Source organism: Staurois parvus, unplaced genomic scaffold, assembly GCF_062004578.1.
Source record: "Staurois parvus isolate SC_StPar_1 unplaced genomic scaffold, SC_StPar_1.0 ptg000147l, whole genome shotgun sequence".
NCBI lineage: Eukaryota > Metazoa > Chordata > Amphibia > Anura > Ranidae > Staurois > Staurois parvus.
In genome coordinates, this window is record NW_028317943.1 from 20,268,375 (window position 1) to 20,401,539 (window position 133,165).

A 133,165-nucleotide genomic window follows, 5' to 3' on the forward strand; every position below is an offset into this window, starting at 1 on the left:
AAAAAAATGACATTAAGCCTGGGTTCACACTGATACAGCGAATTTCACACCGCATCAGAATTGCATCCCGTTTATGCGAACCGCTGCGGGTGTGTATGTTGAGTTAACATCACCCTGAAAGCGGTCCGCAAAACGCGGTGCGATGTGCAGAATCGGGTCGCATAGGTGTGAATACCCATGTGATATTATTCTACTGCGGAACAAAAAAAGGGTCCTGTACGTTTTTGGTGCAAGTGCGGTGCGATTACAGTCATACCAAATGTATGGCTCCAATCGTACCGCGCACAAATCGCATGTGATTTTCACAGGAATGCGGTGCAGTTCTTGTACGAATCACATGCGATATACCGCACCGCATATATGTGAATCCAGGTTAAGTCTGGGTTCACACTTCAGTCCAGAATATTGCATGTGATTCGCACAGGAACCGCACCGCATTCCTGTGCAAATCACGTGAATTCTGTGCGGTGCGATTGGAGCCATACATCTTGTATGGCTCAAATCACACTAGATTTGCACCAAAAAAGTACAGGACCCTTTTTTTCTTGGTCCTAGAATCAGATCACATGGGTATTCACACCCATGCGATCTGATTCTGCACATCGCATCGTATTTTGTGAACCGATTTCGGGGGTTCACATGAACGGGTGCAATTATGATGCTCAGAAATCGGTGCTAATTTCGTGTGAACCCAGGCTAAAGTGGTAGTAATCATTTTTTCACTTTTATCTATAGGTACTGTACACAGGGCCGGGGAGAGGGGGGGGTGTAAGGGGCTGAAGCCCTGGACGCAGCAACTTTCTGGTGTTGGGGGAGGGGCATGCAGGTGAAGCTGATTCATGGTGCTGCTAAAGTATTTGTTCAATGTGGACCTGTGTGATCACTGCCGCTATAGTACATTCTTGCAATCAGAGCTAAAGCTTTGTTCCCGACTGCGCCCCTGCAGCGGCACATCAATTTCCCTGTCAGGCGGAGTGATCTCCGCCCAACAGATGATCTCTGATGATGATGTGACATCATTCAGATGCAGTACATTAACCCTTTCATGTCAAATACTAATAGCATTGTTAATTATTTTTTTAACAACTCCTGCTTATCTGGTGTTGTGTTAGATACCCACCCACCCAGCTGATCCAGCCTCTTTGTCCCACGCTGCCATGTTTTACTGTGATGTCAATGGTGGGCTTCCGACTGTTCCAGATTCAGCTGGCACACATCCTGATGACTCGCTGAATGGCCAGCCCCCTACTCATACTGAAACAACACTTCCGACTCTTTCGGAAGGGGGGGATTTGCCATTTTTGCCCTGGGCACGGGATGACCTTGACTGTAAATATCTCCTAAATGTGCACCGTTTAGTATATGTTTACTTTTAAAGGAGCATCAGTGCATGTGCTTCGAAGGAACAGGCCTGTGCCATTCCTTCAGAGCTGTGTCCCGTAAAAAGTGACTCCTACATGCATGCACGGGAGTGACTTCTGCTTGATGCAGTTGCTACCAGGAAAGCAGTTTTCAGCGAGAGGTACCACAGGGGACCACTTTGATTGAAGGCATCTGATGCAAACAAGTCCAACACCAATGGGAGATCCCACTTCACAAACAACAATCCCTTAGGTAGGTTGCAACCGATTTGCAGCTTTAAGAATAGTATAATTAAGTGTTGGATTCCCACGGTATGCCGGTGAAGGCAGAGATAACTGAAATGCAGTCCCATAGTGTACTTATGCATAAACCTAAATCAAGCCCCGCCTACAGAAACTTCAGACTGTGACAGACTTGTGAAGAGCCCAGTGTTAAACCTTGGTCAGCAAGCAATCCTGTGAATTTATGCCATTTTACTATAGGCATTGTTAGTGCGGTTCTTCTTTGCTTTCATAAGAGTATCCTCAACTTTGACAGAGCACCCAAGAACTCTTATGCAGGCCATAGACAGGGAGAAAACCGGCTGTTTTTTTTTAGAAAAATGAAAAATTGGTCGTTCAGTCGGCCGACGTTACCACCATTGGTAAAAAAAAGTCGGCTGATTTTCATCCCGTCTACAGTCGGCAAATATAATAGTGGTGTCCCTGCAGAGAGCTCCCCTATTATATTTGACAGAAGAAATAGAATATGAGTAAGAAAAAGAATAAATAGAATATGAATAAGAAGAAGGAAAAAGAAGAAATAGAATAAGAAGAGGAAATAGAATATGAATAATAAGAAGAAAAAGAAGGAATAGAATATGAATAAGAGGAAGAAATAGAATATGAATAAGAACTAAAGAAGAAATAGAAGAAAAAGTTGCAGCATTGTATCTATTTGTGTCCATTTCAGATACAGATGTTTCTATTCTGATACAAATAGATACAATGTTGCTATACTTTTAAATGTCAAATATAATATCGGACTGAAATTCTTTTTTTTTTGTCTTCTTATTCATATTCATTTTCTTCTTATTATTCATATTCTATTTATTCTTTTTCTTCTTCTTATTCATATTCTATTTCTTCTTTTTCTTCTTTTCCTTCTTCTTGCCGGTCACTGTGCATGCACATTTTTTAAAATCGGTAAAAAGATCGGCCAATTTGTCCATTATTGCTGCGAAAATCGGCTGAAGGACAAAATTGTCCGGTTTTTTTCCAACATTCTGACACTGGGGGAGAACTGACTTGGGGTCACTGACATCCCCAATAACACCAATACAGTGGCAAGTGCTAAAAAAAAGCACTGACACTGTACTAATGACACTGGGGAGGAAAGGGTTAATGATGAGAAGCAATCAAAGGGTTAACTGTGTGAGGGGAGTGTTTTACTAGGGGGCGGGGGTGTGTGCTTCCCTGTAAGCACACTGATCGGGACGGCTGTGCTCAGCCATCCCGAGCAGTGTGCCCAAACTGACAGGGAGGAGAGCAACATTGTAAACAACGCAGGGCAGGAGTTGGGCACCACATACGTCACAGGAGGGGCAGAGGGTATCAAGGCCCCTTCAACCAATCTGGGATCACCACCAGAACTATCACCTTCCCCTGCCACAGCTTCAGCAGGAAGCTGAAAATCAAAGGGAGAGGCTGTCAGGGAGCAAGGAGACAGACACACAATTAAAGGTAGGTTTATTTACACAAAAACAAGGCAAGAGTGTATGCAAGTCTGACAGCAACAGCTGATGACTTGGTAGGACAGAAGTTCTCCTGCCGAGGTCGTCTTTCAGGATAATCAAGTCGAGAACCAGCGGGAATCGTAGCCAAAGCCGGAGTCAGAAGCCAGAAAGAATGGTCGCTAGAGCCATGGCACTGATATATGGCACTGATAGGTGGCACTGATAGGCAGCACTGATTGGCACTGTTAGGCGGCACTGACTGGCACTGATAGGCGGCACTGACAGGCACTGATAGGCAGCACTGATGCACACTGATGCACACTGATAGGTGGCAATGACTGGCACTGATGCACACTGATAGGCGGCACTGAGTGGCACTGATTGGCAGCACTGATAGGTGCCACTGATTGGCATTGATAGGTGGCACTGACTGGCACTGGTGGGGACACTGAAAGGCAGCTCAGATGGGCACTGATATGTGGCATTGATGTGGCACTGATGGGCACTGGCACGAGGCACTGATTAGTACTGACACAAGGCACTGATGGACACTGACAGGTGGCGCTGCTGGGGCTACACTGATCATCAGTGCCCTGATGATCAGTGTACATGTCCCCTCCACGGAAAGCCGATTAACGGCTCTCCTCTCCTCTTGAGCTGTCAGTGTGACAGCTCAAGAGGAGAGAAATGCCGATAACTGGCATTTCCCTGTTTACATGTGATCAGCTATGATTGGAGACAGCTGATCAGATGACCGAGCTAACATCTTCGGCTCTTTCCGTGATCGGTGATCCGCTGTGTCCGAGGGACACAGCGCACCGCCGATCGCCATGCTGCGCGCTCCCTGAGTCGCGTATGCGCGGTCAGAATGGGAGGACGTCATATGACGTCCTTCCAGAACGAGAGAACCACCTTGCGTCCGTCATATTACTATATGGCGGGCGGGAGGTGGTTAATGAATGTGGCAACATGTTGGGTGTCATCATCCTTATTTCTGGTTGCTTGAACAAAGCAAGATTCAAATTGTCACATTCATCTGTCTCTACCCTTTTGTAAAATCTGACATTGACAGACTAGACATTTTCATGGGGTTTTACACTGAAGTCACCAGGTGGTTAATGAACCAAACCTTGCCCTGCCAGACAACAGGACATGATGAAAAGGTTTGTTAAGAAGAGCAACAAAAAAAGTAGCAATCTGCAACAAAATTGCAAATATACTGCAATGTACACATACCATACCATTTGTTTGAGAAACTGGAGAGCACAAACAAATATAAAAGTGTTTCCCTATACTCCAACAGGCAATGCTGGCTACAATAGTCATCTACAGTCGACTTGTCTACTGTCTCAGGAAATGCTGGTTGTTTGAGGGGGTTGGTATAATGGCACAATAGTAAAGCAAACATGAGAAGCCATCAACAGGTTAATGCCATGTGTGAATAGAGAAAGTATTACTTTGTACACCTGTTATGCAGAGTACTTTATGTGGAGGAGCTCAGGGTATGCACAGCGGCTGCAGGGAGCAAGGCACACCAATAGCCAGCAAAGCAGCATTCATTTAGATACAAAACATTTTTAAATCTATCTCACCCAACCTCCACCATCTGACTGTAAATACTGGCACTGCGCAGGTGTACGTGCCTAGGGGAGACTCTGCTGACACCGCTGCCCACTTCACATGGACCCAACAGACCCCAGACAAGGCTGTTAGCCATGATAAAAGCCACACCATTGACCAGCAGCAGGGCTCCCTGGATTATGGGTCATTTAGCCGGTACACCAGGGACCGCGTCCAGCTGAAACTCACACGCATGGATGAACATCGAGCCCTTTAGACTAGCCAGGTAGAAGCAGACCTAGGTCCTACACACGGGAGGAAAGAAGAGGAACACTGAGGCTGCAGGTGGGCTCACATTTCTGAGTTAGGTCCTGGAAACATGGGGCTGTCAGGACATGACACTTTGGGGTTGATGTACTAAAACTGGAGAGAGCAAAATGTGGTGCAGCTGTGCACAGTAGCCAATCAGCTTCTTACTTCAGCTAGTTCAATTAAAGTGGAGCTCCAGTCTCCTGTGAAAAAAAAATAAGGTCAGCAGCTACAAAAACTGTAGCTACTTACTTTTAAAAACTGCCACTCATCTGTTCCATGATTCAGCGCTGTGCTCACTCCAGCTGGGTTTTCTGGCCATCCTCTGTCCCCTCTGCTGGCATCTTAACTGTGGGCACCACGCTGTGACAGCTTGAGGCTTCACAGCTGGGTGCCCACTGCACAGGCCATTGTGAATGGTCCCGCAGTCTTCTGGGACCTGTCACATGTCCAAATGACTGTGTGGTGGGGGAGAAAGGGGGAAGAACATCTGCTCCGATCGCCAAGGCGGTCAGAGCGTGAGTGAAAACCTGTCAAAATCGGGTACCTGCTCCGCCCCCCTCCCCACTCCCCAAAGGTGCCAATTCTTAACGGGGAGCAGAGGACAAGTCCTTAAAGTGGAACTTCCCCTTTTAGGTGGAACTCCGCTGTGACAAAAAAACTGGAAGCTGATTGGTTACTGTGCAGATCTGCACCAGATTTTGCACTCTCCAGTGTTAGTAAATCAACCTCTTAGTGCTTTAGATTGAGAGATGTACATATTATAGAAGGATATGCTTTGTTCATATTTTATGTCTGATGTTTACCACCACTTTAAGATAAAATCAAAACTAATGATTGTAAGGTACTGATCACCTCTCTGTTTCCACCATGAAATCTCATGGTTGATCAAAATACGATTGTATGCATGAAATAAATATCAGTACTGCTGATCAATGCAGAACAACTGATAATTTACCGAACTGGTCGATTGACAATCTAAATTGAATCTGAAACGATTGGAAGGGAAGTTATGCCTTTTCAGTTTTTTCAGATTTGATCATTTTGATTGAATCCCTCATTAATCAGATAATGAAATTTAAGTGTGTGTGGCCACCATAAAACTGGAGCAGACAGAATCTGAAGCTGCTCTGCATGGTAACCAATTCATAAGGCTCCATGCACACTAGCATTTTTTTAAGCTCAAAAAACGCTGGATAAAACAGTTGGCAATAGCGTTTTTAGTAGCGTTTTTATAGCATTTTAGTATTGTTAGCTTTTTATTAATATTTTTACAGTACATGTAGGAAAAAAAGAACTAGAAAAAAGCTGTTAAGAGCATTTTAGTAGTGTTTAGTATAATTTTTTTCTGCCGGAAACGCTCCCAAAAACTCTACAAAATCTTTTTATTTGCTTCTAAACGCTGAAGCTTGAAAAATGCTGCTAGCCTAAAATAGTGTGCATGGACACATAGGATAACAATATTTATATTCTAGGAGCTTGAAAAAATGCTAGTGTGCATGGAGCCTTACCAGCGTTTTTTCAAGCATTTTATGAGCTTTAAAAAAAACGCTAGTGTACATGGAGCCTAATAGCTTCAGCTTGTTCAGTTTGGGAACCTTCCCGCCTGGCCTATATCAGAATGATGGCCAGGCGGGACACTCCTAATTGTGACTGGACATCATATGACATCCTGTGAAAACGAGCCACTTATGCAAAGGAGCGATCTATCACTGGCTATGTCCATGGGACACAACTGATGTCATATCACTACACCGGCCCGTTGCCAGTGTCATGTGACCACTGTGACCAATCACAACAGATCACATGTCAATTGTATACAGTGGATGGCTTCCTGTCATGCCATCCATTGTATACAGGGGTGGACTGACAACTCATGGGGCCCCTGTGTCCTTGCCCAAACTCAAAAAAGCCTATGAAAAAGGTACCAGGGGCATCTCATGGGGCCCCCTACTGACCCAGGACCCTCGGGCAGTGCCCGAGTTTCCAAATGGTCAGTCCGCTCCTGATTGTATACAATTATGTTGTTAGCTGTGACAGGTCAAAGCAGTCACATGATACAGACAGGGCCAATCACAGCCCATCTGTATCATGTGATGAGCTATGCCCAATCACAGCTAATCACAACAAAAGACTGAATGAATCAGTTTCATTCAATAACAATTATTGCAAATATCAATGAAATACATTGGTATTAGAAATCATAATGTGTTAAAAAAAAAAAATCCTGATCACTTGCCCATAGTAGTTCAGTGTTACGATGGTAACATTGTATTGCTTTGGCCACAGTGTGCTGAGAAAAAAAAAAAAAAATTTAATAAAAAATAAATAAATAATTGAAAAATTAGAAAAAAATACAAATTAAATTATTATTGTTATTTTTTTTTTTTTTTACATACTGTCACCAGTCAGTATCTCTGATCACCGCCACACCAGTTATATAATAACGCTGTACTGGACTGTTGACAATATGTAAAAAAACAAAAATAATTGTGATTTTTTTTTTTATTCCTACATTTTCCAAAAAGTTGTAACAAAAAATGACAACCTCCAAAAAGTTACCATGCCTCTTACTAAATACCTGTCTATTTTCCAAAAATGGGTGATTTGGGGAGTATTTGTACTATCCTGACGTTTTTGGGCCTCAAGAAAGGAGATGAGCCGTCAGTACATCAGGACTGATCAATTGTCAGATATATATATACCTTGGTTTGTGGACTCTATAACTTTTCTACGGATTAAATAATATACAATAAATTGGGGTATTTTCAACAAGGAAATGTAACAGAAAACATTTTGACCTAAATGTATGAAGAAATGTTACTTATTTGCAAAATTTTATAACAGAAACAAAGAAAAAATTTTTTTTCTTCAAACGTTTCAGGGATTTTTTGTTTTATTAAGCAAAAAATAAAAAACGCAGTGGTGATTAAATACCACTAAAAGAAAGCTATATTTGTGTGTAAAAAATTATAAAAATTTCATATGGGTACAATGTTGCATGACCGTGCGATTGTCATTTAAAGTGCAACTTTAAATGAAAATTGGCCTGGGCAGGAAGGGGGTAAAAGTGCCCAGTATGGAAGTGGTTAAAGTGGTTGAAAACCTCAGGCATGAAACCTGAACAAAGTATATATTTTTATAGTGTTTACTCTCCAAAACACTAAGCCTTGGTTCACACTATGAATCGCAGAGGAACTGCACCACATTCCTATACAATTCACATGTGATTCAGTGCAGTGCAATTTGAGCTCATTCATTTTGAATCACATCCACACCAAAGTTGTGCATGCAGCAATTTTGGGAACACAATGCAACTGGATTGCATGGTTAGTTTGTACCATGCGATCTGGTGCAGGAAAATGTACTGTGTTTGCAGCCTGTGTTTGGGGTGTCGTTAAAGGGTTAGGAACTGCCTATGCAGGTAAGGGGCATCTGTGGAGAAAAACAAACTGTGTGTCTCTGGCCCTTTAAAAGAGCAAAAGATCAGGTCCAGGTGAGTGCCGAATCTGCATAACCCCTCCACAAACACGCAGGTGCTAGCCTGATCCGTGATCACAGATGCAATGGAAAAACAGAATGGTTGGCCACACAAACAGCAGTGTGGTGGATGAAATCCTTTGCTTTCAATATCATAAGAACATGAGAGCTCCAAGGCAGGACAGAGGAGCAGTAAACGAGTTTCACACAAACACATGCTTAGTCATTACACCAACAGCGCCGGGTGCGTGCTGCTGGGGGAGCGTTCTGGGAGGACGTCCATGGACACTCTCCTAGAACTGGACAACCGCGCTGTAGATGTCTTTCGGCTATAGCACGGTTGGGAAGCGGTTAAAAACAGAGGACTACCCAATGCTACTACCATCTTGTATGGAAGAGTAACGTCATTATAATCCTGAAAGGGTGGATTATCACTGCATTAGCCCTCAGTATAACTGGGTAGCTCCACACTGGCGACAGCATTGTATGGAACTAGTTATCTACACCGAGTTCACTATGTGAACCACTGATGTATTTATACATGTTGATCATATCCCCCCTTAATCTCCTCTTCTCAAGAAAGAATAAATTCAGTTCCTCTAATCTTTCCTCATAGCTGAGCTCCTCCATGCCTCGTATCAGTTTGGTTGCCCTTCTCTGTACTTTCTCCAGTTCCCCAATGTTTTTTTTGCGAATTGGTGCCAAAAACTGAACTGCATATTCCAGATGTGGTCTTGCTAATGATTTGTACAGGGGTAAAATGATATCTCTCTCTGGAGTCTATACCTCTTTTAATACAAGAGAGGATTTTGCTCGCTTTGGAAACCGCGGCTTGGCATTGCATGCCATTATTAAGCTTATGATCTACCAGAACTCCCAGATCCTTCTCCACCATTTATTCCCCCAGTTGTACCCCCCTAGTATGTATGATGTATGCATATTCTTAGCCCCCAAGTGCATAACTTTACATTTATCAACATTAAACCTCTTTTGCCACATAGTTGCCCAATTAAACAGTGCATTGAGGTCGGCTTTTAAATTGGTGACATCCTGTAAGAACGTTATTCCACTGCACAGCTTGGTGTCATCTGCAAAGACTGAAATGGGATTTTTAATCCCAGACCCTATATCATTTATAAATATATTAAAATAAATAAATAAATATATTAAAAAGTAAGGGTCCCAACACTGAACTTTGGGTTGCACCACTGACAACACTAGACCATTCAAGGAATGAATCATTAACCACTACTCTCTAAATACGATCTTTTAGCCAGTTTTCTATCCATTTACATACTGATTTTTCCAAGCCTGTAAAGTTTATCTTACACATTAGCCGTGTGTGGGGAACTGTGTCAAAAGCTTTTGCAAAATCCAAGTATACCAAGTCCACTGCCACCCCTCTGTCCAAGGTTTTGCTCACCTCCTCATAAAAAGAAATCAGATTTGTTTGACTACTTCTGCCTTTCATGAATCCATGCTGTCTGTTGCTTAAAATATTTTTTTCCAGCAAGAACTCATCTGTGTGATCTTTTATTAAACTCTCCAGTATCTTCCCAACTATAGAAGTTAAACTAACAGGTCTATAATTGCTTGGTAAAGATTTTTACCCCTTTTTAAATATAGGCACCACATTGGCTTTATGCCAATCCAGTGGTACTATGCCAGTCATTAAAGAGTCCCTAAAAATGAGAAACAATGGCTTTGAAATGACAGAGCTCAATTTTGTTAAAGACCCGTGGGTGTATGCCATCCAGTCCAGGTGCTATATTCACCTTTATTCTGTCTAAATAATTTTGGATCATATCAGTTGTGAGCCAATGTTGATCATCTGGAGCTGTGTCAATACTATGCCCATTATGGACATTATGCCCATTAATAGCTTCACCATGCTCCTTTGCATACACAGAGCTGAAGAAGGTATTTAATAAATTTGCCTTCTCTTTGTCCCCAGTCACCCACTCTAGATTATTTTGTAAAGTGCCTACATACTCAGACCGGATCTTTTTACTATTAATATATCTGAAGAATTTTTGGGGGTTTGTCCTGCTGTCTTTTGCAATTTGTCATTCATTTTCAATTTTTGCGGCCTTTATTTCCTTTTTGCATATTCTGTTATATTCTTTGTAATATTTAAACAATGATAGCATTCCTTCATTTTTATATTTGACAAAAGCTCTTTTCTTATTATTTTCTTATTATCTATACTTTGGCTGTAAGCCACATAGGTTTGATTGTTAGCCTTTTAAACTTGTTGCCCATGGGAATATATTTTGCAGTGTGTTCACATACAGTCTTTTTGAAGAACTCTCATTTTTGTGTTGTGTTGATGCCAATATTCCCTCCCAGTCTAAGTCTTGGATAGTAGCTCTCAGCCTTGGAAAATTAGCTCTCTTAAAATTGAGCGTTTTTATTTTTCCTGTATGTGCTTGCTGTTTACAGCTAACAATAAATTAAATCATGTTATGGTCACTGCTACCCAGATGTTCTTTTATATGGACATTCGCAATAAGCTCTGCATGGTTTGAGATTACCAGGTCCAGCAGAGCATCATTCCTAGTTGGGGCCTCTATGAACTGTACCATAAAATTGTCCTGTAGTAGGTTTAAACATTTTTGCCCTTTAACCACTTGACCTCCAGAGGATTTACCCCCCTTAATGACAGGCCTCTTTTTGCTACTCGGCGCTGCACTAATTCAACTGATAATTGCGCGGTCATGCAATGCTGCACCCAAACGAAATTTATGTCCTTTTTTTCACACAAATAGAGCTTTCTTTCGGTGGTATTTGATCACCTGTGCGCTTTTTATTTTTCACGCTATAAACAAAAAAAGGCCAAACATTTTGAAGAAAAACTGTATTTTTTACTTTCAGCTATAAAAAATATATAGTAAACTCAAAGTTGGTTATAAATTTAGGCTAAAATGTATTCTGCTACATGTTTTTGGTAAAAAAAATCCCAATAAGTGTATTATGATTGCTTTGTGTGAAAGTTATAGCGTCTACAAACTATGGTATAGATACTGCAATTTACGCCATTTTTTTGCTATACAGCGCTGCACTAGTTTATCGGACAATTGCGTGGTCATGCAATACGGTACATAAATGAAATTTACATCCTTTTTTACCACAAATTGAGCTTTCTTTTGGTGGTATTTGATCGCCTGCACGGTTTTTATTTTTTGCGCTATAAAAAAAGGCTGACAATTTTGAGGACAAAAAACAATATTTTGGACTTTTTGCTATAAAACATGTCCAGTAAAAAAAAATGTAAAAATCAAATTTAGTCATAAATTTCTGCCAAAATGCATTCTGCGACATGTCTTTGCTAAAAAAAAAACCCAATACGTGTAAATTAATTGGTTTACATGAAAGTTATAGTGTTTACAAATGGCGGGAAAGATACTGGGATTTTTAGTTTTTTTTATACTAATAATGGCGGCGATCAGCGACTTATGGCGGCGATCAGTGACTTCTGGCGGCGATCAGCGACTTATGGCGGGACTGCGGCGGACATTCTGACATTGGGGGAAACTGACTTGGGGTCACTGACATCCCCAGTGACACCAATACAGTGATCAGTGCAAAAAAAAAAAACACTGACACTGTACTAATGGCACTGGGGAGGAAGGGGTTAAGTTTATTATTCAGGGAAAGGGTTAACTGTGTGAGGGGAGTGTTTTACTAGGGGGCGGGGGTGTGTACTGCAGGGAACACTGCTGATCGGGAGAGAGAAACTCTTCTGTCCCGATCAGCGTGTCCTGGAGCTGTCAGGGAACTGACAGAAAGCACAGCTACTGCAGCTGTGCTCTCTGTCAGCGATTGCCGCCGATCGCCGGGACATAGCCGGTAACGACCGGCTGTGACCCGGCGACTGACATCCGCGGCTGTGATCGGCGGGACAGGTAGGGCGGCGGCGCGCCTCGCGTGTGCCCCCTACCTGTTTTCAAAACACACGTTTTAAAACGTGCTTTTGCCCAGCCGTGCCGCCCTGCTGCCGTATTTATACAGTGGCTGGGCGGCATGTGGTTAACTGTTCCTGCAGTACCATTACTCCAGTCAATTTCTGGGTAGTTAAAATCCCCCATTATTATCACTGTCCCAGCCCTTGCAGCCCTTTCGATCTGTGCAAGGAGCTGAGTCTCCACCTCCTCATTAACACTGGGAGGATTATAACAAATGTCAATGCTTACCTTTGTAGTACGCACCCCCATGTGCAGTTTCACCCATAATGCTTCAGCCTCATTACACTCTCCATCAACTAGGTCCTCTTTCACACTCGCTGTGAGATCACTTCTCACATAGAGACAGACACCACCACCTTTCCTATTAACCCTGTCTCTCCGAAAGAGAACATAGCCAGGAATATTAATGGTCCAGTCATGTGAAGAATGAAGCCAAGATTAAGCAATACCAATTAAATCAAAGTTCTGTTCATGCACCAAAGCTTCCAACTCACCTACGTATTTTGCTTGACAGATTTCTGGCATTGGTGAGCAAACACTTTAATTCAATGACACCTTGTGCACACGTATTTTGCATATTTTTTATTTTCGTACAAATGATACCAATTACAATGGTTGTTTGTAACATGGGAACCTTCTTATCATCTGCCATAGCCCTCCCCCCATCTTTCCCCATTCCACCCACCAATAAGTACAGACCCCTGTCTGATCTAACTACCCAGTTAAAATCTAATTCTCCCTCACCCCTCAATCCTAGTTTAAATACTCCTCCAGCCTTCCCATAAACCTCTCCCCCGGCACAGCAGACCCTCTTCCATTTAGGTGCAAACCATCTCTAGCATATAGGCTGCACCCCAATGAAAAGTCGGCCCAGTGCTCTAGAAATCCAAATCCTTCCCTCTTACACCAGGTCTTTAGCCATGCATTGAGTTCTCTAATCTCCCCCTGTCTTTCCTGAGTTGCGCATGGCACAGGTAATATTTCAGAGAATATCACCTTGGAGGTCCTTCCCTTCAACTTGCAGCCTAGTTCTTTAAATTGATTCTTAAGGAGCCTCCACCTTCCATGTATTTTGTCATTGGTTCCAACATGTATCAAGACAGCTGGGTCATGCCCAGCCGTTCCCAGTAATTTATCAACCCGGTCCACCACATGCTGAACCCTGGCACCAGGGAGACAGCAAACCATTCGGTCGAGGAGATCCTGGCAACAAATTATTCTATCAGTCCTTCTGATTATAGAATCCCCTACTACCACCAGCTGTCTAGGCCTTCCTGCACTACCCTCACCACCCCTCCCAGATGGTTTGCCCTCCCAGCTGTTAAGGATAGCAGTGACATCCAGGGCTGCCACCCCTGAGCTTGCCACCCCCACATCTTCACCCAACTTGGCAAATCTGTTTGGGTGCACAAACCCAGGGCCGGTCTTCCTTTTCTGTGAGCCTCTACCAATTCCTCTCATTATAGTAACCCATCTTCCTACCTGATATTCCTGCTTAGCCCCTCCGCCCTCCATATTAGCTACTTGCTCAGAGAGCAGAAGACCCCTTTCAAGGTTGTCAGTTCTGCCCAATGTTGCAACTTGCTCCTCCAGATCTCTTATGCGAGTTTCCAGAAGGGCAACCTGCTCACATCTGTCATAGCGGTATCCATCCTGGAGCTGTTGCTTAAGATTATGTGCCTACTACATTTGGCAACATATTTATGTTTTGTGCCTCCATCATTGCTTCTTCTTTTTTTCCCCCTCCCCCTCTTGTTTTATGTTAGGGGAAGTTTGAGGAGTCTTTAGATGGCTATCGAGCGCCCGGGGGCGCTATCTGGGGAGGGTGCCTGCATGTCCCTTCGCGAGGTGGTGCACTTTGTTGGGTCCTGTTTGCCACAAGGTTCCGAACTTTTGGTCTGTTGGTTCGCTTTGACGAAACCTATTTGGGCTCTATGCGCTGGTTAGGGCAGCGGTGGATGTTCCAAAATGGCACCAAATTGCTTTGGCACAAGCACGTAACATCACTTCACTTCATGCAAGCTTTTGCACCTGTGTGTGGCCCATTTTTGGCGTCTGCACCTGGCCGGTATTCACCAGCAAGGTGGGAGAGATATATAAGCAAGCTGATGCTGGCTATATGACTGATATACCCAGCTCTTCTGTGACTTCTCCAGTGGATGGTATGTTAATGTATCTAAGTTTAAGGATGGATATTTCTTTTTTTTGTGGTGAGTACATTAAGTGGATTTTGTGTGTTGATTATACTTTTTTATTGCTAATTCTAAGGGTCTATATGATTGTTTGATGTGGTCCTTCCTGTGTCCCTTGGGGCAATTAGCTGGCGATGCTAATTTTTTCCCTGTGCTGTATTGAGATGTTGATGTGTTTGTTAGCAGGGAGGTCCATATTGGTGGGCTGCAGCCTTTTTTCCCTCTTTTGGTTTATCTTGGACTCTCCTGTGACATAGAAGTGGATGCTTGTTTGCTAGGTTTCCCATAATGAAGATACACCTGGTAAGAACAACCTTGGCAGGTTAACCTTATAAAAACCTATATCTAGTAGGTGTAGATATTAACTATGTATGAGTATGATGTAGTGATGAATTTGGTATTACTTTTGTATTTTTGTTAATTAAATTTGTTTATTGTTGCATTCTAGTCTTTCCTAGTGGCAATTACATGCAACTTTCTGTAAATCTTCTGAAGAAGCCAGAAAATTGGCGAAACATGTCGAGTGGGAATTTTTGCATTGTGAACTTCAAGCCATGTGGAGTATCTTGTTGGTTTTCAATTTTTTACAACTACCAAGGTGATGTTGTTTTTTACATGACAATATGGAATAAAGCTTTGTATGATTTTAGTACAATATCAAATGTTCGAAATCTTTTTAAGCACCTCAAAAATCCCCTCTTCTCTGTACATTGTTGGTTTTATATATATATAGATAACAGTATACATACAATACAAAACAATACTTGTAACTATAGAACTGTTACTATGGACAGGAACACCAGCATAGATATTCTAAAAACATTTTCATTTCCTTTCTAATTTTATTTAGCTCTGTTTTTTGCTTTTCATACAATAATTATCTTTCCTTATTTTTTTTTAAATAATGCTAGTACCATGTTTTAATTTTTTTTTTCACTTTGAGCATATATTCTATGCAGTATATATACACTTATGTATGTACTTCCATGTGCATTGAACATGCCCAGGGACTTAGACTTTTGAGATATATCAACTAAAAACTGCACTTGGTTCTCAGCATCCAGTGCGGATTCAAAATGAAAAGGAATACAAAAGTTGTGCTATGTTACTAAATTCGATGTGTGTTGGTTATATGTATCCCAATACACAGGATCATAATAGTATTCCAAATAATATGATGCATCCCAACATCATAAATACACATAAAAATGATGGAAAAAAAATTCAGAGGGTGACACACCAATAAAGAAAAAAATATCAGTTCATAGACCAATAAACATAGATCTGGATGGAAGTCCACCACCTATATGTAAATGTACAAATAAAATAAGTAGTTATGTGTAGGAGGGTTCCACCATCATGGCAAATCTTGCCATGTTTTCACTCGTGAATGTCAATAAGCAGCCTTGTGAATTCCACACTAACACCAATTCCAGCCTCTTACCAAGCGATAAGACCCAAAATTATAGGTGGTCTTATAGCAGCATGTTGCCAGTAATCATCCATCATCAGCCTTGGAACCATATGGCAGATCACAGCAAAGGTTGTTCACTGGCACTCAGGAACTCCAGGGTACATCAGCAGGGATTTACTGTTTGCATTCACAGAATACCAAAACATTTGAGCTTTTAAAGCACCAGGTATCAAAAAATGACAATTATGTATACACATACAATTTTTTATTTTTACACAATAAAGAAGATTATACATAAAACACATTAAAAAAAGAAAAAGATTCTGAATTAATATAGGTGCACCCAAAACAAATATCTAACCCTCTATAACCGTATTATACTTGTAGATTAAGATAATCAAATGCTCAAAAAAGGACCATGTACAGTACTATAAATAGATTTAATACAAAGAGGGAGAAGAAGAGGGTCACCGATTAACTCGTTTCATAGTCCAAGCCGCTTCATCAGGAGCAGTACAGATCAGAATCTATTACAATCCAAGATGCATGTGATTATCCAGGTGTAACAATTAGTCCAAGACCCGCCAGTGAAGGAGAGACATCCCCGAAACCATGTGCTATCCCCATGACTTCATGAGGGTGGTCTAAGGGCCTAATAGCCTCTGGCAGGCCCTGTGCTCACTTTCTGGCACCATAGAGCTTGATTGGCATTTGCCATTGAACACCAGAATTGGCAGGTCTGCTACTGGTGCCCTGTGCTTTTCACAGATGAGAGCAGGTTTACCTTGAGCACGTGCCAGATGTGAAAGGCTCTGGAGGAGCCGTTGAGAACGTTATGCTGCCTGTAACATCATTCAGCATGACCATTTTGGTGGTGGGTCAGTGATGATCTGGGGAGACATATCCATGGAGGGACACACAAACCTCTACAGGCTAGACAATGGCACCCTGACTGCCATTAGGTATCTGGATGAAATCCTTGGACCCATTGTCAGACCCTACGCTAGCGCAGTGGGTCCTGGGTTCCTCCCGGTACAGGACAATGCCCAACCTCATGTGGGAGGAGAGAGCATGCAGGCAGTTCCTGGAGGATGAAGGAATTGATACCATTGAATGACTCCCACACTCGCCTGACCTAAATCCAATAGAACACCTCTGGGATATCATGTTTCAGTCCATCCAACACTGCCAGGTTGCACCTCAGACCGTCCAGGAGCTCAGTGATGCCTTGGTCCAGATCTGGAAGGAAATACCCCAGGACACCATCTGTGCCTTTTTTTCCCCCTATCACAAGAAGGGATAGCCCTTGTGATAGAAGGGTTGACAATCCTTTATGGCAAGATATGGGGTCACCCCACACAAACAAGGTTCTGCCAGAACCAGAAGTCAAAGACATTGCTTCATCTTAGACCATATTGACAGCTGGGGACCTGACAGACCTTTATCTATGATAGCCCAACAGCACCACTGGATCAGATAGCAGGCTTCCTGATCACATGGGAGAGCCTGGAGAAACTCTAGCAGCACCATGTCTACTGGCTAATCAGAGACATACTTCTATTGCATCTGTGTGCTCTAAAAGTTTAGTGTAAAGCCTTTACTGAAAATGTTGGTCTTGATAACCATTTTGCCTATGTGCTTTAACCAGATCAGTGAAAGGGCTAAAAGCATGAGTACATACAATTTTAACATTTACTGCATAGTGTTTTTTGCAATTAAGACTGGGACAATCCTGTAAAGACTTTTCATATTTGAATATTCATACTAAACATGTAGGCACCCCTCCATGGATCCAGTTCAAATCATGAGTCTTCAGGTGAATGGAGATTAAACAAGTTAATCTTATATCAGTTTAATCACAAGCTAGTAAACATGTATAATAAGTTAACATTTACTTTACAAACATTTCCAACCACTTTTTTTAGACTGGGAAGATAAGAAAGTGATTTCTGAACAATGTATTGGATCATTCCCTTTACAACTTTGTTATTTTCCACACAATAAATATTTAAAATAAACTCATTTGCAACCCAAAACAAAAAGCCTCACCAGGAAGAAACCAAAACCTACATAAAAAAAAAAAAAAAAAAACACACCACACACAAAAAACATCCCATCCATACAGGAATTTAACGGCCAGTACAAGAAGCAACTCTTCAGGACATCTCATTCTCTTTGCCATCTATATCACACTTTGGAAACGGCTTCTTGATCACCACACTTTGATCCCTAAAAAAGGAATGGAAAAAAAATAAAATTTCATTTCACCACTCTTACCCATCCCATAGCTATAAACTAGTAAAGATATAAGCTCCTACCAAGCTATATGGAGCCCAACTAAAGCTAACCATTCAAGTGTTTTAGTCAAAAGATGTTTTACCTTAGTGTAAAAAAAAAAAAAAAAACCCCAACCCTTTCCAAAAACAGCAGCTCAAAAAAAAAGCATAGATGTGAAAATGTCCGAGGAAATAATGTTAAATGAGCTGCTTTGAATTTCTACAAAAAGCCCTAAAACATGCATTGTGAGAACCAGGCCTCAATGGGGAGGCGCTTTTTTTTTTTTATATAAACATGCCCCATGCACCAAAAACAGCAAGCAGGTTTTTAACATTGCAAAGGAAGCACAACAGACCAGTTAAGACATTGAATTAAGGGATGCATTTTCTTGAACTGGTTTTCCCTTCAATGCAAACATGCTGCAAAAACTGCTTAGTATGAAAAAGCACCCTATTGGCCAAAAAAAAGTGTTGAAAATAAAATCTCTCATTTAAACTCAAACACTTGAATACATATAAAATATTAAATTTAAAAAACTGCTCATTTCTCAGCCAAAAAGACCTGAATTTGGGCCAAGACGTCATTTTGGTGCACTACATTCACAGAAGCTCACCTTGAATCATTTTGAATCTTTGACTTCAACAACTGTAAAGAACATGGGGATATCATGTTGTCAGTTGGACTTCTGAATGTATTTCTGTCCAAAAGAAAAACAGTAAAATCAGCCTGTATATGCAGTAAAGCATGCTTGTTATACTCATTGTGGAACCTAAACAGTTAATCCTTTGCATGTGTAAAAAGGCTGTTTGACCCCGACTTCTGATCCTCCCCTTCTTCCAGTGTTCTGCTTCTTATCTCCTGATAAGACTTAGTGTCAGTTACTCTGCACATGCTCAATTGTGTATATTGCTAGATCTTTTTTCCTTGGGAGTGTGCATGTGATCAGCACAGGGCCAATCAGCATGGTCCAGACAGGTCAGTGGTTTTGCATCCTCCTACAAGCAGTGCTTGGCTGGATACTGATAGAAGTAAAGATACTGCTGTATAAAAAGTATTTAGCAGTTTCTATTAACTAAAATAATTGCATTTCCATGTTCTGTGTACTGTGGGAGACCAGATATAGTGAATGCAGGGTCCTGTGTTTAGTAACTCTAAGAGACAAGTTCAGATGTCCTCAGTGTGACTAGTTCTGATTTTGGAGTATCCCAAGTTCTACAATAAAACACCAAAAACAAAAAACATCCCCTAGACTGATCATTGAAGATAAGCAAGTGTGTATTTGGCTGAACACAGTGCTTGGATGCAGGGAAAAGTAAGGGAAACAGGGCAGACAAACAAGTGGCCCTCACAAGGCTAGTGCCATTTATAGCACTACAGTGGTAAAAAGATTGTACGCCCCTTGAGGGTTAAGGACTGATGTGATTGTATAATATGCATGTAAAGCACTGTATAAATTGACAGTGCTATACAAGTTGCAGAAATAAATAAAATTTACACAGGTGAAAAAAGTGCAGTTTAAGCTAATATCTAAATACAAGGAGTTATGACACCATTTACCTTTGCTGTACTTGTTTCCGTTTGGTTATGCTTGGTGTCACTGGAAGTTGCAGATTGGGATGGCCCTTAGCCTGTAAGCCTTTGTTGTTGCTCATTCTCATTTAATAAAACCAGTATCCAGATGTTCTGCAATATACAAAAAAATTATTATTTTATGCAAAGCTGATGCTAGTTCAGGACCCTTCCAGAGTCTACCATGTTAGTTCCAGACCCTGCCAGAAGGGACAGAGGAACCAGGAGCTGGAACATGTTACATCCTAAATAAAAGCAAAAACATGTAATATTTTTCCAAAGATGAACTTATTCTTTAAAACATGGAAGATAGGAGAGCCCCTTGCAGAGCAAGTGCAAGAGTAAACAATTTGAAAGTCCAGAATATACAAAAACACAGTAGAGAGGGGCATTCTGAAATATATGAAAGTGGGCCTTCCATAAATGTTTGCTTTTCTACCAGACCACTGCCATCCACAGTTAGCTGAACATATGTTACATTACAAAAAATTAGTCACTTCGGTCTGTCATTTCCTGGTATACGTGGGCACTCAAAACCCACAGCATAGATTCCCAGGCAATTGCAGAAATGCGTTCTTGTAGAATTTCAAGTGCCCAGCAGGCAATGACAAGAAAACTACCTTTATTTGTACCTCTTAAATCTTTGTAGCTTATTTTGTTTGGGAGGCAAGGGGCTGACAGGAAAGTGAACCTTTTCGCAAGGCTCAGACACACACACACGGACACTTGGGTGCATATCTAGTCTAAAAGAACACAGATATCAGGTGTCACAGCAATTAAATACAATTTAGACCTCATTTGCACTAGCAATGATGTGTTGGACATTTCTACAAATATAAATACAAACATTTTTATAGAGCATTTCACACTAGGCATTTCCATGCATTCAGGCATATTCAGCTTAGCTGCATTTAGAGAAATTAGAAATCTGAGTGTCCAGGGGAAGATAAGACTTCCAGCACATCTAAAGCTGTAAATTTAGGCCACATTCTCGCCTGCCCTTTGGCCTTACAGGGTGTACATGTGAGAAAATTAGTGGGCTGCCTCCCATAACTAATCACCAGGACCCCCCCCCCCCCCCCCCCCCCGATTTTTTTCACATCTTCACACTGGCAGGCAAAGACCTGTGAGTGGAGCCTTTAAGCTCAGTTCACTCTGCTGCAACTTGGGATCCGACATGAGATCCCAAGTCACAGGACATGTGAAATCCCATGTTAATCAACCATTTTAATAAGCACTACTGAAGTTGCTTTGACTTTAGAAAAGGTTCCTGTACTACTTAAAGGTGACTTCAACCCATAGTCTAACTTGTTGCTGACCGCAGATAGCCGAATGACGGCTGCACTGCGGCCGGCTAGTTCTGAGTGGACGTCATATGACGTCCTCCCAGAACGCGCTCTCCTGCGCGCCCCAGGGGGCGCGCACCCAGCGATCTCCGTGATCGCTGTGTCCTACGGACACAGCTGATCACGTGATGTGGTAAAAGGCCAATCACAGCGGCCTTTTACCACGTGATCAGCGGTGTCCAATGACACGCTGATCAGAGGGAAATGCAAGTGCCGGTTCTCGGCTGCACTTTCCTCACGCTGTCAGATCGTGAGGAAAGTACTGCCGAGAACCGGCAGTTGTCAGAGCGAGGATCGGCACCGATCACCAGGGCACTGATGATCAGTGCCCTGATGATCGGTACCCAGCAGTGGCACCCGCAAGTTCCGCCCACCTGTGCCCAGCAGCGCGCCCACTAGCTCCGCCCAGCAGTGCCACCCACCTGTGCCCAGCAGTGCCACCCACCTGTGCCCATCCACCCAGTGCAGCCCAGCAGTGCTGCCAGTCAGTGCCACCAGTCAGTGCCAGTCAGTGCCACCAGTCAGTGCCCAGCAGTGTCACCTATCAGTGCCACCTATCAGTGCTGCATATTAGTGCCGCCTATCCGTGCCACCTCATTAGTACTGCCTATCAGTGCCCTTTAGTGCTGCCCATCAGTGCTGCCTCATCAACGCACATCAGTGAAGGAGAAAAATTACCTGTTTGAAAATTTTATAATAGAAACAAAGAAACTTTTTTTTTTCAAATTTTTTGCACTTTATTTATAGCGCAAAAAATAAAACACACAGTGGCGATTAAATACCACCGAAAGAAAGCTCTATTTGTGAGAAAAAAAATTATCAAAATTTCATATGGGTACAATGTTGCATGACCGCGCAATTGTCAAAGTGCAGCAGCGCTGAAAGCTGAAAATTGGCATGGTAAATAAGGGGGTATAAGTGCCTGGTAGGCAAGTGGTTAAGCACACTTAACATCTACCCTAATACATACAATTTTGCATTTCCAGGTAGAGATGAGCGAGCCACGCACCCCAACCGCATAGCATAGGTTTAAATCCTGAGGAGGGCAAGGAGTTAGTGGAAGTCACCTCCAAGTCAGATCCTCATCTATATTGATGTGACTTAGATCCAACATTACAGGAAGATTACGCAAGCACTCCCTGAAAGTTGCTTCAAAGTAGTACTCCTGTCATTTGCAAAGTCACATGACTTTCAGATAGCACTAGTGAGACTAAATGCAGGAGAAGAACTTGATCTGGCAATATAAAATTCATTTATGCTTCCCAGATAATTCCTGCTGCATTTTACCCTTATTTATAAAAATACATACAAATGTAAGCAAATATGTATTCTGCTACATGCCTGAGCTATTTAAAAAAAAAAAAAAAAAAAAAAAAAAAAAAAAACCAAACACCAAAAGAAAGGAAAAAAAAAAATGTATACACAATTTCGTTTTGGTGCAGAGTTTCATGACCTCACACTTCAGTTAAAGTAACACATCATAAAAAAAAAAAAAAGTCTGGTTGAAAAAGCAGGTAAATCCTCTGGAGAGGAAGTAGTTAAAGCTCACAACCCCAGCATGATCATAAGATCAGAAGCCCACCCCCACCAACTCTCCCGACCATCAACAGTGACTAGTAACTCAATGATTACACTTTCATTGTGCAGAGAGAACCAAGGGAACATGTTCCCAACACAGTACAAGGGCACTGGATGTACATAAGTGATAGCAAAGCATAGAAGCCTATCAACATGCTAAATACATACACACAGCCTCTGCTAGGGACCATCTCCATACACTGCACCACAACCCAGTGCCAATACATCCACCCATCTCTTCTCACCTGTCTGATGGATCCACATACCGGCTCTCCGTGGCCCCGCTATTTATACTGGCTTCAAATTTAGCCCGCCTCCTGTCACCTGCTTGCCTGTAGCTGATTGGCTGTCTCCTTAGCGACTAACAACGCCTTCTCCATAGGTATGTTGTTTTGTTTGTATTCCATCCACTAGAGCGCCACCGCACTTGTACAGCAAGAGAGGCGAGCCATTTTGTTTGAGACCGAATCTTACTCTTGTAAAACAGGCTCCGGAAACATGGCCGAAAACATGTTTCTCTATGCGGAGAAGTACAGACAGTTGGGTATACCAATTTGCAGAACACTTTAACCTGGTAACCGTGACTGTTTGAATGTTTGAAAGAAGCAGCGTGTTGTTATTGGAAAGTGTTTTGCAGACAGTACAGTACTTCATTATACACAATGAGTCACAGTGCATGAGATTTGTTCATGAGGGCTTTCAAGTGGAACTCCAGACAAAAATTAGAAACTGTTCTCTGCAAGGTTCATATATATATATATATATATATATATATATATATATATATATATACACATTAGTGTCATAGATGCCAATAAATGACCTGGTGGTCCTGACGTCCCCCTTACCATACAAATATGTGTATTAGGGTTGCCACCTCATCCCTTTAGAACTGAATACATATTAATTACACAGTTTCTGGGGCTAAGTTAATGCAGGTAAGGCACTAAGTGACTTTAATCACCACCTTAGTCTAGGCTCACACCTAAGCGTTTTCCGTTGCATTTTACAGAAACGCACTACAGTCCATTTAACGTGATTTCCTATGAGAAAGGTTCACATCTCCGTGCTTTCACTCGGTGCGTTTTTTGGAAAGGGTCATGGACTTTTTAAAATGCATGACATTGTGTTTTGGTTCAATAGAGACGCTGCAGAAATGCATGTAGTGCATTTTTAAAAATGTGAAAATGCGCAATTACGTTTGGAGGTACCATTCATTTCAATGGCACCTAAAAACGCAGGGCATTTTTGCCATGGTCACAGGGGTTTTTTTGCAACAAATGCACCACCATTGTGCAAACCAAAAAATTTCTAGGACCATTTTTAGGCGTCCCGCAACTTTGCACGATCGCAGCACTTTTGTCATGCGGAAAAGTGCGCCGCAATTGCGGCCAAAATGTCCCACATTTTCAGGTGCCATTGAAATGAATGGCACCTCCAAGCTCGATTTTGGCGTTTTCACATTGTCACACCGCGTTTTCAAAGTGTGGTCATAATTGCGACGATTCCACCTGCAGTTTGAAACACCCTAATGTGAATGAAGCCTAATGTGTATGACCACATTCAAAATCTACCTAAACCAAGAACAAATGTTAAAAATAATACTATATAAAATGTATCCACAAAATATTCACTTTCCAAATATTGTGCAGCTCAGTTCACAAACAATGGGGTTGATTTACTAAGGATGAGGCGAAGCAATAGATGTTAGACACCAGATTGCACCTAACTGAAACAACCTTGCTGTGGTGATTGGAATAGCAACTTCACATAGGAAAATGACTTTAGTAAATGTCGAATCGGCATAGTCACGTGTACATATTAGGCAATGCTAAACTTGGTCCCTAGAGGGTGTAGGAGCGCAGGATTCACCACTTGCCTACAGGGCACTTCTACCCCCTTCCTGCGCAGGCCAGTTTTCTGCTTTCAGCGCTGTCGCACTTTGAATGGCAATTGCGCGGTCATGCCATAGGGCATTTTTATCATTTTTTTCACACAAATAGAGCTTTCTTTTGGTGGTATTTAATCACAGCTAGGAGTATTATTTTTTGCGCTATAAACAAAGAGCAAAACATTTAAAAAAAAAGTTTTTCTTTGTTTCTATTATAAGATTTTGCAAACAGGTAATTTTTCTCCTTCACTGATGTGCGTTGATGAGGCTGCACTGATAGGCAGCACTGATGGGCACTGATAGGCAGCACTGATGGACACTGATGAGGTGGCACGGATAGGCAGCACTGCTGGGCACTGATAGGAGGCACTAATAGGCGGCACTGATGAGCTGGCACTGATGATGCTGCACTGATGAAAGGCACTGATGGGTGGCACTGCTGGGCAGCACTGATGGGTGGCATTGCTGGACACAGGTGGGTGGCACTGATGGGCTTGGGTGGGTGGCACTGCTAGGCACAGGTGGGTGGCACTGATGGGCACAGGTGGGTGGCACTGCAGGGCACAGGTGGGTGGCACTGATGGGCACAGGTGGGTGACACTGATGGGTACAGGTGGGTGGCACTGATGGGTACAAGTGAGCAGCACTGTTGGGCACAGGTGGGCAGCACTGATGGGCACTGATCATCAGGACATTGATCATCAGTGCCCGGATGATCGGTGCCGATCTGTCCTCTGACAATTACTAGTTATCGGCAGTATTTTTCTCAAGCTGTGACAGCGTGAGGAAAGTGCAGCAGATAAACGGCAACTGCATTTACCAGTGATCTGCTGTGTCATTGGACACAGCTGATCACGTGGTAAAAAGCCGATGTTGACTGTTTACCGTATCCCATGATCAGCTGTGTCTGTAGGACACAGTGACCACCGGCGGCGCCGTGGAATTACTCTGGAATTACATCATCCATGGACGTCAACCAGACAACCGCGCTGTAGCTGTCCTTCGGCTATAGCGCGGTAGGGAACTGGTTAAGCCAAGATCCATGTCTCTGTGTGTATATGTGTGTGTAAAAAGAAACAATTGGCAGGTGTGATTTGTTGTTTGGCTTCTTTTGATGCTAATTCTATTATTCACTCTCTTCTTTTGTAGCGTTTTTTACATGTTCTGAAAATAAATGCATTTTTTATGGAATGTTACAGAGTAATGCATACTATTTTCAAGTTACAGTTATTTCTCGTTATATGACAAATAATTTTTAATGTCTAATTCGAATTTTCTCATAATATCTACTTATAATTATGAATCTTAATTTTTGAATATTGGTACTTCTATATACTCTACAGTATGGTCAGCATTGTAGCTTAGTGGTTAGCACTTCTGCCTAGGATTGCTGGTTCAAATCCCAACCATGGCACTAAATGCATGGAGTTTGCATGTTTTGCCTGTGTGGGTTTCCTCCCACACTCCAAAGACATGCTGGTAGTTGTTTTGGCTCCTGTCTAAATTGTCCCTAGTAAAAGAATGTGAGTTAGGGACTTTAGATTGGAAGCTCCTTGAAGGCAGAGCCTAATGTGAATGTACAATATATATGTAAAGCGATGTGTAAACTGACAGCACTATATAAGTACCTGAACTAATTATTGGGGAGGGGCTTGCTCTTTCACCCTTCTTTCCTGGCCTGCAGGACTGTATGCTCAGATAAGGGTGTGTGAGTGATTTTGGGGGAAGCCACTTTTTTTTATTTTTTGGCTATGGGGTTCCCCTTCAAATCCGAGACAGTTATATCTCTACTATATGACAAATAATTTTTAAAGTGGAATTCCACCCAAAAGGGGAAGTTCTGCTTTAAAGATTGGTACCCCGCTCCACATTCAGGATTGGCACCTTTGGGGAGCGGGGGGGAGTGTGTTCCCGAAATTGACAGATACCCCGCCCCCACTTGCACTGCGATCACCTAGGCGATCAGAAGAGGAAGTTGTCCTCCTACCCTCCCTCCCCGTAGTCTTGTGGGACATGTGACAGATCCCAGAAGACGACGGGAGCATTCATGAAGCGCAGCGCTATTCATGAATGCGCAGTGGGCACCCGGCTGTGAAGCTGCTAGCTATCACAGCTGGGTGCCCACACTGAAGATGCTGGTGCCTGGAATACAAGACGGCCAGTAATAAAATGGGCTGCGGTGGGAGCACCGCGGGATCGTGGGACAGGTGAGTGGCTGTTTTTTAAAAGTCAGCAGCTACAGTTTTTGTAGCTGCTGACTTTTATTTATTTACAGTGTGAGTGGAACTCCGCTTTAATGTCTAATTCACATTTTTTATAATATCTACTTATAATTATATATCTTCATTCTTGAATCATGGTGCTACTATATAATATATTTATCATAAGGGCAGCAAAGTGGCTTAGTGGTTAACACTTCTGTCTAGTAATACTAGGGTCATCAGTTCGAATCCCAACCAAGGCACCATGTGCCTGGAGTTTGCATGTTTTCCCTGTGCCTGTTTCTAACCCACACTCCAAAGACATGCTGGTAGATTAGTCAGCACTAGTATGGATGAGCTCATAGAGATGTACACTGCTCAAAAAAATTAAAGGAACACTTTGAAAACACATCAGATCTCAATGGGGAAAAATCTCATGCTGGATATCTACACTGACATGGATTGGGTAATGTGTTAGGAACAGGGCTTTCTTTCTGCCGGAACGCGGCGGTACTGCGTTCCGCCACCTTTTTCTTCTTGTCCCCGCTCACCGACTGCCTCTGCAGAGCTGACAAGCTATGCAGAGCAGCGAAAGTGACAGGTGCCGGACGCGGCTTGTTTATGTCATGCTTGCGCGTGCCCGGCACCTGTCACTGCCGCTGCTCACAGCCGGTGAGCGGGGACATGCACGCTTCACCCCCCCCCCCCTCTACCGCCAGCGTGTAAACATCGGGGGCGCGGACGATGGGCGAGGACACTATGCACGCTTCACCGCCCCCCCCCGCCGGCGTGTAAACATCGGGGGCGGCGCGGCGACATCAACGGCAGTGACAGCGTGGACGCAGGGGCCGTACAGCTTGGAGTAGGTAAGCTGCACTCGGCTCCCTGTCACTGACTGCAGTATCATGTATTGCTCTAAATTTTTACTCTCTCCCCAGCCTGTGCCCACCTAAACTATCCCAACCACCTGTGCCCACCTAAACTATCTGAGCCCACCTAAACTATCCTCACCCACCTGAGCCCACCTAAACTATTTCAGAACGCAATTGCTCAGCGCTCAGCGGCGCCGATCGAGAGCGCCCCTCCTGTGCATGAGGAACAGGAAAGATAAATTCAGTGATGGACGGTATTTTTTGGAGGAAAAGGTGGCAACCCTAGGGGAGCCTGTAGGAGCAGGCACATCTACCAGACAGGGTACACATGCATGCTAGACTGATTTTATATCTATGCTGGACGTTTACAAACGGCCTGCCATGATTTTATATCTATGCATGTGTTCCTGGTGTCAGTACGGTACTGATTTTATATCTATGCGTGTGTTTCTGGTGTCAGTACGGTACTGATTTTATATCTATGCATGTGTTTCTGGTGTCAGTACGGTACTGATTTTATATCTATGCGTGTGTTTCTGGTGTCAGTACGGTACTGATTTTATATCTATGCATGTGTTTCTGGTGTCAGTACATTAGTCATTTTATATCTATGCATGTGTTTCTGGTGTCAGTACGGTACTGATTTTATATCTATGCGTGTGTTTCTGGTGTCAGTACGGTATTCATTTTATATCTATGCATGTGTTTCTGGTGTCAGTACATTAGTCATTTTATATCTATGCATGTGTTTCTGGTGTCAGTACATTAGTCATTTTATATCTATGCATGTGTTTCATGCAGATCATGCAAGAGGCAGCCGGGGGTCCGATGACATCATTTCCCTTATATGGTATGTACGGGAAATGATGTCATCGGAAGCCCCTCCCAAATTTTACTTGCATTCCTGTTCTCTAAAGGGGTGGTCCTAGGGTTTGATGGGGGCGTGGCCAGGTTTGGGTGGGGGAGTTCCACCACCTTTCCTCTGAGAAAAAAAGCCCTGGTTAGGAACATAAGGATGCCCCATCATTTGATGGAAATTAAACTTATCAACCTACAGATGACTCAATTTAAAGACACCCCAAAAATCAAAGTGAAGAAATAATGAAGCAGGCTAGTCCATTTTGCTGAAATTTCATTGCAGCAACTCAAAATGGTACTCAGTAGTTTATATGGCCCCCATGTGCTTGTATGGATGCCTGAAAATGTCAGGACATACTCCTAAGGAGACAACAGATGTGTCCTGATGTATTTACTCACAGATTTGGACCAGGGCATAACTGAGCTCCTGGACAGTCTGAGGTGCAACCACGCAGTGTAGGACGGACTGAAATATGATATCCCAGAGCTGTTGTATTGGATTTAGATCAGGCGAGCGTGGAGGCCATTCAATGGTATCAATTCCTTCATTCTCCAGGAACTGCTGGCATATTCTCACCACATGAGGCCAGGCATTGTCGTGCACCAGGAAGAACCCAGGACCCACTGCACCAGTGTAGGGTCTAACAATGGGTCCAAAGATTTCATCCTGATACCTAATGGCAGTCAGGGTGCCCTTGTCTAGCCTTCAGAGGTCTGCGCGTTCCTCCATGGATATGCCTCCTCAGACCATCACTGACCTATCACCAAAACGGTCATGCTGAACAATGTTACAGGCAGCATAACGTTCACGTCTGTCACATGTGCTCAGGGTGTACCTGCTGTCATCTGTGAAAAGCAGTGGTGGACCTTCCAATTCTGGTGTTCAATGGCAAATGCCAATTGAGCTCTATGGTGCCGGGCAGTAACACAGGGCCCACTAGAGGACATCGGGTCTAAGGTCACCCTCATGAAGTCTGTTTCTGATCGTTTGGTCGGAGGCCTGCAGGAGGTCATTTTGTAGGGCTCTGGCAGTGCTCATCCTGTTCCTCCTTGCACAAAAGAGCAGATACCGGTCCTGCTGATCAGTTAAGGACCTTCTACGGCCATGTCCAGATCTCCTAGAGCAGTGGTCGGCAAGCCGCGGCTCGCGAGCCACATGCGGCTCTTTACCCAGTCTAATGCGGCTCTTCTGTGTGCCGGGCGCCTGCTCCCCTCCCTCCTCTCGGTCGGCCGCTCCCCTGCCTCCTCTCGGTTGGCAGCCCCAAAAGTCCGCGCGGACCTTTTAATCCGGCCTACGGATGTGGCTGTCAGGATGTGTGTAGGCGGGGCAGCGTGCCGAACGTGAGGGGAGGGGAGCTAGGCTCCTCTCACAGTCCGCCCTGAAGACCCGAACGGCGCGGGAAGACAGCGAGAGGAACGCAAAAGGTAAGTGAATTGACACGGGGGACTTGGCTTACTAGAAGGGGGGGGGGGGAATAGTACTGTGGGGGATGAAATACTATATGAGGGATGAATTACTTTATGAGGGATGAAATACTATATGGGGGGATGAAATACTATATGAGGGATGAAATACTATATGAGGGATGAAATACTATATGAGGGATGAATTACTATATGAGGGATGAATTACTATATGAGGGATGAAATACTATATGGGGGGATGAAATACTATATGGGGGGATGAATTACTATATGAGGGATGAATTACTATATGAGGGATGAAATACTATATGGGGGGATGAAATACTATATGGGGGATGAATTACTTTATGAGGGATGAAATACTATATGGGGGGATGAAATACTATATGAGGGATGAAATACTATATGAGGGATGAATTACTATATGAGGGATGAAATACTATATGAGGGGATGAAATACTATGTGGGGGGATGAATTACTATATGGGGGATGAAATACTATATGAGGGATGAAATACTATATGAGGGATGAAATACTATATGAGGGATGAATTACTATATGAGGGATGAAATACTATATGGGGGGATGAAATACTATATGGGGGGATGAAATACTATATGGGGGGATGAAATACTATATGAGGGATGAAATACTATATGGGGGGATGAAATACTATATGGGGGGATGAAATACTATATGAGGGATGAATTACTATATGAGGGATGAAATACTATATGGGGGGATGAAATACTATATGGGGGGATGAATTACTATATGAGGGATGAAATACTATATGGGGGGATGAAATACTATATGAGGGATGAAATACTATATGGGGGGATGAAATACTATATGAGGGATGAAATACTATATGGGGGGATGAAATACTATATGAGGGATGAAATACTATATGAGGGATGAAATACTATATGAGGGATGAAATACTATATGGGGGATGAAATACTATATGGGGGATGAAATACTATATGGGGGATGAAATACTATATGGGGGATGAAATACTATACGGGGGATGAAATACTATACGAGGGATGAAATACTATACGGGGGATGAATTGCTATGGGGGATGAATTACTATATGGGGGATGAATTACTATATGGGGGATGAATTACTATATGGGGGATGAATTACTATATGGGGGATGAATTACTATGGGGGATGAATTACACCATGGGGGATGAATTACACTATGGGGGATGAATTACTATATGGGAGATGTATTTTCAGTTTTAAAAATGTGGCTCTCAAAATAAATTTCAATCATGGTTTTGGCGAGATTTGGCTCAGTTGAAAAAAAAGGTTGCCCACCACTGTCCTAGAGTAACTGCCTGTCTCCTGGAATCTCCTTCATGCTCTTGAGACTGTGCTGGGAGACACAACAAACCTTCTGGCAATGGCACATATTGATGTGCCATCCTGGAGGAGTTGGACTGCCTGTGCAGCCTCTGTAGGGCCCAGGTATCACCTCATGCTACCGGTAGTGACACTGACCCTAGCCAAATGCAAAACTAGTGAAAAACAGTCAAAAAAGATGAGTAGGGAAAAATCTGTCAGTGGCCTCCACCTGTAAAACCATTCATGTTTGGGGGGCACCTCATTGTTGCCCATCTAGTGCACCTGTTGTTAATTTCATTAACACCAAAGCAGCTGAAACTGATTAACAACCCCTCTGCTACTTAACTGACCACATCAAGATCCCAGTTTAATTGACTTGATGCTATACTCTGATTAAAAATGTTCCTTAAATTTGGAAAAAGTAGATATTTGCTAAGGGGCATGGTGAGTATTTTGCAGATCTAATTAGTTATTTGAAAAGAATCTTGCGAGCCCAATATAAAAATTCCTGTTGTTGGATCGCACACCTTTAACACATAACTACCAATGTGAAAACCGTGAAAATAAAATAAATAAGGTATTGCGCTCACAACACTTCCATCTGTGCATATACACAAAGAAATGTGTATTATTGAACACTAATGACCATATTTGTAAATCTTATGGAATCATTTAAATGAACAATATGCAATGAACAATATACATGAAACCGTGAAGAAATAATCTAATAAATGAAAATAAAAAATATATGAATCTGTGTAGTAATAATATCCCACAGTAACAGTGACTTTGTGCTGAAGAATCTTCAATATTATCAAATAAAACAATATATATAATTCTGTATAATAATAATGTCCCACACAAACAGTGAATTTGTGCTGATGAATCTTCAATATATATAAAAAAAGGTGACTGCTTGTGCCTCCTCCCTTAAGTGAAGATATGCGCTCACCTCATGAATAGCCTGCAATTAGGCTATTAACGCTTGCGGTTCACCTCCTTTGGAACCTACTAGTTTTAGAAACTCCTGTGTGAAAGATATCCATAGACTGCGACATGTGATGTAAAAAAAGATCTCCTCTCATGGGGTATCACTCCAGTATCTTCCTGACTCCTTGCGATTCTCCATAAGTAAGAAAAAATCTTGACATGGTGCTTTATCGTTTAAAAGTTTTAATTGTGCTGACAGGTAGCACTCACATAAATTCGTATAGTGGCAGTACAAATATATTGCAAACCGCCGCTGGCTGCTGGAGCTGTGTTCTCGTGGTCCGATTGTCGGACTGGCTTCCTCCGAGTGACGTGCACTGTCCCACCCCTACGCGTTACGCCACTGGTCACGTGGCTTCATCAGGGGGATTTGATTGGCCTGTCACTCGTAAATTGCCGGCTTATAAAGCCCGGCTCCACCATTTTGTTGACTATCACATGGGGGCAGCCATTTTCCTATAGATGTATGCCTATTGATTTGTGAATCTAACAGCGCTATAGTCATCCCGGAGGAGTGCATGACAACACTACTCCGCAGTCAGCTCGGGTATTATAAATGCATCTCTTAATGGAATATCCCTTAACATACATTAATATCTTAATGGAATAAACAAGTGTCAACAAATTAATAAAGCAAATATATGTCCAGTTACAGAAAATATATATAAATCCATATTACAAAAAATATATTAATTTATAAAATATTAATAAAAAATATATATAATAAAAAAAATAAAAAATTTTTATTTAATCAAAAATATAAAGTAAAAATTAAACTATTTTTAAAAGAAAAATTACAAAATATGTTTAAAAATGCACCGGTCCACATGACAGCACACGTGCATGTGAAGAGAGCATGAACAGCAATAGAGGGGGAGAGAGGCATCAACTCTGAGGGAACAGAATGAGCCCCATCACATCTAACAGCACCGCCATGCGTGTTCACACCCACATATGCTACACATATGGACCTGGAGCACAGACACTAATCTATGTATCACTGATAAAACATGATAAATCAAAATCTTTGTTTAATCCTCCTGGTACTAAGCTACCCAACTCGTAAATCCAGAATGATTCTTTTTTACTAATTTCACGTATTAAATTATCTCCTCTCCAGTGTGAAAAATGTTTAGTGATACCCCAAAATTCAACTTTATTTGCATCTTGATTGTGATGAGTTTTAAAGTGTACTGATAGGTGATGGTATTTGAATCCTATCTCTATATTGTGTACGTGTTCTTGCATGCGTTCTTTCAAACTTCTTTTTGTTCGACCTATATATAGATAGTTACAGGGGCATTTTAAGGCATACACTACTCCTGTGCTATCACAGGAGATGAATTGTTCTATTTTGTATTGTTTACCGTTTCTTGGATTTATGAAGAACTCTCTATGTCTTGGATTTGCATGTGTTTTCCTACAACTGTAGCAACGGCCACATTTATAAAATCCAGTTCCAGTAAAGAAATTTAATGTGGTTTTCAAAGTTTGGGGGGGTTCTAACACATTTTTGACTATACGGTCACGGATATTGGGTGCTCTTTTATAAACATACTTAGGTAGCTCTTTAACTACATCCTTCAAAGTTTTATCAAGTTGAAGTATGTTCCAATGTTTATTAATGATTTTCTGGACATCCCTGTATTGTCTACTGTATGGTAATATTATGGATAATTCTTGTTCTCTGGTTTTGGATTTCTTATTACCCTCTAACAATGTAGTTCTATCTTCAAGTTCTATTTTACCTCTTTCCTCCAATACCATTTCTTTCTTATAACCCTTATCTACAAACCTTTGAACCAGTATTTGGCTTTGTATTCTGTAATCATCAATATTAGTGCAGTTCCGTCGTAACCTATAAAATTGACCCCTTGGTACATTTTTGATCCAAGATCTGTGATGGCAGCTACTAACCGGGATGTATGAATTTCGATCAGTTTTTTTAAAATAATTTTTTGTTATTATCCCTTCATCTGTATTCACTAACGTAAGATCTAAGTAGTGTATTGCTTCCTCATTGGTATTCCAACTCAATTCAATATTCTTATCATTCATATTCAGATTTTGATAATAGTCAATCAGTGATGGTGTGTCTCCTTTCCACAATATTAGAATATCATCAATAAATCTGCCATATATAATTATGTTGCTATTGATATTGGAGAAAACTGCTTCTTCCTCCCACTTAGCCATGTAAAGATTGGCAATACTGGGTGCAAAACGGGCGCCCATGGCAACTCCCCTTATCTGCAAGTAGTATTCACCCTTGTACCAAAAAAAGTTATGACTGAGGCAAAATTTGATACATTTAATCAAAAATTTGATTTGTTTCTTAGAAAGAGTAGAGTATTTATTCAGAGCCCAAGTTGCTGCCTCCATCGCTCCTGTGTGATCGATTATAGTATAAAGTGAAGAGACGTCAGCTGTGCTTAAAATTAAATTATTATTCTTTTCCACTGTCTGCAAAATGTTAATCACATATGTGGTGTCTTTTATATATGCTTTTGTTTTCTCTACTAAGGGTTGAAGAAATTGATCTATATACTGTCCAATTCTAGATAATAGCCCATCTATACCATTAACTATGGGTCTCATTGGAGGATCTTCTAAACTTTTATGTATTTTTGGTATAGAGTACAAAACTGGTATCTTACTAACTGAGGGTACTAAGTAATTTGCTTCCTTGTCGTCCAGAATCTTTCTATGTTTTCCGTATAGTATTAATTTTTTCAATTCTGTTTTATATAATTTAGTGGGGTTGTTAATCAATTTACAGTAGGTGTCGGTATCACCCAACATATTACTCATAGACTTATCATAGGAATCTTTCGATAACAACACTATACCACCCCCCTTATCCGCTGGTCTTACTACTATGTTGTTTCTATCTTGCAATGATTTAATTCCTTTCTTTATGTCAGCTTCTCCTTTAAACGTTTTTATCTCGAGTTCCTCTATATCTTTCATCACCATTTTCTTAAAGTTATTTATATATGAATTATCTTGATTTTTGGGGTTGAATACTGATTTATTTTTCAACGTACTATGTTGTATATTCCCAATGTCCTGATTATTAGTTTCAATGGGATTCTGTGAAAAATATTTTTTTAAATTTAATTTTCTTATGAATTTTTGTACACTTATATACGTTTCAAATTTGTTCAATTTATTATTCGGTGCATACTTCAGACCTCTATCCAATGTTTTAATTTCATCCTTATTTAATGGAATACCACTTAAATTATATATACCTTCCCCTATGGGTCTCTTCTCCTTTTCTTGTTTCCTTTTTCCTCCTCCTCTTTTTCCTCTCTTTCTGATCTTTCTGTATTTTGTGTGGGATTGTAATCCCATCCTAAAAAAGGGTTGGGGGTTATATTATCCTGTTGATGATGTTCTAGTGGTGAGTAACTATTGTGAACTGGAACATTGTACATTTGATTGTATGATGGGGGGTATCCTTGTGGTTTATGATTTGGGGATTTGTAGTAGTTGGGTCTATATCCTTGGGCGTGTCTGGGTGGGTGTCCATATGGTCTCCTATATCCACCTCCTCTATATCCCGGATTGTAATATGGTCTATAACCTGGGTGAGGGTATCTCTGGGGTTCCCTGGGCTGAGGTGGATACTGGTCATACTGTCTCCAATTATTGGCATATTGAGATGGTCCCATCTCTTTCCTAGATGTGGGGGTTTTTTTGTAATTTTGAATAGGAGCAGTGTCTTTCGGTGTGATAAATCCTATAGTTTTTTTAACTGGGGATCCAGCTCCTGCTGTGGTTTTAGTAGGTGTACTTTCTACTGATGATGTACCTGTATTGTCTTTACTTTGCCATTTAAACACTTGTTTTGAGTTGTAATCTTGTACCACTCTTTGATATTTCCTTTTCTTTTTGCCTTTATTTTCTTGATCTTTATTTTTAACACTCCTATTTAGATCACTCATATATTTACTAAAATCAGAGTGATCTTTAAAGGTATCTATCTTGGTTACTAGTTCTTTCATGTTAATTTCTATTTTCCTCATTTTCCTTTGTTTTCTTTTTTTAAGGAATACCAATAACTCTAAACTTTTTTCGCTGAAAAAATTGTACCACTCTAATTTGTCCTCCTCATCCATTAGCCCATCTGCAATGGGTAAATCCCATCTCAATTTCCTGGGTATTAATTTTTCCTTAATATATTTTTCCATAGTTATAATGTCCCACCATGTATTGATCTTTTTCTCCATCAAATGTCCTGTACGTCTAAACACATTATGAATATTTATATCATTCTTATCGTCAGCCTGGAAGATGGCTTCAATATCTATATTTCTATCTTCCAAATAAGTGAATACTTCCATATTGTCTCAAGCAAGTTTGGTATGTATTAATAAATCTTAAATATTTGAAAAGAATCTTGCGAGCCCAATATAAAAATTCCTGTTGTTGGATCGCACACCTTTAACACATAACTACCAATGTGAAAACCGTGAAAATAAAATAAATAAGGTATTGCGCTCACAACACTTCCATCTGTGCATATACACAAAGAAATGTGTATTATTGAACACTAATGACCATATTTGTAAATCTTATGGAATCATTTAAATGAACAATATGCAATGAACAATATACATGAAACCGTGAAGAAATAATCTAATAAATGAAAATAAAAAATATATGAATCTGTGTAGTAATAATATCCCACAGTAACAGTGACTTTGTGCTGAAGAATCTTCAATATTATCAAATAAAACAATATATATAATTCTGTATAATAATAATGTCCCACACAAACAGTGAATTTGTGCTGATGAATCTTCAATATATATAAAAAAAGGTGACTGCTTGTGCCTCCTCCCTTAAGTGAAGATATGCGCTCACCTCATGAATAGCCTGCAATTAGGCTATTAACGCTTGCGGTTCACCTCCTTTGGAACCTACTAGTTTTAGAAACTCCTGTGTGAAAGATATCCATAGACTGCGACATGTGATGTAAAAAAAGATCTCCTCTCATGGGGTATCACTCCAGTATCTTCCTGACTCCTTGCGATTCTCCATAAGTAAGAAAAAATCTTGACATGGTGCTTTATCGTTTAAAAGTTTTAATTGTGCTGACAGGTAGCACTCACATAAATTCGTATAGTGGCAGTACAAATATATTGCAAACCGCCGCTGGCTGCTGGAGCTGTGTTCTCGTGGTCCGATTGTCGGACTGGCTTCCTCCGAGTGACGTGCACTGTCCCACCCCTACGCGTTACGCCACTGGTCACGTGGCTTCATCAGGGGGATTTGATTGGCCTGTCACTCGTAAATTGCCGGCTTATAAAGCCCGGCTCCACCATTTTGTTGACTATCACATGGGGGCAGCACGTGTGCTGTCATGTGGACCGGTGCATTTTTAAACATATTTTGTAATTTTTCTTTTAAAAATAGTTTAATTTTTACTTTATATTTTTGATTAAATAAAAAATTTTTATTTTTTTTATTATATATATTTTTTATTAATATTTTATAAATTAATATATTTTTTGTAATATGGATTTATATATATTTTCTGTAACTGGACATATATTTGCTTTATTAATTTGTTGACACTTGTTTATTCCATTAAGATATTAATGTATGTTAAGGGATATTCCATTAAGAGATGCATTTATAATACCCGAGCTGACTGCGGAGTAGTGTTGTCATGCACTCCTCCGGGATGACTATAGCGCTGTTAGATTCACAAATCAATAGGCATACATCTATAGGAAAATGGCTGCCCCCATGTGATAGTCAACAAAATGGTGGAGCCGGGCTTTATAAGCCGGCAATTTACGAGTGACAGGCCAATCAAATCCCCCTGATGAAGCCACGTGACCAGTGGCGTAACGCGTAGGGGTGGGACAGTGCACGTCACTCGGAGGAAGCCAGTCCGACAATCGGACCACGAGAACACAGCTCCAGCAGCCAGCGGCGGTTTGCAATATATTTGTACTGCCACTATACGAATTTATGTGAGTGCTACCTGTCAGCACAATTAAAACTTTTAAACGATAAAGCACCATGTCAAGATTTTTTCTTACTTATGGAGAATCGCAAGGAGTCAGGAAGATACTGGAGTGATACCCCATGAGAGGAGATCTTTTTTTACATCACATGTCGCAGTCTATGGATATCTTTCACACAGGAGTTTCTAAAACTAGTAGGTTCCAAAGGAGGTGAACCGCAAGCGTTAATAGCCTAATTGCAGGCTATTCATGAGGTGAGCGCATATCTTCACTTAAGGGAGGAGGCACAAGCAGTCACCTTTTTTTATATATATTGAAGATTCATCAGCACAAATTCACTGTTTGTGTGGGACATTATTATTATACAGAATTATATATATTGTTTTATTTGATAATATTGAAGATTCTTCAGCACAAAGTCACTGTTACTGTGGGATATTATTACTACACAGATTCATATATTTTTTATTTTCATTTATTAGATTATTTCTTCACGGTTTCATGTATATTGTTCATTGCATATTGTTCATTTAAATTATTCCATAAGATTTACAAATATGGTCATTAGTGTTCAATAATACACATTTCTTTGTGTATATGCACAGATGGAAGTGTTGTGAGCGCAATACCTTATTCAGATCTAATTAGTTGCTACAAGTTTTGGGAAAATGAAGAAAGAAAATAACATGTATTTTTTTTCTTTTCTCAAAACCATGTGACAAAAATGATATCTGTAAAATACTCACCATGCCTCTGATCAAATTCCTTGGATTGTCTTTCCAAAAAGGTGTCATTTTGGGGGAGGTATTTGTAAGAACTTGGAACTGTGATAGGTAGTGAGGAAGTGATATGAGGATATGTTCTCTGCTCTGGTATTTTAGCACCTCAAGAACTGTGATAGGCAGGCAGAAAGTAAAAGCTGCGTAAATTCCTGTATATATACAGTTGTGTTCAAAATAATAGCAGTGTGTTGAAAAAAGTGAATAAAGCTCAAAATCCTTCTAATAGCTTTTATTTCCATACACACAAATGCATTGGGAACACTACACATTCTATTCCAAATCAAAACATGAAGAAAAATATATCAAATTTGTGTTGTTCCTCTAAAACAATTGAAGAAAAGTGAATATTAGACTGTTCCAAAAAATAGCAGTGTTTGTATTCTTCTTTACAAACTCAAACATTCACTATATAAACTGAAAAATGTTTGAAGATTTTGCTTTCCTTTGAATCACTTAATTAATATTTAGTTGTATAAGCACTGTTTCTGAGAACTGCTGTACATCTATGTTGCATGGAGTCAACCAACTTCTGGCACCTGTGAACAGATATTCCAGCCCAGGATGATTGGACTACATTCCACAGTTCTTCTCTATTTCTTGGTTTTGCCTCAGAAACTGCATTTTTGATGTCACCCCACAAGTTTTCTATTGGATTAAGATCCAGGGATTGGGCTGGCTACTCCATAATGTCAATCTTCTTGGTCTGGAACCAAGATGTTGCACATTTACTGGTGTGTTTGGGGTCATTGTCTTGTTGGAACACCCATTTCAAGGGCATTTCCTCTTCAGCATAAGGCAGCATGACCTCTTCAAGTATTCTGATGTATTCAAACTGATCCATGATCCCTGGCATGCGATAAATAGGCACAACACCGTAGTGTGAGAAACATCCCCATATCATGATGCTTGCGCAACCATGCTTCACTGTCTTCACAGTGTACTATGGCTTGAATTCAGTGTTTGGGGGTCGTCTGACAAACTGTCTCCGGCCACTAGACCCAAAAAGAACAATCTTACTTTCATCAGTCCACAAAATGTTGCGCCATTTCTCTTTAGGCCAGTCAATGTGCTCTTTGGAAAATTGTAACCTCTTCAGCATGTCTTTTTTTCAACAGTGGGACTTTGCGGGGGCTTCTTGCAGATAGTTTGGCTTCACCTAAGCGTCTTCTAATTGTAACAGTACTCACAGGTAACTTTAGACCTTCATTGATCTATTTGGAGCTGATTGTTGGCTGAGTCCTTGCCATTTTGGCTATTCTTCTATCCATTCGAATGGTAGTTTTTCGCTTTCTTCCACGTCTTTCAGGTTTTGGTTGCCATTTTAAAGCATTTGCAATCATTTTAGCTGAGCAGCCTATCATTTTCTGCACTTCTTTATATGTTTTCCCCTCTCCAATCAACTTTTTAATCAAGGTACGCTGTTCTTCTGAACAATGTCTGGAACGACCCATTTTCCTCAGAATTGCAGAGAGAAATGCACTGTAACCAGCATGTCCAACATTTGCTGCCTTGCTTCCTTAAATAAGGGCAATAATTGCCACCTGTTTTTCAAAGAATGAATGACCTCACTAATAGTACTCCACACTGCTATTATTTTGAACATGCCCCTTTCAATTAGTGATTCAATTACACAGAATCAGCAGCATGCATGTCATGACTGTTGGGTCTGTTGGATTTCTATTACTCTACTACACCTGCTAGTAAATTATTTGCCATGTAGAAATATAATTTCTACCAAAAACAGTGATTGATCAGGTTAGTGATGTCTGACTGCTATTATTTTGAACACAACTGTACACCATAGTTTGTAGACGCTATAACTTTCACACAAACCAATTACCTTACACGTATTGTGATTTTTTTGTACTAAGGACATGTAGCAGAATATATTTCGGCCTAAAATTATGACTAACTTTAAGTTTATTGGATATTTTTTGTAAACCAAAATTAGAATAACTTTATACAAAATTTTCAGTCTTTTTTTGTTCATATCACAAAAAAACCCCAGTGGTGATAAAATACCACCAAAAGAAAGCTCTATTTGCGTGAAAAAGGGACATGAATTTCATTTGGGTAAAGCAATTGCATGACCGTGCAATTACCAGTTGAAATAGTGCAGTGCTGAACAGCAAAGAATGGCCTGGTCAGGAAGGAGGGTAAAGCTTCCGGAGGGCAAGTGGTTAAAGACTATACCTATCCACCAGCTGAATTAAATGAAAGCTGAAATTCAGCTTTGGAGATGTAAGGGTCCTTTCACACGGGAATTCTGTATATCTGTTTTTCATCTGTCTGTTTACGGCTGAAAAATGGACACCGATGTATTTCTATGAACTAGCAGATGTAAACGGATGATCATCTGTTTACATCTGTTAATGTCCGCATCTGTTAACATCTGTTTTTTTTTTAACGGAAGAAAACCCTATTTTTCTTCTGTAAAAAAAAACGAAACAGACGAAAAACAGATGGAAACAGACATACGGTCCATTTTTGCATGTTTTTGCATTGGTAAAGGATGTAAAAAACTGGACCCCAGTGGCAGATATCTTTTACTACAGGGCACGATTCAGGGCATAGATGTCACCATAATGTCCTACTATGCTCCCAATGTCAACCCTGGACCCTTTTTATCACACATCTGTTCCCTTTTGGCTATTCATCAATGGGGTTCCCTTTTGATTGCAGGGGATTCCAATTTAGTCTTAAATCCCTCACTAGATAAATATCCTGCAGAGAATTCTACCTCTTCCGCATCAGCTAAATCCTTTATGCATACATTAAGTACCCATGACCTGGTAGACCTATGGCGTGAATTCCATCCCCGGGGGAAAGACTATACTTACTACTCTCACCCTCACCATTCTCATTCTAGAATTGACCATGCTTTTGTATTAGGCAAACATCTCCCTTTGGTTCACTCCGTCTCTATCCTCACGGTTCCTTGGTCTGATCATGACCCCATTTTGGTGGTTTGTCGATCTCTTCTCTATAAGCCTGCCTACTCTTCTTGGATAATGAATGACTCTCTGCTTTCACTGAGGGAGATTCAGGCAGAACTACAGCGCAAATCCCAAGAATATTTTCAGCTAAACTCAAGTTCTGTCTCATCTTCAGTGACGTTATGGGAGGCTTACAAGGCTGTTCTTAGGGGACATATTATCCAGATAGCTTTGAGGCGGAAGAGGGATAGACAGCATAAACAGTGTCAGCTGGAATCAAAGTTAGCTTCCGCGTGGGCTCAACTCAAGCAGGTACCCACCTCATCGAACCGTAGATTGCTAGATAAGGCCCGCCTAGAACTGGATCTTTGTTTGACGGATGAGGCTGAGCGCTCCTTGCATTGGACACGCCAGAAGTGGTATAGTAAAGCAAATAAACCAGACTCCATGTTGGCCCGTAGATTATGCTCTTTTGTACATCATCCCAAGCCGATTTCTCCACGCACCCATCAGAATGCTCTCACAAGTAATCCTGTACCGGTATTGGAGGAGTTCCGGCATCGACTTGCCAGACTTTATACGGATCCTACATGGGCTGACCCTCAGTCAATTTCTGACTTTTTATCCCGTTTGTCCTTGCCTACTTTGACTCAGGCTCATAAGGACTTGATGGATCGTGACATCCAAATATCAGAAGTTCTGCAATGCATAGCAGATCTGAAGACGGGCAAACGCCCAGGTCCAGATGGATACACGGCTCTATACTACAAGAAATTGGCTGATGTGCTTGCCCCTCACCTTGCCGCCATGTTCAACGCGGTGAAGGGAGGTTCGAACTTTTCTCCTGACTCTTTGACCGTTAATGTGGTTATGATCCCTAAACCGGATTGTGATCATTCCTCTTGGGCAAATTATAGGCCTATTTCTGTTATTAATATTGATATGAAAATCCTCACTAAGATCTTAGCCACTCGAATGAATTCTTTCCTTTCTCGTCTGATAAAAAAAGACCAGGTGGGTTTTGTCCCCCACAGACAAGCCGGAGATGCCATCAGATGTATTTTACAATTACAACATTTGGCCCATACTCGTAAAATTGATATGATGCTTCTATCTTTAGATATCAACAAGGCCTTTGACACTTTGTCCTGGCCTTATCTCTTATCAGTCCTTCACCATTTTGGCTTTGGTCCCTCGTTCCTATGTTGGATCTCTTCGCTATATACATCCCCTCAAGCAAAACTCAAATATTATGGATTCGAGTCCTCCACGTTCCCGATTGGCAGAGGAACTAGACATGGGTGTCCACTCTCTCCCATACTATTTATTTTGGCCTTGGAACCGTTGGCAGAAGCCATTCGTATGCATCCTGATATTAAGGGAATAGATGTAGCTGGCTCTCAGCATAAGTTATCTCTGTTTGCAGATGATATATTGTTGTCAATCATGAACCCGGGGGTTACTTTGCCAAATCTACTTGCGGTTTTGGATTCCTTTGCAGCTCTTTCGGGTCTTCATGTCAATCCTGCCAAATCTAAAGCTATGTGAATTACTCTCTCATCATCACATTTGGCTACTTTGAAACATTCATTCCCTTTTCAATGGCTCTTGGCCCTGCCATATTTAGGAATTAAACTCACCCCAACTTACGAAGGACTTTACCGGGCTAACTTCCCCGCTGTCTTTCTTGAACTGACCGAGATGTTATCCTCCTGGTCTCACAACCCGCTTTCTTGGTTCGGTAGAATCAATGCGATCCATATGACCTATCTCCCCAAATTATTGTATGTGTTTCGTGTTTTACCAGTACCTGTTCCTTCGCATATATTGCGTATTTATCAGCGAAAACTCCTGTCTTTCATTTGGAGTTCTTCTCGACCCAGAATTAATAAACATATCTTATTTGCATGTAAGAACGAGGGTGGGTTATCTGTCCCAAATCTCCAGTCCTATTATCTGGCGGCTAATATTGCCCCCTTAGCCCATCTCCATGCATCTCACCATTTTCCCTTGTGGGCTACTGTAGACTTGTTGGACTCCCATTCGATGCCCTGACTTCCTTTTACTCATCGCCCCCCATCCCTTAGTCCGACACTGACGCTTCGACGTTGGGATTCTATTAAATATTCCGCTGGCCTCATTTCTGCCCATCTACCGTTATTACGTTTGCTACATAACCTGTTATTCCCTCCAGGTCGTGATAATCCTGGACAGTTTGCCTGGTGGCAAGCACATGGCTTCTATGATGTATATTCGATGCTATCTCCTACTTGAATACTCACCTTTTAAACTCTGCACTCCTCTCATGATATCCCATTGCGGGAACACTTCGGCTGCCTTCAACTCCGTCACTTTATTAATACACTAATACGGACGCACCCGTGACCCTATAGGCTGTCCCCCTTTGAAAGCCAGTGTAGACATAGACCCCATGCTCCGGGCCTAATATCTTTGGTCTATTCTTCTATTATTTCCTATAGAACTCCTCCGGTCCGTCCCTATCATCAGCGTTGGCAGTTAGAACTTGGGGGTACTATGGATCAACAGGATTGGTGGACCATGACCCAAGCATTATCTAAATGTTCTAGGAATGTTATCATTCTAGAAAATGCTGCTCGTCTGGCCCGTTTTATCCCTACATATTCTCCAACTTGTTTTCGGGGTTGTCAACAGTTGGGTACTATGGCTCACATATGGTGGACTTGCCCTAAGGTTTGCAGATTGTGGATCAGAGTCTATGCCATCCTCCGCACTATGTTTCACACAGACATTAAGTGCAACCCGTATGAAGCGCTTCTATTTAAACCGTTGGTGGGCCTTCTCCGTCCCGAACGGCAGCTGGCATCACACCTATTTATGGCTACCAAACTGACAATCGTGAGGGCTTGGAAGACTTCCCTCCTCAGTTTTGAGGCTGTCAAATATCGGATGAACTTCATAATGGTTAACGAAAAACTGACAGCTATACTGTTGGGCACCCATACAAAATTCCTGCAGATATGGTGTCCTTGGCTTGATATAGCCCAACCATCGAGATTCGACCAGTCTTTTCTGTCGATATAAGGATTGAGTCTGTTGCGATCGCCCTTGAGCCCTTTTGTGCTTGTTTTTGTCCTTGTCTCCTTACTTACCGTCCTTCCCTGTTCTCTTGTCTAATCTGTCCTCATGCTACTTGTACTGATTATTGCTATGAGTGCTGCACCTGCAACACTAAATCCGCAAACTGGACTCCACCGTGTGCCCAGGGTTTGGAATACCTATCTACATTTGGAGAGACTTCATTTCATACCTTTTCCACTCTCTTTACGCTGATACAGTGACAATTTTTCTTAGAGTTTATATTTGTCATTAATCTCTAAATGCTTACTCATTGTTTTCTCCCTTTTTTTTTTTTTTTATTATCCACGGCACTCAAATATTCAGTTTATGTCTATATCTCTACCAGTACATGTTCTGTAACACTCAGCAAATACCAGGTATGTCTCATTTCTATTGGTCAATGCATATGTTTTTTGACTGATTTTTTGCTCCTATCTATTCTATAATAAAATTCTTTGTAAAAGAAAAACTGACGAGAAAATGACAAGAAACTGACTAAAAAACTGATATAAATTAATCCGTTTTTTCTTTGAAAAAACATCACTTACCTGATGAAAAAAAACAGAACACCCGTGTAAAAGGACCCAAAAGATGTAAAAAAACTGATGTAAAAACTGATGAGAAACTGATGCAAATCTGATGTAAACTGATCCGTTTTTTCTTTCAAAAAATGTGACTGAACTGATGAAAAAAACGGAGTGCCCTTGTGAAAGAACCCTTAAAGGTTTTTTGGGGGTTTATTTAAGGAGGGGGGGTATTTTTATTTCAAGTGTTAGTAAACTCACAACAGTAAAATCAGTCTGTATATGCAGTAAAGCACGCTTGTTATGCTCACACTGGAACCTAAGGGGTTAATCCTCAGTATTGTGTACAAAGATCGTTCAATCCTTTTTTCTCTGTTCCTCCCCTTTTTCAAGCGACCACCTCTTATCTCTTGATAAGATAGACTGAACCGTAGGCATTTGTACATGCTCAGTTTAGTGTGTATTGCTAGAGAGGTTTTTTTTTTTTTGGAGAGTGCATGTGATCAGCATAGGGCCAATTGGCGCTGGTCAGACAGAGGTTAGGGGTTTTGCATCCTCCTAGAGCAGAAAAAAACTCCTCCTACAAGCTTTAGCTAGTGCTGGGCTGGTGTCAGGGATCCAGGTGTGACCAGAGATGTGTGGACTGACACAGGGAAACACAGGCTTCAAGTAAGGTGTAAAACAATATAATTTATTAAAGGTTATACAATACACAAACGCAGTGCAAACAAACCAAACCTAAACTAATATAAATATGTACAACGAAGTGCAAACAAAACCCAAACCTTAACTGATATAAATATGTATGGAGCACAAACGTAGTCAGGCAGGCCGGGTCGGTAGCTAACGGGCAGACAAGGTACAAAGTAGCAGGCAGAAGAGTGGTCAGGAATAGCTGGGGTCGGTACAGGCAGAGTTCAAGCAGTGTCAGAGTCCAGCAAGAGCGTCAGGGAGGCAGGATACAGGGCACAAGGGAGCAATACACCAAGGCACTGACTGCAGTCCTGGTCCTGCTTCAATATACCTCCCGCAATCAGCCTCAGGTGATGGCCCGATTGCAGGAGTGAGACACTGGCTGCTGAGAGCACCCGCTGGCCAGCACTGGTACTGCAGCCCACAAGGCAGGTAAGCCCCAGCACTACCAGAGATAAGACCATTCCTGACAGTACCCCCCTCCTCAAGGAGCGGCCTCAGGACGCTCCAAACAATCTGTAATGGCCCAAATGTTCCACCTCCTGGGTCCGGTAACTGGCTGGACATCCCACTGCCAGAATAAAGCGATTGGCTGGGTCTCCTGCTGATAGGCCTATCTTTTTGCAGGAGACCGTAGGAAGGCAGGTTTTTGGACACAGGATTTCCAGAAGCAGGCTGGGCATCAGGAGCTGGCACGTCAGGCTGGGCAGCAGACAGAGGCACATCAGGCTGGGCAGCGGACAGAGGCACGTCAGGCTGGGCAGCGGACAGAGGCATGTCAGGCTGGGCACTGGGTCATCTGGCACGACAGCGGGCACCGGGTCATCTGGCACGACAGCGGGCACCGAGTCATCTGGCACGACAGCGGGCACTGAGTCATCTGGCAGAACAGTGGGCACCGGGCCATCAAGCTCGACAGCGGGCACCGGGTCATCAGACAGGACAGCAGGCACCGGGTCATCAGGCAGGACAGACAAGACAGCGGGCACCTGGTCATCAGACAGGACAGCGGGCACCGGGTCAGACAGGACAGCGGGCACCGGGTCATCAGACAGGACAGCAGGCACCGGGTCATCAGGCAGGACAGACAAGACAGCGGGCACCTGGTCATCAGACAGGACAGCGGACACGGGGTCAGACAGGACAGCGGGCCCCGGGTCATCAGACAGGACAGCGGGCACCAGGTCATCAGGCAGGACAGTGGGCACTGGGTCATCAGGCAGGACAGCGGGCACCGGGTCATCAGACAGGACAGACAAGACAGCGGGCACCGGATCATCAGACAGGACAGCGGGCACCGGGTCATCAGACAGGACAGCGGGCACCGGGTCACCAGATAGGACAGACAAGACAGCGGGCACCTGGTCATCAGACAGGACAGTGGGCACCGGGTCATCAGACAGGACAGCGGGCACCGGGTCAACAGACAGTACAGCGGGCACCGGGTCAGACAGGACAGCGGGCACCGGGTTATCAGACAGGACAGACAAGACAGCAGGCACTGGGTCATCAGACAGGACAGCGGGCACCGGGTCATCAGACAGGACGGCGGGCACCGGGTCATCAGGCAGGACAGACAAGACAGCGGGCACCGGGTCATCAGGCAGGACAGACAAGACAGCGGGCACCGGGTCATCAGACAAGACAGCGGGCACTGGGTCATCAGACAGGACAGACAAGACAGCGGGCACTGGGTCATCAGACAGGACAGCGGGCACGGGTCATCAGACAGGACAGCGGGCACCGGGTCATCAGGCAGGACAGCGGGCACCGGGTCATCAGACAGGATGGCAGGCACCGGGTCATCAGGCAGGACAGACAAGACAGCGGGCACCGGGTCATCAGACAGGACAGACAAGACAGCGGGCACTGGGTCATCAGACAGGACAGCGGGCACCGGGTCATCAGACAGGACAGCGGGCACCAGGTCATCAGGCAGGACAGCGGGCACCGGGTCATCAGACAGGACGGCGGGCACCGGGTCATCAGGCAGGACAGTGGGCACCGGGTCATCAGACAGGACAGTGGGCACCGGGTCATCAGACAGTACAGCGGGCACCGGGTCAGACAGGACAGCGGGCACCGGGTCATCAGACAGGACAGACAAGACAGTGGGCACTGGGTCATCAGACAGGACAGCGGGCACCGGGTCATCAGGCAGGACAGCGGGCACCGGGTCATCAGGCAGGACAGCGGGCACCGGGTCATCAGACAGGACGGCGGGCACCGGGTCATCAGGCAGGACAGACAAGACAGCGGGCACCGGGTCATCAGGTAGGACAGACAAGACAGCGGGCACCGGGTCATCAGACAGGACAGTGGGCACCGGGTCATCAGACAGGACAGACAAGACAGCGGGCACTGGGTCATCAGACAGGACAGCGGACACGGGGTCAGACAGGACAGCGGGCACGGGGTCATCAGACAGGACAGCAGGCACCGGGTCATCAGGCAGGACAGACAAGACAGCGGGCACCTGGTCATCAGACAGGACAGCGGACACCGGGTCAGACAGGACGGTGGGCACCGGGTCATCAGGCAAGACAGACAAGACAGCGGGCACCGGGTCATCAGACAGGACAGCGGGCACCGGGTCATCAGACAGGACAGACAAGACAGCGGGCACCGGGTCATCAGACAGGACAGCGGGCACCGGGTCATCAGACAGGACAGTGGGCACCGGGTCATCAGACAGTACAGCGGGCACCGGGTCAGACAGGACAGCGGGCACCGGGTCATCAGACAGGACAGACAAGACAGCGGGCACTGGGTCATCAGACAGGACAGCGGGCACCGGGTCATCAGACAGGACAGCGGGCACCGGGTCATCAGGCAGGACAGCGGGCACCGGGTCATCAGACAGGACGGCGGGCACCGGGTCATCAGGCAGGACAGACAAGACAGCAGGCACCGGGTCATCAGGTAGGACAGACAAGACAGCGGGCACCGGGTCATCAGACAGGACAGCGGGCACCGGGTCATCAGACAGGACAGACAAGACAGCGGGCACTGGGTCATCAGACAGGACAGCGGACACGGGGTCAGACAGGACAGCGGGCACGGGGTCATCAGACAGGACAGCAGGCACCGGGTCATCAGGCAGGACAGACAAGACAGCGGGCACCTGGTCATCAGACAGGACAGCGGACACCGGGTCAGACAGGACGGTGGGCACCGGGTCATCAGGCAAGACAGACAAGACAGCGGGCACCGGGTCATCAGACAGGACAGCGGGCACCGGGTCATCAGATAGGACAGACAAGACAGCGGGCACCGGGTCATCAGACAGGACAGCGGGCACCGGGTCATCAGACAGGACAGCTGGCACCGGGTCATCAGGCAGGACAGCGGGTACCGGGTCATCAGGCAGGACAGACAAGACAGCGGGCCCCGGGTCATCAGACAGGACAGTGAGCACCGGGTCATCAGACAGGTCTGTAAACGGAGGGAGCAGCTGAAGACAGAGAAGAGCTGGAGGGTGGAACAGAGGAGGGAATAGTTGCTACAGAGGGCTTTTTTTACAGGGTTAAAGGCAGGATAGGTGCAGCGAGTGGGAACAGGGTACTGACATGTGGTTGATAGCAGGGTATATTGAGCTGGAACTGGAGGTGCTGTTGGGAATGCAGGAATAGAGCTTTGAAAAAATGGATTAGAGGCAGGCCTGGGTTTTTGCAAGCTGACTGAGGCTGGGTGTAACAAATCTGACCAGGACTGTAGTATTGATTGAACTAAGCTCAGCTTACACGTAGCCTGTCTGACCAAAGACTGCACTGTGTTTATACACTCCACAAGCACATGTGATAGACAAGCTGAATAATGCTCAAGGAAGCAATCTGGATCATCCTCCAACAATCATACCAGTGACTCTACTTGATTTGCACTAAATGGTGGAAAAAAGTCATCCCTGCTTTCAGGGGTACTAGATGAAGCCAACTCAGCACAAGCCTGGATCAATGGTTGCACCTCAGAGAACTCCGTGCCCTGATCTACTAGGGAATGAGTGACCCCGTATGCACTCTAGCAGCTGATCCCTGGCATACTCCTTCAGAGTCTGATAGGCATATTCTCTGTCTTCTAAGACTAGCAGATACAAGTACACAACCTCCTCAGGATGCATCCTTCACAACAACAAGCCAAGATGGCTTCCCTGTGCAGCCACTTCTGGTCAGGACTGGTCTTGATGTTATGTCAGGGTTCCTGGTTTGACCAGAGGTGTGTGGACTGACACAGGGAAATGCAGGCTTCAAGTAAGGTGTAAAACAATATAATTTATTAAAGGTTATACAATACACAAATGCAGTGCAAACAAACCAAACCTAAACTAATATAAATATGTACAACGAAGTGCAAACAAAACCCAAACCTTAACTGATATAAATATGTATGGAGCACAAACGTAGTCAGGCAGGCCGGGTCGGTAGCTAACGGGCAGACAAGGTACAAAGGAGCAGGCAGAAGAGTGGTCAGGAATAGACGGGGTCGGTACGGGCAGAGTTCAAGCAGTGTCAGAGTCCAGCAGGAGCGTCAGGGAGGCAGGATACAGAACACAAGGGAGCAATACACCAAGGCACTGACTGCAGTCCTGGTCCTGCTTTAATACGCCTCCTGCAATCAGCCTCAGGTGATGACCTGATTGCAGGAGTGAGACACTGGCTGCTGAGAGCACCCGCTGGCCAGCACTGGTACTGCAGCCCACAAGGCAGGTAAGCCCCAGCACTACCAGAGATAAGACCATTCCTGACAGTACCCCCCCCCCTCAAGAAGCGGCCTCAGGATGCTCCAAACAGTCCGTAATGGCCCAAATGTTCCACCGCCTGGGTCCGGTAACTGGCTGGACATCCCACTGCCGGAATCAAGCGATTGGCTGGGTCTCCTGCTGATAGGCCTATCTTTTTGCAGGAGACCGTAGGAAGGCAGGTTGCTGGACACAGGATTTCCAGAAGCAGGCTGGGCATCAGGAGCCGGCACGTCAGGCTGGGCAGCGGACAGAGGCACGTCAGGCTGGGCAGCGGACAGAGGCATGTCAGGCTGGGCACCGAGTCATCTGGCACGACAGCGGGCACCGAGTCACCAAGCTCGACAGCGGGCACTGGGTCATCTGGCACGACAGGATGTGAAGTCACAGGAAGCTGTCAACCGGAAGCGCTTCTTTATCAAATCCACTTGTTTAGGTCTCATGCCCAGTGTGCATGGTGCCTTAAAGCAATCTCACGTGTATGTACATCAGATTACTGCAGCACTGTAGTACTTACAGCAATGTCAATGAAAGAGATAAAGGACAACACTGACAAAAAAAAAGTATTCTTTATTTTTCATCCATTCACTATTATTTTAACTAGATAGCTTGGTCAGAAATGTGCAGAAAATTATAAAAAAATGAAGATATGAAATTAATAAGGAATTTAGTTATATTGAATGCTATTATTACTTGCAACAAACATGTACACTTATCAGAATACAATATTTTTCAGAACACTGGTCCATTAACAATATTCTTTGATACATATGTAGAATCTTCAGAAGATTAGCATTTAGCTGCCTCATTTGTTTCTGTGCCTGGATGGTTATGTTCTCCTTGAGCATAAACCAGCCATAGGAATAAACATGGCTGTACATAGGCAATAGGCACAGGGCCCAGCTGCAACTTTTCTCAAAGGATATATGGCACCAGGTAGGGCAATCTTTAAAAAGGAAACTGTTATTTTTAGACAATTTAGCTAAAAGCAGCACTTCTAGTTTTCCATATTCAAAATGAAATGACTGGTTCACCAGTATAGGCTGAGGTATTAGTGATTGCAAAAAGGAACTTAGATCTTAAGTTTGGGAAATTAAGGCCTTACCAACAGATTGAAGCCAACATTATAGAAGTACAGAATAAGCTTTTGCTGTATAATAGAGATAATAGGGGGAACCATATGGTGCCTGTGGCTAAGTATGGCGTTTAATTGGGAACATTAAGGTGTGCTTCATTCAGGCAGTCAATTTAATTATATTGGACTATTGAATGGCAGTGCAATAGAAGACTGATTTGAAAACATGAAAAGTGGACTTGACACTTTTTCATTGTATTCGACAGAGCTCGTGGTATTTGCATCATGGTGCACTGCAGTGTGGGTTCATTACCTGCTATTGTGGAGCCAAAATCAATGGCTCCACAATGCAGCACACTGCAGTTTGTGCATTATGGTAACTTGTGTTTTAAGCATAACACCCAGGCAATTAGAATTTTCAACAGGAGGTCAGCAGTTGCAACCCCATATTTCTCATAGAAAAGGTTCACTGTAGGTGATATTGGATGAAATGTAACTACAGGCGTACCTCTGTTTACGAACACCTTGGTTAATGTAATTTTCGGTTTACGAATGAAAATCCATTGAAAACAATGCCTCGGTTTACAAATTTTTTTCACAATACGAATGGATTCATTGGTTTTCAATGCATTTACAGATTCTTTTGTTAATCATGTCCTTGTACAATACTATGCCTTTAAAGTGCACTTTATAAAGGGTTTTGAACAGATAAGACTTTTTTTTTATTTTTTTCTAACCTCCGAAACTGATTAGTTTTCAATGCATTTACAAATTAATTTTTAATCATGTCCCTGTACGGTATTTATGCCTTTAAAGTGCACTTTATAAAGAGTTTTGAACAGATAAGATTTTTTTTTATTTTGTTCTGACCTCCAGAATGGATTAATTGGGTTTCAATGCATTTATTAATTCATTTTTAATCATGTCCCTGTACAGTATTTATGCCTTTAAAGTGCACTTTATAAAGAGTTTTGAACAGATAAAAGACTTTTTAAAAACTTTTTTCAGACCTCTGGAACGTATTAATTGGTTTTCAATGTATTCTTATGGGAAACCGCGTTTAGGTTTACAAATTTTTCGCAATACGAAAAGTCCCGCAGAAAGCAATAAATTCGTAAAGCAAGGTATGCCTGTACTTTTCCATCTGACTACCTCACCTGAGTTGATGATTGGTCATGACTCAGGTTGCATCTGCAACCTGGAATGAATCAGTCAGGAAGATCATGCCAGCTGACCAATTGGTGAGCATGCTGCTGTGCCTATAAGCCTAGCCGAATGGACACTCTTGTCTAGTGCATTAGAGTGCACTGTTAGGGGTCCTGTTAGGCTTAGTGTTAGAATGGTCTATCAGCTGAATTTCTGTGATCTCTGATTCTTATCTTGTACTTGACCTTTCTAAGGACCTGTGTCGATGGGCTTTTGTTCACTTCAAGTAGGTTCTGTATTTTGATACAAGTTTATGGAAATGTAAACCCCAATTAAAGCAGGTCAAATGCTCCAATCAATTAATTCTGTCAATGAATGTGCAGCTTAGTTTACATTCTGGCACACTGCCAGTGTGTCGGGATGACTGCATTCATCCAATCAAAAGGGGTGAACATCAGAACCAGGAAGAAGCCAAGGAGAAGATGCCAGCATTAGTGAGGGACCTTGTGGCCTTGTGTGCCTTTAATTCAGTTTTAAACTGATGCCATTGATATATGCCAAAAGCACATTGACACAAGCCTTACTGAGCCAACCTCAGCCTGGATTAAATCACTGCCTGCATGTTGCTGCCTGTTCCCAACTCTGGTTCTGCTAATAATATGGTGCTTTGATGCTTATCTTTTACCAACCCTGACCTATCACCCAACTTCTCCCGTTTCTGAGATCTCTGCATTAAGGTGCTGTCAACTGTAATATTGGGTAATTGGTACTAGAACCCCTGAGTTTCAGTGATCAGTTTCTGCTCCTAGACACTTAAACTCTTCCATTGTCTTTGCAGGCCCTATTTCCAGGGGTGCTAAGAGAGAAATTGTGGGTGAGGCCACCCTTGTCATCTCAGGCTACTCGTATAGGTGTGTGACATAACTACTATACCATTTAGCCTCTGATAGCACATCATGGTAGTTTTCACAGGTATTTTAGTGTTGGTATGTTCTGCTAGTACAGACACTTGATAGCAGAGAAGCCCCATTCTAATGGCTGCAGTCTTCGGATATAAACCTTACTTTTGACAGCTTTATCACCCAGTATTAAAATAACTATAATAAAGATGAATTAGCCATACAGATTGTTTCATTTAAAATCTTTCAAGAAACCACTAAAGCTCAATGAGCCTGTTTTATATAATTAACTGTCATAAATTGAAAGTCAGTTTGATGTTAACATTCTGGCAAGGCAGACGTGTGAAACTTTAAAGGAAATATGTCAAAAAGAAGCCAATAATGAAGAAGCTTCTGATGGAAGCTGCCGTTTCCAGATTCATGGGCTACGTGCTAGTTCTCTTTGCACTCAACATTAACCTGTTAAGCTTTACAACCTGTTAAGCTTTACTGGAAATTAGGTCAATGCCCAGAAAGTAGAATGTGTTTAGTAAATCAGAAGATGGCAAATTCCATCAAACGTTTCTAAGGGATGAATTTTTCTACCTGACAGATCCTCTTTACAGTGAAATGGATTAAAATTCATTAGCTAAAATGGTTTATGTCGTTTAAATACTAGAGAGGGGAAAACTTTCCCAAGAAAAACATGGAGGCTGCCATTGCTGACTTTTCAATCTGCAAATGCTAGGTGCTTAGCTATCATGTTGACCCTCAGACCTAAAAGCCTTCAGCCAGTAACTCTGAACAAGTACATAGACAATTAGTTTTTATTTTATTCTGATTTCCCTCATCTGCATGCTTGTTCCAGATCAGTACTTAAAACTACTGAAGCCAGAGAGTCAGTACAATAGCTGTTAACCTGGCATTTACAGGAAGACCAAAATAGCAGCCCCTATATTTCTCTCAAGAAAAAAACTTCTTTAAAGGATAAATTCACCTTTGCAAACAGGTTACATGTTCCACCGATTTTTAGGGTGGAACATGCAACATGTTCCCAATGCTGCAGCTGCCGCCCGCTACTCCCCCTCCCTGGTTCCCCTGATGATGTAATTTATGATGAAACGCATAGGGCGGAGCCACGCACACATGCTACTACGCATGCACAATCAGACAGCCATCTAGGATGCTGGAAAGATCTTCTTTGGCATTTGTACATGCTGATTTGTGCTTTTTGACATGTGAGTGCAATTTTGTTTGAATACATGTCTAATCTTTGATAGCTTTACACTATGTGGAGCAATTTTTTTATTACATGCATAACACCACGAGCTCCAATTTTAACTAACACATCTTGGAGTGGTTGGAGCCATTATATATCACAAGACAGTTTCGTGAGGATTATCTGTCATCACCTTGGGTAGCCTGTGGAGGAGTATATCCCCTGTACTAGCAGCAGATGGATTGGGGACAGTAAAGGAAGGGGAGGATCAGAGAAGACAGGATCAAACAACCTTTTTACACAATGCGGAGAATTAACCCCTTAGGTTCCACAGTGAGTATAACAAGCATGCTTTACTGTATATACAGACTGATTTTACTGTTGTGGGTTTAGTAACATTTTAAACCATAGAATGCATTAGAGCGAAAAACCTTAAGGCTTTAGAACCACTTTAATCACTTCCGTGCCACTCTATAGCAGAAATACTGCAACAGGGCGGCACGGGTGTGCAAAATCACGTCTATATATATATTTTACATATATATTGTACATTCACATCAGTCCCTAACTTACACAAGGTCCCTAACTTACATTCATATATACACATACTAGAGCCAATTTAGACAAGATCCAATTAACCTACCAGCATGTCTTTGGAATGTGGGAGGAAACTGGAGTACCCGAAGGAAACCCACGCAGACACAGGGAGAACATGCAAACTCCAGGCAGGTGGTGCCGTGGTTGGGATTCAAGCCAATGACCCTAGTACTGCCAGGCAGAAGTGTTAACCATTTAGCCACTGTGGTGCCCCACTATATGGGGTTAATTTATACTGTGAAACAGTGAAAGTAATAATAATACATACACACACATACAGTGGGTATCGAAAGTTTGGGCACCCCAGCTAAAAATTTGTATTAATGTGCATAAAGAAGCCAAGGAAAGATGGAAAAATCTCCAAAAGGCATCAAATTACAGAATAGATATTCTTATAATATGTCAACAAAAGTTAGATTTTATTTCCATCATTTACACTTTCAAAATAACAGAAAACAAAAAAATGGCGTCTGCAAAAGTTTGGGCACCCTGCAGAGTTAATATCTTGTACTGCCCCCTTTGGCAAGTATCACAGCTTGTAAACATTTTTGTAGCCAGCCAAGAGTCTTTCAATTCTTGTTTGAGGTATCTTTGCCCATTCTTCCTTACAAAAGTCTTCCAGTTCTTTGAGATTTCTGGGCTGTCTGTCACGCACTGCTCTTTTAAGGTCTATCCATAGATTTTCAATTATGTTGAGGTCAGGAGATTGTGAAGGCCATGGCAAAACCTTCAGTTTACGCCTCTTGATGTAATCCCACGTGGATTTCGAGGTGTGTTTAGGATCATTATCCATTTGTAGAAGCCATCCTCTGTTTAACTTCAGCTTTTTCACAGATGGCATCAAGTTACCATCCAAACTTTGCTGAAATTTTATTGAATCCATTTTTCCTTCTACTCGTGAGATGTTCCCTGTGCCACTGGCTGCAACACAACCCCAAAGCATGATTGATCCAACCCCATGCTTAACAGTTGGACAGAGGTTCTTTTCATTAAATTCTGTGCCCCTTCTCCAAACGTACCTTTGCTCATTCCGGCCAAAAAGTTCAATTTTAACCTCATCGGTCCACAGAACTTGTTTCCAAAATGCATCAGGCTTGTCTATATGTTCATTTGCAAAGTTCAAACGATGATTTTTGTGGTGAGGACGTAGAAGAGTTTTTCTTCTGATGACTCTTCCATGAAGACCATATTTGTACAAGTATCTCTTTATAGTGGAATAGTGTACCACAACTCCAGTGTCTGCCAGATCTTTCTGGAGGGATCGTGCAGTCAAACGTGGGTTTTGAATTGTTTTTCTCACAATCCTGCGAGCTGTTCTGTCTGATATTTTTCTTGGGCTTCCAGATCTTGCTTTAACTTCCACTTCTTAATTACATTCCGAACAGAGGATATTGACATCTGAAAACGCTTTGCTATCTTTTTATAGCCTTCTCCAGTTTTGTGAGCGTCAACTATTTTCAGTTTCAGTTTTCTAGACAACTGCTTAGAAGAACCCATGGTGCTGATTGTTGGGGCAAGGTCAGATAAGTCTGGGCATTTAAAACCTTTGAGATTGACATCACCTCGTCTTCCCAGACGATGATTGAGAACAATCCATGACACTGGCAGGTCTCAGCTTTGCAAAGGGGGCAGTGCATGCTATAAATTCTGCAGGGTGCCCAAACTTTTGCAGACGCCATTTTTTTGTTTTCTGTTATTTTGAAAGTGTAAATGATGGAAATAAAATCTAACTTTTGTTGACATATTATAAGAATGTCTAATCTGTAATTTGATGCCTTTTGGAGATTTTTCCATCTTTCCTTGGCTTCTTTATGCACATTAATACAAATTTTTTAGCTAGGGTGCCCAAACTTTCGATCCCCACTGTGTATATATATATATATATATATATATATATATATATATATATATATATATATATATAATAAATATACCCAGAAGTAGGATATACAGAGTATTTTAACAGGGAGTCAGACATGAAGCTACATAAAGAGTAGATAGAAATCTTTTATATTAAAATAGTTTAGGTAGATACTTTAAATGTGATTGGAATGCCTTAAGGCGGAGTTACACCCCCCCCCCCCACCGCACCACCACCACCGAAAAAAAAAAAAATTAAAAGGCTGCAGCTACATGTAATGTTGCTGCTGACTTTCAATATTAGGGCAGTTACCTGTCCAGGGATCCAGTGGTGTCCTCATCCCAAGCCCATTCTTCAGTTGGCTGTTGGGTGCTGGCACCTCCATCTTGACTAAGGGAAACCAGCAGTGAAGCCTTTCAGTTTCATAGCCGGTCTTCCTACTGCACATTCGCAAAGTGTGCTGTGCTTTGTAAATGAGCTGCAGTCCTCTGGGATCTGTTGAGTTTCCCAGAGGGCTGTGGGGGAGGGGTGAACTTCTGGCTCAGTTCGCTGTGGTAAAAACTAGGTATCCACATCCCCCACAAAAGGTACAAACTGTGGAAGCGGAGGGGGGAAGAGGCAGATAAGTAAAGCTTCCACTTTTGGGTGGAACACCACTTTAATTAACCTGCAGTCTATCAGCCTCAAGCTTGTATGGGTTCAGATGCTGATAATCCCTGCACAGAGCCCTTAAAGTGAATGAGAACATTGGATTTAAAAAAAAAAAAACCGTCATACTCACCTGCTCTGTGCGATGGCTGAGAAACTGCCCTGATTCTCCTCTTCTGGGGTCCCTTGCAGGCTTTTCTGGCTCCTCCTTTCTTCAGAGTGCCCCATAGTATAGAGTGCCCCTATAGCATGGTAAAAAACTTCTGCCTTTAGAATCAGTAATTTCCTTCTTCTGCCAAGGACTACACGTCCCACGAGGCATTGCTTCTCACACATTCACAAGTTCTCAGGCACTTACTGACATGTATGGAAGGTGTACTGAGCTATATGTGTCCTGAATTGTATTTTCTGATATGTATACCAATAATGCATTCTGTATGCATGCCAACTAATCGGATGACCAGCTAATCGATTATGAAAATAGTTGACAATTACAGTATTTTCATAATCAGTTATGTAGTTTAGTTGTTTCAGCCCTAATATTTACGTAAGCCCAATCTAGATGCAACGCTGTGCCCAAGTGCAGCAGCTCTCGTGGCTTTATCTTTCATTGGACAGAAAGGCAGACTTAGACTTCAGTGTGGTTCCTTTCTCTGACCCCTACATTACTACAGAATGCAAAAGCAGTACATGGACCAGTTGGAGGTATGACAAATGCGGAACCCGACCCCTGCCCTTCTCACCAACTTGTGACAAAGGACCAGCCCATCTCACACCGCGCTGTCACTTGCGTAACAATACCACTCACAGCTGCACCCTGCACAAATATTTTCTAGCTCGCAGGACCATAAGCTAGGTGCCAGCAGCCTGAGAGCGATTGTCACTGGGTTAGGTTAATTACGCAATTAACCCTTCAAACTACCACCAGCTAGTTTTGGGCCTATCAATCCTTCATAATGTTAGCAAGAACAAATGTGAACAATAAACTTTTGTAACACACACAGTCACCACAGACATGTATATTCAGAGGATTATTACATACAGTAGCACTCTTAAAGAGGCAGGGATTCTTTAGTTTGCATTAAAAGCCTTAGAGACAGTTTCAACACTTTTCAAAATAGGGTTTATTACTAAAAAGGTCAAAATGGTGCAATTAAAATATTTACAGAAAAAGATGATACACAGACATAAAGAGAACAATAATGTAACAGAGAAATAAAAGAAAGGAGTTAAGAAAGCAGAATACTTGCAAGTTCCTGGTTTTAGCAGAGTCCAATTGTCCAAGCAAAAATGTTGCCTTGGCTCTCAAGTCCGTTGAGACATTCCATGGTTGATGTTAAATAAGAGCTCAATCTTAACAAGTATTTTCAGTCCCTTTTCTATGATATCAAGGGGGTATGGACAGAGACCAACTGACCAATAACCCATTTTAAGGGATGGATGCTGGGAGGCCACTACGTTTACAACCAATTCCCAAATACAGCTTTACAGTAATATTAATAACCTCCAATATGTGCAGGTGGTATTCTAGCACTTGGCAGATTAATATTCAGCATTATATTTCGAACCCAGGCATACCAAATACCACATATCTTGCCACGCAGGAGGAAGGAGACTGCTTTCTCCCCTTTCCTATGTGCTCACATAATCATGTATGACCTTGATTTGTTCGGCATGATATTCCCCATTCAAATATATTAATGAGTTCTGTTGCTGCTGAATTCTATGAATTGTATGTAGAATTGTTAAGTTGTAGAATAGATGTTTTATAGCAAGCTCTGCATTCCTAGAGCCTTAATGGCCTTACAGGTCATATGTGACAGCTTGACTGAGCTATTATTGTTTTACGATAGGGCAGAGGAAAGTGTTTTCCATGGTTAGTGGAAGCAGACATCCTATCCTTCCATGACTAATTAGCTTTTTACAGCCTGGCCAGCTCTGTGTTTTAATTAAGAGGTTCTTTTGAAGTTTGTTAAAAGTTACAGCTACAAATTCCAGTTTTCAGGAGGAAGGAGGGGAAGATTATTGCTCATGAAAAACAAAAATGGCTGTCACGTACAGGTTCCATGTCTTTATTGTGTACAATCATTACAGGAGGAAGGAGAGTAAACAGTGGAGGATGTACTGTGGGTATTTGACGCTCCCAGAAGTGATGAGTGCTAAAGACTTTGCCAGAGGCAGCACACTGGAGAACAGAGAACTCCAGGCTCGCCACCTGCCAGAGAGATAAATATTTACACTCTTCAATTACAAGAAACAATTGTTTATATATTTCTAAAATAAAATAAAATGACAAAATAGCTTATGTAGCAACTATATGTGTCTCAGCAGGAATAATATAGACCAGACTACAAGTTGGAATGTCCCTCTACACATCTAGACCTAGCCTTGGTCAGGCAGGATGCATGTCTTACACAGTTACATACTTGGTAAGATCCCTGTAAATTGTGTTTGCTAAGAAACATACAGCAGCTAAACGTTTTATACATTTATTTACATCCCCCAACACCACGAACTGTGTAAGGAAATTCCACATCCTTACCCCTTTAACAGTAAAGAGTGCCTTATGCCGATTAAGATTGAATCGCTCCTCATCCAACTTCATTGTGTGACTGCATGTCTTCTTTAGAGACCTAAGAATAATCTCTTCCAATGCTAGAGTCCCCATTTAAAGATATATATTGCAATCATTATAAAACATTTATAGTGTATTAAGCTATGTTCAGTGTAAGATAAGGACACATAGGAACACCTCAACTACTATTTTTTTTATTGCTAAACTAATTAGGTGCCAAGTATAAAATAAATCCCCTATATAGCAGCGTGCACTCTCCTTATCAAATGCTATGCTTGGTACTATAGACTTGTTTAGGACTGTTGATAATTTAACCAGAAATCCTCACATGTATCTTTATTTTATTTATGTCTGGCCCTTTTTCCTGCTCTCCTCCACTGAACACTTCTGTGGGTCTTCCCTTTTGGGGCAAACTTATTTTAGCAACAGAGATTGTGCACTTTCGTTTTATTCAACTGAAATTGTATGGGCCAAGCATCTGCATCCATAATAGATACAATGTGTGCACAATTATTGTGCAAGTGAGTGTTTTGACAAAATCATGATTTTTGTTTAACTCCAAGCTGTATAAACTTGAATGCTTATTGGATGTAAGCATGTCAGGTGATCTGTATTTGTGTAATGGAGGGTGTGGCCTAAGGTCATCAACACTCTATATCAAGGTGTGCATAATTATTAGGCAGCTTCTTTTCCTCAGGCAAAATGGGCCAAAAAAGAGATTTAACTGAAAAGTAAAAAATGCAGCACTCTTGAAATAGTCAACAGGGTCGCAAGAAATGTGTTGATAAAAAAAAGACACATATTAACTGCCAAAAATTTGAGAAGAATCAAACATGAAGTTATCAGGAACCCATTATTGTCCACTGTTTATTTATTTCAGGTACTTATATAGCGCTGTCAATTTACGCAGCGCTTTACATACTGTATATATTGTACATTCACATCAATCCCTAACCCTCAAGGGGCGTACAATCTAAAGTCCCTAATTCACATTCATACATACACATATTAGGGCCAATTTAGACAGGATCCAATTAACCTACCAGCATGTCTTTGGAGTGTGGGAGGAAACCGGAGTACCCAGAGGAAACCTACGCGAGCACAAGGAGAACATGCAAACTCCATGCAGGAAGCGCCATGGTCGGGAATTAAACCCATGACCCATTTACTGCAAGGCAGAAGTGCTAACCACTAAGCCATTGTGCAGCCACTGTTGTCATATTCCAGAACTGCAACCTACTTGGAGTGCTCAGAAGTACAAGGTATTCAGAGCTCAGAGACATAGCCAAAGTAAGGGAGGCTGAAACCCAACCACCACTTCACAAGACACATAAGCTGAAACTTCAAGACTGGGCCAAGGAATATCTGAAGACAGATTTTTTTCAAAGGTTTTATGGACTGATGAGATGAGATTGACTCTTGTCGGAACCAGATGGATGGGCCAGTGGCTGGATCAGTAACGGGCACAGAGCTTCACTTAAACTCAGATGCCAGCAAGGTGGAGGTGGGGTACTGTATGAGCTGGTATTACTAAAGATGAGCTAGTTGGTCCTTTTCAGGTTGAAGATGGACTCAAAATAAAATCCCAAACCTACTGCCAGTTTTTAGAAGACACTTTCTTCAAGCAGTGGTACAAGAAAAAGTCTGCATCTTTCAAGAAGACATTATAACTATGCAGGACAAAGCTCCATTGCATACATCAAAGTACTCCACTGGGTGGCAAGTCAGTAAATGCCTTAAAGATGAAAGAAGAATGACATTGCTCCCTTCCTCATCTGACCTAAACCCTATTAAAAACTTGTGGGCCATTCCTAAATGGGAGAATTACAGTGAAGGTAAACAGTACACCTCTCTGAACAGTGTATAGGAGGCTGTGGTTGCTGCTACACAAAAAGTTGATCATCAACAGATCAAAAAATAGACAGACTCCCTGAAGGGAAGGCTTATGACTTATTGAAAAGAAGGGTGACTATAGTGGTCACTGAATTTTTTTTTTAATGTCAGAAATGTTTATTTGTAAATTTTGAGTTTATTAATTGTATGTTAGTGCAAATAAAATAAGTATCACAGACAGTACTCAATTGTTTGTCGCAAATGCACTAATACGGCTACAATCACCTCTAGCAAAATGGAGTTTATTATTCTCATTTTAACCACTTGCCCTCCTGAGGATTTACCCCCTTCCTGACCATGCCATTTTTTGCGTTACGGAGCTGCGTTACTTTAACTGACAATTGCACAGTCATGCAACCCAAATTAAATTATGTCCTTTTTTCCCACGAATTGAGCTTTCTTTCAGTGGTATTTGACTGCCTGTGCATTTATTTTTTGCGCTATAAAAAAAAGAAAAAGAAAAAAAGACCGACAAATTTGAGGAAAAAAAAAACAATATTTTTGACTTTTTGCTATTAAACATGTCCAGTAAAAAAAATGCGATATATAACAGAGAATGCGCCAATGGCTCTCGCTTACTGTCTCAGCCAATGAGGAGGCAGAGACCCGGGACAGCCAAAGCTATTGTGCACATCGATGGATCGCAATGGGGCTCAGGTAAGTATGTAGGGGGTTGGGGGCACTGCTGCACATAGAACGTTTTTAAGGTAAAAACTTTGAGACTTTACAACCGCTTTAAGTCCAATTCAGCAATGGAACAGAAAGTAAAAAAGATTCTATAGTTATCACCAGGGTTTTGCTGCTGTATTTTTTCAGATGCAGCATGTGGTTCCCCCCAATCCCTACCAGGCCATTCGGGTCTGGTATTGATTTTAAGGGGAACCCTACGCCAAAATTAAAAGGAAAAAAAAAACAGCATTGGGTCTCCCCCCAAAACTATACCAGACCCTAAGGTCTGGTATGGATTGGAGGGGGGAGCACCATTTTTTTTTTTTTAATTTTGGCTTTCCCAAAATCCATACCAGGCCTAAGGGCGTATGTATTTATTTTTCTATTTTGGCATGGGGGCTTTCCTTAAAATCCATACCAGACGAGCTTGGTATGAATTGAAGGGGGGTTCCCCCACACTGTTTATTTTTCATAATTTTTAACTGCCGGCACGTTTTGACAGCTGAGTCATCTGTTGCTAAGGATGGTGTGGCCGACTTCTTTAACAACCAGCTAATGTGCGATAAAATGAAATATGCTGTAATTACTGCAATAGCGATATTAACGCAAGAGTCATTTACCGCAATATTCTTTGTGAATTGCACATTTGCAAAAGATCTACTGCATGCGTTATTTTGACGCATTTTTTTTCAGTCGTTATTTAACTCTTAGTGAATTGACCCCATGGTCAGAATTGGAAGGGGAGTCTAATTATTTTATTTTCAAACTGCCGTGCCAATTTTTTTAAAACAATGAAAACTGGAGTTTTGCTTTAAAATTAGATATCTCTATTAGATTATACTGGTCAAAAATATGCAAATTTCAGAAAGACCTTTTTCTATTAAGACAGTTCATATTCTAGGCTGATAGGTTAACCATGACTATTTATATGATCCTTTTTACATGACGTTTTTCTACTTTTCGATTGGTGCAATAAATAGATCGAATAAAGGAGAAGGCAGCTTTGGTAGAAGCAACAATTGACGTTAAGCAGAGCCAGACCTTGACCAAAAGTCAGACCAACTGATTATATAGAAAGAACTAGCTTTGAAAATAGTCATGCAAATTATATACAAAAACAAAGCTTACGAATTGTTCTTTGTTACAGTTGCAGCAAACTGAACATGACCTGAGAACAGGCAAAAGCTGACCATATTAATGGTAGTATATTTCATACGTTTCAAGTTGCTGCCTTACTGCACAATGAACACAGGGGACCCTTTGCTTGGCACAGGGCACCTTTCACAGAACACCTTGCATTTTTTCTCAATGAATTGAAGGCATTCCATAATTGATCTAGATGGAGATAATGACATCACCATGCTGCCTCTCCACCTCGTCAATTTAGAGAATGCCTTACATTCACTGAGAAAAAGGCAAAAGCACAGGCGATCCCCTGTGGTTATTTGCAGAGGGGCAGTAACTCAACACAAGATCACTGATTGTGGTGATCACTGTAGAAGCAGAGACTTCAACAGTGATTCTCTGCTTCCACATATATGGAATATGCATACTAACATCGGCCTAAGCTGGACCAATAGACCTATACTATAAATCGATATCTGAAATTCAGCTTTAAACATATGCAATAAACAAAAGTCTAAGACACCTCTTTACTATCACTGAACATCAATAAACAGAGGAAGGAGGATTTGTTAATGAAGAAAACAGAATTAAAAACCGATGGGAAGTAGCAAGCTGGTGGGTTTTAATCTGATTGGGATCATTTTTTTAAGTCTTTCACTTTCCCCTTCTGTACCTCTCACCTCAATCTTGCATATCTCTTAATTTCCAAGAAACTGTGGCAAAAAATTCAGTCCTCTTGGGATGTCTACTTACCGAAAAAAAAAAAAAAAAGGCCAAGTTAGGTTTTTAATGTCCTGACATTTCTTGCATGCATTATGGCAGAAAGTAAGGGTAATATTTGGTCTTTTATATAGTAAAAACATGTAAAATGTATTAAATATAAAAAAAAAACAACTTTCTGTAGCCAAAAAAGATTAAATTAATTTGGGTACAGTGGAGCATGAATAATTGTAAAATTATCACGGAGCTGAAAAATTGCCTGGCAATGAAGGGGTATATGCAGGCTAGTACTCAGGTGGTTAATAATGCTTATATAATCCCTTCCAGATATGTATTTTTTTTAGCAAATTACAGATTTTCAACTTTATTTAATATAATAACATGAAGGATTTTCCTCCAGTACCTTAAAACTTTTTAAAGGCTATTAGGTTTAACAAAAGAAATAACTCAAATCACACAAACTCTACTACTAAAGCAGAACATAAAAAAAAAAAAAAAAAAAAAAAAAAAAAAAACACGTATTCAGAGAATTTTTATCCATACAGAAATCTGAAATCGTGTTCCAGTATGATTCCAGTGCAACACCAAATATTACATGTTTAATGTTATATATCTGCAACAGTATATAAAACAAGTGCTATAACCCAGGGGAATGCATGTGAAAACAGTGGGCTGTCCTCATTATGTAAATAGTGCACAAAATCAATGTCCAATTGTACTTTCTTCTGTTCTAAAAGTGATTTAAGTAAAAAGAAAAAAAAAAGAATTACTGGCAAAAAGCCACAACACTACAGAACAATATGATGTATAGTAAGTCTCTGTCCATCTTCCAAAGTCCATTCAGTACTTTGATAGCATTTACTATAAAATCAGTCATGTCCTTGGCCAAAAGCTCCAAGCAACTCCAGGTAGTAGCAGTGCTATGAGGATTGAAGAGAACAGGTTCACTGTATTATTGTCCAGTATGGGCTTCCCTGAAATAAATTTAGCTTCAGTGGTTGGATGAGTAACAATCTTTCCTGTGCTTTCATCATACCCTGTAATGACAGAAACAAATTAGCTGTGTTCAAAATTTATGTTACAATTTTTGGAACATGGTTATTGAAAAAGTATGAAAAACACAAATAATGTATAATAGGGTTTCATAAAAATAAATGCAAAAGGATATGGAAACTCACCTGAATACTGCATTATTGCTCCTAGGTAAGAGTCTAGCACAGATCCAAGAAAACCAGCCATAGCTCCGTACACAAGTATAGGCCACTGAGGGGCTGAAATTTCTAAATCATTGACAAACAAAAGCTGAGAAACAAAATAAGCTAAGCCAACAAATAAGCCTCCTAAAAAACTTGCTGTGAGACCTATGAACGTAACGCCGCCATTTGTACCTAAACAGAAACACAAATAAACATGATTGATTTAAACATATAACACAACTCATTTTCATGCAATTTTTTTTTCTGCTCTATCTTCCATATTCTGGTCTAAGCACTATCCTGCTAACACAAACATTCAGGTTTAATAAAACATGCCAGATCCTAATATCTGCAACCAATGCAACACATTTGAGTATTGCTTGCAAGAGCTGGACAGTGGTTTATAGGTCTGTTCGCATGCTACAAGTAGTTTTTCACATAAGCCCATTATATTGCACACAGATCTGCAACTAATTACTGTTTGTTCCCATTTATCCACAGAAACATACAGTTGTGTTCAAAATAATAGCAGTGTGTTGAAAAAAGTGAGTAAAGCTCAAAATCCTTCCAATAGCTTTTATTTCCATACACACAAATGCATTGGGAACACTACACATTCTATTCCAAATCATTTTTTTTAGAGGAACAGCACAAATTTGATGTTTTTCTTCATGTTTTGAAGAAAAGTGAATATTAGACTGTTCTATGTTTTGTTGTGTTTGTATTCTTCTTTACAAACTCAAGCATTCACTATATAAACTGAAAAATGTTTGAAGATTTTGCTTTCCTTTGAATCACTTAATGAATATTTAGTTGTATAACCACTGTTTCTGAGAACTGCTGTACATCTGTGTTGCATGGAGTCAACCAACTTCTGGCACCTGTGAACAGATATTCCAGCCCAGGATGATTGGACTACATTCCACAGTTCTTCTCTATTTCTTGGTTTTGCCTCAGAAACTGCATTTTTGATGTCACCCCACAAGTTTTCTATTGGATTAAGAACCGGGGATTGGGCTGGCCACTCCATAACGTCAATCTTGTTGGTCTGGAACCACGATGTTGCACGTTTACTGGTGTGTTTGGGGTCGTTGTCTTGTTGGAACACCCATTTCAAGGGCATTTCCTCTTCAGTATAAGGCAGTATGACCTCTTCAAGTATTCTGATGTATTCAAACTGATCCATGATCCCTGGTATGTGATAAATAGGCCCAGCACCGTAGTATGAGAAACATCCCCATATCATGATGCTTGCGCAACCATGCTTCACTGTCTTCACAGTGTACTGTGGCTTGAATTCAGTGTTTGGGGGTCGTCTGACAAACTGTCTCAGGCCACTAGACCCAAAAAGAACAATCTTACTTTCATCAGTCCACAAAATGTTGCGCCATTTCTCTTTAGGCCAGTCAATGTGCTCTTTGGCAAATTGTAACCTCTTCAGCACGTCTTTTTTTCAACAGTGGGACTTTGCGGGGGCTTCTTGCAGATAGCTTGGCTTCACATAGGTGTCTTCTAATTGTAACAGTATTCACAGGTCTAACTTTAGAGCTTCTTTGATCTTCCTAGAGCTGATTGTTGGCTGAGTCCTTGCCATTTTGACTATTCTTCTATCCATTCGAATGGTAGTTTTTCGCTTTCTTCCACGTCTTTCAGGTTTTGGTTGCCATTTTAAAGCATTTGCGATCATTTTAGCTGAGCAGCCTATCATTTTCTGCACTTCTTTATATGTTTTCCCCTCTCCAATCAACTTTTTAATCAAGGTATGCTGTTCTTCTGAACAATGTCTGGAACGACCCATTTTCCTCAGAATTTCAGAGAGAAATGCACTGTAACCAGCATGTACAACATTTGCTGCCTTCCTTCCTTAAATAAGGGCAATAATTGCCACCTGTTTTTCTAAGAATGAATGACCTCACTAATAGAACTCCACACTGCTATTATTTTGAACATGCCCCTTTCAATTAGTGATTCAAATACACAGAATCAGCAGCATGCATGTCATGACTGTTGGGTCTGTTGGATTTCTATTACTTTACTACACCTGCTAGTAAATTATTTGCCATGTAGATATATCATTTCTACCAAAAACAGTGATTGATCAGGTTAGTGATGTCTGACTGCTATTATTTTGAACACAACTGTATGTGCACATGATGGTGTTTTTTGTTTTGTTTTTTTTAAGCAACAGGATAATAAAAAGATGCAGTGGATCCTGGCTATGAAAGACCAAGACAAGGACACTTAAATCACTACACCAGGGGTAACTTGTGACAAATATCTTTATCTTTGGACACCCTAACAAATGGAAACAAGAGAGGGAGGAAGATAGTTACAGAGGGAGGTCTAAAAAACTGGCCTACATTTGAACTGAACTGGCCACGCCCTTAAAGCCCAACTCTGCGCTCCAAGGCAATTGTGAACCCCTGCATGTATTTTGCAACTTTGTTGTCTTTTGTACAAGCTTTCAGGGTCATCTTCATTGGTGCTGGAATGCCCTTAATGAAGCAGGCAGTATGATGACATCAGTGCCGCTCCATGTGCCAGTACATTGCGAGTTCAGTGTTCCATGGTGATGCTCCCTCAGAGGAATGTCCAAGACACCCAGTACTCACAAAATGTCCTCACATTTTCTCTATTGAATGAAGCCGGTTGTCAATTCAACCACAATCTAATGAGAAAATCTAGTGGTGGAAAGGAATTGCTGTGGAGACAGTTCTGGAGATTGGGTATTATAGCTTTTCTATTTTTGTAAACCTTCTGGGGCAACAGGATTTGGGTTTTTAAAACTTCAACTAATTTGAATTAATGAGAAACAGTATCAAACCAAGAATTAAAATTATAATAAATATTGTAATATGCATACACACACACACAAATATACAGTATATACATACACACACAGGGTGCTGTTCAAGTCAAACCGGGACTTTTGAGTTTATACAATAAAATAACACATTTCTTATACACTTATCTCAGCATTAGATAGCTCCACCATAGAAAGTTTGGTTAGTACTCCTTTACTATCTTAGGACAAACTGCTTCATTTCATCACCAGTGCTAAAATGCTGACCACAGAAAGATTAGTCTCTAGTGCATTTCACGACAGGCTATGTGTCGATTATCCAGGATCAGACTTTCCACACACTGAATGTTCATAGGAATGACTGCTGTGGGCTGGGAACTACCACAGCCAGGATCATCAGAAATGTCCTTCTTGGAAACGTTTACACCATTTAAATGACTTACTGCGGCTGAGTGTCTCATCACCGTACTGTGCTTGCAGTCTTCTGTAGATATCCGCAGGTTTTATGCCTTCCTTCACAAGAAACTTCATCATAGCACGCTGTTCCATGCACTAACACTGTTGTCTGCCATCTTGATTAACGGTCTCTGGACTGGCCCACAACATGTGCGCCGCCTATTGGTAATCGGACACCCTTGCCACTTACTACAGCGTGTAGTACCTCCTCGCTAGCACCCCCTTCTATACCTGTAAAACTAAAAGTCCTGGTTTGCCTCTAATTGTGTGTGTGTAAATTCCAGACACCAAAAGTATATTGTATGCCACATTCGCCACATTCTTTTCTTACCTACTGGAACCTTTTCCCAAGATGTTATCAATCTAGGAGGGCTTTTGCTAAGAACAGGAGCTATCTCAGAAGCCCATGTGTCTCCAGCTGAGCAGGCAAGAGCTCCCAGAAGTGACAGACACATCCATGAAGCTGTGTACTCCTTGGAAAAGTCAATTGGAATCTCACCAGGACCATTTTCCACCATGTAAAGCAGAGCTAACTCTGCTGGGACACCACCATTACAGAATACCTGCACCCAATTTCGTTGCCCTCCTAAAACAGAAAATTTACAAAAAAAAAAATAATTAACTTAAGAATCGTACAGTTACAGTAAAATGTATTTAAAGCCTAAGTATACTGAAAAAAAACAAACAAAAAACCACCACACAAAATCAGAACAAGAGACATTATTTGAAGCGGTATTAAACCCAAAAGTAAACATTTATTATATTGCAGCATACTAATTCTTAGATATGATGGCTAAATTAGTTTTCTTTTTTACGGCTTGCTTTCATCTATTTTAATCTAGTGATCCAGTCAACAAGTCTGCTGTTATTCAAAACCTCAAGTCCTCCAGCAGAATGTATTAGTTTACATGGATGAGACAAACCATTTAACACTGGCAGGGGAGGTTAAAGTGACCAGCTTTTATTTGTGTGAAACTTTTATCCCAAAAGGAGTAAAACTGTTTGAGGTAACTGTTCATAAAGTGTGAGATGGAGTTTGGCTCGCACATGTTAATGTATTTAAATCCGCTAATATATTTAACACTTACCTCACCCCAGATTGGCAATGCTGCTGTGCCCCCTGTGCTCTCATTCATCCAGAATGATGCCTCACCAATACAGGACGTGTGTTAGTGGCCGGATCACCAGGTGAAAAACAGGCAAAAAAGCCAAAGAGAAAAAAAAAAAAACACTGATGCAGCCACCACAGCTAATGATTGTTAAGCTGCACTACAACACACTTTTGGTTTTGGGTTTAATACAGCTTTAAGATCGACGCCATATACACCTTGTGCTGCTGTCCCCTCCTCTAGCAGAAATCTTCCTCCTCCAATTCCCCCTCCACTCCTGCCACCATAAACTTCCAGTGCAGAGGGGGATAAAGATGCTGGTACTGTAGCTACTATAAAAAAAAAAACAGGATCTATGAATGGAGGATGGGTGAATGATTGAAATGTCCATCCCTTCCATTCATAGAAGCTATAGCATCAACTTCTATGAATGGAGGAGAGTCTCGCCTAAAGGAGCTTACATCCAACCTAGCATTAGATGAGACAGAAAAGTCCACCTGGAAGAACTTAAATAATGTGTGAACACATTGAACACAATGCCTTGCAAATCTGAAAAACAGCTGCCCGATGCTGAAAAACCAACAAACACTTTCAGATCTAGTGGAGTGAGCATTGACCTGAAAAGCTGGAACCCAGTCCTTGAGAACATAGGCTTGGATGATGGACTCCCTGAGCCACTAAGAGATGGTGGATCAAAAAGTCCCTGCACCCTTTCAAGGTCTCACACCCTGAACCACATTCAGATATCGGAGGGAAATTTACTCTTGGTAAATTAGAGCCAGACAGAGGGACAGAAGACCAATGCCTTGGTTGAGGTAAAAGGCAGATATTATCTTAGATAAGAAGGAATTCCTAGGCCTCAATAAAGCCTTGTACCAATGGAAATTCAGGCACTCACATTGCAGCAGTGATGGCTATAAGAAACACCACCTTGTGAGTGAGTGAGAGTACAGTAGAATGTCTGTAATGGATCCAAATGTTCTTAGCTGAACCTAAAGTTCAGAAGATTCACCCCCCTCCCCAGCACAAGTCCTGGAATACCTATGGATCAAGGGACCGCTCCTCTTGAACGAGGTGCTGTGGGCTGAGGAAATCTGCTTGCCAACTGTCTATGCCAGAAATATAAACAGTTTATAAGGCTGGAAAGAAAACATCTGCCCAGGACCGGATTTGATTTATTATTATTACACAGGATTTATATAGCGCCAACAGTTTGCTCAGCTCTTTACAATATAACAGGAGGCAATACAGCAACAATACAGTTCAATACAAGAGGGATAGGAGGACCCTGCTCCTTGGAGCTTACAATCTAGGAGGGAGGGGCTACTGGTACAAAAAAGGTAGTAACTGTGGGGGATGGACTGGTTGGAAAAGTAGAAGATTCCAGTATTAACTGAGGGCAGGATAGGCTTCCCTGAAGAGATAGGTTTTCAGAGATCGCCTAAACATGGGAGGAGGAGACAAGGGAGCTAGAGAGTAGGAGGTCTTGCGAGGAGCGTAGAGTACGGTTTGGGTGATATTTAGAGACAAGATCGATGATGTAATTTGGGGCAGAGTTATACATGGCTTTATATGTTATTGTTAATGTTTTGAATTTTATCCATTGGGCAATGGCAAGCCAGTGGAGGGATGCAGGCAGCAGCATTCATGATAGACTGAAGAGGGGATAGCCTGCGATGAGATTTATGTTTATTACTGCTGTGACATTTTCCAACTAATTTAAAATTGGGTGACCTTCCAGTATGATGGCCCAGCACTGCGCAGACAGCCAAATCACCTGCAGTTCCAGGTTGATGTTCATAAAGCGAGATTCTGATGATCAAGTTCCCTGCATCCCCAGGATACACAGGACTACTCCTCAACCCAAAAGGCTAGCATGCATTGTGAGGATCCTCAAAAGGATAGGAAGGAAGGACTTCCCCAAGACCAAAGCCAAATTTCTGAGCCACCAAGCTACATACAATCTAGTTTTCGGTGACAAACGAATCAGTCTGTCCAAAGACTGGAGCAACCCATCCAACAGTGGCAGAATGTTGCGTGGCAGAGGTCTGGAGTGAAACTGGGTATATGGAATTGCCTCGAAGAAGGTTATTATCACGATTAGGACTCTCCTGCAAAAGCAGAGTTGGACAACTCCTGGGCTGGACAGTTTTAAGTTTCTAATCTGAAAGGAAAACTCAGGAGAATCTGGGTCTCACCCTGTGCACAGCTCAGGGAAATGATAATTCAATTCTAGTGATGATTTGTGAAATTTCAGAATCCATCTGAATTACTGTAATGTCAGAACAGTCAAAGACACTTAATCTTACTGGCCAGATTACCAGGTAAAATGTGTTATTTTTCAACAGAACAGGCTGTTCTGCAGATCTAGCCATTACAAGGTTACGACAAACCATTCACTACTGACAGCTTTTATTTATTTATGTACAACAGTAATATCAAAAAGAAAAAAAGGAGGCGTGTTACTGGGCATATCATCAGGTAAAAACAAAGGGAAAGAGAGCCTAAAAAAGAAAACGAATGCAATTACCTCATCTAAAGACCGGTAAACTGCAAAATATTACATTTTTGGTTTTGGGTTTAGGTGAACCCATGCAACTATTACCTTTTGTTTAAGAATTTGTTACTGTTACAGAGCCTAAAACAGAGAGATGTGTACTGACAGCTTATGCTGCAAGTCATCTGGCACAGACATCAGTGTACTGCTTTAGTGTTTCCCACAGAAGTACACTTACCCAGGCTTTTCCTTAGTGCATTTGTGGAAAAAACATGGTGAGGTATAAATTAATTTAGCACAAACATACCAGAGTTCCCTGAAAAGCCATACAGCCCTCAGTGCAGACAGAAATGAAAAAAAAAAGTCTGTGCTCTATTTTTCACCGTTACTTTTGATTGTGTGTATCTCTCTACTTCATCACAAGTTTACTCGTTTAATATAAAATGTATGGCATATCCCTTATCGCTGCTCTTTAGATACACAAACTTTTGTGAGCAACATATACTGAGAAAAATAAACATGCTTACATTGAGGTCCTCCATCTGAAAATGCTAGTTGCTTGGCTGTTAGAAGAGGTTAGTTTCCGTGCTTTATCAGTACATGTTCTGGGTACCCAAAGTAAGTGTCATATGGATTTCAGCAATCCAATAAAACCCAAGCATAGGGAACTACAGGTCTGAATAATAGTTCATTTATTTCAGGCTTTTTAGAAATGACCCAGTCAGGCAAAAATGATTTAAAATTAGGAGCTTGTGTACCATAACAGATATTGCAATGCGTGATGTGGTAGCAATGTGTTGCGGTGCAGTAGGGTTACATTAAAGTGCACTATAGAAGGAAATGGATTCTCATTCGCCCCCCAGCCTTGTGACATTTGCTTACCATTAACAACTTTTGATTTATGTATTTAGTGCAATCAGCGTTCAGCCTTTACCTTCCTTATATTCAGAATCATATCGCTTCTTCATTTCTCCTCTCCATTTGGTAAGTTTAGAGGAAGTAAAAAAAAAAGTAAGAAGAGCTGAGAAAAAGCTGAAGTTTGCGATAGTAAGGAGAAATCCGACCAACAGTCCTGCAAGATACAGAAATATTATTTTATAAAAATTACTTCTGAAACTGGACAACTGTCGTTCATGTCGTATCTGTCAAATAGTATGTGAAACACAAACTCAAACATTAAATAGGAAAACTGCAGCAGTAATTTTTTTCTAAATGGGGTAAAATTTGAAATGCGACTTACAGTTGTGGCCAAAATTATTCAACCCCCACTGAAATTGAGTGTTTTGGCCAGTTTGACATTGCTTTTGATCATTCAGTCATCTTGCTTACATTTACATTAAAGAGGCACTTGTAGGTCAGACAAATATAACATAACAGTTATAATGAAATAACCACAAATGTCTTTTCTGTGCTCACAGCATTATCAGTTTTATTCAACCCCCAAGTGACATTCAATCTTAGTACTTAGTACAGCATCCTTTTACAGTTATAACAGCTTTTAAACGTGAAGCATAGCTTGACACAAGTGTCTTGCAGCGATCTACGGGTATCTTCGCCCATTCTTCATGGGCAAAGGCCTCCAGTTCAGTCACATTCTTAGGCTTGCGCACTGCAACTGCTTTCTTTAAGTCCCACCAGAGGTTCTCAATCGGATTTAAGTCTGGTGACTGCGATGGCCACTCCAAAATGTTCCAGCCTTTCCTCTGCAACCATGCTCTAGTGGACTTGGAGGTATGCTTGGGATCATTGTCCTGTTGAAAGGTCCAACGTCTCCCAAGCCTCAGGTGTGTGACGGACTGCATCACGTTTCCATCCAATATCTCCTGGTACTGAAGAGAATTCATGGTACCTTGCACACGCTGAAGCTTCCCTGTACCTGCAGAAGCAAAACAGCCCCAAAGCATGATTGACCCTCCACCATGCTTCACAGTAGGCAAGGTGTTCTTTTCATCATAGGCCTTGTTCTTCCTCCTCCAAACATAGCGTTGATCCATGGGCCCAAACAGTTCTAATTTTGTTTCATCAGTCCACAGAACACTATCCCACAACTTTTGTGGTTTGTCCACATGGCTTTTGGCATACTGCAGTCGACTCTTCTTATTCTTTGGAGACAGCAAGGGGGTACGCCTGTTAGTTCTGGCACGGAGGCCTTCATTACGCAGTGTGCGTCTTATTGTCTGGGCTGAAACTTCTGTACCCACATCTGACAAATCTTTTCTCAGTTCCTCAGCAGTCACACGGGGACTTCTCTCCACTCTACGCTTCAGGTAGCGCACAGCAGTCGAAGTCAGCATCTTCTTTCTGCCACGACCAGGTAGCGTTTCAACAGTGCCCTTTGCCTTGAATTTGCGAATGATGCTTCCTAAGGTGTCTCTTGGTATGTTTAACATCTTTGCAATCTTCTTATAGCCATTGCCCTTCCTGTGAAGAGAAATCACCTCTTCTCTTGTCTTCCTGGACCATTCTCTTGCCTTCACCATGTTTGTAACCACACCAGTAAATGTCTAGAAGGAGCTGAGTATCACAGTCATTTTAAAGCTGCCTAATTGGTGCTTATTATGCTTGATTGCTGCTCGGTGACATCCACAGGTGTTTTCAATACCTGATGGAAAGCACCTGTATGAACCTCTGTTCTTCAGAGTGGTAGTCTTTAAGGGGTTGAATAATTGTGGCAATGAAGAAACCACATAAGAACCATTTACTACTGTATTACATAAACAATTGATGTCATTTTAGTTGCATTTGGGTAGTTACAACGTCCTTGTAGGATTTGATTCTGAATACAATTCCAAATGTACACTATAGTCCCTAAACCCCTTTACAGCATTGGGGGTTGAATAATTTTGGCCACAACTGTATGTTATTTGGCTGGAGCAGTTTGGCCAGATCTGTTTCACCTTTTAGTTGTGAATAGGCTCTGATTTGATCTTATATTCACAACATAAATACAGTTCTAGCATATGTAAAGCCATTTTTTTGTTTTTTCCCCCATTTTAAATAGAAGGCTTAAAATCCCTAGTAAAGCAGTACTTTCTGCTTGTATCCAGCTGTACAGATTTTTTTTGATTTTCTGTTCTGGAGATGAGAACAGGAAATCTCTCCACAGAGAATGCAACTACTATCGTAGAGGGTTGTGACATGAACAGATGTCCTCTATAGGAGGGTTTTTCCTCACCTACCTTTAGAACTGCTCTGAAGAAAGAACACAAAATGTTCGGATTTACTCTCACTAATAATGGTCACCACAGTGAATAAAAAAAATGAATCTATCCAGCAGAGAAACAAACAGAAAGAACATTTTCCATCTCTATCCAAAACGTAAAAAAAAAAAAAAATGCCTTTACATACACTTTAATAGATTCACTGATTGTAAACACTCAGTTTAAAATAGAAACGAAAGGCAAAACAATTGTGTAAAAGGTATAAAAAAAACAAAAAAAACAACATTATAAATATCTTTTTTCCCCTTTTTATAAGTGATAGCATTCCCTCTGTTCTCAGCTGCATAAGATCTGGGGGAAGAGAAATAGCAGATGCTGAACCCCCCAGTGAAAGGATGTGCAGTGAGGATTTCTCAGCAGACGTCTGATCATTGAAAAAGAGCAGGTTCCCCTCAATCACAGCACATATGGCATCATTTGAACTTTCAAACAGATAGGGACACATCATAATGAGTAGCAAATAATGGCATTTAATGTTTAAAAGGACAGTTTGCATGAAAGGAAGCTGCCATTTGTGATCTTGATTTCAGAAACTTCTAGCTTCCTGGCTAATGTACTGATCCCTTTGGCTATTTTACATTAAAGGGTAACATCTCTTATATCACAGCATCCCCCCACCCCCACCCCATCACTTGTATTATACAATTTTCATCACAAACTGCTGAGCTGTCCAGACTGCCACTCCAGGCTGATAATTCTTCAAATCTAAAAATGGGACTATGTTGTGGGTACAGTAGACATAAAAAGACCAATATATAACAAGATCTAATAAATATTTTCAGGTTCCTCGTCGTTGTAAGCAATTTCAGTGCATCGTATTTCTAGGAAACTTTTCATTCCGAATTTCAGTGGTCTGTGTCTCTGCCATGTGTTTCATATAAATTTCACATGACAAACAACTGACTAAATCATCAAAGCAAATAAGAAAGAGCAGTTTGATAAAATCATCCCAATATAATTTGCAAGCAAATTAATTAGACTTAGGACTTTCGTTGCTTATTAAAAACAGGATCTTCACAGAATAACCTAGTAAGACATTCTAAAGGAGAGGGCCTTCTTAACATGCCTTCTTCTTGAAACTAGTAGACAACCGGAACTTTTCTTTTTCCATTTTCAACTCGGAGGTGCAGCAGAACTATTATATCTCTGCAGTTTAGTGTGTAGCCTCAGTACAGGCACATAAATGCATCCACATTCAATTCAGAATTGCAACACAGGGACATATACACATATATGCTTTCCATCATCCAGCCTAGTTCTACTTTGGCCAAACCTGTAGCTACAGGGGAGGTAGAGCTGGCACGGCTCACCATTTCTTCTAAAATCAGATAGTGTTTTATTAAAGTGGTTGTAAAGGCAGAAGGTAAAAAAATCTTCTGGGTGTGCCAGTAATGATGAAGAAGTGGTGAAGAGAATGGCCAGTATTTTCAAAAGTGGATTGGAGAGGGTATAACAGCAAGCTGTGAATAGGTGTTTGGAGAGTATTGTGACAAGCACTGTTGTGTTTGATGGACAGTAGTGATTGGAGTATAGAACTTGTGCCTGTATTTGTGGCTACCTTCCTTTTATAATTATAGGGTAAATTTATTCAAACCTATTTTACAGGATAAATTTGAATTAAACAGAAGGGGCAAACTGCTCAGCAGGACCACAACATTACAGATTTTTGAAAAATAACTGAGTAATTTAAGTAATGTCTGCAGCCCACTTTTTTGTGTTGGAATCACCAAGTTGCATGTGGATGGCAGAAGGCTTTGACTTTGGCTGAAATGAGTAAATTGACTATAATTGATAAGTGTGAATGGTTGATGCTAGGTATATTGCTCTAAGATGTGGAAAGGGAATCTCCACTGCAGAGATTCTCCTCACTTTCTTTTCCAGTGACAATGTCCCAGCATCACTCAGCCCAGAAGACTGAGAACTGGGCTTTAAAGTAGTATTAAACCCAAAACTTGCCAGTCCTCAGATGTGGTGGCCACAGTCGCTTACTTTTTTTTCCCCTTTATTTTCACCTGTTGATCCTGACAGTAAAGCCTGGTAACACTACTAGCCATTGGCTGAGAGCGCCGATTGGCAGACTGTTTTTCGCTCGTGCCCCTTCTGTCGGACCGGCTGCCATACACACAGGCTGAATGCTACTGAACTGGTGAATGCCACCCGACATTTGACCCATGTGTACTAGGCTTTAGTCTGTTGTTTTTCAACTTACATTGAATTACATTATATTCAAGGCTTTGGACATCTTTTTATGTCCTTCTCCATTTTTATAAAGTTCCATTACCTTGTTACGCAGGACTTTTGTTAGTTTTTTTCTGATCCCCATGGCTCAGTATCTAGCTCAGTCAGTACGTCCACGTAAGAGCTAACAAACTCATTGACTATTTATACACTGACACTAATTGCAATTTAAAAAGCAACCTCTAATTGGCATTTTAACCCGTTTGTGTGTCACCTTGTGTGTCTGTACCAAGGCCAAAACATTCCAGGGTATGTAAACTTTTGATCATGGCCATTAGGGTGATTTTTGTTATTATGATTTACAAAGGAGCCAAAACAACTATTTGATAATAAATGGCTTCATATGATCAGCATCCTTCAATAAAAGAGCATTTTTTTGCATGATCAGTCATATTTTCAATATCAACACCAACATTTCACAATTTCTGCCAGGGTATGCAAACGTTTGAGCACAACTGTACATGTTTTGTGCATATTCTGAATTGGAATGAGTATGCCGTATTTAAAATAATTAGAGATGAGCGAATCGAAGTAGCCGAAGTGGAATTCGAGTCGAATATCGGAAAAATTTCGATTCGCGCCGAATCCGAAAAATAGCCTAATTCGGACGCGCGAATCGAAATTTTTCCGAAAATGGCGGCTGACATGTGCGGCGACGGAGCGGGGATGTCTGGGAAGGCGCGCAGACAAGGCGCGCTGACCCATAATGCATTCCTCAACGACATGTGATCGCATCAGCCAATCAGCAGCCAGCCAGCTAGCACTGTGTAATGGTCGAGCTATAAATAGCGGCCATTTTGGAATTCTTCATTTGCCTGCAGTCATTGAACAGAGGCAGACCGCTCTGTATTAGGGACAGGGACAGAGTTAGGGCCACAGAAACGATACTTGGGGACAGAGAACTATTACTCAGGGACACAGAATTGTTAATTAGGGCCACAGAATCGTTACTTAGGGACAAAGAAACGCTAGTTAGGGCCACAGAATTCATACTCAGGGACAGAGAGAATTGTTACTGAGTGCCAGAGAATTGTTACTTAGGGCCACAGAAACGTTATTAGGGCCACAGAATTGTTACTCAGGGACAGACAGAATTGTTACTGAGTGCCAGAGAATTGTTACTTAGGGCCACAGAAACGTTATTAGGGCCACAGAATTGTTACTCAGGGACAGACACAGAATTGTTACTGAGGGCCACAGAACTGTTACTTAGGGCCACAGAATTGTTACTCGCACAGACACAGAATTGTTACACAGGGACACAGAACTGTTACTGAGGGCCACAGAACCGTTACTTAGGGCCACAGAATTGTTACTCGCACAGACACAGAATTGTTACTCGCACAGACACAGAATTGTTACTGAGGGCCACAGAACTGTTAGTTAGGGCCACAGAATTGTTACTCGCACAGACACAGAATTGTTACTTGCACAGACACAGAATTGTTACTGAGGGCCACAGAACTGTTACTTGGGGCCACAGAAACGTTAATCAAAGACACAGAATTGTTACTGAGGGCCACAGAACTGTTACTTAGGGCCACAGAATTGTTACTCGCACAGACACAGAATTGTTACTCGCACAGACACAGAATTGTTACTGAGGGCCACAGAACTGTTACTTGGGGCCACAGAAACGTTAATCAGGGACACAGAATAGTTACTGAGGGCCACAGAACTGTTACTTAGGGCCACAGAATTGTTACTCGCACAGACACAGAATTGTTACACAGGGACACAGAACTGTTACTGAGGGCCACAGAACCGTTACTTAGGGCCACAGAATTGTTACTCGCACAGACACAGAATTGTTACTCAGGGACACAGAACTGTTACTGAGGGCCACAGAACTGTTACTTAGGGCCACAGAATTGTTACTAGCACAGACACAGAATTCTTACTCGCACAGACACAGAATTGTTACTCAGGGACACAGAACTGTTACTGAGGGCCACAGAACTGTTACTTAGGGCCACAGAATTTTTACTCGCACAGACACAGAATTGTTACTCGCACAGACACAGAATTGTTACTGAGGGCCACAGAACTGTTACTTGGGGCCACAGAAACGTTAATCAGGGACACAGAATTGTTACTGAGGGCCACAGAACTGTTACTTAGGGCCACAGAATTGTTACTCGCACAGACACAGAATTGTTACTCAGGGACACAGAACTGTTACTGAGGGCCACAGAACTGTTACTCGCACAGACACAGAATTCTTACTCGCACAGACACAGAATTCTTACTCGCACAGACACAGAATTGTTACTGAGGGCCACAGAACTGTTACTTGGGGCCACAGAAACGTTAATCAGGGACACAGAATTGTTACTGAGGGCCACAGAACTGTTACTTAGGGCCACAGAATTGTTACTCGCACAGACACAGAATTGTTACTCGCACAGACACAGAATTGTTACTGAGGGACACATAATCGTTTAATTAAAGAGTATGTCAGACAACATGCAGAGGAGTGGCAGAGGAGGCAATGTTTTAGGAGCGAGCAGACGTGGCAGCAGAGGAAGGGGTCGAGGCAGCACTATTCGCAGCCAGAGGCCAGTGCTCCCGGTGTCATCCAGCGGTCGTGTCTCCACCGACAACCCTGCCGTCATCGATTGGTTGGCTCGGTCGTCTTCCTCTTCCCAGGTCACCTCTGACACCTACAGCCAACGGTCGGTGGGTACATCAGACACAACCGTTAGTTGGCATGGCCCGGGACCAAGCCCACTGAAATCACGTGTCCTCTACCTGCCCCTGTCCTTTGGTGTTCCCTCACCAAGCGAAGTATCGCATGCTGTGGGCTCAGCCCCACTGTACAGTGAGGAAGAGCTAACAGAGGGCGGTCAGGAACGGGGGGAGACATCCGCCTTTTCAGCAGCCAGGCGAAGAAGTAGTGGCGAGGAGAGTGGCCCGGTAGCCGGTCTAGAGACAGGTCTGTCTCCTGACACAGACGCAGCCGAGGGGGCTAGTAGTGAGGCGGAGACCCTACTTGATGATGAGGAGGTTGATCGCACTTGGCAGCCTCGTCGTCATCAGGCAATTTCTTCCGCATCATCAGGAGAAGAGGGTGGCAGCTTGGCAGTGAGCGAAACAGTCGGTGGGTTGCCCAGGAGACAACAGCAGGGTCGCAGCAGTGTCAGTGGAAGCAGTGTCAGTGGAGCCAAACGGCCACGGAGTAGAGCACCAGCTCCACTGCAGCCTACCACCACGGCCAGTAGTGGTGCCGGTGTGCACGGAGGAAGCAGCAGTCAGCCAGTGAGGAGTATCGGGGGCAAAGTTTCCTACTCTGCGGTGTGGCAATTTTTCGTCAAGCCGCCCGAGGAAGTAAACGTAGCCGTATGTCGACTATGTGGCCAGAAAGTCAAGCGTGGCCAGGGGGCCCATGTTGGGACTACAGCGTTGCGGCAGCATATGCAGCGTCGCCATTTGGTGGCCTGGGAAAACCGTGATAAAGATACGGCGGTTCTGCCCGCCCCAGCCCCCGCTCCATCACCCGCTCCGTTACTTGCTCCGTCACCCGACGTCAATCGCCCTCCATCAGCCAGTCAAGGCTCCAACACCTCTGCTGAGGGGAGTTGTCGCTCGTTGGCATCTTCCGCTCGTTCAGATGCTCCTTCTCCTGCTACTCCTCTTCACGGATTCCGTCAGCAGTCTTTCTTGGAATCCGTTTCCAAGAGACAACAGTTTGCGAGCACGCACCCGACGGTGCAAAAGCTGAACGTCCTCCTGTCCAAGTTGCTGGTGCTGCAGTCCCTCCCTTTCCAAGTGGTGGACTCAGCACCTTTCAGAGAAATGATGGCTTGTGCCACGCCGCGGTGGAGAGTGCCAAGCCGTCATTTCTTCGCCAAAAAGGCAGTGCCAGCCCTGCATTCACATGTAGAAGACATGGTGGGCCAGTCTTTGAGCATGTCGGTCTCTGCCAAAGTGCACGGCAGCGCCGACGTGTGGAGCTGTAACTACGGTCAGGGACAGTACATGTCATTTACGGCCCACTGGGTGAACGTGGTGCCGTCACAGCCGCACCAGCAACTTGGACAGGTCACGCCGCTTTTGCCTCCACGTTTGCACGTCCTTGGTCCGGCAAAGATGTCCGCCTCTACCACCTCTTCTTCCGCCGTGTCCTCAGCCGCCACCCCCGTGCCAAGTCCCATTACCCGACCGGCATATCACATGTGCAGGGCGCAACGGTGTCACGCTGTTCTGCACCTGGTATGCCTTGGCGAACGTAGTCACACAGGGGAGGAACTTCTGAGTGTAATGAACAGAGAAATCGACAGATGGCTGTCTCCGCGCAAACTGAAAATCGGAACCATGTTGACCGACAACGGAAAGAACATGGTGTCTGCTCTGCGTCAAGGAAGGTTGTGCCATGCGCCATGCATGGCTCACGTGTTCAATCTGGTTGTCAAGCGGTTCCTAAAATCCACCATCCCACTGCAAGACATCCTTAAAATGTCACGTAAACTTTGCATGCATTTCAGCCATTCCTACACCGCAAAGCACACCCTCCTTGAGCTGCAGCGGCAGAACGGAATTCCACATCATCGCCTGATCTGCGACGTTGCAACAAGGTGGAATTCAACCCTACACATGTTAGACCGCCTTTACGAGCAGCGAAAGGCCATCACCGATTTCCTGATGTTACAAGCGGATAAAGGTACTCCCCTGTGTAACTTCGATGTCAGCCATTGGCAGCTCATGCGTGACACCTGCCGCTTGCTCAGGCCCTTTGAGGAGGCCACGCTATTCGTGAGTCGGCAGGACTATGGGATGAACGACGTCATTCCTCTGTTGCACGTCCTTGAACAAATGCTGTTAACAATGGCTGGTCAGGGTGCGGTAGACGTGGCGCACAGATCTCAACGCCACATGACCCCTGTGGGGGCAGGACAGGAAGAAGAGGAGGAGGTAGAGGAGGACATTTGTGCTCAGGAATTATTGAGTGAAATGGGTGGTTTTTCCACTCAGCGGACAGGAGTGGAGGAGCAGGAGCATCTGGTAGAGGAGGAGGAGGAGGAGGAGGAGACAGAGGACCCAGACGCACCGTGGCAGTATGCTGTGGAGATGGAGGCAGGGAGTCCCTCGCATTCCTTGGCACAAATGGCCCATAGCATGCTCGGTTGCTTGCGTAGCGACAGCCGAATAATAACCATCAGACAGAGGGATGACTTTTGGCTGTCCACCTTGTTGGACCCTCGCTACCGTTCAAAAATGGTGGCCTTTTTCACACCTGCTGAGAGGGAGGCCAAAATAACGTACTATAAAAACCACCTATGTAGTCAGTTGGTCTCTGCCTTTGTGCGCCAACGTCCATCCTCAGACACTGTGGGCCCTGTGCGCTCGCGTTCCGCTGCCATGGCAGCAGGGGAGGGGTGGGGTGGTAGGAGCAGTGGCAGCTCCACCAGCAGCGGCTGCCTCAGTCTGCAGTCGATGATGAGTAGCTTTCTTCACCAGCGCAGTGAGGAAACTACTAACCAGCCGCAGCAGCAGCAGCAGCAGCATCAGGTGGACCTGGAGCAGGACCTCAAACAACAGGCTTGGGCCTACTTGGACAGCACCCTGCCAACCGAGGTAGACAATCCCCTTGACTACTGGGCAACGAAACTTGACCTTTGGCCCCAACTAGCTGAATTTGCCCTTGAAAGGCTGTCATGCCCGGCCAGTAGCGTGGCATCGGAGCGCGTGTTTAGTGCGGCAGGAGGTATTGTAACTCCGCGGAGGACACGACTGTCCACCCAAAGTATGGAGAGACTCACGTTTGTGAAAATGAATCAGGCGTGGATTAGTCTGGATTTCAAACCACCAGTTCCTGACACAACTGACTAAATCCGCCATGAATCATGCCTCAAACATGTGCCACTTTCAGGTCTCCTCACACACTGCTGGTGTGTTCCATTTTTTGTCATAGGGTGCTGGCAGATTACGGGCCTCCCATAGCTGCTGCCAGGCCCCTAATCTGCCATAGGCCCCTATATACCGCCTCCTCATGCTGCTGCCAGGTCCAGAGTCTCTCATGGGTCCCTGTACGGCCTCCCATTGCTGCTGTCTCCATCGCCACACTCTGCCATGTGCCACTTTCAGGTCTCCTCACACACTGCTGGTGTGTAGAATTTTTTGACATAGGGTGCTGGCAGATTACGGGCCTCCTATAGCTGCTGCCAGGCCCCTAATCTGCCATAGGCCCCTATATACCGCCTCCTCATGCTGCTGCCAGGTCCAGAGTCTCTCATGGGTCCCTGTACGGCCTCCCATTGCTGCTGTCTCCATCGCCACACTCTGCCATGTGCCACTTTCAGGTCTCCTCACACACTGCTGGTGTGTAGAATTTTTTGACATAGGGTGCTGGCAGATTACGGGCCTCCTATAGCTGCTGCCAGGCCCCTAATCTGCCATAGGCCCCTATATACCGCCTCCTCATGCTGCTGCCAGGTCTAGAGTCTCTCATGGGTCCCTGTACGGCCTCCCATTGCTGCTGTCTCCATCGCCACACTCTGCCATGTGCCACTTTCAGGTCTCCTCACACACTGCTGGTGTGTAGAATTTTTTGACATAGGGTGCTGGCAGATTACGGGCCTCCTATAGCTGCTGCCAGGCCCCTATATACCGCCTCCTCATGCTGCTGCCAAGTCCAGAGTCTCTCATGGGTCCCTATACGGCCTCCCATTGCTGCTGTCTCCATCGCCACACTCTGCCATGTGCCACTTTCAGGTCTCCTCACACTGCTGGTGTGTAGAATTTTTTGACATAGGGTGCTGGCAGATTACGGGCCTCCCATAGCTGCTGCCAGGCCACTAATCTGCCATAGGCCCCTATATACCGCCTCCTCATGCTGCTGCTAGGTCCAGAGTCTCTCATGGGTCCCTGTACGGCCTCCCATTGCTGCTGTCTCCATCGCCACACTCTGCCATGTGCCACTTTCAGGTCTCCTCACACTGCTGGTGTGTTCAATTTTTTGACATAGGGTGCTGGCAGATTACGGGCCTCCCATTGCTGCTGCCAGGCCCCTAATCTGCCATGGGCCCCTATACCGCCTCCTCATGCTGCTGCCAAGTCCAGAGTCTCTCATGGGTCCCTGTACGGCCTCCCATTGCTGCTGTCTCCATCGCCACACTCTGCCATGTGCCACTTTCAGGTCTCCTCACACACTGCTGGTGTGTAGAATTTTTTGACATAGGGTGCTGGCAGATTACGGGCCTCCCATAGCTGCTGCCAGGCCCCTAATCTGCCATAGGCCCCTATATACCGCCTCCTCATGCTGCTGCCAGGTCCAGAGTCTCTCATGGGTCCCTGTACGGCCTCCCATTGCTGCTGTCTCCATCGCCACACTCTGCCATGTGCCACTTTCAGGTCTCCTCACACACTGCTGGTGTGTAGAATTTTTTGACATAGGGTGCTGGCAGATTACGGGCCTCCTATAGCTGCTGCCAGGCCCCTAATCTGCCATAGGCCCCTATATACCGCCTCCTCATGCTGCTGCCAGGTCCAGAGTCTCTCATGGGTCCCTGTACGGCCTCCCATTGCTGCTGTCTCCATCGCCACACTCTGCCATGTGCCACTTTCAGGTCTCCTCACACACTGCTGGTGTGTTCAATTTTTTGACATAGGGTGCTGGCAGATTACGGGCCTCCTATTGCTGCTGCCAGGCCCCTAATCTGCCATGGGCCCCTATACCGCATCCTCATGCTGCTGCCAAGTCCAGAGTCTCTCATGGGTCCCTGTACGGCCTCCCATTGCTGCTGTCTCCATCGCCACACTCTGCCATGTGCCACTTTCAGGTCTCCTCACACTGCTGGTGTGTTCAATTTTTTGACATAGGGTGCTGGCAGATTACGGGCCTCCTATTGCTGCTGCCAGGCCCCTAATCTGCCATGGGCCCCTATACCGCATCCTCATGCTGCTGCCAAGTCCAGAGTCTCTCATGGGTCCCTGTACGGCCTCCCATTGCTGCTGTCTCCATCGCCACACTCTGCCATGTGCCACTTTCAGGTCTCCTCACACACTGCTGGTGTGTAGAATTTTTTGACATAGGGTGCTGGCAGATTACGGGCCTCCTATAGCTGCTGCCAGGCCCCTAATCTGCCATAGGCCCCTATATACCGCCTCCTCATGCTGCTGCCAGGTCCAGAGTCTCTCATGGGTCCCTGTACGGCCTCCCATTGCTGCTGTCTCCATCGCCACACTCTGCCATGTGCCACTTTCAGGTCTCCTCACACACTGCTGGTGTGTTCAATTTTTTGACATAGGGTGCTGGCAGATTACGGGCCTCCTATTGCTGCTGCCAGGCCCCTAATCTGCCATGGGCCCCTATACCGCATCCTCATGCTGCTGCCAAGTCCAGAGTCTCTCATGGGTCCCTGTACGGCCTCCCATTGCTGCTGTCTCCATCGCCACACTCTGCCATGTGCCACTTTCAGGTCTCCTCACACACTGCTGGTGTGTAGAATTTTTTGACATAGGGTGCTGGCAGATTACGGGCCTCCCATTGCTGCTGCCAGGCCCCTAATCTGCCATGGGCCCCTATACCGCCTCCTCATGCTGCTGCCAAGTCCAGAGTCTCTCATGGGTCCCTGTACGGCCTCCCATTGCTGCTGTCTCCATCGCCACACTCTGCCATGTGCCACTTTCAGGTCTCCTCACACACTGCTGGTGTGTAGAATTTTTTGACATAGGGTGCTGGCAGATTACGTGCCTCCCATTGCTGCTGCCAGGCCCCTAATCTGCCATGGGCCCCTATACCGCCTCCTCATGCTGCTGCCAAGTCCAGAGTCTCTCATGGGTCCCTGTACGGCCTCCCATTGCTGCTGTCTCCATCGCCACACTCTGCCATGTGCCACTTTCAGGTCTCCTCACACACTGCTGGTGTGTAGAATTTTTTGACATAGGGTGCTGGCAGATTACGGGCCTCCTATAGCTGCTGCCAGGCCCCTAATCTGCCATAGGCCCCTATATACCGCCTCCTCATGCTGCTGCCAGGTCCAGAGTCTCTCATGGGTCCCTGTACGGCCTCCCATTGCTGCTGTCTCCATCGCCACACTCTGCCATGTGCCACTTTCAGGTCTCCTCACACTGCTGGTGTGTAGAATTTTTTGACATAGGGTGCTGGCAGATTACGGGCCTCCCATAGCTGCTGCCAGGCCCCTAATCTGCCATAGGCCCCTATATACCGCCTCCTCATGCTGCTGCCAGGTCCAGAGTCTCTCATGGGTCCCTGTACGGCCTCCCATTGCTGCTGTCTCCATCGCCACACTCTGCCATGTGCCACTTTCAGGTCTCCTCACACTGCTGGTGTGTTCAATTTTTTGACATAGGGTGCTGGCAGATTACGGGCCTCCCATTGCTGCTGCCAGGCACGTAATCTGCCATGGGCCCCCGTACCGCCTGGTCACGCTGCTGCTGGGTCCACAGTGTGACATGGGTCCTTGTACCGCCTCCCATTGCTCCCACTGCATGTGCCACTTTCAGGTCTCCTCACACTCCTGCTGGTTTCCATTTTGTCATAGGTTGCTGTATGGCCTCCCATTGCTGCTGCCTCCACCGCCACACTGTGGCTCCAAACACTGGTTTTGGCCCCGTGACTGGCCAAATGAGTGAAGTGTGCGGTGATTCTAAGATCGACGGCACTCATCTGCATGTCATACTGAGTGACAGTATTATTTCTCTTCCCCAGCAGACTCCAAGGGCATTTAAATTAAAGGTACAGTGTTCTGCACTAATATTAAGTCTCTCTGAAGCCTAGAAACACCCTTTTTTAAGTTAAATTCACAGCGAATTTATTCGACTCGAATATTGTCCACGAATTCGCCGAATCAGTCGAATCGAATTTTTCATTTCTTCGCTCATCTCTAAAAATAATGTTATTGCACTATGGAATTTTCAGTGTTTGCTCGTTTATGAAATGTTGCAGATGCTGATCTGAGTTTGGAACTATCAGGATTAAATACTATCGCCTTTTGACTTTCTGTAATAAAAGTATCCAACAACTCTGAAGGGTTTTGATTATTATAAAGGTGGTGGCCTCACCTAGGTGAATGCTCAAAACAGGATTGTAAGCCTGTTTGAAGGCATTATTTCAGACTTTCAAAGCACTCTGTTTTGATTTCACATCCCTTTTGATACTGAGATTATGAGTGCTATATTTTGTTACAATTTGTGTATCATACTGAATAGGTTGAAGTACTGCTTATGTATTTACAATAAGGTTTGTAATAAAAATGGAACAGACTTTAAACATTTCATTAGCATATTGAGGATGAGGGAGGAATGAACCGGGAAAAGCAAACAAAAGCAGATTAAATTTAGGGTTTAATGGGCACCAAAATTATATGTAGTGCTACTCCCGTAGGAGCCGCTGGAATACTGTCCAAGTCTTCCCCAAAAGCTTTGTCCTGCAGCCAGGCACATAGGCCTATTCACATGTTTCTTCAATGACCAGTCTACTGGTGTTTTTGCTGTTTTTATTTTTGGAGAACTTGGATAGGGTTGAGGGAATTAGGTGCGATAGTTCAAAAACAAGAACTACACTATACTGCCAAAAGTATTAGGATGCGAGGTCAGGCACTGATGTCAGAGGAGAAGGCCTGGCTCACAGTCTCCGATCTAATTCATCCCAAAGGTGTTCTATTGTGTTGGTCAGGACTCTGTGCAGGCAAGTCAAGTTCCTCCACCCCAAACTCACTCATCCATGTCTTTATGGATCTTGATCTGTGCACTGGTATCAAGTTATGTTGGAACAGGAAGGGTCCATCCCCAAACTGTTCCCACAAAGTTGGGAGCATGAAATTGTCCAAAATGTCTTGGTATGCTGACATCTTAAGAATTCCCTTCACTGGAACTAAGGGGCCAAGCCCAACCCCTGAAAAACTGCCCCACACCATAATCTCCCCATCCATCAAACTTTACAATTGGTACAATTCAGTCAGGTAAGTACTGTTCTCCAGGCAACCACCAAACCCAGACACGTCCATCAGATTGCCAGACAGAGAAGCGTGACGCATCACTCGAGAGAACATGTCTCCGCTGCTCTTGAGTCCAGTGACGGAATGCTTTACACCACTGCATCCAACACTTTGCAGTGCACTTGGTGATGTAAGGTTTGGATGCAGCTGCTCGGCCATGGAAGCCCATTCCATGAAGCATTCTATGCACTGTTGTGCTAATCTGAAGGCCACACGTAGTGTGGAGGTCTTTAGCTACTGACTCTGCAGACAGTTGGTGACTTCAGCACAATGGGCACCCCGCTCTGTCATTTCATGCGGCCTACCACTTCGTGGCTGAGTTGCTGTTGTTCCCAGTTGCTTCCACTTTGTTATACCACCACTAACAGTTGACAGTGGAATATTACGTAGCAAGGAAATATCACGGATGGACTTACTGCACAGGTGCCAACATATCACGGTACCGCACTTGAATTCACTGAGCTCCTGAGAGCGACCCATTCTTTCACAAATGTTTATAAAAGTAGTCTACATGCCTAGGTGCTTGGTTTTATACACATGTGGCCATGGAGGCGATTGGAACACCTGAATCCAATGATTTGGAGTGGTGTCCCAATATTTTTGGCAATATAGTGTATGTACACTTGAGGATACTCTTCAGGATAAGCTATAACAAAATCCGTGCTTGCAACAGTGGATGCCAGCTTTAAGGCAGCAGTAGAAGTAATAGTAAGCTAAAAGCACTCTCTCTTGGAGTCAGAGATTAAGTGGAAAAAGCTCTTCAGGACACCAGCCGATGACCCCTTTAGCTAGACCCACAGCTGACTCTCTAGCATCAGAGGGGTTTTAGCGGCACAAATTCACTAAGATCCTTTCAGAGGTGTCTGTACTCAAAAAGACCCAAGGACAGATGATTGCCTTAATCCGTAACATCAGACCTTCAGTAGACAGCCCCTCAGTCAGCTCTAGCAGAACCCGGGTCTCAGCATTCTGGCTCTCAGGAGGCCTACAACAACAAATGCAGCAGTATTGCCAGGCTGGACCAATCCTATACAGGATAACACCCTGAACTCAGTGTGTTCACTGAATATATACAGTTACCCAGCACGCCATCAGAGCCTCTCTCTATGGAATAAGGCCAGGGTTGTGTCAATATTCATGCTGCCATCTGCATAGCGCCACACCTAGGATTCAGTAGCTTCTCAAGCTTTCTGGATACAGAGGAAGCTATTAGGCTGGCAGCAGCTGAACATACTGAGCAGACCTAACTAGCAGAACCCAGCAACACAGAGAACAGTGTGCAAAGTTATGCTTTTTCCTAACAACAATCACACTGACTACAGTGTGACAACCAAATGTACCTATCAAAACAGAAACTAAGTCTTATCTATCTATACCTAGCACCTATCTAGGAGGGTTCTACATACAGTCATGGCCAAAAGTATTGGCAGCCCTGCATTTCTGTCAGATAATGCACCATTTTGCCCAGAAAAGGTTTGCAATTACAAATGTTTAGGCATTCTCATGCTTATTTCTTTTGTTTGTATTGGTACGATACAAAAATGTGGAGAAGCAAAAAGCCAAATCTGACACATTCCACGCAAAACCACAAAAACAGAGAGGACAAAATTACTGGCATCTTCTAAAAATTGTAAGAAATAAATTGCATTTTAAGTTTGTGATGCTCCTGTAAAGTGGACAATCTCAAGGTTACAAGTCTACCTCCAGAGATCTTAATGTTCCTGTGTCCACTGTGCGCAACATTGTCAAGAAGAAAAAATGATCAAAGATTGCAGCGAAGGATTGTTCAAATGGTGGATAAAGAACTTTTATCAACTTCCAGATGAACTCAAGCTGAACTTCAAACACAGGGTACAACAGTGTCAGCTCAGACTATATGTCACCATCTGAATGAAAAGGGACGCTGTTGTAGGAGACCCAAGAGGACCCTACTGCTGACAGAGAAACATAAAAAACCCAGACTGGAGTTTGCCAAAACGTACCAGAGGAAGCCAAAAACAATTTTGGGAGAATGTGCTGTGGAAAGGCGAAACAAAAACTACAGCTTGTTGGTAAAGCCCATCATTCTACTGTTTTCAGAAAAAGAAATGAGGCCTTTAAAAGGAAAGAATACAGTCCATACACTCAAACATGATGGAGGTTCACTGATGTTTTGGGGTTGCTTTGCTGCTTCAGGCACTGGATGTCTTGACCGTGTGCATGGCATTATGAAATCTGAAGACGATCAAAGAATTCTGAGGTGCAATGTATTGCCCAGTGTCAGAAGGTTTAGTCTCCATCAGAGGTCATGGGTCTTACAACAGGAAATGACCCAAAGCACACGTCAAAAAGCACCCAGAAATGGTTTAAGACAAAGCGCTGGAGAGTACTGAACTGACCAGTAATGAGTCCAGATCTCAATCCCATAGAGCACCTATGGAGAGATCTCAAAAGAGCAGTTGGGAAAAGAAACCCTTCCAAAACGGAGACCTGGAGAAGTAGGTGAACAAAAGAGTGGTCCAAAATTCCAGTAGAGAGGTGTAAGAAACTCGTTGATGGTTACAAGAAGCGATTGATTTCGCTTATTTTTCCAAGGGGTGTGCTACCAAATATTAAATTAAGGGTGCCAATAATTTTGTCCAAGCCATTTTTGGGGTTTTGTGTGCAATGTGTCAGATATGGCTTTTTGTTTCTCCATTTTTTGTTTCATACCAATAAAAACAAAAGAAAGAATGAGAATGCCTAAACATTTGTAATTGCAACAATTTTCTGGGTGCAGTGGTGCATTATATGACAGAAATGCAGGGGTGCCAATATTTTTGGTCATGTATTTTATATATTATATATATATATATATATATATATATATATTTACACATACACTTATACATACACACACACACACAGTGAAGGAAATAAGAATTTGATGCCCTGCTGATTTTGAATGTTTGCCCACTCACAAAGAAATGATCAGTCAAGGCTCTGTCCTCGGGCCCCTTCTCTTCTCCATCTATACCTCCTCCCTTGGCCAACTCATACACTCTCACGGCTTCAACTACCACCTCTATGCCGACAACACACAAATCTATCTCTCAACCCCCCACCTCACCCCCTTGGTCTCAGCCCGAATCACACACCTACTGAGCGACATATCAGACTGGATGTCACTCCACTTCCTTAAATTGAACCTCTCCAAAACCGAGTTTCTCGTCTTCCCCCCAGCCCGGACACCACCCCCCATTGACTTCTCCGTCACATCAAACAACGCTACCATCAAACCCGCCCTGCAGGCCAGAGTACTTGGTGTCATTCTGGACTCCAACCTATCCTTTCAACCCCAAGTCCAATCTTTAATAAACTCGTGCAGACTCCACCTCCGCAACATCGCCAAAATACGCACGTTCCTAACTCCAGAAACCACTAAACAGCTCATCCACTCCCTCATCATATCACGACTCGACTACTGCAACTCCCTCCTCACTGGCCTGCCTCGCCGCTGGCTATCCCCGCTTCAGTCGATCCTGAATACGGCTGCCAGACTCATTCACCTTTCCAACCGCTCCGTCTCCGCCACCCCCCTCTGCCAATCCCTCCACTGGCTTCCGATCGCGCAACGGATCAGATTCAAAATCCTAACACTGACGTACAAAGCTGTCCACCATACTGCCCTGGACTACATCATCGACCTAATATCCAAGTACCACCCAACATGCACACTCCGCTCCTCACAAGATCTCCTTCTCTCTAGTTCCCTGGTCTCCTTCTCCCATGCCCGCCTCCAGGACTTCTCCAGGGTGTCACCCATCCTCTGGAACTCCCTGCCCCAACCCATCAGATTATCACCTACTCTCCTCTCCTTTAGGCGCACCCTGAAAACCCATCTCTTCAGGGAAGCCTACCCCACCCCCTGCTAACTTGCCGACCTCCTCCACGCTTTCTACCACTCCATCCCCCACAGCTATCTCCTCCTGTGCCACCATCCCCTCCCTCCTAGATTGTATGCTCGAAAGAGCAAGGCCCTCGATCCCCTCATGTTTTGCATTGTATTGGTATTGTTCTGTCACATGTTCTGTCTGTAATGTACAGCGCTGAGTGAACTATTGGCGCTTTATAAATACTGTATAATAATAATAATAATAATAAGTCTAAAAATTGAAGGTAGGTGTATTGTAACACTGAGAAACCGATTGATTATTTTGGCCCACTCCTCTTGGCAGATCCTCTCCAAGTCATTAAGGTTTGGTGATGACGTTTAGCAACTCAAACTTTCAGCTCCCTCCACAGATTTTCAATCAGATTAAGGTCTGGAGACTGGCTAGGCCACTCCAGGACCTTAATGTGCTTCTTCTTGAGCCACACGTTTGTTGCCTTGACCCTGTATTTAGGGTCATTGTCATGCTGGAAACACCCATCCACAACCCATTTTCAATGCCGTGGCTGAGGGAAGAAGGTTCTCACCCAAGATTTGACGGTACATTCCCCCGTCTATCGTACCTTTGATGCAGTTGTCCTGTCCCCTTAGCATAAAAACACCCCCAAAGCAGAATGTTTCCACCACTGTGTTTGACAGTTGAGATGGTGTTCTTGGGGTCATAGGCAGCATTCCTCCTCCTCCAAACACGGCGAGTTGAGTTGATGTCAAAGAGCTTGATTTTGGTCCCATCTGACCACAACACTTTCAACCAGAACTCCTCTGCACCATTCAGATGTTTAGTGGCAAACTTCAGATGGCCTGGACATGTGCTTTCTTGAGCAGAGGGACCTTACGGGCACTGCAGGATTTCACTCCTTGTCAGTGTAGTGTGTTACCAATTGTTTTCTTGGTGACTGTGGTCCCAGCTGCCTGGAGATCATTGACACAATCCTAACGTGCAGTTCTCGGATGATTCCGCACTGTTCTCATGATCATTGACACTCCACGAGGTCAGATCTTGCATGGTGCACCAGACCTAAGAAGACTGACAGTTTTGTGTTTCTTCCATTTGGGAATGATTGCACAAACTGTTGTCACCTTCTCACCAAGCTGCTTGGCGATAGTTTTGTAGCCCAGTCCAGCCTTGTGTAGGCCTACAATCTTGTCCCTGACATCCTTGGACAGCTCTTTGGTCTTTGCAATGGTGGAGAGTTTGGAACCTAATTGTTTGATTGTTCCTGTGGACAGGTGTCTTTTATACAGGTAACAAAATGAGATTAGCAGCACTCCCTTTAGGAGACTGCTTCTAATCTCAGTTTATTATGAAAGACACCTGGTAGCCAGAAATCCTGCTGATTGATAGGGGATCAAATACTTACTTCCCTCATGAACATGCAAATCAGTGCATAATTTGTTACACATACATATATATACACATACATATACACACACTGGATATAAAAATTCTACACACCCCTGTTAAAATGTCAGGTTTCTGTGATGTAAAAAAAAAAAAAAGATAAATCATTTCACAACTTTTCCCACCTTTATTGTAACCTATAAACTGTACAACTCAATTATTGAAAGACAAACTGAACTCTTTTGGGGGGGGTGTTAAGTAAACATAAAAAAAACTAAAATAATGTGGTTGCATAAGTGTGCACACCCTCTTATTAACTGGGGATGTAGTTATGTTCACAATTAAGCAATCACATTCAAAGTCATGTTACAGTGGAGTCAGTACACACCTGCCATCATTTAAAGTGCCTCTGATGAACCCCAAATAAAGTTCAGCTGTTCTAGTAGGTCTTTCCTGACATTTCCTTAGTTGCATCCTACAGCAAAAGCTATGGTCCACAGAGAGCTTTCAAAGCACCAGAGGGATCTCATTGTTAAAAGGTAGCAGACAGGAGAAGGGTACAAAAGAATTTCCAAGGCATTAGATATACCATGGAACACAGTGAAGACAGTCATCATCAAGTGGAGAAAATATGACGCAACAGTGACATTACCAAGAATTGGACGTCCCTCCAAAATTGATGAAAAAATGAGAAGAAAACTGGTCTGGGAGGCTGCCAAGAGGCCTACAGCAACATTAAAACAGCTGCAGGAATATCTGGCAAGTACTGGCTGTGTGGTACGTGACAACAATCTCCTGTATTCTTCATATGTCTGGGTTATGTGGTAGAGAGGTAAGACGAAAGCCTTTTCTTACGAAGAAAAGCATCCAAGCTCGGCTAAATTTTGCAAAACAACATCTGAAGTCTTCCAAAAGCATTTGGGAAAATGTGTTATGGTCTGATGAAACCAAGGTTGAACTTTTTGCCCATAATTCCAAAAGACATGTTTGGCGCAAAAACAACACTGCACATCACCAAAAGAACACCAAACCCACAGTGAAGCATGGTGGTGGCAGCGTCATGCTTTGGGGCTGTTTTTATTCAACGTAATCAAGGTAGAGGGAATTATGAACAGTTCCAAATACCAGTCAATATTGGCACAAAACCTTCAGGCTTCTGCTAGAAAGCTGAACATGAAGAGGAACTTCATCTTTCAGCATGACAACGATCATACATCCAAATCAACAAAGGAATGGCTTCACCAGAAGATGAAAGTTTTGGAATGGCCCAGCCAGAGCCCAGACCTGAATATGATCGAAAATCTGTGGGGTGATCTGAAGAGGCTGTGCACAGGAGATGCGCTCGAAATCTGACAGATTTGGAGTGTTTTTGTAAGGAAGAGTGGGCAAATATTGCCAAGTCAAGGTGTACCGTGGTGATAAGAGTGAAATCCAAAAAGATTGAGTGCTGGAATCAAATCAAAAGGTGCTTCAACAAAGTATTAGTTTAAGGGTGTGCACACTTATTCAACCATATTATTTTTGTGTTTTTTTTACTTCCCTCCACCTAAAACATTTCAATTTGTTGTTCATGAGTTGTACAATTTCTAGGTTACATTAAAAGGTGGAAAAAGTTCTGAAATTATAATATAATAAAAGGTTACATTTACACCTCTTCAATAGTACTTCAGTATTTCATTAGGTAATGCCAAACTATAGATTTTCACATTTATGCATTTTGTCTCAGATTTTAATTACTTGTCTTGACTGTATTCGGGTACAGGAACTGCAAACAATACTCCTGCAAAATCCAGAGAGGCAGTGAAGACTATAAACATACCTCCAAGAGCTCCACTACTATCTAAGCTCTTCTTTTTTAGTCCACGTGACACAATAATAATTGGAGCAATCACAGAAAACAGCCAACGCCATGGCGATATTGGACGTAGTGTACCTAATAAAACAGGAGGATGAAAAAAAAAAAAAAAATAATAAATGGTGAAAATTTTACATTTATTACTTACACTAAAATATATTACATGGGATAATTTTAGTAACTGAATTGTGCAGCTAAAATCATGTGCAGTCAAAAGTGACACTAAGCTCTGGTTTTACAAATATATTCCATTCCAGTCTTAACTCAAAAACACCTTCCATTGTTTTCAGCTTCCTCCAAATCTCTAAATTCTTTTTGTTTTGCTGCTGTGATTTGATTTCCTGTTAGACTAGAGGGTGGTTATGTTCGTTCTCCATGTTCCCACTATAAGCAAAAGCATAGCCACCCTCTTTCCTACTCTTGAGATGGACTAGAGACCATGGACTATGAGGTGTGTAGTGTGCATGCAGCAGACATGCACGACCACAACTAACCTGCTCTGCTTGTCTCAAACAAACTGGGGGGAAGATGAGAGGTTTAGAATCTCACCCAGGACATTACAAGGAAGCAGAAAAACACAGTAAGAAACAATTTAATGAAAAACAGATTACAGGGCCATTAAGTGGTGTATGTGTATAGAGTATTTTTATATAATAAAGCATATCCCTCTGTAGTGTGTACTTGTCCCAATTCAGAGCACAAAGTGTAATTTCTGTCTGCGGCTTCATTCCTCTGACAAGTTTATCTGACACCAAGAAAAAAAAAAATGGTGACAGGGGAAGGGATATCCAGCAAAATGACAGTTTCAGCTCTGTTCCTGTGTGTTGTCAGCTGTAACCTCAACTCTCTGCCCCTATTTTTCTGAACTCTCAGACAAGAGAGAGAAGACAACAGATAAAAAGGCCAGTCACTTCACTGGGTATATGTAATTGTTTACCAGCATTTTAACAAGTGTGATTGCCTCTGTACTACCACTGATGCACATTTGGTCTGTTCCTATTGGCTTGGAGCGGAAAGTCCGCTTTTAAAAAACTGCAGCAAAGATGCAGCACGCAGGACTTTTTCAAAACACAGCACACCTACAGCGCAGTGATGTGAACAGCTGCATAGGATCTAGGCTGCTTTCACACCGATCTGTTTTTCTTCCGCTTTTGCGTGTAAAAAAAGCGGAAAAAAACCACGTGACCATGTATTTCTATGGAACTCTTTACACTGATCCGTTGTGGGTCAGATGCATTTTTAAAACCCTGCTTGCTGCATTTTTTGGTGTACATTTGGTGTGGTAAAAATAAATAAATAAATAAATAAAAACACCTTCCCATTGAAATAAATGGAAAACATGGCAAAAACAAAAACGCACATTTGAGCCATAGGTCTTATAAAAAAAAAAGCACCACAAACGCAGGAAAAACCGCTATGCGTTTTTGCCACATTTGCGGTGCATTTCTTACAAGCGTGTGACAAGTGACTTTAAAACTGCATCAAAAACGCACCGCGAGTGCGTTTTTGCTGTGTTTTCCAGTGTGAGAGTAGCCTTAAAGGATAAGTACAGCCAAAGCTCTTTTGCAATACTTCTCTTATGGATCACAGGAGTACAGTTCATTCTGCACTTCTGTGACCCATTTTTAGCTGACAGCAGGCTGAAGCCCCCTGTCGGCTAATGTCACTCAGCCGGTCCAGGCTGGAAAAGATCGCCCAGAGTCTGGAGCGGCAGCTGGCTCAGTCTATCAGTGAAATCCTGAATGCCTGAGGCAGCTGCTACCGCATCCTCCACAGCCCAGCGCTCCAGGGAGCGCAGGGGCGTCAAAGCAGAGAGCGGTGACTGACAGACAGTGGCGTTGAGAACTCGTGATCGCTGAGTTCTCATCCTTAGAGCTGGTGGGGGGACAGATGCAGCATTGGACCAATGCTGCATCCAACTAGGTAAGTATCCAACTTGGAAAAAAAAAAAACACACACACTTCTCACTTAAAGAGGAATAGTTTTCATGCACTTTTGTCGTGCTGGAAAAGTATGTTTCAGCGCACCAAAAGTGCACCAGTGTGAACGGAGTCTAATGGATTTAAGTGGGTCAGATTTCGACAGTCTGTTTTATCCTGCCAGTACATATGAATGTGTGGCATTCAGTGACAAACCTCACTAACAGGAAGAACATATCAATGCACAGGGAACCCTGCTGAAATTTCAACAAAGATCTTGTAAAGAAGTATTGACCATGGAAGCATAATATTTAAAATATAAATTTATCTTTATGAGAAACGAATGAGGGAAACACAGCAGAACATCAAAATATACCATATTTCCTTTAGACACAATTTACCCCCAAACAGAATGCTCACCATAATAGGTACTTGCAGTTATAGATATTATCCAGAAAGACAATGATATGCAGAGAATCATCGATAGAATGACTATGTTCATCATCATGTTTACATATTCTTTGTAGACGTCGTCCTGGATATACAGCATAAGGGCAGATCAACAAATCACCTAGAATGTAATCACAACACTCGTTACCATACTGCATCACATCCACTATTAATTAAACAGCACATTTTTATATTAGTGAGCCTTCAGATGGTCCATAGTACTTACCTAAACCAGGCACTCGATACACAGCAACCACATTAACTTTTTTTTTTTTTTGTAGGTCATTAAAATTAAAAAATGCCTAGCCATACTACTCACCTAGCAGCCCTTAGAAATGTATTGATTTTGCAGCGGCAGATCCAAAAAGCACAATAAAATGGTCTACCAGCTTGCATTTACATAAGTAGTACGTGAAATCAGACACAGGAACTCTGCAATGAGTAGAACAGATTTTGTGCTGTATAATTGTATTTGTAATGGAAGTAATGCAGAGCAGTGCATGAAAGTCAGACATTAGGAAAATCTTGGGGCTGAGTTTGAAAGAAATTATTATTCTCATGACTTCTGGTCATTTTTTTTAACTCATCGTGTACTTAAGGTTTGCTTTATTAAAGTCTATCGAAATTCAAGAGCAAAAATGTAATATATTGCTGCTTACCGGTCCTTGTGGTGGCTGTATTAGTTTTCTTTCTGGGCTTTGTTTCTCTTTATTTTTGACTGGGGATCCAGCACACCTCCTGTATTCCCAATTCACACAGTAAATCAAGGCCATACAGCACCAAGATTCAGTCAGCAAGCCTGTACAAATCAATGAGCAGCTGACACGGACCACAGCTGTGTATGTAAACAGGCCTCCAAGATGTTACATGTGATTAGAAACAGATGAGTGGCTCCAGATGTAGACAATTCACATCCAGTTCTGCTCATCTGTCCCTTGTCCCATGTAACTCCTTGAATAGCGATTTAAATTGTAACAACCATGGCATCTGTTAGCCTCTCACTTGATTTGTAGAGGTTTAATGGCTTCTGCTTATCGCAAATACATATGATCCTCGCAATGACTGTACTCGACGTCTCGGCGTTTTATGGACACTATCTACAATATGATTAAGGCCTTAGCATGGCTCCACTCCCCACCACTGTATCTATGAAGGAGCACCAAAGCCACCTTTAACCACTTGAGCCCCAGAGGATTTACCCCCCTTAATGACCAGGCCTTTTTTTGCTGTTTGGCGCTGCACTAATTCAAATGATAATTGCGCGGTCATGCAATGCTGTACCCAAACAAAATTTACGTCCTTTTCTTCACACAAATGGAGCTTTCTTTTGGTGGTATTTGATCACCTGTGCGCTTTTTATTTTCGGCGCTATAAACAAAAAAAACACGAAAATCTTGAAAAAAAACCAATTTTTTCTACTTTCAGCTATAAAAAATATATCGTAAACTCAAAGTTAGTCATAAATTTAAGCCAAAATGTATTCTGCTACATGTTTTTGGTAAAAAAAATCCCAAGAAGTGTATATTGATTGCTTTGTGTGAACGTTATAGCGTCTACAAACTATGGTATAGATACTGTAATTTATGCCTTTTTTTGCTATACAGCGCTGCACTAATTCAAATGATAATTGCGCGGTCATGCAATGCTGTACCCAATCGAAATTTACGTCCTTTTTTTCACACAAATAGAGCTTTCTTTTGGTGGTATTTGATCACCTGTGCGCTTTTTATTTTTGGCGCTATAAACAAAAAAACACGAAAATCTTGAAAAAAAAACAATTTTTTCTACTTTCAGCTATAAAAAATATATCGTAAACTCAAAGTTAGTCATAAATTTCAGCCAAAATGTATTCTGCTACATGTTTTTGGTAAAAAAAATCCCAATAAGTGTATATTGATTGCTTTGTGTGAACGTTCTAGCGTCTACAAACTATGGTATAGATACTGTAATTTATGCCTTTTTTTGCTATACAGCGCTGCACTAATTCAAATGATAATTGCGCGGTCATGCAATGCTGTACCCAATCGAAATTTACGTCCTTTTTTTCACACAAATAGAGCTTTCTTTTGGTGGTATTTGATCACCTGTGCGCTTTTTATTTTTGGCGCTATAAACAAAAAAACACGAAAATCTTGAAAAAAAAACAATTTTTTCTACTTTCAGCTATAAAAAATATATCGTAAACTCAAAGTTAGTCATAAATTTAAGCCAAAATGTATTCTGCTACATGTTTTTGGTAAAAAAAATCCCAATAAGTGTATATTGATTGCTTTGTGTGAAAGTTATAGCGTCTACAAACTATGGTATAGATAATTTGAAATTTACACAGCTTTTACTTTCTGACCGCCCATCACATCTCTTGAGGTGCTAAAATACCAGGATAGAACAAACACCCCCAAATGACCCCTTTTTGGAAAGCAAATCTCAGGGAGGGGGAGGGGGGGCCATTTTCTCCCGCTGCTTGTAAAGGCAATTCTGCAGCTAATTAACCACTAGGAATGCTTTTACATGAAAGCCCATTTCCGGCTGAAAAAAATAAAACCAGGATGATGCCTGCAGCTGCAGGCATCACCCTGGTATAACCATTCAAAGTCCAGTGATGTACCAGTACGTCACTGGTCCTTGTTGGGTGTATATGCTATGTTCTTTTTTTCTTTATGCAGCCTGTGGGCTGAATGAAAAAAAAGAGAAGAAATCTCTGCCAGAAAAAGTGTGTGGTATGCCCACCATTAGAAACCTCCCTCAATCCACCCACTTCTAATGGTGGGCACATATGAAATGTGCCAACAAATATAAAATATATATGCCGAAGCATAGGGGCCATCCACCCAGTGGCCACCCCAGGCCCCCATGCTTTGGCATATATTCTCTTTTTTTTAACTGCGGATGAAAAATCTCATCCGACAGCACTGCACACACCTACTTATGTCTATTCTGAAAGCAAGACCCTGTTGCTGTCAGAATAAACAGGTCAGTGCTGCAGTTTGACGTTCCTGCAAAAAAATCAACAATGGTTAACAATAAAACATAAACTCAATAAAACAACTTTATAAGGAAAAGTGTGTGGTGGTATGCCCACCATTAGAAACCTCCCTCAATCCACCCACTTCTAATGGTGGGCACACATGAAATGTGCCAACAAATATAAAATATATATGCCGAAGCATAGGGGCCATCCACCCACAGGCCACCCCAGGCCCCCATGCTTTGGCATATATTCTGTTTTTTATAACTGCGGATGAAAAATCTCATCCAACAGCGCTGCTCACGCTGACTTATGTCTATTCTGAGAGCAAGTTCCTGTTGCTGTCAGAATAAACAGGTCAGCGCTGCAGCTGAAAGCATTCCTGCAAACAGAAATGGTTAACAATAAAACAACAATAAACCAGTGAAAGTCGAACAATCACAAAAATGACAACAACAAAAAAAACTATAACTATTTTTGGTTTTTACATTTTTTTATTTTTTTGGGGGGTATTTGTACTTTTATTTATTTTTTTTATTTTTTTTAACTTTTTTTTCCAAACTTCAAACATTTAAACAGCTGGTAGGGTCTCTCCAAATGCGATAGCCAGTTTCCTGACTACCGAACATCTTTTGAGACCCTGTGTAAATGTGCCCTGATCTGTGCCGTGCTGTACCCTATACTAATAGTTCACTAGTGTATGGTAGAGGCGGAAGCAGGGCTTGATGCAGAGGCCAGGTTGGCCAGGACAGGAGGGACAACAATAGCGGCTGTCACGCCTAATTCCACGTTTGCTGCAGACACGACATCTTTTTTGGGGTCTTCTTTGGGTTGGGGTACCAGGAATGGTATCGAGAAAATGTCTCTCATGCAGACGGCTAACTGCATCTGGGAGAGGGATTTGGGGCACAACACCTTCTGGATACAAAAGGGCCCTGATGTTCTCTAACTGGAAATTTAGGTATGATCCACTATGTCCAGTTGCTTTATAGAGAACAAAAGCATTATATAGAGCCAATTGAAATAAATAAACTGACACTTTTATGTACCAGCGTTTGGATTTTCGGGAAACTAAATATGGCTGCATCATCTGGTCATTGAAGTCCACCCCTCCCATGTTAAGGTTATAATCGTGGACACAGAGGGGCTTCTCAACAACACCAGTTGCCGTGGTAATTTGGACGGTCGTATCTGCATGAATGGAAGACAGGAGGTAAACATCCCGTTTGTCCTTCCACTTCACTGCGAGCAATTCTTCATTTCTCAAGCAGGCTTTTTCCCCCTTTTTAAGACGGGTATTTACAAGCCGTTGGGGGAAGCCTCGGCGATTAGATCGCACAGTGCCACATGTGCAAATTCCCAAATTGAACAAATGTCTAAATAGTGGCACGCTTGAATAAAAATTGTCCACGTATAAGTGGTACCCCATGTGGAAATAGGATGACGCCAAGTCCCAAACTATCTTGCCACTGCTCCCCATGTAGTCTGGGCATCCGGGGGGCTCCAAGTAACTATCTTTTCCCTCGTAAATCCGAAACTTACATGTATAGCCTGTTGCCCTCTCACAGGTCTTATACATCTTGATCCCATATCTGGCACGCTTGCTGGGGAGATATTGTTTGATTACAAGGCGGCCAGAATATTGAATGAGGGACTCATCGATGCAGATGTTTTTCTGGGGAGTATACACATCTGCAAATTTTTGGTTAAAGTGATTTACGAGGGGCCGAATTTTGTGGAGCCGGTCAAATTCAGGGTCACCCCGAGGAAGACTGAGTGAGTTGTCGTAGAAGTGCATAAAACGCATTATACTCTCATATCTATGCCTGGCCATGGCAGCAGAGAACACGGGCATGTGAACAAGAGGGTCGGTGGACCAATACAACCGCAATTGATTTTTATCATTAATGCCCATGTTGATGGTTAGGCCCAAAAAAACTTTAAATTCGGAAACCGTAATGGGTTTCCATGCGAATGGTCTGGCAAGGTTTGAATTTGGGTTGGCGGCGATAAATTGGCGTGCATATAAATTGCTTTGATCCACAATCAATGCATAAAGATCTTCTGTGAAAAACAGCTCAAAAAAATTAAGGGGAGTATTTAAATTTGCTGTTTCCACCTGAATTCCGGGTTGGGCAGTGAATGGGGGAAGTACGGGTGCTGCAGAATTTGTGGGCTGCCAATCGGGATTTGCAAGCACATCCGGAAGGACACTAGGGGCTCTACGGGCCTGTCTGCGAATTCTTGGTGGCCGCGGGACACTACTTGTGCTCGCCACCGCACCAGCTTGTACTGCACTTATGGGACTCGCCACGTCACCAAGTGATACTGCAGTGCTGGTATGCCTACGACCAGGACGTACTAGGCCGCTGGTGCTCGCCAGTTCACCAAAAGATACTGCGGCACTAGTACTGGCACTCTGCTGCATATGAGAGTCATCATGCATTTGTACCACCTCAGCAACCTGTGAATGGGATCGGGTACGCCTGACCTTAGCAGGGACCACTTCCTCGTCGCCTGAGCTAGCTGTCAGGGTGCCGCTGCTGTCTATAGGTTCGTATTCTGAGCCTGATTCTGCCAGTGAGTCTTCCCCTTCGCTCTCACTTGACATGCTCAGAATCCTATAGGCCTCTTCACTAGTGTACCTTTGCTTAGACATTTTGGCCACTAAATTTACAGGTACCTAGTGCGACTCACGGGAAAAAGAGCGCCTGGCTGTCAGGGACTGCTTGAACCGCTACAAAAAATTTACCGACAAGTGCTAACAGATATCAGGCCTGATTCTGTGAACACTGCGGTTTTGTGTGTAATATGTATCAAGTGACAGTTATCTACTGACACTGCACTTGCCGGGGGAGAAGGGGGGGGCGTAGGGGCTAAACGCAGGTGCTGGCAGGTGTTGGGGCTGATCCCGCTAACACTGCGTTTTTGGGGATACTAAAGTAATGTGAATGCTGGTATAGCGCTGATCTGATCAAAGATATTGATCCAATCAGACACTATACTAGCAATGAAGGTTTAGCGTGCAAGTAAGCGTGTTCCTGGCAATCAAGGGGTCAAATGTGATTATCTGTGTACTAGCGGGCAAACTGGTGCTATCTGGGAGGGGCGCTAACACTATTGGAAGTCGCTAGCGACACTGATACAGTGATCAGTAAAAATTGGTTCACTGAGCAGTGACACTGGTGACAGGGCAGTGAAGGGGTCAACTCAGGGGGGAGGGGGGGGGGGGCGATCAAGGGGTTAGACGGGATCACTGGTGTATTAGCGGGCAATCTGGCGCTATCTGGGAGGGGAGCTAACACTAACGGAAGTCGCCAGCGACACTGATACAGTGATCAGTAAAAATTGGTTCACTGATCAGTGACACTGGTGACAGGGCAGTGAAGGGGTCAACTCGGGGAGGGGGGGGGGGCGATCAAGGGGTTAGACGGGACTACTGGTGTATTAGCGGGCAATCTGGCGCTATCTGGGAGGGGCGCTAACACTATCGGAAGTCGCCAGCGACACTGATACAGTGATCAGTAAAAATCGCTTCACTGATCAGTGACACTGGTGACAGGGCAGTTAAGGGGTTAACCGGGGGGGTGGGGGGGGAAATTAAGGGGTTAAATGGCTTTATTGGTGTACTGGGGGGCAAACTGGCGCTATCTGGGAGGGGCGCTAGCACTATTGGAAGTCGCCAGCGACACTGATACAGTGATCAATAAAAATCGCTTCACTGATCAGGTACACTGGTGACAGGGCAGTGAAGGGTTAACTGGGGGGGGGCAATCAGGGGGTTAAATGTGTCCTAGAGTGTGTTCTAACTGTTAGTGTAGTGTTTTACTCACGTTTAAATGTCTCTTCTTCTCTGTCTGGAACGGAATGTGTCCAGGCAGAGAAGAATGACATCATATCCTGCCCTGTGTAAATATCAACACAGGACAGGATAGGACAGGGACCGATCATCCGATTTCAGCCAGAAATCACTGGCTGAAATCTAATGATTGATCCCTCCTGGATCGAATCGGATCACCCGCGGGTCGGCGGGCGCGCGCGCGCGCGCCCCCTGCCCGCGAAAGTGTCGGGAGCGCGGAACCCGTTTTTAAACGTGGTTTTGCGCTCCACTGCCGCCCTGCACACGTATAAACACAGTGGCAGGGCGGCAAGCGGTTAAACAGCATAATGTCTGCCACTGTAGATGGTAGTGTTAGATGGATATTACATAGAAAAAACTAACAAAATAAAGCCTAACTTCAGCTAACACTTAAGACAATATAAAACAACTGATATAAAACCAAATGAGTTTATAAAGAAACGGGTGTGGAAATTTTTGAAAAAAATACTTTTACAGGGGTTAAATCGGTGTCCCAATCTACTTGTCCAGATTAAAAATTCTGGGGTGCTTTTAGGAATGTCAGGGGCTTTTAAAAACAAAAAGGTGCTTTATGTTGATTTAAATGTTTAATATTTTTAACATTGCGCAGTTTATCTCTTCCTTACCTCTCTGCTTGTTTCCAGCACCACTCCCAGAGACTAGCAGGGAGGAGAGAGACCTTGCAGTGTAATGAACACCGATTGTGTGCTTGTCAGGAAAGGGGAGTGTGCAGGTTATTTTTTATCCCTTCCACTGCCAAAGCCCTCTTTGTGTTTTTTAGCACACGTTTAAAAAATAATTTTAGGCCTGAAGATTACACAAACCCCCAAACATTATATATTTTCTGAAAGCAGAGACCCTAAAGTTAATTTTAGGGCACAAAATAGCAAATAACCTCATTTTTTGTAAAATCTAAAAGATGAGGTTGCATCTAGTAAATAAATATCAAACATGTCAAACCTTAAATTTGCATGCGCTCGTAGAAAGGCGACAAACTATAGTACCCTATATTTTCTATAAGCTACCCTTTTAAAGCCCCCTTTACAGTGGTCTCTGTCCAGGGAGGCCACTGTTTCCACTGTCAGCGACTGCTTTGTTCAAAAGAAAAAAAAAAAAAAAAAAAAGAAAAATTAAAACAAAAAAGTTTAATTGAGCTTTAAAAATATATCCTGCAGATAACATTGTTTCAAGCATCCTGACCAAGAATGAGACTAGCTAAAGGTTACAATATGCAACTGCAAAAGAAATGTTAGAACAGGGGTACATAACCTTTCAGAGGTGGAGATCTACCTGAACAACATGAAAGATCGGGGCTCAGCGATGATTTTTTTTAAGGAATTAACTAGTAAGGGTTAATTAAAAAGTAAGAAAAACTTAAAAAAATATAATGAAAACAAATGTCACTGTAAAAATATAAACTTAGTCTACCTTAACAGTGGACAGTGTCAGTAGGGTAAGGAACTGCATTTTTTATTTTTATTATTTTATGATTTACAATTTTATTATAAAAATATATTTTTTTTTTCCCAAGTTAGTTTTTGAGTTTTAAAAGGCATACAACAAGCAAAATGTTGCATAAATTTGTTAAGTAACAGTCACAAATCAACAAAAGAAGAAAAAGACAGGTTCATTGATGATATTGCAGATACATACAATGTTAGTGTATAACAGTGGATTGGCTAGCAATATCAGACATCTGAGTAGACCTATCAGAAATGAATAGATCCCATGGTTCCCACACTGCTTCAAAAAGGGGGACAAGATTAGCTTGCATAGCAGGAAGGTACTCTATTCTTCTAATCTCAGCAACAACCTTAACCAATTCCGACCGTGTAGGAGGCATAGTAGAAAGCCAGTGCATAGGAATGATTCTCCTGGCTGCTTTTAGGAAATGAGAAGACAGTTTCTTGACATATTTAGAGAGTCCTGTAAAATGTAGGCCCAGTAAAAAGTTAATGGGATCAAACGGATATGGACCTGTAAAAGTAACCGCAAAAAAACTAATGCCCTCACTAAAGAAAGGGGCAATGTGTTGGCAAAGCCAAAAAATGTGGAAGAGTGCCAATGTCTTTGCCACATCGCCAGCAGACAGGAGAAACACTCGGACTGCACGCATGGAGAACCTCAGGAGTCTTGTACCAAAACAACATTTTATAAGTATTTTCTTTATATGCCACACATATGGAAGATCTAGAGGCATCCTCCCAAATCCTGCTCCATTTATCCAAGGGGATATCTTGTTGGAGGATTCGGGTCCGCTTCCGCTTGTACAGATGTGTTTCAGTAAAATGGGGAAAGCGTCCTGAAGCAATTTATAGATAGAAGAGATTAAGCCCCGTTGGTATGGACCCTGGATAAAGATACATTCAAAAGGAGTAGGCTTCTCTAGGGTCAGGGAAGGGATCTTGGAAAAGAAAAAATGCTGTATCTGTAGGTAAACATAAAACTGGTGAGGAGGCATGCATGAAGATTTTGGTAACTCAGTAAAGGGTCTAAGCTTTCGGATCACTGGGTGGACCAGGTGGTGCAATTGAAACAAGCTGGCTTTAGCCCGGGGACTTATATGGGCCGGGGTCAAACTATCAGGAAGACTAAAATTAAGCATGCCATTGGTCAGAAGTGAGCAAGATGAGGTCAGGGCAAATCTACTCCTACACCTCCTCCATATGGACATACGTACCCACAAGAAAAAAGCATAGGCCCAAGCATAAGATGCCTACAGGATGAGATTTGTGTGTCTGTCATAGACCAGAGTAAAGAGCAAGGGTGCAATGGATATAGCTGCAGCCACTCAATCTCGGACCATTTGTTAGGGGGGCACTGAGAAGACCAGGAGGTGAGGGTACGGAGATGAGTAGCCAAATAATACGACACTATATCTGGAGCTTCCAAACCACCCCCTCCAGATCGAAGGGAGAGAAGAACTGAACAGGCAACGCGGTGAGAATTATTATGCCATATAAAGAGACTTCTGAAGGGAACAGAGCTTGGACATAGGTACAGTAACAGGGAGCATCTCAAACAAATACAAAAGCTTGGGCAGTATAGTCCTTTTCAGTACATTGATCCTTCCAAGAAAGGAAATGGCAAGGTTGTCCCAAGACTTTACGGATTGAGAAATTGCATGAAAAAGCGGGAGGGAGATTAGCTTCATAAAGGGTATTGTAGGAAGAGGTAAGGTTGGTACCCAAATACCTCAAGGAGTAATGAGTAATTTGACTGAAGAGAAGATAAGATAACGGAGAGGGTATGTGGAGAGGTAAAGCTTCAGTTTTAGACATGTTAACCTTATACTCTGACAAGGCCCAAAAACGTTGGAGAATATGATGCAGAACAGGAAGAGTAGTGTGGGGTTCTGTCAGTGATAGCAAAATATCATCTGCGAACGCGGACAGCTTAAAATCACCATTATGGGTACGTATCTCCTGAAGATCTGGATTGGATCTGATAGCGATAGCCAGGGGTTTCAGGTAGAGAATAAACAGGAAGGGAGAAAGAGGACAGCCCTGGCGAGTACCATTAGACATCTGAAAAGGAGATAAGAACGAAGCCAGCTTGACCCGGGAGGAAGGAGTGGAGGGCTTTTAATGCTGCTACAAATGGACCACGAAAACCAAATCTCTCCAAAACAAGAAACTTATAAGGCCAACTTATTTTTTTACCAAAGCTCCTAAACTCAACTCCATAAAAGTCCATGTATCCATGTACACATAGGCTTTTAGCAGAGTTTAAGAGGTGCCACATTTAAATGAGGTTAAACCTCCCTCTCCTGAACGCGAAAGAATCGAGTTCAATTTAGGAACGCTTTGACCGCCGACTGCGGGAAACCGCAAAAGACTGTAAAAATGCGGCAACCGCAGTATTGTGTTTTTGCCGCGGTTTGCTTTTCCCAGTGGCCAGCGGTCAGAGTAGGCTCGTGTACATGAAGCCTTAGGGTTAGATACTGATCACTCTGTGTTCTTTCAGAAAAGGAAGGGGCTGGTAAATTACATACTTTCTGGCTCCTTACCCCACTCTCTATCCAGAGTTGATCGCCTTCAGCGCTGCAAAGGGAGAAGGAGGATGTAATTAGAGGAGCACACAGGGCGGTCTGGGCACAAAGAAGGGAAACTTGGACAGGAGGGACGGCGGGTGCAGCATTTGCTAGAAACGATCCCGTGTTTTCCTCCTGCAGCAGCTGAATACCAGAGGGAGTGAGAGGAGCAGAAGCCATCTGCTGGCGGACAATACAGGGGACCAGTTCCAGTAAATGTCGCCCCCATGCCTGGTCCTGCTACATATTCGGCAAGGAATGGCAAGGCAAGGACAAGACCTACCAGTCGCTTCGATTAATGTGTAGATTGCGACAGACAGCTTGCCGACCTCCATGTTACAGTGATTTCTAATAAAAGATATTTTTGCTCTATTTGTATACATTTAGGTCAGCTCCTGTACTTTGCTATCATCTTCACTTGCTCTTCTGAGCTATGATGGACCTTCTCATGTTAGGTGAATGAATGATTCCTGTTCAGAAATAGTTATAGAAACAGAAGCTGGAGACATTTCTGATGGTGATATCAACTTGCCACCTGTTACAAATATATTCTTGTATCTGAAGATTCCATCAGGTGGGAATAAATGTTACCATTTTGTTGTTAAAGACTATGATGAGTACTCAACCATCACTTGGACACATGGCGCTAGCGCAGTTTAGCCTTCATGCACGCCTAAGTGTTTTGAAATGAGATTCCCAAAGTCTGAGAATGCTGAAGATTAAGAATCATAATGGGATGGTTTACACCTGAAAGTTGTGTTGCTAGAAGTTTGGAAAAGTACCTGTCCTTCTTTGAGACAGAATTGCATGTGTTTTTCAGGTGCTCCCATTTAAGTCTATGGGGGGGGGGGGGGGAATGAGATTCTGCTCCTGTACTACAAGTTGCTTGTATAAAAAAAACTGGCTGGCTATGCTCTAACATGCATCGTGGATTAGTCCCCCAAACATGATTGGTGTTCCACAAGCATGCCACATTACCAGTTTGTATGCAATAGTACAGTACTGCTACACCCAGCCATGTGATTGATTGGCGCAGGACAGAAATGTATGTGGTTGGCTGGCAGCTATGTCATTCACCCTTTATCTACACACAGTGAGATCTTTTTTGGTAGGGAGAATTTCAGCTAATTGTTGATAACTGTAATCATTCTAATTAACGGTATTCTATTTGCATACCCCATTTTCCTTTGCATATGTATTACATTTTGGTTTGGAAACAGTCTGTATGTCCTGCATTTAATCATAATAATATAACTGAGGATTTATTTTGCTGTATTCTCTATCATTCTGGCACTATAGCCCTATTTCTAGGGACTGGTGCACATGTCTAAGGCTACGTTCACACAAGCTTTGTCAAAAGGCGTCAGACAGGTGTTTGGGAAGCGTTTTTAAACTTCTCAAATGCCTATGAAAATTTTGCACATGGCAGCACACAGTGCTGTTCACACGGAAGCGTTAGCATTGTGGCAAAACTGATGCCTCGTGTTGAGTCAGGAGGAGTTGAAGCCTCCCATTCAAGTCTATGGTGCTGCTCTGCAACAGCCTGGCAGGCGTTTGTGGTGCAGCTGCGATGTGTTAATACCATTTAACTTCATTTTAGGAGTTTGTGGTGTGGTTTTAACCCTTGGCAAGCACCTCACAACCACGCATAGGGCGTTTTGGGACGTTTGGCAAGAGTTAGAAATAAAGTCAAGTGTGAACAAGCCCTTATGGTAAACAGCCACCTGTGAGATGTATAAATCACACTTACCTCTAAGCCCCAGCTCTACCAACTGTTTTTTCCTAAAGTTCCACACGGAGCACTTCTTCCTCTAGAGCAAGTGCGGCTTAGTGGTGGCAGCAAACATTAGGAATAGGAAGTGCTCTGTGATGGGTGTTGAGCAAACATGCAGCTTAAGTAGGATTAATGCATCTACCCACCCCCAATACACTTCCTCTCCACATTACTATCCTGAGCTCCTCTTATAAATCTGCCATATTTAATGCAAATAGCCAATGCTGCCCCAAAACAGCTGCCCAGCATTTCACACCATCAGGAAAAGGCATGAATATGATAAAATAGATGGCAGTTCAGTGACATGTACAGCAAGAGAAGAATGAACAGGATTACAGTCAGATTATGGGATCATCAAGAGCAGCTCACACAGCAGCAGTACAGAGGAGGAGGGAGACTCCATAGCAACCAATGAGAAGTCATCTTTCCTTGATCTCACTTCCACAACTGGAAAGTCAGTTGCCATTGGTTACTGCAGTGTGTTTTATGCTGGTCTGATTGTACAACCCCTTTAAGATCACCACTCATGTTACAATCTGATTGTACAATCTTTTAGACCTACCAACAACTGTATATGGCAATAGCCCGCCTAACTGGATTATGAGTGACTGGAAAGAGTAGATATATTACAGAGGTATAAATCTAAAGCTGATTGTACAGCCACAATGTAATGTGTAAAGTGACATTTGCTTTTACTAAATGAGGACCTTACTAATCTATCAATTCAATCTGCATCCAGCCATGCAGGAACGATCCATTACACAGCTATTGTAGAATGCACAGATTGTAAGGAGTGTGGGGAGCTTTAATCAGGCATGCTGAACCTTTCTTGGAGAGGTCTAATAGCAATCACTCCACTCCTTCTCCTCAGTTCCATAAACCATCCCCCGACGTGGAAACCTCGAACGTTTGTATCAAACACCACAGACAGTTTTCCACAGCAAATGCAGTTGCCAATTCACAAATAGAACGCTGAGTGTAATAAGAAGAAGTCCCTCCACCCGCACCTGAATACAAGGTCCTTCGCTTCTTGTACCAGTGCCCATTCCCGCACTATAATAAAGGCACACAGTCACACCGGGCTCTACATATTGCACGCAGCCTCCATCCTCTATGACAGACACACTACTTCCGGGTACCTGACTGCAGCGGAACTCGGCTCAGCGCGACACTTCCGGTCTTCACTCTGCTGCTGCGTACTTCGCTGTACTATTAGGGCGTCAGGGACAGGCGGACAAGCGGACTGATATGTTGCCTGTACTTTACCTGTCCCTCTTTCCTCGGTGTAATTTGGCTTACAGACCTGTATATTATGAGTATATGCATAAAATATATTGCAAGAGGAACCTAGCCTAGGTCCTAAAAGTGGGAAAAAAGGCAGTAATAAATGTTATTAAATGGCAGTTGTAAAACGTACCCTTCCACATGTTTGTATTACAGGGAATTTTCCAGCTCCTTTGTCTACTCCACACCGCCATGTTGCAAAAAAACAGCAATGCCAATGCTATGCGTGCATCCACTGTGCTCTAGAACAGGGATCTCCAAACTTTTTTAAAGAAAGGGCCAGTTTATGGCCCTTCTAACGTTAGGGGGTCCAAGCTGTGGCCAGTCGGAGCAGAAAATGTCTTGGCATCGGTGGGAGTAAATAATGTCCCAACTTTGGTATTAGAGGATATATTAGTGCCCCATTGTTGGTGTCAGTGGGAGGAATAGTGCCCCATTATTGGTATCAGTGGGAGGAAAAGTGCCCCATCACTGGTGTCAGTGGGAGGAAAAAATGTCTCAACTTTGGTATTAAAGGATATATCAGTGCTCCATCGTTGGTGTCAGTGGGAGGAATAGTGTCCCATTTTTGCTATCAGTGAGAGGAATAGTGTCCCATCATTGGTATCAGTGGGAGGAATAGTGCCCCACCGTTGGTGTCAGTGGAAGGAATAGTACTGCATTATTGGTATCAGTGGGGGGAATAGTGCACCATCGTTAGTGTCAGTTGGAGGAATAGTGCCCCATCGTTGGTGTAAGTGGGAGGAATAGTGTCCCATCATTGGTAACAGTGAGAGGAATAATGTCCCATCATTGGTATCAGTGAGAGGAATAATGTCCCATCATTGGTATCAGTGGGAGGAATAGTGCCCCATCATTGGTGTCAGTGGGAGGAATAGTGTCCCATCGTTGGTGTCAGTGGGAGGAATAGTACCCCATTATTGGTATCAGTGGGAGGAATAGTGCACCATCGTTGGTGTCAGTGGGAGGACTAGTGCCCCATTATTGGTATCAGTGGAAGGAATAGTGCTCCATCGTTGGTGTCAGTGGGAGGAATAGTACCCCATTATTGGCATTAGTGGGAAGAATAGTGCCCCATCGTTGGTGTCAGTGGGAGGAATAGTACCCCACTGTTGATGTCAGTGGAGAAATTATTGTCCCATTGCTGGTGTCGGTGGGAGGAATGGTGCCTCATATAAGTGAGAGAAATAGTGCCCCAGGGGCCAGATGAAAGTATGCAAAGGGCCACATTTGGCCCCAGGGCTGCAGTTTGGAAACCACTGCTCTAGAAGGATCATTTGGTTTATACATTGTCATAGTATGTATAGGGCCCCAATCCTGTTGAGATTATGTTGCTGATTCTGCGGTGTAAAATAAATTATTCCTTCCTAGAGCACAGTGTGCATGTATAGGATTTGTGGCATTTAGATATGTGCACGCTGGAAATTTCATTTAGTTTCGGATGCATTCGTTATTTGAAGAATTTTGAACACAGGTGTTCGAGTTGCCAGTTCTTCATATCTATTTGTATCCTGTATGAAGTGTTTGGTAGACATGTTGAGCCAGAGCATCAATTTCCCAGATTCCTTGTAGAAATATTTAGGAACCCTGAAGAGAGAGCTGCATTTGTGTTTTTTATTTGAAACATTTTGCAGTTTTTCTTAAAGATTGCTATATATTATCGAATTGGATGGATTCAATATTTTCGGATGCAGTCCAACCCTGCAGGATAAATGGCATGAGCTGAATGGACAGTATTGACTGGCATCGTGTGCATCCGAATTAATGAATGGAACAAAATCCATTTGTTGTCCAAATCCTAATTATCAAACAAATTAGAAAATTTAATTAATCTCCCCATAGAGAGACAGGGTGCAGTGTAGTGGTGTCAGTGTTGTTTTTACAGAACTTCTGCGTCACTGCTGTTCCCATTTTTTTGTAAATTTTTTTTGTTAATTTCTAATTAAAATATTAAAATTTGTTTGCAGCATCAGGTTCTGTTGCTGCATCTTCAGTGTTTCCCCTTCTGTGTCACAGGTGTTCCTCCTTTTGCAGCAGCAGTGGTTTCCTTTTTTTTTAAAATTCAATTTAATTTCTTTTGTCCACAGCAGCAGCGCCAAAACTATATAGTGCATATTTGCTGTTCCCCCTTCTGCGTTGCAGGTGTTCCTCCTTCTGCATCAGCAGTGGTTCCCTATTTTTTATTTTTTTTTACTTTCTGAATTTTTTTTTTATTTCATTTTTTATTGTTGCCACTGCAGTAGCAGCAACAAAAATAATTGAGGGCATAATTGCAGTTCCTCCTGAGGCTTTCTTAATTTTTGACTTTTTTTTTTTGCTACAACAGCAGTAATAAAAACAAATCCATAATTGCTGTACCCCCTATTTTCTGTAATAAATAAATAAAACAGTTTATAGTGCACCAAGCACAAGCACGCTTGTCCTTTTTTTCTAGTGCTGGTCATGTTATTGAGCCACAACATGCAGAAGAGTTGGTGGAGTGAATAACTAAGCCATACTCATCCTCCTCATCTTCTGTCACCCAGGCTCATACTAGTTTGCCTTCCTCCGCAGCTGCCAAAGCAGCCTATTCCACAAGCTCCTTGTCCACCAAAGCTGCTCCTCCATAGCCCCACCATCATGCACAGAGGATTCACCGGAATTATTTGATCATAGTGTCAGTTACATGCTGCGTGAGGTTGCACAGCAATTTGAATGTTCTGATGTTGGTTTCCAGGTTGAGAAAGAAAGTGATGTGAGCCTAGAGAGAGGGGATGCCAATGAGAGAAAATAAATTGGCAGTCATGTTTCCCCAGCCACAGCACACTGCCAAGTTGACTCCAGTGATGAGGAGGGAGGGGATGATGAGGTTGTCACGATCGCGGCGTCAGACCCCAGACCTTCTCACCAAACTCGTGACCGAAGGACTAGCCCATTTAAAACCGCAATGTCACGTGCGTAACAATGCCACACCCAGCTGCACCCTGCACAACGATTTTCCAGCTAATTGGACCACAATCGATGTACTGGCAGCCTGAGCGATTGTTACTGTGTCAGGTTCATTACACAATTAACCCTTCACACTGCCACCACCTCCTTTTTGTACAGAGAAAGAGGAAACTCGGCGATATCAGTTATAACACTATAATGGTTCAGGTAATCGTCTGTATAACACAGTTATACAGAGGGTTAAACAAACATAGTAGTGTTCTCTTTAGAGGCAAGAATTCGTAAATTGCAATAAAGCGCTATAGAAACAGTTCAACACTTTCAGAAGGAAAGATTTATTACTAAAAGGTCAAACGGGTGCAATAAAAATATTTACAGAAAAGATGTAACTAAGATATATATACTATATATATATATAAAAATACAGAGACCAACAGCACAGCAAAGGGATATCAGAAAGAGGTGAAAGGGGTAAGGTACTTGCCAAAGTCCTGGGTTAGCAGATCCAAGTTTCAGAGCAAAAGGGCACGGGTCTCCCCAGGTGGTATTGATGTTAAAATGGGAAACGTCTTCAACTTCTCTTCTTAGGCCTGGCAACCCAATTTGTAGTCCCCCAGCAGGGGGTGTCTCTAAAGCCAAGGACCAATGCTTCATTTAGGGAGGGGTGGTCTGGGCGGATACCTCAACTACAGCCAAAATCTCCCATAACTCATATTTTAGCCCATAACTTTCCATCTGCACAAGTGACATTCCACCCGCGGGTAGATTATTATGCAGACACGTTTGAGGATTGATTAGAAACGAATTAATAACGGTTCACGAGATCTATTTTTCGGCTTTCCTATGTATTCGAGACAAGGCGAGTGACCCATCAAATTGTTCGGCTTCTCTTAGCCAATTTGACGATAGGTCTGGTTTTTATGTAAGTCTCTCATATTCCAAGATATGAGACATAGGGGAAAAATGGATTTTGAAAAGTGTTTATCTGATTTGTGCTTCGTTGGAATGGCTTGAACTCCTGGGAAGGCTCCGTTATCTTATATGAGGTGTTAAATTGCACAGGTTCTTTGGACAGCTAGGCCCCCGGCTCAGAGAGGTGTTTTATAGCTCTGGGCTCCCTGCTGGCTCTAGCCTGCCAGTGACCCACAACCAGATGTCACTGTTGCTGAACAGAGAGGAAAGAGGGAAAAATGAGGGACAACATGGAGATTCTTAACAAAATGGAGGACTGCGTCAGTCTCTGGTGCACACGTTTGCGACAGAGGTCACTGACCATACTTGGGTGCAAAGAGGCAGGATGTCCTGCAAAGGCAGGCATAAGGGCAGCCATCTTATTGCATCACACGCCAGAGCTCTACAGCTGCAGGGCACTGTTGACTCCTGGCTGACTTCCAAAAGTTCAATGGTGTGGGCTTTTTTCAACACATGTGCAGCAGACCGCAGTGTTGCTGTTTGCAGTCTCTGTCTGAAGTGGATCAAGCGTGGCCAGCATACCAGCCGCTTGAGCACCACATGCTTGACAAGACATATGACTACCTGCCATGCAGCCCACTGGCAACAGCACCTGAAAAATCCACATCCTAAAAAAGTGCAGTCCTTGCTCCTCATCTGGGATCTCTACCCCTACTATAAAACCTCAAGTCTTCTCAACAGTCTCCACTGAGAGGAGTGATGGTATAGCAATGGGGGACACAAGTCCTTGCACCCAATCTGCTAGAAGTACACCACCTGTTGATTTTACCAGGCAAAATTCGCTACCCCAGTTGCTGAACCATAAAAAAAATCCTGTCCCACCCATCCACATGCTCAGCGTCTAAATGCTAGCTTGGCCAAATTGCTAGCGTTACAACTGCTGCCTTTCCATCTAGTGTACTCCTTCCATGAATTTGTGGAATGTGCTAACCACAGCGGCAGGTTCCAAAAAGACATTTCTTTTCATGTAAGGCCATTCCAGCTCTGTACCATCATGTGGAAGGCAATGTTTTGGCCTTGTTGGACAGGGCAGTCAGCAGCAAGGTCCACATTACTGCTGCCATGTGGTCTAGCAGGCATGGTCACAGCACACTGGATAACACACTGGTAGCTGGGAAGGATGCAGGACAGGGTTCAGTGCCGAAGCTTGTTCCGCCACCACACCGCCAAAAAGCTGGTGATCATTGTGCCACATCTGTCTGCTCCACCTCCTCCTCTTCCTCTCTGGCCTCTTCTGCTGAATTGTCCTCTGAACCAGCAGTGCTCCTTATGTGTTCAAGGGGTTATGCAAGCAGTCAGACTAAAAGATGCCATGCGGTGCTTCAGCTGGTCTGTCTAGGGGACAGGAGCCACACTAGGGCAAAGATTCTGTCAGCTCTGCAGGGGAAGGGTCAGAGGTGGTTGACGCCGTGTCAGCTTGAGTCAGGAATGGTTCTATGCGACAATGGCACCAACCTTCTCTCTGCCCTCCTTCAGGAACGCTTGACACATATTCCATGCTTGGCATACACCCTGAATTTGGTGGTGCAGTGTTTCTTGAACAGGTATCCAGGCTTACAAGATTTTCTGAGGCAAGCCAGAAAAGTCTGTGGCCATTTCAGGCAGTCATACACGGCCAGTGTTCAGTTGGCTGACATTCAATGGGAACTCAACCTGCCCACCAACCGCCTCATTTGTGACATGCCCACCAGGTGGAACTCAACATTGGCAATCCTGCAACAGCTGCATATGCAGCAGAGGACCATCATTGAGTACCTGTGTGAGTATGGCACAAGAATAGGCTCAAGGGAGCTTGGCTTCTATTTGCCATACCAGTGGATGCTGATAAAAGATGCATACACTGTCCTGTCGCCATTTGAGGAGGCCACAAGAATGGTGAGCTGCGACAATGCATGCATCAGTGACACTATCCCTCTAGTCTTCCTGCTGGAGCACACACTGCATGGAGTCATGGACAGGGCAGTTGAGGCAGAACAGCAGAAGGAAGTGGAGGACTTCCTTTTCTCTCAGGGCCCCCTTTATGCAGATACCATTCCTGCAGGGCTGTAGAACACACAGGAGGAGGAGGATTGTGGCAGCATGGAAGTAGAGGATAACATACGGCAGTCTTCAAAGGATGGTTATTAGTCTCCAGAACCCCAGCCAGGAGTAGTACGTGGCTGGGAGGAGGTAGTTCCTGACAGTGTCATCCTCAGTGACAAAGAGGACTCAGAATCTCATGCCTCCTCAAACATATACTGCATGGGCTTCCTGATTCTGCAAAGCCTGCGAAAGGACTCGAGGAATTCATGGTATCAAGGAGAGGGATCAATACTGGTTGGCAACTCTTCTTGATCCATGTTTCAAGGGTAAAGTTGCAGAGATCATCTTGTCTTCGCAGAGGGAGCAGAGGATGAAATATCTTGAGGATGTCTTGAAGAAAAATGTATGTAACACCTTTCCAGACACTGGGAGGTTACCATTTCCTGGACAACGTGTTTCTGAAACTTCAGTCAGTCAAACGAAGACTGGTGGAGAAGGTGGCCAGCTGACCGATGCCTTTAAACAATTCTTTAGTCCTCAGCACCCAGGGCTGTTAAATTAAGCACCCATCGGCAGGGTCTGCATCATATGGTTCAGAATTATCCAGGGGCAAGAGCAGACTTGGAGACCTTTCCAACTGAGCATCCACTGGGTTACTGGGTCTTGAGGATGGATCACTGCCCAGAACTTGCGCAATATGCCATCGAGCTACTGTTCTGTCCTGCATCCAGCGTGCTTTCCGAATAGACATTCGGTGCTGCTGGAGGTTTTGTGACGGATAAAAGAGTGTGGCAGTCCACAGACTCTGTTGACCTGCTGACATTTATCAAAATGAATCAGTCCTGGATCAACAGCAGCTATTAAGCCCTGATGCTGATATAACTGATTAAGTTTGTTAGGGATCTGGGATCCCTTGAAGACTGCCTTTCCTGACAGCTCCATGTCAGCGCAGCTGGATAAGGCCCCCCCCCCTCATGCTTCCAGGACCTAATTCAGAAATTTGAGCCCACCTGCAGCCTCTGCGTTTGTCTTTTTTCCTCCCACGTGTAGGACCTGGGTGTGCTCCTCTACCTGGCTGGTCTAAAGGGCTGGCTGTCCATCCATGCATGTGGGCTTCAGCTAGATGTGGTCCCTGGTGTACCGCCTAAATGACTCATAATCCAGGGAGCCCCGCTGCTGGTACTCAGGGTGGCTTTTAACATGGATAACAGCCTTGTCTGGGGTCCGCTTGGTCCATGTGAAGTGGGCAGTGGTGTCAGCAGAGTCTCCCCTAGCCACGCACACCCGCGCAGTGGCAATGTGTACAGTTGGATAGCAGAGTTTGGGTGAGCTATATTTAAAAAAGCTTTGTATCCAAATGGATGCTGCATTACTAGGTATTTGTGTGCCTTGCTCTCTGCAGCCGCTGTGCATACCCTGAGCTCCTCCATAGATAATTCTCTGCATAACAGGTGCATAAAGTAATATTTTGTCTGTTCACACGTGGCATTAACCTGTTGGTGGATTCTCATGTGTGACCTGTGGATGACTACTGTAGCCAGCAGTGCCTGTTGGAGTATAGGACATTCTTTTATAATTTGTTTGTGCTCTCCAGTTTCTCAAAAGAAGAAGCCTTCCTGATGTCAACAATTTCCTTAGATGGGTTGTGTATATTGCAGAATATTATTGTAATTCTATTGTAGGTTTTATTGCTCTTCTTAACAAAACATTTTCATTATCTCCTGCTCTCTGGCAAGGCAAAGTTGGGTTTATTAACCACCTGGTGAAATCTGGCTGTGGTTGGAAGCTGCAGTATCAATCTCCATCTAGCAGTTGTTAACCCTTTAAGGGTTTGTTGCTAAGCAAGCTATTTTCTACTTCTTTACATTATTATTATTTTTTAGCTGCATGGTAATTGGCAGGTAAAACTCTGTGAAAGGATTATTTAGTCTGAAAATGGGAAGTCTCAGAGCTTTCCAAATCAAAACAACCCTCTTCACACTTTTCAAAAAGAAGACGCAGATGAATATGACTGTATGACGAACATGAATGTAGGTGTTTCTCTCAGCCTGTTAAAGGGTTATATGTTCTGGGAATGAGCAGTCTCATAGCCTTCCCAGGCAAAACAGCCTCTTCAGACTCTCCAGAGGTGAAGAAATGGATGAACATGATGAATCTTGCTTTGTTCAAGCAACCAGAAATGAGAATGATGGCACCTAGTATGTTGTCACATTCATTAAACAAGTGGCCAGTACACTCAAAAGGAGTCGTTTCCATTCACCCTGTGAAAGGGCTATATGTTCTGGCAATTAGAAGTTTCATAGCCATGCCAGGTTAGACAGCCTCTTCAGACTCATTGAACAGGAAGATTCGGACAGGCATGACTGTATGTATCCAGCTGGTATAAGCAGCCAGGGATAGAGATGATGACACCTAACAGGATGTCACATTCAATAAACACATTGTCAATACACTCTAAAGGAGTGGTTTCCAGATTACCCTTTGAAAGGGTTATCTGCTTTGGCAATGAGAAGTGGCTTAGCTTTCATAGGTGAAACCGCGCTCTTGAGAGTTTCTAAAGAGGATGATGCGGTTGGCCATGACTGCATGAATACTGCTTTGTTCAAACAACCAAAGATAAAGATGACGATACCTAACTGGTTGTCACATGAGGCTAATACACTCTTAAGCAGTGTTTCCACTCACACTGTGAAGGAGTTTTCTGTTCTTTCAGTGAGCAGTCTCCTGGGCTTCCTGGCAAACAATATTCGTCAGACTCTTCCTAAAGAATTGTTGGATGAGCATGCCTGTATGAGCCCTGCTGGTTCAAGCAGCAAGGGATAAAGACGCTGACACCTACCAAGTTATCACATTCATTGACCATGTGGTCAATACATTCTAAATGAGTTGCTTCCACTCACCTTGTGAAGGGTCATCTATTCTGCCAATCAGCAGTCTCAGAACCTTCTCAGGTAAATCAACCCTTCCAGATTCATCCAAAGAACATGTGGATGAACATGACTGTATGATTCTTGCTTTTTTTCAAGTAGACAGTGATTAGGATGATAATGACCAAGTTTCACAATTAATTAAGCATGTGGTCAAGACACTCTAAAGCCAGGTCAACTGCGGGGAGCCCACAGATCGATTGCGATCGTGGCTCTGTCTCCCCCCAGCCACATGTTACCTGCAATAGAGAACAGGTGGTAGCCTAGAGCTGGATGGAGGGCGGGGGTGGGAGCTGCTCAGTGAATGGTTGCTAGGCTGTCCTAGCAACCAATCATCAGCCTGGTATTACGCACGCCAGCAGCTCCCGCTCCTGCCTTCCACCCAGCATTGTGCTGTCTTCTGATCTCCATTCTGCTCTACACACGCTGGCAGGTAGGAAGTGCTACCTGGGTGTGTGTGATATGAACGGGACAGAAAAGAAACTGTAGCGGGGTGGAGCAGTGGAGACACTGTGGGAGGGGGGACATGGGTGACTCTGTGGGAGGGGGGACATGGGTGACTCTGTGGGAGGGGGGACACGGGAGACACTGTGGGAGGGGGGACACAGAAGATACTATGGGAGGGGGGCACAGAAGTCACTGAGGGGGGTAAGAACAAGAGACACTGTTGGGGGGGGCAGAAGAGACACTGTGTGAGGGAGCAGAGGAAACACTGTAGGAGGGGGGCAGAGGAGACACTGTGGGGGGGGGGGGCAGAGGAAGCTACAGTGGGGAAGATTCTAATGTGAAAAGGACAGAGGACACTGCTTTGGGGAGTGGGGAAGCAGAGGACACTACCCAGTGGGGGGGGGTTGTGTGAAAGGAGGCAGAGGATACAGCTTTTGGGGGAAGCATTACAGGATGCTGTGGGGGGAGAGGGGCAGGGGGCACTACAGTGGGGGGGGGTGATGTTAAGGGGGCAGAGGTCACAATGTTAGGAGTACAGGATGCTACTGTGAGGGGAGGGGGGCAGAGGACACTACAGTGGGGGGGGGGGGGCTATATGAAGGGGGCAGAGGACACTGCATTGTAGGTACAGAACACTACAGTTGGGGGCGATGTAAAGGGGCAGAAGACACTACTGTGGGGAGGTTTTTTTTTATTTTTTTTTTAGGGCACTGTCTAGTAACACCCCCCCTCCCTTTCCCAGGGAGCTTTGCTTTACTTCATGTTGTCCAGGTAGATCTCAATCTCTTAAAGGTTGCCTACCCCTGCTCTAAAGGAATTGCTGAATTCACCTTCTGCAAGTGCCATCTATTCTGACAATGTCCACTCTTTCTTTTAGGGCCATTATAACTGGTCTCAGAGCCTTCTCAACCCAATCAATCCTCTTCAGTCTCTTCTGAACAAGAAGATTAGGGTGACCTTTGCCAAGGTTTTTGAATCCTCATTTTGTAAGGTTGATTAAATGATTTTAAATAGAAGCAAAGCTGTAGAGGCATTTCAAGTGCTTACAGAGGACGCTTGACAATTCCCTTATGGTGACTAAATCAAGTGCTTGTTCTGAAAATTAAGCATGTTGTCACCGCAGAATGTTGAGGGGGTTTGAATCACCCCTTTGGTCGGTGTGTCCCTTATGGGACTGGCCAGATACATGACTTTACCATTAGAAGATGCTGTGGCCTTTAAGGATGTACTCAATCACTGTATTGCTCTTTATCTTAGAAGGTGAAGCCTAAATTAATAGTGGTCAGTTTGGCTTCCTGCCTCAAGATGAACATCTGTTGAGTTAAAGGAGACTGAAGTTCAAGAGTCAGTTTCCACACTCACTTCAGAGAGTGTAGCTTCTGCATTTCTGGCCGGGAGTCTAAGAAAAAACCAACACATAATCCAAGAAATCAGCGAAGAGCTTCATGCCAAGATGCTTTCTGGTATTTTGGGGATTGTGCTATCCATACATGTCTTATGGGCACTTGGTGGCTCCTCTTTGGACATAGGTAAAGCTTTGGTGATGGACACATGGTCACTCAAGGCATGTATTTCAGGAAATATTTGGGAGATCTTTCATCCTTCACTTCTCAGATTGGGCCACATAAATTGCCTTGCCTGATGAAGTTAGACAGCACAATAACTGTGGTCTACATCCGGAAACAAGGGGGCAAGCAGTGTCCCCCTCTTGAAGGAGGTTTCTCCAATTCTCGAGTTGGTCCAAGTCAATGTCCTGCAGCTAACTGTGGCCTATATGCCTGGTTGGAAGAATCTTTAGGCAAAAAATTTGTCCAGGTCAACCCTGGAAGACAATGAATGGTTCAGACTGCTGTAAGTCTTTTCAGAACAAATGGGCTTGTAATCTCTTCCAGAGGTAGACCTGTTCACATCCCCAGTCAAAACCAAGTTGCTGAAGTTCATTTCCAGGGTCCAGCGTCCACAAGCAATCGGGTTGGAGGTGCTGATTGCAGAGTGGATCTCCAGGACAGCTTATACTTTTCTGCCTCTCCCTCTGATTCTCAGCTTCCTGCAGTGACAGGGGAATGTGATAGTTCTGGTGGTGATCCCAGATTGGTCGAAAGGGCCTTGGTACCCTCTGCCCCTCTCAATGAGTATCAAGGATCCACTCCCTCTGCCGGTAAGATCGACTCTTCTCCAGAGAATCATTCATCCAACACCTTACAGGCTCAAGCTCATGGTTTGGTTCTTGAGAAGCAGAGGCTAATAGATCTCGGGTGCTCTGTAAAGGTTGTCAATACTCTTACAGTGTCTATAGTAGAATATGACATACATTCACAGGATTGCTGCTGGTCAAGGTTTCACACTGGGCTCTTCTCAAGTCTGTCACATTCTGAAGTTTTTGCAAGTGGGGCTTGATTTAGGTTTATGCATATGTAAGATAAGGGCCTACATTCCTACAAGTACCCCTTACTCATTCACAAAGGGGGGCAGCATCAGGGTGCCCCTTTATTTAAAAGGGGTACACTGATGCTAATGAACCCATCTGCCCACAGCCCCCTCAATCACCAGCAGGGTCACTGATAAGGGGGTATCCCCGGCCCTCCTGCAGGGGACCCAGCCCCATCAGCAGCAGAAGGGGGACCAGGCAGCTGACAAGCCCATCTGCAGCTGCTAAATTCCATTGTTAGCCTCCTGTCATTCTATCACACAGTGGCTCAGTGTTGTGAATGTTAGCTGCACTCCTGCTCTGCTCCACAGGTTTGACACTTTCAAGTTTCCTTCTGTTTATAGTTGATTGCGACTTTGTTTCTCTCCTCTCCCCCAGACTTCTGATCCTTTTCTATTCACTGCTACAAACCTCTCTTTGCTTATACAACTTGACCCCTCCCCCACCCCACTGTCATCACCTGTTCCCTCTATATATCACCGCTCAACTCTTTTTATTTATTTATTTATTTACTGACCTAGTTAATGTGTCCCATTTCCTATGACCTTCAGCTCAAATGTAGGATTATTATAAGATTCATAATTGTATCTCACCACTAGTCTGATTGAATTCACAATTCCTGGTCAGTCCCATTCCCTTACCTATAATAACCTTTAGGGCCAGTTCACACTCCATGCATTTCAGATGCTTTTTTTCTGCATCCAAAATGCACCGAAAGAAGGTTATATGGTTGTCAATGTCATAGTTCACATCAGTGCTTGCAGTTCCAGTGCATTCCGGTTGCAGAAAAAAAAGTAGAACGTGCTGAATTTTTTCTGCACAGAACTGTACTGTAAAGCAGTAAAAGACATCAAAAACACACCAAAATGCACTGTAATGTACATGTCCCTAATTAAATTGAAGAAAAAGAGAGCAGAGAAAATTAACTGGAGTGCATCAAAAACGCACCAGACACGCTAAAAATGCGTCACAAATGCACATGCAAAAATGCATCCGGAACACATCTAGAGTGCACTTCTATAGTGTGAACCGGACCTTAGGACTTGTTCATACCATTTGTGGTTCAGAAACACATACAAGAGCATGCATTACCCTGCACAGAAAAGAAACGCAATGCCCTTTGCATATGTGCGCAGGTACCATGAATACTTAATTGCACCTCCACACATCTAGTAAACACAGATGCATTCACAGCCACCAAAACGCATGGTACCACACTACTGTGTGGTTAGGTGCTACACACTTTTAAAATAATATGACTGCAGTACTTTTGCATGTTCCCACACGTTAGGCAGCCCATTGAAATGAATGGGCTGAGGAAAACATTTTTTAAAAAAATGCCAGATTCACACAGGTCCTCTGGCCTGAACAGCATGAAAGAGTGGGTGGTTCACATGGCTGGAGCCACCTGGTACACTATGAGGACACAGCAGCTGTATGAACACAGGTTTTAATTTGACAGTTGTGCAGGTTTTTTGAAGTGGTCCTGAATGCTCACTGTCTGTGTTCAGGACTGTACACCTGCACCCATATGTCTGTCAAATTAGTATCATACCTGCAGCATTTCCATAGTGTAACATAGGTTGCCTGCTAACGGCTCCAGCCACATAAACAAAACACTGATTCACACTCTATAGGCCACAGCACCCATGTGAATGAGCCCCAAGACCTCATTTACACACCAAGCTATATTTTTTACCTCAGTACAGTTTTATCATTTAGATATAACAGGAATTTGGTTGGGATTGTGTACATTAGGAACATTTTTAGTGTATTTTCACCATAAATATAATTTTGATATTTTCTCTGATGGCGGGGGGGGAGGTGTCAGGCTGTATGTGGCCCTATGATATCTAACAGCAGCCCTGACCACCAGGCAAGGTTTGTGGGGAAGAGGCCCTTGTCCCCAGCGGCATGGGGATACTGTCCCTATGCTAAGGGCATGTGTTTGGTAAGGTGCAGGGAGGGGGGTGCTCTTTTGCACCCCCCCCCATTTCCTGGCCTGCCAGGCCTGTGCTCTGATCAAGAGTCTGGTAGGAATTTTGGGGAGACACTGGGCTTTTTTCCCCTATTCTGTGAGGGTGGGGTTTTCGTTAAAAGTCCTACCAGGCCTAAGGGGCCTGGTAGGACTTTTAGGGGAAACCCCATGCACTTATTTCCCCAATTTTGGCAAAGTGGGGTTCCCCTTAAAAGTCCTACCAGGCCTAAAGGGTCTGGTATGGCTTTTAGAGGAAACCCCTTGCACTTTTTTCCCCCAATTTTGGGAAGTGGGGTTCGTCTTAAAAGTTCTACCAGGCCTAAAGGGGTCTGGTATGGCTTTTAGGGGGAATCCTACACACTTAATTTTTTTTTTTTTTACTGTGGGGTCCCTCCTAACCTACCTACCAGACCTAAAGTGTCTGGTATAGATTAGGGGGGGACTTTTTGTTTTTCTTTTATCAAAATTTAATTTTTTTTTAAATGTCAGACCTCCTGCAGCAAGTTCTATACATTGTACAGATGTGCAACTTTACAGGTAGTTTAAGGGCACTCCTAGGCATGATATTTAACCACTTGCCTACCAGGCACTTATACCCCCTTATTTACCAGGCCAATTTTCAGCTTTCAGCGCTTCCGCACTTTGCTTGACAATTGCGCGGTCATGCAACATTGTACCCATATGAAATTTTGATCATTTTTTTCTCACAAATAGAGCTTTTTTTTGGTGGTATTTAATCGCCACTGGGCGCTTTACTTTTTGCGCTATAAATAAAAAAAGTGCAAAAAATTTGAAAAAAAAAAAAGTTTCTTTGTTTCTATTATAAAATTTTTCAAACAGGTAATTTTTCTCCTTCACTGATGTGCGTTGATGAGGCAGCACTGATGGGCACTGATAGGCGGCACTGATGGGCAGCACTAAAGGGCACTGAGCAGTACTAATGAGGTGGCACGGATAGGCGGCACTGATAAGCAGCACTAATGAGGTGTCACGGATAGGCGGCACTAATATGCAGCACTGATAGGTGGGACTGATAGGTGACACTGATGAGGGGTACTGATAGACGGCACTGACTGGCATCACTGCTGGGCACTGACTGGCGGCACTGACTGGCACAACCGCTGGGCACTGACTGGCAGCACTGCTGGGCTGCACTGGTGGGTGGCACTGGTGGGCAGCACTGGTGGGTGGGCACAGGTGGGTGGCACTGGTGGGCACAGGTGGGTGGGCACAGGTGAGTGGCACTGCTGGGCACAGGTAGGTGGCACTTCTGGGCACAGGTGTGTGACACTGCAGAGTGGCACAGGTGGGTGCACTGCTGGGCACAGGTGGGTGCACTGCTGGGCACAGGTGGGTGATCTGCTGGGCACAGGTGGGCGGAGCTAGTGGGCGCACTGCTGGGCACAGGTGGGCGGAACTTGTGGGTGGCACTGCTGGGCACTGATCATCAGTGCCCTGATGATCGGTGCCGATCCTCGCTCTGACAACTGCCGGTTCTCGGCAGTACTTTCCTCACGATCTGACAGCGTGAGGAAAGTGCAGCCGAGAACCGGCACTTGCATTTCCCTGTGATCAGCGTGTCATTGGACACCGCTGATCACGTGGTAAAAAGCCGCTGTGATTGGCCTTTTACCACATCACGTGATCAGCTGTGTCCGTAGGACACAGCGATCACGGAGATCGCCGGGTGCAGAAATTGGGGCTGATCTGGAGTGTGAAAGTACAGAAACTGGGGTGGGCTGAGGTGTGAAGGTGCAGTAAATGGGGTTATATGAGCTGTAAGGGTGCAGGAACTGGAGATGATCAAAGGTGTAAATGTGCAGGCATCTGGGTGATCTGAAGTGGCAAAATGATGGAATTGGGAGGCCTGAAGGAACAGGATTTGGGGCTGATCTGAGTTGTAGAAATGCAGGAATTGGGGTGAACTGAGGTCTGGAGGTGCAGAAACTGGGACTGACCTGATGTGTGAAGGTTCAGAACTTGGGACTGACCTGAGGTGTGAAGGTTCAGAAATTGGGACTGATCTGAGGCCTGGAGGTGCAGGGATTGGGATTGATCTGAGGTGTGAAGGTGCAGGATTTGGAGTGAGCTAAAGTTTAACCTCTACACGTCGACAGTACCCAAATATGCGGCCTCTCAGCTGATGGGCCTTGACACCAAGCAACCACATATTTGCATACCATTTGTAAACAAACATGTGCTGATAGTGCACACCCTGTGCACTCCCAGCACGTGTTGGCATCCCACGGAAAGGTCCCGATCTCTCCTTGGGATCTTTCCAATCATGTGACTGCTGTGACAGCCAATCACGGTGGTCACATGATCCTAAACCCTTGCCTTCTGGTGTCAGAAACCCCTTAAGGCCGGGAGGCTCTGGCGTGGAGGGGTTAAAGGTGCAGGAATTGGAGTGATATGAGCTGTAATGTTGCAGGAATTGGAGATGATCAGAGGTGTAAAGATGCAGGTATTTGCATGTAAACGTGCTGGAATTGGGACTGATCTGAGGCCTGAAGGAACATGAATTGGGGCTGATCTGGGTTTAAAAAAAATGCCGGAATTGGGGTGAACTGATGTCCAGAGGGTGCAGGAATTCTAGATGATCAGAGGTGTAAACATGCAGGTATTTGCGTGATATGAGGTGTGAAAATGCTGGAATAGGGACTGATCTGAGGCCTGAAGGACCAAGAATTAGGGCTGATCTGGGTTGCAAAAATGCAGGAATTGGGGCGACTTGAGGTCTAGAGGTGCATGAGTTGGGTAAACCTGTGGTGTGAAGGTGCAGATATTTGGACTGACCTGAGTTGTAAAGGTGCAGGAATTGGGGTGGTTTGAGGTGTGAAGGTTGTGATCAGAGTTCTAGGGGTTCAGGAATTGGGGCTTTTCTGAGGCCTAAAGGCACAGAATTGTCGCTGGGGACTGGGGTGTGAAGTTGCAAGAATTGGTTTGAGCTGAGGTGTGAAGGTGCATAAATTGGGGTGATCTGAGGGGTGAAGGTACAGAAATTGTGAATGATCTGAGGCCTAGAGGTGCAAGAATTGGGGCTGATCTGAAGTTTGAAGGTGCAGGAATTTGAGGCTGATCTGAAGTGTGAAAGTACAGGAATTGGGGTGATCCAACTGGTGAAGATGCAGGCATTGGGGCTGATCTGAGTCCTGGAGATGCAGAGATTGGAGCTGATCTGAGGTCTGGAAGGAATTAGGGTGATCTGAAGTGTGAAGGTGCAGGAATTGGGTCTGATCTGGGGTGTAAAAGTACAGACATTGGGCTGATCTGAGGCCTAAAGAAACAGGAATTGAGGCTGGTGTGTGAAAGTGCAGGAATTGGAGTGGTCTGAGTTGTGAAGGTGCAGCAAATTGGGGCTGACCTGGGGCATTAAAGTGCAGAAACTGCAGCTGATCTGAGGCCTGAAGAAACATGAATTGGGCCAGATCTGGGGTGCAAACGTGCAGGTGTAGAAATCTGAGCTGACCTGGGGTGAGAAAATGTAGATATTGGGGTGATCTGAGGGGTGAAGGTGAAGGAGTTGGGCTGATCTGAGGTGTGAAGATGCAGGAATCAGGGTGATCTGAGGTTTGAAGGTGCAGGAATGAAGGCTGATTTAGGGTCTGAAGGTGGGTTTAATCTGGGAGAACTTTATTAGGGTGACCATTATCACCTCACACTTCTATTCCAACTGTATATTTCGCAGAAGTCTTCGGCTGACATATTCATTTCAGCCTTACCATACTTGCCTCACAGCACGTGTTCCATGCTTGAAAGCTCAAAGTTTTCTTGCTATTATTCAAATAGTTTATAGCATTTACTGTATAAAAATTCATTTTCATGATTGAATGTGTAAAGTTGACATTATTTATATAACTGGCACTCTCAATTTCTTTGGAAACATTTTTTGGCACACTATGCTCAAAAGGTTGCCTACCCTTGAACTCTGCACTGGCCAGAAAGTGAAAAGTATACAGTGTATCAGTGCAAAAATGTTTTCCTCTGAGCTCAGGAATGAAAATAAATTGTAACATTTAATCAGAGGGAGATCATTTTGTCAACGAAATCACACTACAATGTTTTCATAGTTTCACAGTATTGCTATGTGCATTCTGGTGCAATGTTAGCCTGCAAAAAAACAAAAAGTGAAAAAACACCAAAAATAACACAAAATTTAAGTGCTAAATATCCTAAAACATAAATATTTTACGCATTCTGTAAATAACGCATGTTTTTTAGTGAATTGACTTTTGAAATAAATACTGCATGAGTTATTTTAACTCAAAATTAATGCGGTATTTATATCTTAGTGAATTGACCCCAAAATGACAGAGACAACACAAAGGCAGTTGATGTGAGTGGTGGTGGATGTAGGTGTCGTAAATGTGCTGTAATCAATATGAGGTAAGCAGAAGTTTCGATATAGGGGAAGATATGTTCAAATCATCATGTAGATCCCTGGTGCCCAGCTTGTGGCCCCCTGGTATAGGATATGCAGTCCTTGGACTTCAGCAGCCTTTAGTGTGAACATTGATTAGGGTAATAGCAGTGATCTCTACTAAACTCATGTAACATGTGCCCAGTTTTGTATAGTCTTCTGCAGCATATCCCCAACCAACAGTGTAGCAAGTGTCTACCCTCTCTAACCCTCATTTCCTCTATTAGGGCTGCAGTTTCTGAAAGTCCTCTCAAGCACTAAAGGTATTTAACATTATGTGAGGCTAGGGCCATGGACTTCTTTGCCTCCAACTCTTTCGGGGTCCTGAGGAAGCTAATAAGCGAACGCATTGACCTCTGGAGGACTGAGATGTCATAAAATACAATGCTGTAATTTATTGGGCTGACTAGCTGAATACTGCTTTTTTATGCTAAATGTTTGGAAGATATGTTTCAATAAACATGTTTTATACAGTAATATGAGCTTGTCCATTTTCTGTACCAGTAAAATCCCATTCGTTTTTTGTGGTTCTTCATACAATATATTAGGGATGAGGTACGTTTGCAGTCTGGTTTACATAATTATATGAGGTAATTCGATGATGTCAGGGGCCACATTTGAGGCCCCCGTTAGCCTTTAAGTTGACAACCACTGATGTAGATTCTGCATGAAGATTCTCCATTTCTTCAGATCAATGCTTGTGTCCCCATGGAGTCCCTTGGATCCTTGGCCCAGGCTGTACACAGAGTATCCATTGTCAGCCCTGATCCTTCTTGGTGTTATGATCTGCTTCCTTGTATCCAATAGTTGTTTAAAAGGAAGAACCCAGGAAGTGAGAGAGAGGTGGCTCACCACTTCCCATCACTCCTTGGGCAATCATCCACTGTGGGCATTTGAGACAATTGAGTTTTTCCATTAACCCAGCTGTTCAGTGTCATATTGCTGAAGACACTTTTCCAAGAGTGCATGTCCACACAGACAGTGTTTGGAAGATTTAACTACTGGTCCTGTCCATCTCATGATAACCAGTAATAAAGAGGCAGAAGCCTAGAAACATCTTAGTGACGGCATCTACAGCAGTAGTCTGGTAATGCTTCCTAGGCTTGTATTCAGCTGATGCAAGTGAATTAGCTAGCAGTGTCTTGATTGCCAGCTCTAGAAGCTCCTAATTCCCTCACTAGCTGGGTATTGTTTAACCCTTTTGCAGCCACTGGAATTGTGTATAAAACTGACAGGCAGACTTCTGGGTTCCACTTGCCCATCTGTGGGCCCAGGACTGACATGGCGGGTGCCCTGTAGGTGGAGGGGTGGGAGCAGAGCGGACCCAAGTCCGCTCTTTTCCCCTTCTTGCTGTGACCCAGAAAGCAACATGTATGACAAAGTGGCACATAATTGTGAAGTGGAAGGAAAATGATAAATGGTTTTCAAAATTTTTTACAAATAAATATCTGAAAAGTGTGGTGTGCATTTGTATTCAGCTCCCCGGAGTCAATACTTTGTAGAACCACCTTTCACTGCAATTACAGCTGCAAGTCTTTTTGGGGATGTCTACCAGCTTTGCACATCTAGAGAATTACATTTTTGCCCATTCTTCTTTGCAAAATAGCTCAAGCTCTGTCAGATTGGATGGAGTGTCTGTGAACATGATTATGCTT

General features: G+C 43.3%; 1 protein-coding gene and 1 long non-coding RNA gene across 3 annotated transcripts; both read right to left on the reverse strand.

Moving 5' to 3' along the window:
• Positions 1-17,813: 17,813 nt before the first annotated feature.
• Positions 17,814-23,168, reverse strand: LOC149464794 (uncharacterized). Of its 2 annotated transcripts, none has more exons than XR_016312295.1 (4): positions 23,012-23,168; positions 19,831-19,956; positions 18,887-18,970; positions 17,814-18,225 (listed from the first exon to the last, which is right to left on the reverse strand). It is a non-coding gene; the product is annotated as an uncharacterized LOC149464794 (long non-coding RNA). The 2 variants fall into 2 exon arrangements; XR_016312296.1 differs by lacking the exon at positions 23,012-23,168 and adding an exon at positions 22,935-22,956.
• Positions 23,169-59,637: 36,469 nt separating this feature from the next.
• FAABTP (fatty acid amide binding transmembrane protein) lies at positions 59,638-113,242 on the reverse strand. Its single transcript, XM_089674101.1, has 7 exons — positions 113,112-113,242; positions 99,444-99,594; positions 97,069-97,182; positions 74,515-74,652; positions 70,306-70,560; positions 66,698-66,907; positions 59,638-66,556 (listed from the first exon to the last, which is right to left on the reverse strand). The coding sequence occupies exons 2-7, from the start codon at positions 99,571-99,573 to the stop codon at positions 66,393-66,395; spliced, it is 1,011 nt and encodes a 336-aa protein (XP_089530227.1). The 5' UTR covers positions 99,574-99,594; positions 113,112-113,242; the 3' UTR covers positions 59,638-66,392.
• Between the last annotated feature and the right edge of the window lie 19,923 nt (positions 113,243-133,165).

What these genes read in the sequence shown, in the direction of transcription:
- FAABTP (XM_089674101.1), bottom strand. Translation starts at nt 99,573, where the DNA reads ATGCTGTATATCCAGGACGACGTCTACAAAGAATATGTAAACATGATG. An exon ending in TGATTCTGAATATAAGGAAG is followed by an intron (nt 70,561 to 74,514) that starts GTAAAGGCTGAA and finishes TTTCTGTTTTAG; the next exon opens with GAGGGCAACGAAATTGGGTG. An exon ending in TTGGGAAAAGGTTCCAGTAG is followed by an intron (nt 66,908 to 70,305) that starts GTAAGAAAAGAA and finishes GTTTCTGTTTAG; the next exon opens with GTACAAATGGCGGCGTTACG.